The sequence below is a fragment of the Lissotriton helveticus genome, chromosome 7 (assembly GCF_964261635.1).
Source record: "Lissotriton helveticus chromosome 7, aLisHel1.1, whole genome shotgun sequence".
In the NCBI taxonomy this organism is placed as follows: domain Eukaryota; kingdom Metazoa; phylum Chordata; class Amphibia; order Caudata; family Salamandridae; genus Lissotriton; species Lissotriton helveticus.
The window spans coordinates 1,479,603,057-1,479,747,235 of NC_136068.1; the positions used below are offsets into that span (position 1 = coordinate 1,479,603,057).

A 144,179-nucleotide genomic window follows, 5' to 3' on the forward strand; every position below is an offset into this window, starting at 1 on the left:
AGGCCCTTCAAGGGATAAATACAGATACGGCTTGATCCTTAGGGTCTCTGCATCAGAACAGATTTCAGTCCTTTCTGGGCAGAGGAACAAGAGGTCATTATCAACAAAGACCATCCTTTCAATCATATTGGTACCAGCCTTATTAACAGCAGGGGTATCAGCAGTTATCCAATACACTGCAATTTCGATCATCTAGTGCCCCTTAGCAGCAGGCAAACATAAGAAAGTCCACTGCGAGGAGAAAACCTCAGGTCTCGAATAGGCGACAGTGACAATCTCAAGGCGCCAACCACCTCGATATCAAACAAGCCTCACCATACCCATTTCCCCTCTCGCTTTTACCACCAATGGTTGTCAACATCAGACAGATGGGTGTTGGACATTATTCATCAAGGTCACACCCTAGACTTCGTCCAAAGTCCACCGGACCGACCTCCCATTCCCAAAAAACAGCAGCATCTTTCGGCCCTAAAGAGAGAGGTTCTTTCTCTACTCATAAAAGACGCAATAGAAGAGGTCCTTTGTCTACAGCGAGGGAAAGGATTCTACTCGCACTTTTTCCTTATACGGAAAATAAAAACTACCAAGTGTAGGTAAATTTATCAGGAAACAGTATTTCCGCATGTTATCTCTGTAAGATGTATTGGTGATGCTTAACAGAGGAGAATATATGACATCTTTAGATCTATTAGCTGCATACTTCCATATTCCAATACACGTCAAGCACAGACTGTATCTCAGGTTTGAGGTGGCAGGGCACCACTACCAGTTCAGAGTGTTGCCCTTTGGCCTCCGGTCCGCACCAAGAGTGTTCACGTAGTGCATGGTACCAGTGGCGGCACATTTACATCTGCAAGGTCACCAGGTATATCCATATCTGGACGATTAGCTCGTCAAGGGCCCATCGTATCCGGACACTCGAGAATCATTGGAAAGTTGCATGAACCTTTTTGTATCCCTGGGTTTAAAGATAAACATGGAAAAATCCTCTCTAATTCCATCCCAGACTCTCCACTTTCTAGGGGCTATATTGAGAACAAAAGAAGCAAAGACGAACCCATCGGAGGAGCGTATCCAGAAAATCTTGAAACTGATTTCTCTGTTGAGAAAAAGAAAGTCCGCTACAGTGAGGATATTCAAGTCCATAATGGGGATGCTTTCATCCTGCATCCCTCTATTTCAGAATTGCTGCCTTCACATGAGGCCTCTTCAAGAACTTCTCGACCTACAATGGGTGCAACATCAAGGCTCTTTCGAAGATCTGATAGTCATCAATCCTCTGATAAAGATAGCACTGTCATGGTGGGAAATAAGATTTTTTTTTTTCGGAAGGCCTCCTCTTCGAGCCCCAATCTCCCAGTTATGTAATGACAATGGACGCCTGACTACAGGGATGGAGAGCATATCTTCAAGACCTGGAAATACAAGGCCATTGGAACAAACAGGACGCAAAGCTGCACATCAACCTGTTGGAACTAAAAGCAGTGTTTTTAGGGCTACAAACATTTCTGCCCAGGAATCAAGATTCCACAGTCTTAGTCAGAACGGACAGTACGACCGATATGTTTTATCTGCTAAAACAAGGAGGAACGGGATCGAAACCCTTATCTGCACAAGCACAAGAAATCTGGCAGTGGCTTCTAAAGCACAATATCACTCTGCAAGTTCAGCATGTCCCAGGAATTCGCAACATGCGAGCAGACTCGCTAAGCAGATCGACAACCCTATCTCACGAATGGGAACTGGATCAAGGTCAACTACTGCAAATATTTCACCTCCGGGTAACCACAGGATTAGACCTGTTTGCCACTCGAAACAGTAGAATATGCAAGCAGTTTGCCAGAAGATTCCCGCAGCGGGGCTCATTGGGGAATGCTCTTCACCTTCGCTGGACTAGGATGTCTGCTTATGCATTTCCGCCTTTCCCTTTGATTCCGAAGGTACTCAGTAAAATGAGACTGAAATCATGTCACTTGATCCTCATAGCCCGGCATGGCTGAGACATTCTGGTTTCCGGAGCTTCTACAGATGTTGGTGGCTCCCCGGGTTCAGTTTCCACTGATGCAAGATCTGATTTCAATGAACATAGGTCAGGTGCTTCATCCCCAATTGGACTCGCTAAATTGATCAGCCTGGAACCTCATGAGCACAAATTTAAATCTCTGAATGTCCCTCAGGAAAGCAGATATATTCTCTCTCACTCTCGAGCAGTCTCCACCAATAAGACATATGTGGCGAAGTGGAAAATATTTTGTCAATGGTGTTTGGAGCAATCTTTACACCCCTTGCTATCATCTGCAGAATAAATTATTCCGTATCTTTTAAATTTAGCCAAAGCGGGGCTTTCTCATGCATCTGTGATGGTACATCTTGCGGCAATCTCAAGATATCGCAGAAGACCAACTCAGCCTTCTCTTTGGTCCCAGAGAGTGGTAAAAGAGTTCATGAAGGACCTTTTTAGAGTGTTCCCTCCAATTAAATGTTCATCAGTGCCTTGGCAGCTTAACACAGTCTTAAAGCAGCTGATGAAGTCACCTTTCAAACCGATTCACAAAGCTGAACTGAAGTTCGTATCATGGAAGGTGGCTTTACTCCTGGCACTGACATCAGCCAGAAGAGTCAGTGAGATTCAGGCTTTTTCTATAGCAGAACCTTTTTTACAGTTCAAAGCAGACAGAGTAATCCTTAGAACGATTCCAAAATTCATTCCAAAAGTTCCAACGTCTTTTCACTTCAACAAACCTATTATTTTACCTACATATTTTAAAGACCCATCTCTTACAGCAGAAACATCTCTTCACACATTGGATATCCAAAGATGTCCAAAATGTTATATAGATAGGACAAAATCCGTTAGAAAAACAAATCAACTGTTAATCGCTTTCGCTGCGCTCAGGAAAGGTTTGGCATTATCCAGATCTAGTATTTCCAGATGGATAGCCTCAGCTATTACTTTCCGTCACAAAAAGGCTGGAAAGTCTCTACTCTCGACAGTCCGAGCTCATTCAACAAGAAAGATGGCGACTTCTGCCGCATTGTTAGCGGGAGTATCGCTCCCGGACATTTGCAGAGCGGCAATGTCGTCAAATGTCCATACATTTACCAGACACTACTGTCTTGACACAGCTTGGAAAACTGATTAAGCGGTGGGACAAGCGGTGCTGCGCCGACTGTTTCTTTAAGGTATTTTCATACATTTGAAAGAATGTTGTTTTTTCTGGTACTGATAAAATATGTGATTTAGTTATGTAAATCTCATAACATGTTTATGCTTTTAGATGGTACTGTCGTACATGCTGAGACGCACAATCCACTCTATAATTTAGAAAATCTGGTAGTCCTGAAAGAGACACTATTTGATCCTTAGGAAATAGAAGTTTCTACCCTTGAAACGCTTTTTATGGAGGAGATACTGTACACTGTGGTTCTCCAGTATTGATATCTTTCATAGATTCATATGCAGCCCGCCCCGCCTCCCTGTTTCTAAGGCACAACACTTTTACCTTTTCATGCTTTCTTGGCTCACACTGGGTCTGGCAATCTGAGGTATGGTGGCTCTGCTGGGGATTGTGATCTCAGGGCTGGCGTCTCATTGGTCGGTATTTGGACCATATAATGATGGTAATGCATTTGTATGGTATTAGTGCAGTTTTTTCTTTATCCTGCTATTTATTTTCTATACAGTGAGACTCCCACCATGACGTCGGGGAAGATACAAGCATGTGAATCTATGAAAGATATCAATACTGGAGAACCACAGTGTACAGGTAAGTAACTTGTTTCATCAGTTTTATTTTGGTCTCCTACCTAGAATTGTCTCTGCTGCATGGCAGTGCCATAATAAACAAACAGTGGCTGGAGTGGGCTCTCCCCCATATGTTAAAGCATACTGTGGTATTGGGTATGTGGCAAGGTTAATAAATTTTTTCTCTCCCTTTTTTAGTGTCTTTGTAGAAGTTGCAGCTATAAGCTAAGTGCTTTTTTTCTGTTGCACACCTCACAGACGGACACATCCACTGATTGATAAGGTAAGTTCATATACATTTTGACATACTCAACTTCCAGCTGCAGACACCCATTGACTGCTTTAGAACCAATTTTTTGCCTTCTATGTAAGACAGTATTTTAGAATTAAGAGTTTGTTTTAAATCTTTTTATTAACTTTTTATAGTGAACAGATAACCTCATCTAAATCCAACGGGTCAGTAAGGGGATGAACGGGGTGGTGGGTGTTTAGTTTGGTAGGGGAAAAGAGGTGAAGGGATTAGAGGGAAGTGACCATGAGGGAGGTGGAGGGGGTTGGAGCAGTGCATACACTTCTCTGTGAAAGGCGAGTCCTTAATGGAAGTAAGAAGATAATCGCCTGCAGATAAAATGGTGGTCAGTCATTGTCTCTAGGGAGGGGGTGAAGAGTAAGCTACCGTGAGTCGAAGGACCCATAAGTATGGTAGGCAAGAAAGTTCTCTGAATTCCTCTGCCAGGAATCGCACAATTTTGTCAAACTGTGGCTGTGGAGTTCCTATGGCTGCTGTGAGCTTTACCATCCCGACGAGATCCCACAATTTGTGTAGCTAGTCAGAGTGGGTCTGCGTTTTATCTAATCCCCAGTTAGCTAGAATCGTGTTTCCCTGCGCAAATTGCGATTGTCATTGCTTTCCACTGGCGGGATTATAAACATCTAGGGGTTATGTTAATACATTGGATACGCCCAGGAAAATGCAGCTTGGGAAGCAGGGAAACTCTATGCCGAAAATCTAGTCAACATCATGTAGGACTTATTCCAAGTACTGATGTAGCTTGGAGCAGGGACTAAGAAGATGTATGAGTTTGCCAGTCTCTCCACAGTCCAATTTTCATGCTGTCATTCTAGCTGGGGTGTAATATCAGTAATGGGTAATCCTGAGGAGAGTTTCCAGTTCGGCCATGAGCGGGCAGAGGAGTGTGTTCTGTTTATTCTTTCAGTGTGAAGGCATGTTCCAGCTTGGCTTCCCACCTAGATTGTGCTTGGAGATTTGGCCAGTTTGATGGGTTTATTCAGAAAACTGTATAGGTCGGAGAGCAGTTGTTTATCGCAGGTGCGGGTGACTATTAATTTCTCGAAGGATCAATCTGCCGCTGGCGTGTGGGTGGACATGGGCCCAGGTGACCCAATGTTGGACAGCTCAACTCTTCTCGGGTTGGGAAGCTGTAGGATTCTTGCAGTTGGGCAAAGGACTGGAGGCTGTTGTGATCAAACGGGTCACTCAATCTCTTGCAGTCTGTGTCTTGCAATGCTTGAAACTCTTTCCCTGACCAGGCTGGTGGGAAGTTGAGATTGCCAATGCAGGGCATGAGTGCAGGCACAGAAGAGCGCTCCCTTTTGACTTTGCATCTTGTCGCACACCGCCACTGTCGCTATTACCACTGAGAAGATATAAAACCCTGGTGATCTGCACTGCTTAGGGAGCCATGGTATTTCCATATGTGAATACCCACCACTGCCCGGTCTAGAAAGCACCATTGTTTTTCCATTAGGGGGTCTGGCCCATTCTACGATATAGCAGCGTTGTGCAGCAAGAAAGTAGTTACCCGGGTGTGGGACTCCCAGACTACCACCAGTGAAGGTTCTATAAACTCTTTTCTTTGCCATTCATGGACTTTTACCCTCCCAGATAAAGCACTCAATTCGTTGCTGTAGCTTGGAGAGAGAGTGTAGATGTGGGTGAAGAGGTAGAGTCTGCATGACACAAAGGATCTGGGTTAAAAATGTCCTTTTGACTGCTGCTAGTCTCCCCATCAATGATAGACCTCCTGATCCCCAGGCCTGTAGTTCTGAGCGTGCAGTTGTCAGCAGGTTGTCATAGTTATGCTCCACCGTCTTGCTGTTTGAAGGGCAGATATTAAGGTCAAGGTATTTCACCCAGTGCTTAGTCCAGGGCAGAAAGTGGGATCGCTCCAGCTGAGCCCTGTCTCTGGGTTGGACTGTAAGATTCAGAATGTGAGATTTTTGTAGGTTAACTTTGTAAGCTTAAGATGTGCCCAAATGCTTCTAGTTACTACAGAAGTGTGAGAATTGAAGTATGTGGTTCCGTTAGAGTTACCATGACATTGTCTGCATATAGGGTTAGCTTGTATTAGTGACCCCACATTGTAATGCCAGAAACCCGTGTGTTCACCCTGATGTGTACTGCCAGTGGCTCCATATAGAAAGCAAAAAGGAATGGGGATGTGGGAAGCCCTGCCTGGTTCCGCTGTGGGATGCAAAAGACTGTTAAATGTTGACATTGACCCTGGCATTGGTGTTGGGCTGCTGGTAGCTACTCTTTATCCATGTTCTGAATCATGTCCCCATGCCCAGCTTGTACAGGACACAGTATTAAAATGGCCAGTGGACACCATTTCCACAGTAATTGATACTAATAGTTCTCAAGTATGGGCCCTTGAGGTCTTGTCTTCCAGATGTAGTAGCTGTTTGGTGTTATCACTGCAGCTCCACTCAGTTATAAAAACTGTTGGCTCATAGTTGATGAGCCATCATATATGGGAGCCACGTCTAGCTGCTAGTATACTAGTGAAGAGTTTAGAATTGACATTAAGAAGGGAGTTGGGCCAATATGTAGCACACTGGGTTGGGTCCTTCCTTGGTTTGGGGATTGCAGTGAGTACTGCTTCACTCATAGGTTGTAAGTGTGCCAGTCACCAAAAGAGTCTTGTATCCGTGCCAGAGCAGGGGACCAGTTGGGGGCCAAAAGTCTGATAAAAGGAGGGGGTGGAGCCATCGGCTCCCGGGACTTTACCCGGTAAGGACTCCAGGCACCTGTATGTCTGCCTCGAGCAGCGTATAATCCAGATACGGTATACTTGTGGTTTTGGCAGCCACCAAGTAGTCCGCCATCACGTCTGGGTAAATTTCTTCAGAGGTGTAGAGGGCCGCATAGAATAGTTTGAAGGTGTATGATATCCTGTCCTCAGGCATTACAGCCTGTCCTCCCTTTGCCTAGATCTCCAGTATTCTGTCTTTTTAGCTCTCAGCTTGCATGCCACAAGCTTCCCTGCCTTATTGCCTCCTGTGTGGTATTTTTGTTTAAGTTTCGAGAGCACAAATTTTGCCTTTTCAACATCTAGTGCTTTTGGTCTGTTTTCTGAGTAGTTCATTCTTGTCAGCCTTTCTGTGCTCCTGTGCGTTTGTGTTCATTTTCCAAGGTTCACACCTCCACCTCTACCTCTGCCCTTTTATCTTTTCTAGTCTTGGTGAGATTGGCCGCAATGGCCTGGAAACAACCTCTAAGCATCATTTTTAATGTCTCCTATAACAGGGAAATTAGGGTTTCTGGTGCATCATTGAATGTAGATCGTGTTCAATCACATCTGTGATTTCTTTTCTGGTTGATTTGTAGGTGGGCAGCTGATCATTTAATAACCAGGCTAGACCAGATATGGGTATTGAGGAGACCTTAAAAGTTAGCCAAATATGAGACTGTTCAGAGAGCAGGGCTACTCCAATGTCTACCTGAGTGATCGCTAGGCACATATCAGGGGAGGCCAGTTAGTAGTCCAGTCTGGCATTTGTCTGGTGGGCAGCCCATGTCCTTCAGCTATTCCATACCCTTGGGAGAAAACACCCCAGTCGTCCCGTTCATTTGGCTGAATAGTTTTGTTTGGGATGTGGAACTAGGTTAAAATCCCCCCCCCCGCAAGGAGATCTTTGTCTGGCACTCCAAGATGGCGGATGAAGAGGAGCTCGAGGAATGAGCTCTGCTGGCTAGGAATCGAAATTGGTCATGATATCCTTGTTTAGCCTCAAAGCGACAAGGTAACTGGAAAAAATGTCAACACCCATGCAACCGGACAAAGAGGATGTACAATATCACCGATACCGAAGTAGCTTATCGTAGGGCAGAGACACTTACCCGTGGCCGAGCAGGTCTAGACTACGGTGGACTGGCGAGTGGGTACAGATAAAAAACGAGACTGTCAGCGTGGGAGAGGAATCCGTCCTCCGCGCTGGCCAGACTTCAACCTGTGCAGAGGGTGGACCGTGGGCCCGTGGTGTACAGCCGAGCAGGATCAGTGTTCATCGGAGGTGGCGTTCGGCCCCTCGGTCCTGACATCAACCATATCGCCGGAGGAGGCGTGCAGGTCCCCGGGAGTCTTGCTTCTCAGGGCTGAGTATGTGGCGGGGCGACCATCCCTCCTTGCCTCCATCGCCTTGGTACTGTCATTAACTGAGGTCGCGGCTGGCTGTGCCCATCTGAGGTGGAGTGCTCATCCCAGGTGGATCATCGCTGTAGGAGCTCTGCCTGTGGCGGGTGTCAACGACTATATATTTTTTAGTTCTAAAATGGCTAAATGGCGAAATACCTTAACTCGTTGAAGGTACAGGAATTGAAAAACATGCCTTATGGCACTAAGATGCTAATAACACCCTCTCGAAAACTGAGAGCAACACTAAGCATAACTTGCTAAAAAAAATGGCACGTTTCTCATTCAAGCTGCCAACAAAGACCTGAAACGATTTGATGAATATTTCTCAACATTAAAAGTTCATGACCTTAACAGCCCTCCCTCTCAAGAATCCGACCAAACAAGAACTTGCAAGCCATCTCCCCACATGGTAATCAATCCGCCTTGATTGAAAACTTCATGGCTATAGAACCCAACAGACTAATCAAGCTATGGTGATAGAATACACAATCACTAATGAGCCCCAACTGTCTAAACCGGCAGCCAGTAATTCCAAAGCTATGAGTAACAGCCCACATCTAGCTAAAGCAACATTATCCATCTCTAACCACAGAGACTCTAGCTCCTATTCAAGCCCTAACACTGGTCACAACCCTCTACTGAGAACAGTTAATAGGTTGGAGCCAACAGTATCTGACCAGCTTAACTGGAGAGGTACTCATATGACGAGACAGGGAAACGCGAAACAGCATCTAGACACAAAGAAACATGCACAAAACAACCTAACAGTTGTCCCTATCCCCCAGAGATATTCAATGCTTGCACTCCAACAGGGGCACCCATACAACCTCCTATCATTCCCCAATCTAGAATAGAGTCTGAAAAGATTAGAGCCCCTCAACACAATAGGGAATTTGATAATCTCAATTTGCAATCCAGCAAGACTTACAAAGCCATGCAATTCACTATTAGAGATATGAAGAACCTTCTGTGCTTATCAGAAAAATGGCTTTCAAAAATGGAGGTTCTACAGGAATTCATTCGCAAAACCCAATTTAAACTAAGATCTACCCCAATGGTAGCGTCAAACAGAATATTCCGGCCCCGTAAACAACTCCTTTATCTGACAGACAATGAGATTCAAACCCTTCTGATATCATATGAACCAACCCCCACTACTCCCACTAAGATAGGTGAAAACAATATTCAAACAGTCCCAACGAATGCTTGCAGAACTGCCAAGCCTAACACTAGAAGGCAACATTTTAGCAACCTAAAAAATTTATTATTCATTTCTGACAAGCTTAACTCGTCAACAATCAAACCACATAAACACATTTGATGCATTCTATTAAGCTGTCAGCCAGCAAAAAAACATGCTGCAGACATAGCCGACCTCGTACTAAGCCAAGAAATCGATGTAACTATGTTAACAGAAACATGGCTATCTGACTCTTCTTCCCCATGCTTAGATCTATTAGTCCCCCCGAACTACTGTATTATGAGACAGGACAGGAGAGACAAAACGGCAGGAGACATTGCCTGTATACATAGTTGTGACATTACCATCACAAAAATACAATCTGACCCATTAGAGTCATGTGAATATCTGGGAATGTCCTTAAGATCCTGTGATAAACAACACTGTAAACTTCATGCACCCTACCACCCCCCTGGCAAAAAGACCAAGTTCATAGACCAGATGATGGAAATCCTCACAGCAAGCTCTAATCTGCAGTCCAATTATATTTTCTTAGGAGACTTCAATCTTCATTGGGAGGATCATACTGACAATCGGATCATTCTTCTCAAAGCCTTCCTTGAAGATCATTTGCTGATCCAAGAATGTCATCTACCTACCCACTCCAAAGGTTCTACCTTAGATTGGATCATGGCTAAAAAAAAAGTATAGATAAAATTGTAATCACCCCCTGCGATTGGTCTCATCATATTACCTGTGAAATTCCTTTCATAAAAACCAAAATGTCCTCACAACCAATTAATCCCAGAAAATAGACACGTGACACTAGAGGAATCAATATGGATAACGTCGCAGCCCGCTGTGAAATAGAATTGCAACCACCTAAGAACATGGTTGACGTCGGTGACCTCACGAAGTACTATAACAATACAATGTCGAGCATTATTGAGGACATAGCCCCTTTAAAATTCAAAAGGATCACTGACAAAGACAAAAAACCCTGGTTTAACAGTGCCCTAAATAAAGAAAGACGATCAATCCGACTTACAGAGCGAAAATGGCAACAACACCCTTCATCACCCCACTTAACCCACCTGAGACAGTCCAGGAAAGCCTACAATAAAAGCATTCTAAACTCAAAAAAAGACTTCAGGAAAGAACTGGATAACACAATAAACAGACCGAGGAAACTATTCAATCTACTAAAAGTTCAATCCAATAAATCAGCCAAATCTGCACCAGCCACTATAAAAACAATCTTAAACAGTGAAGATTTCTCCTCCTTCTTTACAGACAAAGCAAATTCATTGTAGGTGGAGCTCAAAAAAGCAGCTGAAGACCCTAAAATCGTTAAGAGCACCTTAGATGATCATCAGTATCAACTAGATGTGGAAAAAACGAAAAACAATGCCCATTGGTCAGTATTCACGTCTGTCCGTGAACTAGACATTGCAAAGATCATTTCGACCATTAAACCTAACAATAATAACAATCCCTTACCTGCAAACTGTTGGTCTTCAATAAACCATCTGCTCATCCCGTCATGGACAAAGGTCATCAATGCTTCGTTGAAACAAGGCGAAATACCGGACTGCCTAAAAACTGGGCAAGTCACCATCATTTTTTTTTTTTTTAAACGAGAGAACCCCTCTGATCCCAACAATTTCAGACCAGTAACAAACATTCTCATGCGAGCCAAAGACCTGGAAAAATGTGTGCAACAATTGAGCCATCATATTTTTTAATTCAATCTGTTAAATGACTTCCAATCAGGATTCAGACCAAACCATAGCATGGAAACAGCAATTCTGTACATCGTGGATGACTTTACATGCCCTTGACCATAACAAAAAATGTCTCTTAATTCTGCTTGACCTTTCGTCGGATTTCGACACGGTAAACCTTGCCAAAATACTGGATCGCATGTAAAATAGAATGGAATTAGAGGGAACAGTCCTAAAATGGTTTAGCCCCTTCCTAGAGAACAGATCACAAAAATTCATAGTCAACCAAACATTGTCAGGTTCAACCAGAAATATAATTGGAGTTCCGCAAGGGTCAACACTATCCCTGGCATTATTCAATCTGTACATACAGCCACTCACATAAACATTACAAAAAGCAAACATTTCTTTCCACATGTACGCAGAAGACACTCAGCTGTACATCAAAGTCACATCGACAGAAGAGATAGGTATCATGAACCAGGTACTAATGAGAACCATCCATTGGCTAACCAGCAACCACCTAAAGCTCAACACACATAAAACCGAATTCCTGCTGATCACGCCCCAGAAAAGCTCAACAAGTATATTAGAATGGACCAGTCTAATCCGGGCTTTAAAGTGTACTTCTAAGATTGTTGACTCCATCAAATCCTTGGGAATTATTCTGGACAAAAATTTGAACATGCTAGCACATTTTAAAACAATGGCAAAAAATGCCTAGTTTCATTTAAGCTACCTCAGAAAACTAAAATCGTTCTTAAATAAGTCCGATCTCAAAACCGCAGTTCAGGCACTTGTCATATCAAGGATAGAGTATGGCTGCACAACTCTGGCCGGGCTCCCCAAGAGCTCAACAACCCCACTGAAAGCTTTTCTTAATGCGGCCACAAGACTTCTAACTGGATCCCAATAATTCGACCATATCACCCCACATTTGAAAGCACTCAACTGGTTGCCCTATGAAGCAAGAGTTCAATTTAAGTTGGCATGTATCACTCACAAAGCGATACATTACAAAACACCAGGATACCTAGCCCAGAAACTCACACTATCGGAGAGTTGCCGGGTCTCCAGGAGCCATGCAGATGTATTACTGAAACTGGCAAATTTTCGTAAGAAAAGAACTTATGACCGAGCGTTCTATGGTGCAGCTCCTAGAATCTGGAACACTCTCCCTCCTAACATTAGAAAAATCCCATCCATCGCTGCATTAAACAAGCATTGGAAATGCAATAGGTCTCGCAATAACGCGAGTCTGAACTATTAGCATTGTAAATGATAATGCCCTTTATTTTTGCGTTCTGGTTTTTGGAACATAAATAAAAGGCTTTGTCATTTACAAGGCCTATAGCTTAAATTTGCGTTAAAACGAGACCTATTGCATTGCAATGGTGGTGGTGCTGCTGAGTTTTCTCTGAATCTGCACTCTGAATCTGCACTCTGAATCTGCACCCACAATCTGCACCCACAATCTGCACCCACAATCTGCACCCACAATCTGCACTCTGAATCTGCATCCACAATCTGCACCCACAATCTGCACCCACAATCTGCACTCTGAATCTGCACCCTGAATCTGCACCCACAATCTGCACCCACAATCTGCACCCACAATCTGCACCCACAATCTGCACCCACAATCTGCACCCTGAATCTGCACCCTGAATCTGCACCCACAATCTGCACCCACAATCTGCACCCACAATCTGCACCCACAATCTGCACCCTGAATCTGCACCCTGAATCTGCACCCTGAATCTGCACCCACAATCTGCACCCACAATCTGCACCCACAATCTGCACCCACAATCTGCACCCACAATCTGCACCCACAATCTGCACTCTGAATCTGCACTCTGAATCTGCACTCTGAATCTGCACCCACAATCTGCACCCACAATCTGCACCCACAATCTGCACCCACAATGTGTGAGTGGCGTTGCGTGTGTGAGTGGCGTTGCGTGTGTGAGTGGCGTTGCGTGTGTGAGTGGCGTTGCGTGGCTGAGTGGCGTTGCGTGGCTGAGTGGCGTTGCGTGGCTGAGTGGCGTTGCGTGGCTGAGTGGCGTTGCGTGGCTGAGTGGCGTTGCGTGTGTGAGTGGCGTTGCGTGTGTGAGTGGCGTTGCGTGTGTGAGTGGCGTTGCGTGTGTGAGTGGCGTTGCGTGTGTGATTGGCGTTGCGTGTGTGAGTGGCGTTGCGTGTGTGAGTGGCGTTGCGTGGATGATAGTGGGCTTGCGTGGGTGTGAGTGGCGTTGCGTGTCTGTAAGTGTTGCTGTGTGGGTGAAAGTGGCACAGAGCCTTTGATGTGGCCTGGCGCTGGAGAAATGCTGCTGCTGCTAATTAAATACAAGAGTGGCCGGGAAGCGGCCGGGAAACACAAGTACGGCCGGCCACATAATTAGGGGAGGAGAAGCCGCACAGCACACGCTGGGAGAAGCCCTTTGATGTGCTGTGCGGCCGCGATGCGCGCTCTGTGCTGGGGGAGGGGGGAGGGCCATTAGCCTGACGAAGGGTGGGAGGGACATTGAGGAACAGATGGCCATGAAAGTGTATGGGCCAAAAGCGCGTGCCTGTACGTGCACTCGAAGAAAACGCCACGAAAAAAAGCGGTGGTTTGACAATCAGTTCGAGCACTTGAATTCTCGGCCATTTCCCATTCCTTCGGAATGGTAAAGGACGAGACCTAAAAATTGTTCTATATGAGTAAATACCTCCCATAATTTCAACAGACTCGCTATCGTCAACAGTCCTTTCATGATCATATTCTTGCTACCTCTCATCGAACGTTAACCTTTTTGTGGGCTTGTATATATGTATATTAAGCTTCATGTTTAGTTCTAATCATTGTACAACAACTGATGACTTGGTAACACAACTGGTTTTGGAAATACAAATGTAAAGCGCTCTGATACCCTACACAGGGTCATGTTCGCTCTATAGAAAACACCAAATAAATAAATAAATGAAAGGACAATCTGACAGAGCTGTTGTGATAAATTTTTTCTGATGGTCATTGGGCGCATACAGGGAGGCCAGAGTAAAGGAGTATTGGTTGAACGCAATTTGGAAGAACATCAGCTGTCCTGTGATCTCTGCCTGACTTTCAAGGATGCATCTGTGGAATTTCTAGGCAAAGAATTTGGCAACTCCAGCTTATTTGTTAGGTCTCAAAGAAAAGTATTGGGTTGGGAATCATTTAGAAGGTACTACCCCCCAGTCCTGTTTGAGGAGGTGGGTTTCCTCTCAATAAGGAAAGCGTGGCCAGCCATTTCACTGGGGCATTGAGGCCCCTCATTTTGGTGCTGTTGAGGCTTAGTACCTTCCCCATGCAACAGACTTGCGAAGCAGCTATGAGACTAGGCTATGTAGTGTAATAGTTAGGACTCATTAGTTATACAGGGCTTGGGTATGGCCTATGTGAGTTGGTGTAGGAGAGATTGGGCCAATGGGGAGGAGGTCTCAAACTGGAGACAAAATGTAGAACTGGGGAGGTCCCGAGGTTGGGTCCTTGCGACTGTCCTTAGGAGGATTGTGTTGCCGACCAGCATGGTAGTGTTGCCTCCGATTCAGCTGCTCACGCTCCACCGGTGCCCTAGCAAATACTGAGTGATTCCTGTGGAGATTTCCTGACTATTATCCCAGAGCTCTTGTGTGACCCAGAGTGAGTTTATGGAAGAGAATAGGTTATTTCCATGACACCTATAGTCCCTGGTCCTTTGCTGCTGTAGGTGGTGGAGGAGCTTAGAGCGCTCCCCATGGATGTCAGCCTTGGTGTGTCTGTGGATTGTCCGTTTAAGGGACCGCTCTCAGGGCCTATTAGTGTCTGCACTGGGATCCAAGTTGTGGGATGTCCGATCCAGCTCTAGGACCACCTGACCTTCTTCCATGATGTGCACCACACTTGTCTCCTTGTCCCAGATGAACAGGCACAATCTGTACTGAACATTCTTGTCTCAGAGAAAGGTAGTCACCTCTTGGAGGTCATGACGGCATTGGAGAGTGGTAGGAGATATGTCTTGGTATAGTCACACCTGACGATGTGAAGAGGGGGTTACAGTTTATCACTAAGGCCAGGAGAGGGCCTCTCTGGTTGTACTAATGGAGATTGTAAGAATATCTTGGAGCATGCCAGGGGAGTCTACAGGGCGTCCTGGTCTATGTGCATGGTCCAAAATAATGTCCATCTCCTTAAGGTGTGGTAGGATTTTTTTTTTTTGATAATCAACTTTATTGGTTTTGCGTAAACAAAGAAAATTAATTGGTGTTACATGTAGGGACAGTCCATTACAATCCAAAACGGCAATTTGTATAGCAGTTGATTATGATAGAACAAAGAGAAAACAGAATATCATTGTGGCATCAGTGGTAGGAGTTGTTTACAGAGGCAAATGACCAAACCCTAAACATCCCCACATGAAGAGTACACCTTAAACAAAGTCCAGAGCACACAAGAAATCTTTTTGTGAGGGTAATCACACTGTCAATAAAGATAAGATCGCACACAAATAGTTCTTTCTATTGGTTTTTATAGGTGAAAATGGTCCTCCTATCAAACAAGACCTGAGGAACAAGAAACATGCCGACACGTGTTTCGTCAAATCGGGTATTCACCTGTGACTCTTTAGGGCTGGGGGTGATACAAAAGGGAATAGTACAGTAATGATGCGAAAAAATTCACGATCTTAAATGTTCGCTTGGGTGGAAGGAAATGACACCTTGTGCTGGTGGAAACCATGGGGATTGGTGATAAAGGACATAATAAGTGACTACTAACCTAATAGACAAGATACAACCAAAGTGAATGTGGATTAAATAATAAACAATGTTATCACAAGCATGGCTGACAGGATTTAGAAAATTATATACGGGAACAATGTCAAAAGCAGATTAAAGCATAAAGAAGGCTAGAAAAGGAGGAGCGAATTAGAAGGGGCAGGGGAAAAAAGAAAACATTGAGTTATGAACATAAGAAATTCTCACAGAAGGGCCTTGTTGTACCTCTGAAAGAAAAACAAAACAAGAGAATAACATGTTTAAAGGTAAGAATTGTGAGTGATGTGGGGTGAGTGAATACCTAATAAAATGCACTTGAGAAAGGTATGTATTAGAACCAAAGCTCAGCTCCAATCATAACGTTGTTCCATGGCACCTTTAACTATACAAAAAATTTATAGTAAGCACATGGTAAGTATAAAATGACCCCAGGACCTGTGGAAAGAAATTGGAAATAAAGGGAGAACATGCATGTTTATAAAGGTACTAAACGAATACGGTTTGGTCCTTGTTGCAGTTTAAACGAGCTGGTTCTGTAGGGAAATGGAAATATAATCCCTGACGTGCAATGTAGAAAAAATACTCATGTCTACGAGGTACATATTAGTGAGTGGAATGACCAAGGACTGATTGACGAAGACTAACTTCTATACATGAGGGTAATCAGACCTACATTTCCATGGCTACACACACTACCAAAGATCCAAAAACCAGGCCCCTTCCCCCCTGGCAGGCCCATTGTGTCAGGGATGGGAGGACCCACGGAGAAACTATCCCAATATGTCGACATATTCTTGAAATCTTCCGTCTTTTATACAAGACACAAAGCACATCTTGAGCATCTTGGCGGACATACAGTGGCAACCCGATCTCATCATGGCCACCCTAGATGTAGTATCTCTATACACCTCGATCAAGCCTGACCTGGGTCTGACAGCAATCACTAAATGCTTACACAACACACCCATCTCACTATGGGAACATACCAACATGCTTGTTTTCATGATGAACATTATTCTCATGAACAACTTCTTCATTTAGGACAGACGGTGGAACAGACAAACCAAGGGTGTGGCCATGGGGTCTAGATTTTCCCCATCCTTTGCTAACCTTTACATGGGGGCCCTGGAAGCACAATATATCTGGGTAACAAGGGTATCCTTTGGGTTAATTACATTGTATACTGGGGGAGGTACATCGACGATTGCTTATTGATCTGGTCTGGCACCCATGAGTCACTCAGCGACTTCTGCAATCATCTAAACAATAACAACATGGACATGAGATTCACTAGTCACATTAGCACCACCAATATTACTTTCTTAGATGTAGAACTTTTTTTATCAAAAACAATGTTCTTTACAGCCGCTTATATCGCAAGGAAACTGCCTGCAATGCGGTCTTGCATGCAGTGAGTTCCCATCCCAGTCATCAGATCAACACCATCCCCTATGGTGAGTTTGTACGCGCAAGGAGAAACTGCAGTGAAGAAAGTGAATTCGAGGACTGCATCAAAGATATGACCGAACGTTTTTCCAAGAGAGGATACAAACCACAGGTGCTACGCAAAGCAGGAACTAGAATTAAACAATTGAATAGAGAATTGACACTCACCAACAGAAAACGTCCAGCGGAACCCAACCAACCGGTGAGGCTCATTATGGATTTCAATGAAATCAGCTCATTTGTGCAAAAACGCATCAACAAACATTGGGGTGTCTTACTTGCTGACAGGTCCTTGAAGGATGCCATAACAACCAGGCCGCAGGTTACGTACCGACGTGGAAGGAACCTCAAAAACAGACTATGTTCCACGGTTCCACGTGAAACTAGGAATGACACATTGTTAACTGAACGGTCAAAAGGTTTCTTCAAATGTGGATGCTGTGGAATGTGCAAATGGGCTAACCATGGCATCAAGACCTTTTCAGGATTCCACAAACAACAATTCACCATCAACACAAACATCAACTGCAACACCAGATATGTGGTGTATATCATACAATGCACTTGCCAAAGCCAATATGTGGGAAGCACTATTAGGCCCCTAAAAGAGCGCATTAGGGAACATGCACGAGCCATCCTTCAACAAGAAGTACGTTACCCCATGGCAATACACATGGCAACATGGCCCTCATAAGGAACAACCAAGATATTCTGTTTTTTTGGAATCGATGTCACTGAAACCAATGTCAGGGGTGGTAATCGAGAACTGAAACTCAGACGCCAAGAGGCCACCTGGATTATGCGTCTACACACAATGAAGTATGAACAGAATTCTGACCATGAGCTTCATTACTTCTTGGGTCCCTGAGTCACATGATACCATCTGGAACTCTCTGACTAATATGCACCTTTTCTGGTGCTATTCACCATGATTACATTTATAAAATTTATAACATTTTGTAATTGCTCATTTTGGTTGTTTATTTTCACATGTTTAGCCTCATATTTTTCTTTGTATTCAATTTCGGTAATGGTGACTTCCATTATCATTGTCTCTTTTTTGTTTAGTATTTCGAATCCTGTGTTATTACTTTTTCTTAACAGTATGATCTGCGCTCGAGCTAATATCAAAACTGTTTCCATTCTGTCAATTTCTGTTTTTGTGAGCCCATTTTTCACAATGCTTACATGATTACACATATCTACACTACGTGCTTTCGCTGGGTTAGTTTCAGACAATATCACTATGCTGTTTACTCTATGTAAAGATTCTGAGAATATATTTGTCGCTTATTATGCAAATAACATGAACCTAGTGATTAGACATGCGTTTCTCAATTATTCCCCTGTCTCCTATCCACTTTTGTCGTTCTTTGTACATCATTCTTAAAATTTTCGGCCTTGTTTTGCTGCACATTAACTTCCTGGGAGGATCTACATTATTGGCTCTGCCTTAGTCGCATGCTGTTGCGGCTTGTTCACTTGGCCCTTTTGGGAACGTGACACTAACATTGCAATTAGCGTTTGATATACATCTTTTATCTGAGATGCATATTCTTCACGTTCCACTAGTCCGTCTTCTGTTGAGATTTAGTCAAATCCACGGGAGTCTTTTCTCTATGTCCATGGCTTTCACTTCAGTCAAACAGTCCCTGCAGGCATGGTCTAGTTTTTTTCGCCGCAGCCATGTTTCTTTAAATAGTTCTGTTTTAGAGAGTGAGCTTGTTTCCGCATACGGCAACATTTCGCGCTGCTCTCCAGATTTCGGCTTACAGGTAAGCTCCACGATTACATGGACTTCCCGTTCTGTAACTAACTGAGGGATCGAGTTTCTAAATTCCCTTTTTGTCTTATTCCGCAGCCCCCTTGACCATTAGACTGCATTACCCGCTTCTATTGTGGATACTTATATCTTGGCTCATCATTTACGCTTTCGGCCGCAGGTGGCCCCCCTTCCTTTTTTGAATTTTACCCGAATAGGACCGGGTTGGAATTATCACCGGTCTCCCGGTGAGTTCCTTGTTGCCCAAGTAGATTGTTCTTGATTATCACGGCCAAAAATGTTTGTTCAATGTGCCATTTGTGTACCGTTTCTGAATTTGCGAAACTTAGTTTCCCCTATCCATAGATACCGCCCCCGACTTACACCATTTCAGGTATCTTTCGTACATTTTAAAACAAATTGTCTAAAGTCAAGGCTTTCTACTAAACTCCCATTCCTATTTCTTTTTCTTTTCTGTTCACGTCTGCCTTTCAAATGCACCACTCCTTTTTTCGATGACAAGTTTGCCGCTTGTAGGAAATATGTACCTCGTAGACATGAGTATTTTTTCAACATTGCACGTCAGGGCTTATGTTTCCATTTCCCTACAGAACTGGCTCATTTTAACTGCAACAAGGACCAAACGGTATTCGTTTAGTACCTTTATGGACATGCATGTTCTCCCTTTCTTTCCAATTTCTTTCCACAGGTCCTGGGGTCATTTTATACTTACCATGTGCTTACTATACATTTTTTGTATATTTAAAGGTGTCATGGAACAACGTTATGATTTGAGCTGAGCTTGGGTTCCAATACATACCTTTCTTAATAGCATTTTATTAGGTATTCACTCACCCCACATCACTCACAATTCTTGCCTTTAAACATGTTATTCTCTTGTTTTGTTTTTGTTTCAGAGGTATAACAAGGCTCTTCTGTGAAAATTTCTCATGTTCATAACTCAATGTTTTCTTTCTTCCCCTTCCAATGCGCTCCTCCTTTTCTAGCCTTCTTTATGCTTTAATCTGCTTTTGACATTGCTCCCGTATATAATTTTCTAAATCCTGTCAGCCATGCTTGTGATAACATTGTTTATTATTTAATCCACATACACTTTGGTAGTATCTTGTCTATTAGGTTAGTAGTCACTAATTATGTCTTTTATCACCAATCCCCATGGTTTCCACCAGCACAAGGTGTCATTTCCTTCCACCCATGCGAACATTTAAGATCGTGAATTTTTTCGCATCATTACTGTACTATTCCCTTTTGTATCACCCCCAGCCCTGAAGAGTCATGGGTGAATACCCGATTTGATGAAATACGTGTTGGCTGGTATCTTGTTCCTCTGATCTCCTTTGATAGGAGGATCATTTTCACCTATACAAACCAATAGAAAGAACTATTTGTGTGCGATCTTATCTTTATTGACATAGTGTGATTACCCTCACGAAAAGATTTCTTGTGTGCTCTGGACTTTGTTTAAATTAAAAGAGAGGGCTCTTCCCCACTCTTTTTCAGAGATTTTGGGTTTCCTCTGACCAAGAAGCACCAACTAATATTATCATTCCTCTTCTATCTCACCGCTACTTGTGCGCCAAAACATTTCTGAATACTCAAAACCCCTCGCAGAACTCTTAAGAGTACACCTTAAATTTGAATTTTAGATCGGTGTATTCTGTTTTCCTGACACTCCAGTTGTGTGCGGAGAGTGAGGTTCTGTTCCTGGAGGTCTAGGATTGCTTGCCCGTGGTTGTCCAGCTCTTCCTATTTGGCATCACCACCATCTTCCAAGGCCCAAATCTGTCACTTCCCTCTCAACTTCTATCATGTCCGCTGCTACTTAATTCCTCAGCATAGTGAAGTCATCTTGCAGTATTGGAGAGGTACTCGAAAGAGGATTGGGTTATGGGGGCATCTGGGGTCTCCCGCTCTGCAGTCGATGGAGGATGATCCTGGTTAACGTTTTCGAACATCTCCGGCTCGTAGGGTCGTTGTGGTTTCTTGGCAGAAGCCTTAGTCAGCATATCCTTTAGGGTGGTGTCCTTTTTAGGCTTAAGGGTCACCATTGTTTGTCATGTTACCACTTCAGTTAGGTACGGAAGTGTAAGGCAGCGGTTGCTGATTGCCAATTGATGTTGAGAGTGCCAGCAAGGGAGATAGCGAAACACTGTACCATGGGGTGTCTGTTATGCTATGTCAATAGGACCTTTTATAGCACTCGTTCACCAGCAGGTTTCTTGGCACTGGAGGAGTTACTTTCCAAAAGGTGTTACTGGTAAGGATGGTCTAGGTCTAGCTGTAAGCTAAAGTGAAGAGCCAGGTCTTCAGCATCTTCCTAAAGCAAAAGAGGTCTGACTAGAGTCTCAATGGGGGCGGAAGAGCGTTCCAGAATTTGGGTCCTAATATTGAGGACCGTGAGCCTCCTGTTTTCTTGCGTCTAAAATCTGGGACCTCTAAGTAGTTCATGTGCATAGATCTTGAAGTACTGTGGGGGATTTACTTATGGATTTTTGATGAGATATACTGAAGGCCAGTCCCGTGCAAGGCTTTAAAAAGAATACAGCCGGCTTTAAATTTGGATTGTTGCTCCAGTGTAAGCCAGTGCAACTCTTTTAGCAGTGGCTTGATGTGACATCGTCTGCCTTGTTGATATATAATTCTGGCTGCCAGATTTTGTATTAGCTGCAGACGATGTATCAGATTGCGCTGAAGACCTAGGTATATAGAATTAGCATAATCAATTCTTGACAGAATCAAGGAGATCACAATTTGGATACATGCCTCTCTGCTGAAAAAATCTCCTGTTTTTTCTCAGGTTCCGCAGTTGGAGGAAGCAAGTGAAGGTGACTGCTCCAATCTGTGTGTTCATGTGTAGGTCTGAGTCAATGTGTATGCCTAGACTTTTTATAGAGTTTTTTAGTGCAGGAGGCCGGCCTGTATAGTCTTAATAGCACCTCACTGTCCACCCCCCTTCCAGTAGTGGCCCCACTCAATTGCTATCGCTAGTGCACTCCGGGGCTGGCGCATACCCCACAGGCAAGGGCACTTTCACTTGTCATCCCTCGTCAGGCATAGGTGCGATATCTACGCTGTGGTCTCCAGGAGGCATCTGGCATGCACTGCGTGGCCCTAGCAATTGGGGCCTGCCAAAGTCTGCACGGTCTCTGTTTTCTTAGTCACGGTAGTTGCCAGACCTCATGGTTTGCCCGAGTCTCAGCCACACCATCGGGGCTTCGCTATGGCCAAGAGGGACTTTGGTATGCTGAGGCTTCACTCACCACTCCCCTGCAGTATGGCTGAGGCGGTCGGGGTCAAGAGCAATGTGGCGCCGTTCCGAAATCTGCTCAACTCCGAGATTAGCCTTGATGCTCCGCAGTGTATGGTGGCCACCATGTTACAAGCGCAGCCACGAGGGGGGTCTCCGCCGGGGATCAGCAGTCTCCTGTGTGGCCACAATGGTCAATGGGAGTTCCTGTAGGCTCCCCACCAGTCGATACATTTCAGGCATTTTTGGCAGCCAAGAACGGAGTTTGGTGGGCATGCACTGCAAAGAGCGGCAGTGAAGCTCCTACTCTGCCGCCATCTTGGATATCTGAAGGAAGATTTTAGACCTGCTTTAGTGAACAGGATCTGTGATCTATGGATGACTGCTGCCCAGGTCCTAACTTGAGTTATGGAGACCAGCTATTAGGTAGGATAAGATGCTCGGACATTATCTGAGGGAGAAGAAAATGGATCAGAATCTGGAAGCGATTTGTTAGTCTTTGGAATTTCATCTGCTGACTTATCTCCTCCATCTTGGTAGTTGCAGCCTACCAGTGCCCAAGATTGCAGTGAGCAGAGTCCAGGTAGTGGTAAGGAGGCACACTAGTGTTGTCTCTTTCCTAAAAAAGTTTAAAAAACAATTTTCCCTACCTGTGATTGCATCATCTTATTTTTTTTCTTTTTACTTTTCTTTAACTAGCTTTGCCTGTGGTTTTTACAGTTTAAAATTGTAGTTTTAACCTGCCAGTGATTGCATAATTAATCCCATGTTTTTGTGTTTAAACTTGTGGTTTTTCCTGCCTGTGATTGCCTCCATTTAACCTGTTGAATTGTGGGATTTGCAGTCCAAACTGTCATCTTTCCCTCTCATTCCACATGATTATCAGTTTTTCCCTCTAAATGTCTCCTTTGCTCTGTGCTAAGACCTGTATGTTAAGCAGTGCACCCTCAGCGACCATTTTGTGTTAACAAGTCGGTGAAACCAGCCCCCCTTCCCCACTGAGACAGCAGTAATCTGCTGTAAGCTGTTTAAACTGTGTTTAATAGGGACTCTGCACTTCATTTTTTGGCCAGGAGAGTGAGTAAAGTTTTATACAAATAGTGTTGTTAGAGGACACGTTTGTTGGGGCTTTACCAATGTGTGGATTGAACCTGTCTGTCTCCTAGGAGATCTTTGAATAGAGCAGCTCTCCAGTCCCAGCCCCACCCCCAAGCCAGCAGACCTAGGACTGCTATTGGTTTTCCCCAGCTCCAAGTAAATCTGAGCCCTCCTCTCACACCTGCCCAGGCCCCTTAAGGTTTTTCTAGGTGCACACAAAATCATTCTCCTCCATCTTGTGAGTTGCAGCCTACCTGTGCCTCAGACTCCAGTGTTGTTTACAACAAGGGGTGGTGATGGACAGAGTCTCTGAATTAAGCAGAGTACTCTCACCCAGTCAAAAGATCAGGGCTAGATCCAACACCGTTTTTTAGCTCATTGCACCATCCCAGTTTCAGAACCTGGCTGTATGCAAATTAGTCTGTCCCTGGCCCAGTGCATCATGGGAACAGGGCAGACCAGACTACAAAAGCCAATTCTTACACTGGGAAGGAAACAAGCTTCCGGGGACCGGTTTCTGGCATTTCAGCCGTCTTCGGCCCGGCTTGCTTGAATCCTGATGGTGCAATGAGCAAGGGACTCACATCTGAGTATACCCTTCCACGCTTAGGGTGGACAAAATTGTTTACAACAAGGGGTGGTGATGGACAGAGTCTCTGAATTAAGCAGAGTACTCTCACCCAGTCAAAAGATCAGGGCTAGATCCAACACCGGTTTTTAGCTCATTGCACCATCCCAGTTTCAGAACCTGGCTGTATGCAAATTAGTCTGTCCCTGGCCCAGTGCATCATGGGAACAGGGCAGACCAGACTACAAAAGCCAATTCTTACACTGGGAAGGAAACAAGCTTCCGGGGACCGGTTTCTGGCATTTCAGCCGTCTTCGGCCCGGCTTGCTTGAATCCTGATGGTGCAATGAGCAAGGGACTCACATCTGAGTATACCCTTCCACGTAAGAATTGGCGTTTGTAGTCTGGTCTGCCCTGTTCCCATGATGCACTGGGCCAGGGACAGACTAATTTGCATACAGCCAGGTTCTGAAACTGGGATGGTGCAATGAGCTAAAAAACGGTGTTGGATCTAGCCCTGATCTCTTGACTGGGTGAGAGTATTCTGCTTAATTCAGAGACTCTGTACCTCACCACCCCTTGTTGTAAATATTTTTGTCCACCCTAAGCGTGGAAGGGTATACTCAGACATGAGTCCCTTGCTCATTGCACCATCAGGATTCAAGCAAGCCGGGCCGAAGACGGCTGTAATGCCAGAAACCGGTCCCCGGAAGCTTGTTTCCTTCCCAGTGTAAGAATTGGCGTTTGTAGTCTGGTCTGCCCTGTTCCCATGATGCACTGGGCCAGGGACAGACTAATTTGCATACAGCCAGGTTCTGAAACTGGGATGATGCAATGAGCTAAAAAACGGTGTTGGATCTAGCCCTGATCTCTTGACTGGGTGAGAGTATTCTGCTTAATTCAGAGACTCTGTCCCTCACCACCCCTTGTTGTAAATATTTTTGTCCACCCTAAGCGTGGAAGGGTATACTCAGACATGAGTCCCTTGCTCATTGCACCATCAGGATTCAAGCAAGCCGGGCCGAAGACGGCTGTAATGCCAGAAACCGGTCCCCGGAAGCTTGTTTCCTTCCCAGTGTAAGAATTGGCGTTTGTAGTCTGGTCTGCCCTGTTCCCATGATGCACTGGGCCAGGGACAGACTAATTTGCATACAGCCAGGTTCTGTAACTGGGATGGTGCAATGAGCTAAAAAACGGTGTTGGATCTAGCCCTGATCTCTTGACTGGGTGAGAGTATTCTGCTTAATTCAGAGACTCTGTCCCTCACCACCCCTTGTTGTAAATATCAGACTCCAGTGAGCAGAGTCCAGGAAGTGGTAAGGAGGCAGACTAGTGCTGTCTCTTTCCTAAAAAAGTTTAAAAAAACGATTTTCCCTACCTGTGATTGCATCATCTTATTTTTTTCTTTTTAAATATATTGAACTGTTTTTGCCTGTGGTTGTTAGTTTAAAATTGTAGTTTTAACCTGCCAGTGATTGCATAATTTATCCCATGGTTTTGTGTTTAAAGTTGTGGTTTTTCCTGCTTGTGACTACTTTCATTTAACCTGTTGAATTGTGGGATTTGCAGTCCAAACTCTGTAGTTTTTTCCTCTCCTTCCCAGTGACTATCAGTTTTTCCCTCCAAATGTCTCCTTTGCTCTGTGCTAAGACCTGTATGTTAAGCAGTGCACCCCCAGCGACCATTTTGTGTTAATAAGTCAGTAATACCAGCCCCCCCTTCGCCCCTGAGACAGCAGTAATCTGCTGTAAACTGTTTAAACTGTGTTTTATAGGGATAGTCACTTTGTTTTTTTGCCAAGAGAGGGAGTGCATTTTTATACAAATAGTGTTGTTAGAGGACAAGTTTGTTGGGGCCTTACCTCCAGAAGTCCAAAGTGTGGATTGAGCCGGTCTGTCTCCTAGGAGATTTCATAATAGAGGAGCAGCTACTGACTCACTGGCCAGCAAACCTTGTCTGAGGTAGCTGGGACCTTATATAGTCTGATATTGTTTGGTACATGTGTACACTGATTGGTGGTTGTATCTGATGTTTCTATTGGATTAGGGTTAGTGTCCTCATTGGTTGGGTATTTGAGGGTTCTGATTGGTTTCTGGGTCTGTGATTCAATCAATGTAGGGTTGGGACTAGGGCTAGGGTTCGGACCTCTATTGGACGAAGGGACTAGGGCTTCCTATGTTATTGGTTGTTGGGACTAGTGTGGGACTAGGGCTAGGCCTTTAATTGGAAGTAGCGATTAGGGCTTATGGTGTGATTGGTTGCTGGACTAGGTGTGGGACTAAGAGTAGGGTTAGGCTTTCTATTGGAACTAGGGCTTCATGTGCCAGTGGTTGCTTGGACTAGGGTTGACACTACTGGTAGGGCTAGGGCCTCTATTGATGTACAGGGTTTTTTAAACTAATGGGGTGATTGGACTATGGCTAATATTGGCTGTAAGGTCCTCATCTCCTATTGGTTCTAGATTTTAGGGCTCGTGCTGTGATTGGATAGTGTTAGGGCTAGGGTTCCCATTGGCTGAAGGGGTCACCTGACGACTAGGGCTATAAACGGCTAAGGCTTAGGGCGTTCCAGCCCGGGCGTCAAAGCTAAGGGTGGAGAGGACAAGGGTGAGTGCCTGTTTGAGACTGGTCGGGACCAGGAATGCTGCCCATTTTCCCATTCATTAATACTCACGCTATGTATTTGTCCCTCTGTATATAAGCATTTATTTTCACTATAGATATGTGCTTAACTTTGCCTTGCTTTGTATAAACATGTACATGATTATTTTGTTATAAAAAGAAAAACAAAAAATTCAAAAAATCATCTTTGGTCTACGTGTACTTGCTTCCATTGTGCATCTATGTACCTCCATGTACTTGGATCTGTGTGTCTGTTACTTTCGCCTGAAAAAGCATATCCAATACACTACCCTATTTCTCATCCGCTACCTCTCTCAATATCTTTAATCTACATATACTTACCTCTTTTATGCATCTACATACTTTCAATGTACTTATGGATCTATATATTTATCACTTTCTTCTAATTTAACATTTCCAATGCACTACCCTATTTTTCAGCCTATACTTCTCTCAATATGTCTTCTAACCCAACTTTCTGACTCATCTCAAACTTCTTTCTACTACTCTTTCCAATGCACTACCCTATCTCTCACCCTATACATCTATCATTATATCCTCTACACCCACTCTCATTTATCCCAAACCCCATACCACTACTATGTTCCCCAAAATAACCCTTTCTTGACTCTTTTCTTCTCTACCCCTCCTTGCATCATCTGACACCTCTTTTACTATACTTATCCCCCAAAACAAACCTTTCTAAACTCTTCCTTCTGACTCTTCCCCTCCAAAACCCCTTTTTACTCATCCAAAAGCCTCCTCGTACTGCCATGACCTAACAAATAAATCCTTCAGTCTTCTATCCCTCCACTATCTTTTTCAATCAAAATACCAGACTAGTATGTTCACTTCTATAATTCCATATTCCACTACACTAATTCACCACTAATCCTTTATGGGTTCCAGAGTAGCGTGCTTCTCGCCAACATATTGTTTCAACACCTCATCAGGGTTACAAGCGCTATATAAATGCAAACCTGTCTTCCTTTTTTACCCCTCCCCAACCATTCTCAATCCAAATTACTCACTAACATATCCACCATTCAAATACTTCATATTTCACTATACTAATTTTCAACACTAATCCTTTATGGGTTCCGGAGTAGCCTGCTACTCACCAGAAAAGTGCTTCAACACCCCATCAGGGGTAATAGGCACTATATGAATGCAAACCTTTCTTTCCCTTCTATCCCTCCTCTATCCTTCTCACACCAAATAACTGACTAATATCCACCATTCAAATTACTTTCATATTTCACCATACTAATTCACCTCTAATCCTTTATGGGTTTCCGGAGTAGTGTGCTACTCGCCAAAAAAAGTGCTTCAACACCCCATCCGGGGTTAGAAGCGCTATATAAATACAAACCTTCTTTCCTCTTCTATCCTTCTGAATCCAGAAACTAACATATCCAAAATTTTTAATTTACTTGCATGTTTCACTATACTAATTCAACACTAATCCTCTATGGGTCCCGGAGTAGCGTGCTACTCGCCGAAAAAGCACTTCAACACCTCGTCAGGGGTAGTAAGCGCTATACAAATGCAAGTACTATACAATACAATAAAATATAATAAAATCTTCCAGTGAATCTGAGGACATGGTCACCGAAATTTGTGATGTCCCTTTGCAAGAACAAGCTGTTCAGTGGGGAGACAGTAGCCGGGTATACTAGTTTAGAAAGCTGGCATGTGTAGCGGCAAGCACAGACCAAGTGCCCGCTTGGCTGACCCCCAATTTAGTGCAACCTCACATTCCCTTGTTCAGTGCAGACACTGGATGTAAAGTTTATGCAGCAAACTTTGCACCAAAGAATTTTGCGTGCCAAACAGTTTCTGAGGGAGTATGAAGGCACTCTTAAGCTTGATTTTAGGGCACACTGGGTGGATCCCCTTTTATTTGGGAAGATCAAGACATTTTTTAGACTAACTATTAATATAGGAGCAGTGCACAAACTAAGCTTACTATTCTGCTGTCATACCAGCAGAATTTTATATTTAGGTAACTCATCTTCCCACCTGTCATGTGCAGAAATCAACATTTGCTATTGCAGTGCATGCTGCATTTCAATAGTAATTTTACTGCATTGTTCCCCGACTATCTAGATGATGACAGGTTGTCCAAAATTTGGCCTGTCATCGAACATTTGTCTGCCAGGTTTCCAGAGATGTATGCCCCTGGAAAGAATATAGCTATTGTTGAGTCCATTATCCTTTACAAAGGGCGGTTGCTGTTCAGGCAGTACATACCAAACAAAAGAACTTGTTATGGCATCAAAATGTGCATACTGTACGCGATCTCTACTGGTTATGTATATAGCCTGAGCTTGTATACAGGGAAGGACTCCTGTAGGTTGCCCTTCCACGCTAGGCATTGCAACAAAGATTGTATGGGAGTCTAACCACTCCTTCATAAAGGTTATAACCTTTATGTGGATAACTTCTAAATGGGAGTTTAGCTGTTCAGGGACCTGTACAAAGCTGGTACTGTGTACGGTATCAGTTTGTTGTTGCAGCTTGTTTGTAAAACACTCCAAAAATCCTAGCGTACTGCATTGCAGTCCTTTTTTTAATTACATTTTTATTAAATACCCAGCACAACAACAATAAATACATTTTACACTTCATTCTGTTAAAAATGGTATACACAGATTATAAAATGTAGAGGCCATCGAATACATAAACATGTGGCATTCTCCTAATAATTAAGAGAGATTAGTTAATACAAGGTAAAACGGGGTAAGAGACCATAAAACAAAATTAATTAATATTGCCGATCCAGTTATAATAATAGCAACCTTTAACCTACGGAGACTTCCTTCTGGCAAAACCATATGGGATTTTAGGCATTCGGTTAGATTATGCATTTTAGCCAATCACCATTACCCTAGGAGCTAAATATATCGACTCCGTCCAGCCTCCTATTCCACTCCCGTGTTCCCCTTCACAAACGGGAATCCCTCCATCCCTTGATGGGGGCCCAGATACTCAATCCTATCTCCCTCATCTTCCTACCTCTCCATGTATATAGGGAGTATTCTACATTCTGAATCCCGAGGAGTCGAGCAAGCCACATCTGAAAGGTGGGGGCTAAGGGGTCCTTCCAGCCTGCCGCTAAAAGTATCCGCAGGACTGCCACACATAGAAAGACAAGCTTCCTCTTCCTTACTGAGGCCCAACTTACTATCAATTCCTATTAGCATTAGGGTTGGGGATAGGTCGATCTTAACTCCTAGCAGCCCCTTCCAGAAAACCCCAATCTCTCCAAGAATTACACTTCATTTTTCACACTCATGGAACATGTGTATCAAATCAGCAGGCCCTTCCCCATACCTTGGACATTTATCATCCTCCCTCTTCCCCCAGTCATGCAGTTTAGCTGATGTGAAATAAAGGTTGAAGAGGGCTTTATAGTGTTGGGCTTTTAGATTAGCAGAACGGAACAATTTCCCTGCCAAATGCAGCGCTTTGTACAGATCTACGTCTGGATTATTTCGTTTCATAACCCAAGAGTCCTCATATTTTTCTAGATCATCTTGTATACTCCGTAATAGAGAGCTATATATCATTTTAATTTTTGTTCCACCCCATATTAAGTACTCGATCATATTAATTCTACCCCCCGGAGAGATCCGTGACCTAATACCCAAGAGTATATTATAGATTTGTATAAATTTAAAGCCTTGGTTTGCCTGAATACCATATTTTTGCTGAATGGTATTGAATCCCACCAATTGATCCCCTTAAAAAATATCGCCTATTCTTCTCACTCCTTGTTGCTCCCAGAGTCTACCCATCCTATCATAGCTCAGTTGTGAGAATGCGCTTGATTTCCATAGGGGAGTACAGTAGTTTATTCTTGGAACTGCTAGCGTTCTTTGTATTACCTTCCAAACCTCCCAGGCACTGTCCATTATCTTATATCGTATTTTCTTATAATACCCCCTATCTGTTTTACGCAGCAAAAACCCTATGGCTTCTCTGTCAAGCATCAGCCCATAAATAGTTGGGAGATTATAACTGCTTGGCGACATAACCGTCAGGCTTCTTGTAGAGTCAAATATTATTGCCATCTGGCTTACTAAGCAGGCCCAATGGTAAAATCTGACATTCGGGATTGCAAGCCCTCCCTTTTTCTGCAGTAGAGACAGGTATTTGATGGTGCGTCTGACTTTCCCATGCTGCCATATAAAATTAATAAATATTGACTCTATTGAATTCATTAATACTTCATCGAACTCCCTTCCTGTCCACATCCGTGCCCTTAATAGCCTGACTCTTTTCAGACGCGCGATTAAAACCTATTTGTTCACCTCTGTTGATTGATCGTGTTTCTTTTCAGCGGTGATTTGTTGTGTTGTGGTACTGGATCAGGCGCCAGGACGCCCCTTCGCTGGGGCAGCTGTGCGCTGAATAAAAGTTACTAACATAACATAACATAACATCGATCATAAATGGAATAGATCGGAACAAATACAATATTTTGGGAAGCATAGTCATTTTTAGTACATTGGCTCTCCCTATTATGGACAAGTGCAAAGCGTCTATTCTCTTTAGGGTCGCTGAGATTGACTTCAACAGCGGATCGAAATTAACCTTTACGATTGTATACGTTGCAGAGCTTATTCTGACCCCACGATAGACTGCACTTTCTGTGAATCTTAAATTATTCATTATAATATTATTAGTGCAGACTTTCTGGTTCTTGCTGTCATTCAGCAGATAACCAGACCTTCGCCCAAATTTACTAGCAAAATCCGAGTGATTTCTCTCAAAGCCCTAAATGGAACAGGAGTAGTTATGGCCAGGTCATTGGCATAGGTCAACAACTTGGTCTGAAACCCATTGATAACTATTGGCTTAATATCATGACATCTTAATATTCTTTCAGTCAACGGCTCGATATATAGGGTGAAGAGTATTGGTGAACAGGGTCATCCCTGTCGTGTCCATCCAGAGATGAATATCCTTTCCGAGCTGCCTCCCATTAATTGAATTCTTGCCCTTGGCTCTGAATACATGGCCCTGATAGCCCTAGTTATTTTGAGGCCAAAGCCCCTTTGTTCCAATATCCCCCACAAATACTTCCACGTGACTCGATCTAAGGCTTTTTCCGTGTCGAGAAGGATCACGGCCATCCGTCCGCCCATGGCAGCCTGCGCATCAAAAAGCGCGGTGGCCCGCCTAATATGGTCAGTTGTCCATTCCAATGCACTGCTCACAGTCAAATTCTCCGAAAGGCGGGATATGCTGTTTAGGGTCAGTTGGCCAAAGTTCATAAGCCCACCTATACATTTGATTATAAGTATATGGGCAGAGTACATAAAAATGGCCCGGTACTTCAGCCGTACAACGCTGGTCGTAAAACTCGCATGTGGTAGAAACTGTTTACCCACCTGATCCAGTTGGCAACATACAATGTATAAGTTGTTTACCGACAGACTGCCACAGGAAGACCAATGTCTTTCCTTGACTTTCAGTTGTCTGTCCTTGAAATTCTTAATGCTGAAGAAACAGTAGCCTCTACTTTACTGGGCATGGCAAAGCTGTAGGATTTGCACAGCTAGAAAGGCTGAACCATGTTGTCATTGCAGAGTCTGCTCTAAGCACAAAAAGAGGCAGTAGACTCACTGTTATTGTCCCCAGTGCCCGTCTCAGCCAGCCCTGTGTTTTTCAACTTGCTTTTCATTGTACCATACAAAAGTGAAGTATTGCAAAATTTACAGAGGTGTACTAGTATATACCTTTCAATGTCTGAGCATGAATACATACCTTCAATTGACCACTAGTTCACTAGATACGCAGCTGTGCTAATTGTTTAATCTAGTTGAGAAAATCTTTTACTTGCTAAAGGGCTGCTTGACACCTTTATCCATGTCAGAATGAGCTAGATGTTCTGTTTGCTGTGCGACCAGTGCATTACAGTCCCCACACTGCCCATAATGGTGGATTGAACATAGCCACTTTGTCATAGAGTACTCAAGCAGCAAAACCTAAAGCCTTTAGTAGTTTTTGAAGTGCTATTTAGGGAACCTAGAGCAGTCTTCCCCAGCATGTTTACCTTTGTGTTGAAGGTAGATATTCTCACTCAGTTCAGGAAATTTAGGCCACAAGGCATCCCTGGACACCCTCCAACTCAAGGCCAGAATTTGGAATGAGTTGGATTTAGCACAGCGAGTGGGCTTAACCCCTTGCACGCGTCCGGAATTTCCCCGCAGTGCGGGAAAATTCCACGCATACGCAGATCTGATGGCTCCCGGCCGTCTGACGCACACCCCCACCGATACCTCCGGGGGCCGTCCGACGCATGGAAGGGGTTAAGGAGCATGAAATACATGTCTTCTTGAACTTCAGGTAGCTGCCACAGTAGGCGTAAGGGTTCACTTGGTAAGTATATAGGATTAGTCAGAACTTTGAAGGAGACTGAGACATGGACTGGTAGAAAAGGTTTAGGCTAATTGTGCTTCCACATGCATGGATATTGCATAGGTCAACGTAGTAGTGATACAGTGCTGTCACTTAATTTTCACCAAAGGACTCAACACCATCTGTGCCGCACTCACTCGAAACTCAATTACTCTCTCACTCAACTCAGCAGACCCCAGTATGCAGCAGCCAGGCTCCTCTGTCTCCCACCCCACACCTCTGCACCTCAGAAATGTAACTCCTCCTCATCAACAGCTCTCTTCAAACTTCTAACACACACAGTCTTACACAACTCTGGTCCAGCACACCTCACAAGTGCCTCAGATCTCAGACACCTTTCTTACACCTTTGCTCAGCCAAACTTCTGCTCTCACACATTTCATGCATACACAGCACCATAAAAGGCAATAGAGACTTCTTCTGCCTTACTCTGAAAGCTTGGGACAACCACCACTACGGATTTGCATTGCCTCTAAAATTCTTCCATTCTGCACAAAGCAGGCGACATGGCTCTTCATCTAGGTATGTCCATGAGTCAGCTGTGACTGCTCCTGCATCAGCGCAGTATACCCATCTGAGTGATATTGTGCTTTAAAATTGCACAAACCATTACAGAGAACTCTCCACCACTCACTACACGTATGGGTCAAATTTGTGTGTTGCATGTCCTGTTCATCCTCCGTCAGAACATGTTAGATGTTAAGTTCACCACATGACAAGTACATTACAGTCACTTTGCTGCACTATAGACGGGACACGTAGTTTAGGACGTGGTCTTTAGGGAACTTAGGACTGTCTTCACCAGCATATTTTCCTTTAGTTTCAGAGGTAGATATGCTCACTCAGTTTGAGGAATCTAGGCATCAATGCATCATTGGCCTTCCCTCCCCCCTCCCCCTCCACTCACATCCACACACTGCCAGGATTAAGCATTGCGAGTGTGCTAAAGGTGCATGAAAGACACGTCTTACTCAGCCTCAAGTGGCTCTCATGGGAGATGTTAGTAAAGGTTCACTAGGCACGTGTTCAATATTAAAAAGTTAGTTAAACGTTTTTCATTTGTGAAGGTTTTTGAGGCACCAACCATCAACATGTCTGGCCATCTGTATGTACATGTTTGCTTGTGGTGTTTGTGTGTAAGTTGGTTGATGATTGGGTGAGAGGTGGGTTGAATGTGAGGGTCCTTTGAATGGCAGCAGTAGTTTGATAGAAGTGCACTGATGAGTCGTATCGGGCCCATGGCTAGGGCTATGAAAGTCTTGTCTGTGGTGTGTGAATGGCCCTTAAAGCGGTTGATGCCATGATGTGGTTTTATGGCTCATTCTTCTTTAGTTTGGGTTTCAATATTCAGATACTGTGATTATTATTTGTTCTTTGAAGCTGGCACTTCTGGAGGTGTCAAAACCAACCAGTGTAAGTGGTAGGTTAACTTCAAAAGTTTACTAAGAACCCCCTTTTTTTGCAAACTAAACTCCTGAAGGTGTCCAGGGTGATGTAATTTTTCATTGATTGCGCTCACGTCCCATAATGCTCTGCAAAACTTGCAAATGTGTAAATGGCTAAGATCACTCATTTATTTACATTTTGTGTTGGAAATTTTTTGAATCTGTTGAGGTCCACTAATTGAAAACCACCCAGAGTTCCTACATGTGTCCACATAAAAATAGAACCCAATTTTTGTGGGTGGCACTAGCACCACAATTGAAAAGGGCACAAAACACATCAACACATCAATTTTTTTTAACTAAAAACCACCCAGTTTTAGCAATCTGGGCAGCTGTGGATTCTGGGGCTTATCCTTGCCGCTGCCAAGGAAAACCTACCAAACTCTTACATTTCTGAAAGCTAAACACCCAGGGAAGTCCAGGGGTATGTGGCTCTCACCAGGGTCAATGGGATGCCTCGTGAAGGGACTCTAATTGACCTTAGTTTGATCTGTTCAATTTATTTATTTATGATTTTGGAACTCTGATGAGATCCACATAAGAGAATAACAAAGAAAAATATACATTTTCATACAATCACAATAAAAAATACAAAAAAAGAAAACATTTTATAGACCACTAATATATATCTAAAAAGCTTTAAAAAAAGTTAACTTCTGTAGTAGGGGATCTCTGTGTATAGTCATAATCTAGTGAATAGTCCCGCCCATGTGCGTGGACCCCGGAGCAATCAAAAATAATCTCTTATAGTGTCAAAAAATGCAGAAAAGCATAGACACTTAAGAGAGAATTTAAAGACAGATAATGCAGCCTAAAAAGGCTACACTGTCCAGTACTTCAACTAGAAATTCCACCATAAAATCCACAAAACAGCAAAAGCCTGTACAGATTTCCCTTGCTTCACCAGCAAAATCCCTCAGGAATGATAGAGAGAAGAACCTGGACAGACAAGCCCCATAGGCTGCCATTATGTGGCTCAAAACAGGATACTGTGCCTTTAAGAGAATCTTCCAGAACCTTCTCCCAGTATCCCAGAATGCATAGCAGGTCCAACTTAGTTTCAGTTCTTTTTTCCGGCTCCTGCAAGCAGGACCCTGGAGCATTGAGCTCTCCCTTTTCAAGGGTTTTGTTGGTATTTTGTGTACTTTTAAAGTACTTTGGTGACTTTCTTCTTGGATTTCTGCTCTCTTTGGCTGTCCATAATGCCTGCATTATTTGATAAATGCCCAGAGTGCTCCAGGAAGAAGGCCAAGTCCGACCCCCATGAGGTGTGTATCCTCTGCCTTCCCTCTTCCCACATCCCAGAGGAGTGTGTGATCTGTAGAGGCTTCTCTGGCAGGACCCTGAAGGACAGGAGAAAAATCAGACTTCGGGGACTTGAAGAAAGAAGACTGAAGGCTCAAGGTGGGTCTGGAGGGGCTTCTGCTGCCCATGCTGAGGCCTCTGGGGGGCTCCCCAGGGGCAGGAAGTCCAGCAACCGTCCAAGGTCTCCGTCTGGTTCAGTTGCTATGACCACGACGTCGAGAGGAAGGTCCATGGCCAGTTCCCGGTCTCCCCAGGGCTCTGGGTCGAGAAAACGTCGCCCGTCGACGTCGAGGGACGTTTACAGGCCGCCGTCGAACCCGGTGTCGATCTCCTCGTCGTTGCCGTCGAGTGGACGGCATCGGAGGGCCCGGCGTCGGCGCTCGCCGTCGAGGCGACACCGCCGTTCGCCGTCGAAGACAAGGACATCGTCGTCGTCGAGGGGATCCTCGTCGTCAAGGTCGCCGTCGAGACGGAGGAGGTCTCCGGCGCCGAAGAAGTCGACGTCGAGACGGTCGAAGAGGTCGACGTCGAGGCGTTCGAAGAGGTCGACGTCGAGACGATCGAAGAGGTCGACGTCGAGGCGTTCGAAGAGGTCGACGTCGAGGCGGTCGAGGTCGCCGTCGAGGCGTCATCGCCCGTCGTCGAGATTTAGAGGTTCGTCCATCTGGTCGGGGTCGACGTCGAGGCGGAGAAGCCGGTCGACGCCGGTCGACGCCGAGGAGTGAAACGGTCGACGCCGAAGGGCCGCTCGCCGTCAAGGGAACCACGATCGACGTCTGAGCACCGATCGTCGACGTCAGGAGGTCGTAAGGACAGGCCCAGGACTGTGGGGGGCTCCCCACAGTCAGGACAGGATGGTGGCTCGCCGGGAACGGCATACTCCGAGGTGTATACCCCGAAGAAGCCTACTGCACCGCCTTCTTTGCCTCCTTTGCCTAAGGGCCCACCTCCGAGGGTTTCGACCCCTCCTCCGTTGCCTCCTCTACCGGCGCCTCAGGCCCCGGTTCCAACTGTTCCTCCTCCCCCGGTTCCACCGAGATCGGTGTCGATGCCCCAACTCCCGACACCTCCGAAGAAGACTCCTAAGTCGAAGGTTCCTCCTAAACCCAAGACGTCCGACCCGGGGAGGCCGGCGGAGCGTCCCAGACCCAAGAGATCGAGGTCACGCTCAGGTAGACGGGACAGGTCGAGGAGTGGACGGGGATCCTCCTCGAGATCCAGGCATCGACATAGGAGGCATAGGTCCAGGTCTCGTTCTGCCTCGGGGACCCGTTCCTACTCACCTACGTTGTCAGATTCACCGTAGACGAGTGTGTCCCCGATTGATGACATTGGCACGTTCCTGGAGGTTCTCCTGCGCGGGGCGGCGAAGTTGGGGATCGAGGTTACGGCCCCTACGCCCTCAACTTCCGTGATCTTTGAGACATTACATAAGAAACACCTGTCTCGCCCCCTACTGCCTTTGGTGCCAGGACTACTTGAGCCGGCAGAACAACTCTTCCTTACGCCGGCGGTGGTGAAAGCTGCGCCTTCCAGGCTCGTGAAGAAATACAGGGCTCCTGAGTCGGACCCGGCTTTCTTGCGGAAGGACCCGACACCGGATTCGGTGATTGTGACGGCGGCTCGGAAGCTCCATGCCACCTCTCCTGCCTCCACCGTGCCTCCCGATAAGGAGAGCCGCTGGATTGACTCTGCTGGACGAAAAGCGTGTGGGACGTCCTCTACAACGATGAAGGCCTCCAGTGACTCGGCGTTGTTGGGACGATACGACCGTGCACTGTGGGTCTCCATGGAACGGTTTGCGGACCTCGTTCCGCGCGACCGGAGAGAGGATTTCATGGAGATCGTCCAGGAAGGGATGCTGGTTTCTAACCAGGCCATTAGCGCCGCGGCGGATATCTCCCTGCTTGCCGCGCATGGATACTGCCACGGTATCAATCAGAGGCGCCATGCTTGGCTTCGGTTGACGTCGCTTAAACCTGAGGCGCAACAGCGTGTGGCAAATCTGCCGTTTTCCGGGGATACCCTTTTCGGGAAACACGCAGATGACGAGATGGCCAGGATGAAGGCCGAGGCGGAAACCCTGACGGCGGTGGGCTTGGAGAAGCCCAAAGATAAGAAACCCTTCCGCCAATTCCAACGGCGTTTTGGGTCGCAGGGTCGAGGAAGGGGACAGTCTTCTGGGCAACATCAGCAGCAGCAACAACAGCAGCAGTACAGAAGACCCTTCCAAAAACGTCAGAGGGGTAGAGGTGCACAGCAGTCCTCTACCGCGACCAAGGGCCCGGCTGGGTCTCGACCCTGAGCAGTTACTTCCCCTTCGTCCGTTACCCGCTCCGGTGGGGGGAAGCATTCAATTTTTCCTGGCAGAGTGGAGAAAAATTACTCAAGACAAGTGGGTGCTGAATATTGTTTGCAATGGATACAGTCTTCGTTTCACCAGCCCTCCTCCGTCGATTCCTCCGATCAGCTCGCAGTATCAACTGCGCGAGCTTCAGGCGGAGGCCGACGTCCTGTTAAGGAAAAGGGCGATAGAGGATGTACCTCTGTCTCAATGAGGAATAGGTCTGTACTCTCGGTTCTTTCTGGTCCGCAAGAAGGACAAGAACGAGTTCAGGCCCATTCTGGACTTGCGACAGGCAAACAAATGGATTCGCAGAGAAAAGTTTTGCATGCTGTCGTTGCATCAGATCTATCCTCAGCTGCAACGGGGAGACTGGCTTTGTGCCATAGACCTACAGGATGCATACTTCCATGTGCCCATTGCACACAAACACAGGAAGTTCCTGCGATTTCTAGTCGGCACCAATCACTATCAGTACACTGTACTTCCGTTCGGGCTGAAGTCTGCGCCCAGGACATTCTCGAAGTGCATGGCAGTGGTAGCGGCACACCTGAGGAAGAACAAGGTGATTGTCTACCCGTACCTGGACGATTGGTTGATCAAGGCCTCCTCCTTCTCGGAAGCTCAAGCACACTTCCAGAAGACGTGCGTTCTCTTGAACAAGCTGGGGTTGCACATCAACATGTCCAAGTCTGTTCCAACTCCGGTCCAGTGCATCCAGTACTTGGGAGCCTCCATCAATACGCTGTCGGCAAGCGTGTCTCCTTCGGAAGAGCGACGTTTATCACTCCTTCGGAAGGCTCAGGCTCTCCTGTCCACTCCATCCACAACGGTGAGGACGGTGTCTTCTCTGCTGGGATCGATGGCCTCTTGCATCTTCCTGACGCCACATGCGCGGCTGCACATGAGACCGCTGCAGGAGTGCTTGGAAGATCAATGGGACCAGAGGAGAGGATCTTGGGACGACAGGATACGACTGTCTCTACATGCTCTTCAGTCTCTGAAGTGGTGGTGTTCGGCGGAGAATCTCCTCAGAGGGGTTCCTTTCCACAAGAACATTCCCACACAGACGATCGTGACGGATGCTTCTCTCCTGGGATGGGGAGCGCACTCCGGAGACCTGCAGATTCAAGGGACGTGGTCCCCTTCGGAGTCCACGTACCACATCAATTTCCTGGAACTCAGGGCTGTTCACTTGGCGCTGAAGGCTTTTAAACCGTCCTTCCGGACCGACTCTCTGCTTGTGCAAACGGACAATACGACCACGATGTATTACCTCAACAAGCAGGGGGGCTCGAGATCGCGCACTCTGTCTCAGGAGGCGCAGGCGATCTGGCACTGGCTTCTGGCCCGAGGACTCTCGATAACGGCCACTCATCTGCCAGGTGTGCAGAATGTTCAGGCAGACGAGCTGAGCAGACTGATTCAGGAAAACCACGAGTGGGTCCTAAACGACGAAGTGCTAGGAGAAGTCTTCGCAAGGTGGGGCACTCCAGACATCGATCTGTTCGCCACCGCCGAAAACAGCAAAATGCCGAGACTTCGCCGCCAGGGACGCTGGGGAACGCGTTATGGATCAACTGGTCGAACAACTTTCTGTACGCTTTTCCACCCATTCCCCTGATTCCAGCGGTTCTCATCAAGCTCTTCCAATCCAGGGCGAAGATGATTCTGATTAACCCGGAATGGCCCAGACAGTGGTGGTTCACGGACCTGCTTCACCGGTCTCTCCTTCCTCACATGAAGCTGCCGTGCAGGCCGGACCTTCTCACGAAGTTCGGGGGGCGGATGGTGCACCCCAACCTCTCGTCTTTGAGTTTGGCGGCATGGCTCCTGAAATAGTGCAATATGGCCATTTGAATCTCCCAGCGGATTGTATGGACATACTGAAGGAGGCTAAGCGACCTTCCACTCAGACTTCTTATGCTTACAAGTGGAAGAGGTTTTGCATCTGGTGCAAGTCTAAGAACTATGACCCTACGACATGCAAGGAAGATGTCATCCTTCCATATCTGCTACATCTGGCGCAGTCTGGCCTTAATGTCCATTCCATTAAGGTTCATCTGGCTGCTTTGACTGCCTACAGGAAATGCCCTTCACAGACTTCCTTCTTTCAGATCCCTGTGATCAAAGATTTTTTGGAAGGCTTGAAGAAAGTGTTCCCTCCTGTCAGGCTTCCTTCGCCTTCATGGGACTTGAATGTGGTGCTGTCCAGATTGATGAAGGAGCCTTTTGAACCTATTCATAAGGCTTCGTTGCAGCACCTGTCCTGGAAGGCGGCGTTCCTCGTGGCCATTACATCGGCCCGCAGGGTGAGTGAAATTCAGGCGTTGTGTTGTCAAGAACCTTATACTGTATTTCATGCTGCTAAGGTTGTTATGCGTACTCACCCTAAGTTTCTTCCCAAGGTTGTTTCTGATTTTCATATCAATCAGACTATATCTTTACCTACGTTTTTTCAGAATCCTTCGTCTCCAGCGGAAAGGTCTTTACATTCCCTGGATGTTCGGAGGGTGCTGACATTTTATCTGGATAAAACCAGGGATATTCGTAGGTCGGACCAATTGTTCATCAATTATGGATCTGTCAGGACGGGTCTTGTGACCTCTAAGCAGTCTATCTCTCGGTGGATTGTGTCCTGCATACAGCTGTGTTACCAAAAAGCTAATAAGACCTTAGGAGGTAAGCCTAAGGCTCATTCCACCAGGGGCAAGGCTGCCACGACAGCATTGCTCCGTAATGTTCCGATTGCAGAAATCTGCAAGGCGGCCAGTTGGAAGTCGGTTCATACCTTTGCTAAGCATTACTGCCTGGACACTGATGCCAGGGCAGACGCTCAGGTTGGGCAGGCTTCGCTGCGAAATCTGTTCGCACAGTAGTGGCGTTAATTCTCTTTTCTCCACCGCCGCTTTGGTGTGGGGATGGGCTTGCCATTCTATTCACTAGATTATGACTATACACAGAGATCCCCTACTACAGAAGGAGTAGTTTCTGTCCTGTAACTCCAGTTCTGTAGTAGGGGTATCTCTGTTATAGTCATAAGCGCCCTCCCTCCTCCCCGGTGGAGAGAGACATATTCCTTTATGGAATGCTACAGGTCTGGCGTGTTACGCCTTCAAAAAGAACTGAAACTAAGTTGGACCTGCTATGCATTCTGGGATACTGGGAGAAGGTTCTGGAAGATTCTCTTAAAGGCACAGTATCCTGTTTTGAGCCACATAATGGCAGCCTATGGGGCTTGTCTGTCCAGGTTCTTCTCTCTATCATTCCTGAGGGATTTTGCTGGTGAAGCAAGGGAAATCTGTACAGGCTTTTGCTGTTTTGTGGATTTTATGGTGGAATTTCTAGTTGAAGTACTGGACAGTGTAGCCTTTTTAGGCTGCATTATCTGTCTTTAAATTCTCTCTTAAGTGTCTATGCTTTTCTGCATTTTTTGACACTATAAGAGATTATTTTTGATTGCTCCGGGGTCCACGCACATGGGCGGGACTATTCACTAGATTATGACTATAACAGAGATACCCCTACTACAGAACTGGAGTTACAGGACAGAAACTACTCCATTTTGTGACAGAACATTTCATTGGGTGGATTGTAAATGGCGTATATAAATACGGCGGCAGACAAGATACTTAGTTTTAGACAAATTGGTCTCAACCACTTACGCCGATGTGAAAGTAGAGCCGGACAGACAAAGAGCACATGGGTCATATCCTGAATTGAAATATTACAAAGATCACACATATCTGAGGAACCATACCATCTGGACGATAAATTATTCAAAGGGAGAAGATCCTGCCTCAATAAAAACCATAAACGGCGTACACCATGAGGGAGATTCCAAGTAACATAAGATTGTACTTTTCTTATTAGTCAGGAGTCGATGGCCAGATAAACACCCTTCTTTGAGATACGGGCTTCCCTATCCATCTTAAAACTTAGTTTCCAGGAAGCCAGTTTCAAAGTGGACTTCAGCTGGTATGCAGATAGTGTAAAAAATACTGATTCATCTAATTGTAAAAGATCAACTGCAGTTCTAAAAAAATTTACAATTAGAGAATGCTCTTTTAGAGTTCCTAGTAATTCTTTTTGAATAAGATGTCTTAAAGTACCAGGTTCACCCTTTGCGAGGCTGGAAACCCATCGCACTATCCCTGCGAGGCCCTGAACCCAACTACTATGCAGGCCAAATTCCAGCCTAAGAGCAGCCACAGTACATGCAGTGTTAACTGTGGTTAGATACCGCAAGATTTTGCCTTCCGTAGTATTTAAAAAAAAAACATTTTCTTTAGATCAACTAGTTCAATACCATACAGTAAGGAAGCTGGGATTTTAGCACGGAAGACCTCTAGCAGGAAGGCAAAGTGTCTTCTGCCTGTGGATCCATAAAGAGAAATTAAACTTTTGCCTTGTACCGTTGCCTTGTATTATTTGCTATATGGGCCTTTTCACTTAAATTGCCAACTATTGTTTTTCCTAGGAAGACATAAGATTTTACCACTTCCAACTTTTGGCCACCTACAGACCAAGCGAAACTCCCATATTTCAGCTTTTTCCTTCCCGTCATGCACATTACTTTACTTTTTAACACATTTATCTTCAGGTGGTGGGTCACTGCGTATTCATGTAATGCCTGTAGACTGTTATTTAAACCTCTTGGTGTTAAATCCAGTATTAATATATCGTCTGCATATAGCAGACAGAGAATCGGTTTACCCCCCAGTACTGGAGCGATACCTTCACTCAAACATAGGGCATAGGGGAGGTCAGATATCTATAAGGAAAATAATACAGGGGCCAATAAGCAACCTTGTTTTAAACCATTAGCAGAAGAAATAGCTTGAGAAAGGCCTCTTTCCCCTCCCAACAGGACTCTACACCAGGTATCCGAGTGGAGAGCCCGGACTAGCTCCAGAAGCATGGTCGGCATGCCAAGATCCGATAATTTCCTCCACAGCAAAGGATGGTCTACTTTATCAAATGCTGTGGAGAAGTCTATGAAGGCTGCATAGACTCTCCCTCCTCGGACTTTGATGTATTTTTCAGATATAACTTGCAATGCCGTTAGATTATCCATGGTTCCATGCCTTTGCCTGAACCCAGTCTGCTCGAGGGGTAAAATTTCACCCTTAGCCACCCAATCATTAATTAGCTTCAGAAGGCATTTTGCGAAGACTTTGCCTATGGCGTCCAAAAGGGCAATTTGTCGATAGTTCTGTGGAGAGTCACGTTCTCCCTTCTTGAAAAGGGGGACTAATATGCTCCCCTTCCAAGAAGGGAGGACGGTTTTGTGTGAAAAACAAAAACTGAACACCGGAAAAAGAATTTTGCTCCACATATTGCTATTTTGTTTTTGGACCGAGATGGGAAGCTCATCCGGACCCATAGCCCCAGAGGAACGCAAACCCTTAATAGCCAGTTCGATGTCCTTTTCAGAAGGCGGACCGTATGAAGAGCTATCCTCATATGTTCTACTACAGTCAACCACTGTTCCGTTACTTGCATACAGGTTCTCAATGTAACCAACCCATGTTTGCTCTTCAATAGGTACTGGGAGTGGTCTAGATCTTACTCCACATCCCTCCCCAATGAGTGACCAAAATGTTCTTACTTGACCTTTAAATGCAGCTTTCCGCAGTTTGATCCATAAGGTATCTTCCCTCTCTTTTTTCAATTTAACCTTCACCCTACTCCTCCTTCTTCTTAATAAAACTATTCTATGGTATCTTTCGGGGGAATAAGTTAAATACTGTGCCCTTACTAATTTGCTTATTTCAATATTAAGTAAACGAAGAGAAATGGGAATTACTTTGGTATTTCCTTTTTGATTTGTTTTTTTTGCAATGGAAATCACCACATTCATGAAATCCGCGAAACATATTATTTCAGATCCTTTCCAGTTAACCAAATTGTACACAGCAGCCTCTAGAATACTCTCCAAGCCCCTAATTGCCCTAATATCCCAATAGCATCTCCCTGATTTCTCTCCAAAGCTGACCAATTCACTGTTTAATGACCATGGATCCGTTTTTGGCGGTTTTAAATTTACAGTGATAGTTAATACTTTATGATCGCTATATAATGTATTGGATACCGTAAGATCTTTCAGGAGGGAGAAAGAGGTACTTCCCACCATCACATAATCTAGAATGGATTCACTATTGTTTGATTTATAGGTGAAATTCGCCGGTGTATCTGAGGAAAGCCTTCTATTTACTATGATTCCATCAACTTCTCCTCAAGAAGCGATTTCCCTCTCTTCTTTGTCTTAATATTGCCTGGAAAAAGGGCTTGAGGAATCTGCAAGGATTCCTCTTTGTGCTTATTCCTGAACAACTCTAGGCTGAAGTTAGAGATTTTACAATTAAAATCCCCTAACAAAATTATATGGGGGAAAGGTTCTATATCGGAAGTTTTCTTTATAAAGGAAAATACCTTCTTTAAAAGTACATTATGACAAGCATCTGGGGAAATATAAGCATTTATCAATACAATTGGTTTACAGGTTTCAACATTGTCAAAATTGAACACTGTTACTGCCTGGAAAAGATTGCTAGGATCTATATAGTGAGCAAAATTCCATTTTTATCTTATTAGACAGCAAACAGGCCACCCCGCCCCTTGCATGGCCTCTCCTAGAGGGAGTAGCTCTGCCATCTAACGAAAAGTAATCTTTTCCCGCAAATAATTTCTCCAAGTCTCATGGAGGCAGATCACATTGGCTTCTAGTGTGTGTAGGAATTGTAATTTTTCTGGGCTATTCTTTATTCCGGCGGCATTCCACGATATTATTTTTAAATCGTTGCTAAAAATGGGAATATGGCTTGGGATTATTATTAGATTTGCTCGACAAGACGCCGGGCAACCAATTCCATTGAAGACTCTCTTCTGCAGCATTTCGTTGGGAAGGGAAAGAGAGGGAATTTATGTATGTCACATGACGTACATTTTTTGAAATACAGATTTTTAGGTCTTCAATTTCAGCTGGACGATCTGTAATACCCAAGACTGTCTGAGGTAGCAAGGACTTATTAACAAGTCTTCCATTTCGGGGTTTCTCTAGAAATGGGATAACATCAATCCCCCTACTTTGTAACCCTTCTGACCATTGAAGGATGTAATTTACAATACATTTAGAATAAAACCTTACCCTCGTTAAGTTCCCAACCTCTGTTTTCAAAATATTAACTACATCTATGTCATTAGTTTGAATGAGTTTCAGGCTTTCGATCTCCCAAAAACATTTAAGGAGCGAAGATCTATTTAGTATAAGATCTGTGTCAAACAGAGGGAAAAAATCTAAATGGAGAGTATCTATACTTTCCTTTTCAGGGACATCATTTGGCCTATTAGAAGCCTTTGATCTGTTCCTATCGCGGGCACTAGGCCCAGCCACGCAAGTGGGGGCAGCGTTTTTAGCGGGACAATTGGGGTACTGCTGAGTGGTAGTTCTTTTGTGGATTCCTGATGCCTCTGGAATTTTTCATCACAGAAATATAAGTAAAATGGGCGATTTTAGGCTACATTTGAGGTTTGTAGTGTATAGTAAGAAAATTATTGGGATCCATGCACGGCACACCACCCTGGAATTCCCCGGGTGTCCAAGTTTCAAAATTGTTTGTAGTTGGTAGGTTTCCATGGTTGATAAGCGAACACGACTCCAATTACCACAGCTACCCCCATCACTAATCTCTCCAAGTAGTGATTTACGGTTTTCTGTGTTGCTGTCCATAGGCCCACCCACACAACCATTTTTACCTGAAGACTTGAGGGAACACAGAGGGTGGTAGGGAATTTGTGGCTTGCCTTACATTCCAGAACTTTTGGTCTCAGAAAATGTTGGCTTTTAGCCAAAGTGCGAAGTTTGCGAGGGCTTCTGGGGGAATATTACCTGGTGAGAGCCACACAAGTTGTGCGACCCTGGACTCTGCGGGGTTTCTAATTTTCTAAATTGTGCAGGTTATGTAGGTTTTCCTAGGTGGCAGCTGTACTAGAGCTCAAAATCTGCACCTACCCACGATGTAAAAAATCATGCAATCTGCTGGGTAAAATATGATGTGTCTTGGTCATATTTTGGAGTTTATTCGATTTGCAGTTGCAAGTCAGACACAGCAAGTGGGGTACCAGTTTTATCGTAAGACATTTGGCACTACAGAACAGTAGAAAATTGTTTTTAAAATAGGACGTCTTCGCATATGTGCCTTCCAAATGAAAGCCAGTGTGTAAGAAAGAATAAGTTCACAAAATGCCCCCTGAATGCTGGCATTGGTACCCACAAATTCTGAGATATACAAATAACTACTGCTCCTCAACTCCGCATCTGGTGTACATTTCAGAAATACATAGGTTTCCTTCATACCCATTTTTCACTCTATAGTTTACCATATGAATTGCTCTATAGTCTGTACACAAAGAAAAACCATTGTAAGATGTTGCTCAGTTATTGGCTGTAGGTACGACGGATTCTTGGAGACCCTACAAACCCTATATATACACCCACAACCAGAAGACCCTAGTGAACATACTGGCGTATTGCTTTTGTAAATCAGACATCATGACAGGAAGTTACAGACTAAAACGTTGTCAAAAATGCTGTTTTTTTCCACCCATTGTTCATTGCTCATATTTCTTATTTCAACAATTACTTACTTTGGGAAGACCTTGAGGGATCTACACAAATGACCCCTTGCTGAAGGGGTCATTGTGTTCAGAATTCTCTCTACATTTCAGAAATGTATAGCTGTCCGACATCATCCATGGGTTTCACACCTGTTTCCATCACAAACTGGAAGTAGGTTGCAATTACAAAATTGTTTTTCCCATATGTTCCTGGAAGATGGCAGGATGGTGATTTTACAACTGCGAACTTTGGTTTATTTCCTCAAAATGCCATCAACACAAACCCTTTTCTGGGCACTTTTGTCCTGCAAAAACACAGATTTAGCTACATTTTGGCTATTTTCTAAGTCCTCTACATGGGAATCCACAAACCCTGGGTACCTCTTTAGATTCCCCAGGATATTGGCAAAAAAGGACAGACATTTGCAGTGTATACCTTCTGTGGAAAAATGTTATGGAGGCCTAAGCGCAAACTACCACAAATGGCCAAAAAGGGCTCAGGTCTGGATTGAAAAAGACTCCGCTGTTAAGGGGTAAAGATATGTTTAGTTTCAGTGGTTTTTATTGACATTTTAAATATGCAGCAGGTCCAAAAATGATGATTTGGCCTTCCCACTTAAACCTTTCCTTCTCCACAAACTACCCCCTGCCTAACCTCTAAACCCTAATCACAATTCCTATACTTTAAAGCCCCCTCCACCCCAAGGCCTCCATCTCTGCTACCAAAGTCTACTGGCCTTAACTTGGCAAATGGGTTGCTATTGTGCTGTAATTTATGGGGGCCAGAAGGGACATGTTAAGTTTCTGTAATCATTATTGAAATATGTCAGGACTGGGTTCCACAGCCTGGTGAACTGATGTGACTTCTCAGCAAAGTCATATGCAATCTTTTAATGCCCTAGCAAAGTCCTGACCCTGTTGAGCGATATTTGCCTGTGTGGTTTTCTGTCTCCATAACAAGAGAATGTTCTGTTACACAGGACGCAATATAGGTAACATCCTCTTGCCTTGGGTAAAGTGTAAAGGATAAATGTCACCTGCAGGTCTCCTTAGCATAGTCAACTTCGGCAACTTATCAGTGTCTTTAACGTTAATGTGGAAGATAACAAGGCAGACCTTGTCCCAAACAAAAGTCTATCAACTTAACGCAATACCAAAGAATATGGAGTAAAGTCCCTTTTTCCCTGCAATTTCTCCAGTAAACAGTGGATTTCATGTGGTCAGTTGAGTGAAGGAGGGCTGGAGTAAGGTCCTCATAAATAAAATCTTGTAGAGTAACCTTACCATGCATAATTGTTCACTCGCAGAAAGATATAACCACATTGTTTTAAGTCTACACTCCCATTCAGTGACAGCCGGCATCTACAGGGGTGGGAGGGGATGGGCATGCATGCAAATAAAACTCAAAAACTTACCTGAAACTTCTACCAGCGTTGTCCTCTCTGGATCTCTTCTGAAACGGATCCTGCCGTGTGGGATGCAATCAAGGTGCTGCTCTCATGCTGTGAGAGCAGCACCCTGTTTGGACGCAGCAGCCTTACCCGGCACTCCCCAGCGCCCTGGAAGCCTGCACTTACTCTAACACAGCTGTCCTAACACAGCTAAGTTAGAGGTTTCAACGTGTGCATATCTGGTTGGCCATTGCAAGACTGTCTGCCAAAAAGAATGAAATGGAAGTGCTCTACCTCAGGTACTTTGTACTGTGCCTTAGCCTCCTCAAATGACCTAATCTCACCCATCAAGAAGGAAACCCAGAGTCTAAAACTGCCCTTCTGCCTCCAGATCTGAAAGGTACTAGCATCAATCCTTGGGGGAAACTCTAGATTGCCAACCACAGGGGTGAATGGTGATGGAAATGCAGTGAGACCCTCCCTTCTAACCAGGGAATCACAGATCTCTATGGTGGCCCTCCTTATCAGTGAGATGTAGCGGTTAGCGCCCAGTAGCAGTTGGAGACCCAAGGGACCCCCCTCAGTGTTCTAGAAAGCATTGTGTATTCATATTTTCTGTTACCCATCAGTTGCGGCCGCCATGACTTGCGGGTGGGATTCGTGTGGTGGTCATTTGTTGGGTCGGGTTTAATGTAAACATTTTTAAAGTACCTTACCGGACCCATGCGGCGCACCGCCTCAGCTCCTGGCCGGGTCCCGCATTTTCCTGCTGCTCTCCTGCAGAACAGGAAGCAGCCACAGGCAGCCTCTCTCCCCTCCTCTAAGCCAATCACAACGCTGCAATGGCAGTGTTGTGATTGGTGGGGATGGCAGGCAGCTGGGCGTCAATGGAGAGTCCACTTTCTCTATGTAGGCTGCTTGCAGCCTACATAGTACCGAAGTACTGAAACTTCCAGACCCCCTATCTTTGGATGGTTTGGGTATGCTCTCTTGGTTAGTTTTAACTTCTCTCACCTCTCATAAGTAGGAAGCGCAGAAAGGGTTGCAGGGCGCTATCCTCTGCCTTGATAGGCAGGGGCAGAGAATGGAAAACATATAAAATTCACTGTAATAGTGTCATTTTTAGATCAGTTTTTCCTCCCACCTGAGAGAGGACCTGGCTTATGACAGTGGTTAATGTTGCCTAAGCCTTAATAAGCAGTTCCTTTTTGTTGAGCATAAATCATACCTTGTCTAATTGGATTAAGCAAACTAATTGGATTAAGCACATTAATTGATTTTCCTACCAACTGGTGAGGATTTCAAAATCAATCTTTAAGAGCGAGATAGGGCAATATGATAAGCACCTCGCTGGGTCTTTGCCTGGTTTGGCTAGCAGAGAAATACTTGCTTCAGCCTTTAATTGCAAGACGCCCTTAATCAGTGTTTAGTTTGTGTTAGTAGAAGTGTTGTCAGCATAGGGAGGAGCTGAATAGCATTCCTCTTGTAAACGCGAGCCGTAATACGTTTTGGCCTGGTTCCTTGGCTGGCTTTGTTTTGTAGCTCCCTCAATCTGCACTGTTGTGATAGGCTCTTCAAGAGGGTCGGAGTACTGTGGGGCAGCTTGGGAAATGTGTTGGAGTCTGGTAGGAAGCATATGCTTTTGGGGAGACATGTTCTGCCGTGAAAAGGCTTTGCTAGTAGGCTTGGATTTGTGAAATGCGTTTTGTGTTGGGTCTCACCTAGGCAGCGTGACGTAATGACATCACCACAACACGGTATCAAGTTGTAGGCTTCATTTATTGACACACCAGTTAATGGCGTGATCCTTTCCTTCGCCAGCCACAGAGCAACTGTCGCTGGATGAATCCTACAACCAAAACATTCCTTCCCACAACCTCTGTATGACACATGGAGGTTCTACATTACAACACATCCCTTTCCCTTCCACACAAAAGTAGAAACGAAAACAAACTGCAATTTTGCAGTTTGTTTTCAAAAACCTAATTAAATCATGACGCCAGCTGTCAGAAAATTTCAACAAAGTTACACAATAGAACTAGTATACAAAAATACAGTAAAAGCAGAAGAAAAAAGGGAACACATAAAGATCAGTAGAGCGTGACATAATCCTCCAAATAACGAAGAGGTCCATGAAGTCTAGGAGTGCGGCTTCCTCTACTCGCCCCATGAGGAATGATATAGGGGTGCATGGGTCCTCTGGCATCACCACTTCCACACTCAACATGCCCACTCATCTCCTACCTTGTTACTGACCAATTCCTCATCACTCATAATCATGAAACCATTTAAGCTTGCACGTAGGGGCTCAATGGTAACTTTACACTGTCACCTGTCCTTTCTGGTACAATGCCACTTTTTGTTTATTCTTAAGTTACCATTGTCCAACACCACTGTGCCTTCTACCAGGCCGGGTCACCCCTCCTGCTCCCGAGGATTCCTGCCGCCGCTGCCCTGAGCGACCCAGCCGCCGCTGAGCCGCCCGCCTGTGCTGTTTCCCGCCGCTGCCTCCCTGCGGCCCCGCCCACCTGCTACCCATTGGCCGCCCTGCTCCCGCCACCCAGCTGACCCGCCCTCCCGGCTCCTGATTTATGACGCCCCCAGAGCGACCGCGCAGCGGACGCGCGCAGCGGGAGCACCGAATGAGCGCCGAAGGTGCGCCAAAGGTAAGCCCGTCTGCGCCCGTCTGCGCCTGGCCCGCGCCCAGCGCCAGGACCCCTGGCCCCCACCGACGGAAGCCGACCCGACTGACCTACACCGCCACCGAACTCAACGCACTCAACACCGGCCGAACCCCGGGCTGCTACCGAGCCACACCGAGACGCACCCACGGACCCTTCAGCTGCCACTCCTGAAAATTCACCTGCAACCGGACCCACGCTACACCAGCACCCACCAAGCCGAACTCCAGCAGCACCCACCTGAAGTGCATCCTGCTCAACACCCGCTCCGTCCACAGACACGCCGTCGAGCTCTGGAACCTGCTCGACACCACAGCCCCAGACGTCGCCTTCCTCACGGAAACCTGGATGAACGCCTCCTCAGTGCCCGACATCGCCATCGCCATCCCGGACGGCTACAAGATCATCCGGAGGGACCGCGTCAACCAGACAGGAGGAGGCATCGCCATCATCCACAGGAACACCTGCCGCATCACGACCGACACCGACGATACCCTCGCACCCGCCGAACACCTGCACTTCCAGATCCACGTCAACCCCAAGACTACCCTCAGAGGCACTCTCATCTACAGACCCCCGGGACCACGCACACAATTCAGCGAAGACATCGCCGACTTCATCAGCCCTCCCCTCCGCCGACTACATCCTCCTCGGGGACCTCAACTTCCACCTGGAGAACAACAACGACCGCAACACCACCACCCTGCTGGACACCCTCGCCAACCTCGGACTCAAGCAACTGGTGACCACCCCCACCCACTACGCCGGACACACACTCGACCCGGTCTTCTCCTCCAGCAAGGACATCGCCTTCAGCCACGCCATGGGACTCCACTGGACGGACCACAGCTGCGTCCACTTCAGCTTCAGAAGGACCACGCTCCACCATCACCAGCAACAGGTTCCCCGCAGAAGCTGGAACAAGATCACTGCAGACCAGCTTGTTACTTCCCTGAGCAAGAACCCTCCCACCAGCACAACGAACCCCAGCCAAGCGGCCACCAACCTCACGAAATGGATCAGCGACTGCGCAGATGACCTCGCCCCTCTGAAGACCCCGCCGAGCAGACCCGGCAGCAAGAAAGCAACATGGTTTAACGACGAACTCAAGAGCTCCAAGAAGAACTGCAGAGCACTCGAGAAAACCTGGCGCAGAGACCCAACACCGGACAACATGACTGCCCTCAAGCTCGCCACCCGAAAACACCACCAACTGATCCACGCCACCAAGAAAACCGCATTTAAGGAACGACTGGACAACAACGCACACAACAGCAAAGAACTCTTCAACATCGTGAAAGAGCTCTCCAACCCCAACGCCGGAAACAACGACATCACCCCTTCGCAAGACCTCTGCAACTCCCTCGCCTCCTACTTCCACAACAAGATCGCGGACATACACAACAGCTTCAGCACTCAACCGACGCACGCCACGACCGAACCACCGCCCCCCACAACCACCCTCCGCGCCTGGACCACGATCAGCACCGAAGACACCGTCAACACGATGAACTCCATCCACTCCGGATCTCCGACAGACCCCTGCCCTCACCACGTCTTCAACAAGGCCGACGCTGTCATCGCACCCCACCTGCGGGACATCATCAACACCTCCTTCGACACCGCTACCTTCCCGGAGAGCTGGAAGCACGCCGAACTCAGCGCCCTACTTAAGAAGCCATCAGCCGACCCCACCGACCTCAAGAACTACCGCCCCATCTCGCTGCTCCCGTTTCCAGCAAAAGTCATCGAGAAGACCGTCAACAAGCAACTGGCCGCCTTCCTCGAGACGAACGGCTCCCTCGACCTCTCGCAGTCTGGCTTCCGGGCCAACCACAGCACCGAGACCGCCCTGATCGCAGCTACCGATGACATCCGAGCCCTGCTCGACAATGGAGAAACAGCGGCCCTCATCCTCCTGGACCTCTCCGCGGCCTTCGACACTGTCTGCCACCGTACCCTAGTACAGCGCCTCAGCAACGTCGGAATCCAGGAGAAGGCACTGGAGTGGATCATCTCCTTCCTTGCTGGAAGGACACAGAGAGTCCGCCTCCCCCCGTTCAGATCGGAGGCCACCGAAGTCATCTGCGGCGTTCCTCAAGGCTCCTCGCTCAGCCCAACACTCTTCAACGTCTACATGAGCCCCCTCGCAGCCATCGCACGCCAGCACAACCTCAACATCACCTCCTACGCCGACGACACCCAGCTGATCCTGTCCCTCACCAACGACCCCGCCACCGCCAGAGCCAACCTACACGAAGGGATGACAGACGTTGCCAAGTGGATGATGAACAGTCACCTGAAACTGAACTCGGACAAGACGGAAGTCCTCATCCTGGGATCTTCACCCTCCGCCTGGGAAGACTCCTGGTGGCCCCCCGCCCTGGGCAGCGCACCCAAACCCACAGACCACGCACGCAACCTGGGCTTCATCCTGGACTCCTCCCTCTCCATGACCAGACAAGTCAACGCCGTCTCCTCGTCGTGCTTCAACATCCTGCGCATGCTACGTAAGATCTTCCGATGGATCCCCACCGAGACCAGGACGACGGTCACCCAGGCCCTCGTCACCAGCCGTCTGGACTACGGCAACTCCCTCTACGCCGGAACCACCGCCAAACTCCAGAAGAGACTCCAGCGGATCCAGAACACCTCAGCACGACTCATCCTGGACATCCCCCGCCGCAGCCACATCTCCGGACACCTGAGAGACCTGCACTGGCTCCCGGTCAACAAGAGAATCACCTTCCGGCTCCTCACCCACGCACACAAAGCCCTACACAACCAAGGCCCAGGATACCTCAACAGCCGCCTCAACTTCTACGCTCCCAAACGCCAGCTCCGATCGACCAGCCACGCCCTCGCCGCCGTCCCCCGCATCCGAAGAGCCACCACAGGAGGAAGGTCCTTCTCCTACCTGGCCGCCAAGACTTGGAACTCCCTTCTGAATCACCTCCGCCTGACCCAAGACCACCTCGCCTTCAGGAAGCAGCTCAAGACCTGGCTGTTCGAGCAGTAGCGGACCCCCTCCCCCCAGCGCCTTGAGACCCTCCGGGTGAGTAGTGCGCTATATAAATGCTTTGATTGATTGATTGACCACATACCTGTCACACACTTGCTTGACTCTGAACGGCCCCAATATGTAATCAGTCCCTTGCCTACCATTCCATGTTTTATCCTGACCCTGTCACCAACAGACACCTCTCTTCTTACGCCACTCACCTCCGCACTCTCTTTCCAATCAGTACCATTGAGCCAAGCCAGGGTCATTTTGGCTCCAGGCTTTCTTCCCCACATTTTCTCAAAGGGAGAAACATTGGTCTATCCATGAACTGTGGTGCGATGAGCCCATACCATATCATCCACCATAGACCTCTTTTCCACTTTGGATAGCCTTAGAAATAGAACCTTTAACCAATCGGTTAGCACTTTCCGCCATGCCATTGACCTCGGGGTTGTACAGAGCAGTGTGATGATGTTCAATACCACAATTTTCCAGCAAGCTCTTCATCTCATGAGGAACTAGTTGAGTACTATTATACGTGATAAGCACACAAGGTAGCCCTTCGTCCAAAAAATCACTCTTCAAGGTCTCCAGTTGTTCTGGTGGTCACATCAGGAATGAACTTTACCATTAACCATTTGTAATGCACATTCACTACAATCATAGCATGTCTCATCCCTTCTTTTTACAAAAGCATTGGTTCGATTAAATCTAAGCACACAAGAGAGGACACCCCGGGTCCTCAATATGCCCTTGGAACGATAATACACCTTTCTTAAGCCTCTTCTCACTCACTCCGCACACTTCACAGTTCTCCACCCGCAACATGATTTGTTCATCCCTATATGGTCACCAAACATTGTCCCTCACATTTTTTCGTCATCGTTTGACCTAACTGTCCCTCATGAGACTTTCTCTCAATCCGTCTGGTGGCACAAATTTGTCATTTCTCATCAGCACATGCTTGTCACTCAAAGTGAACTCATCCAGAATTTTTACAAAAGGTCTAAGACAGAGCAACTGTACTCTTTCTACACCCCCACACACCACCACTTTGCCCACATTCTGGAGGACAGGATCACGATCCATACAATTATTCAATTTTTAAGCAAAGAATGAACTTCCAACGCATTATTCCAGATCACACAACAATGCCACAGCCCCTTCCTTTGCCCAAGCTGCAGGACCAAAAGAATTTTGTCACACTACAGAGCAGGTCCATATGATCAGGCATTTCATTCTTTGCAGTAAACCATATGTGGTTTACATTATTGGGTGTCCGTGCAAATTGATCTATGTGGGCAGCACAGTACGCAGTCTCAAGACTAGGATCCAAGAACATCGCAGAGCCCTGCTACACTTAGATCCTAGATACCCCAAGACTGATGATTATAGGGTAGCACACATGGGGCACCCCGCTTTCTGGTTCTACGGAATTTATCAGATCAAAGTAAGCACACGGGGTGTTGACGGAACTGGCCTTGAGGCAAAGTGAAGCCAAATTGATTTGCAGGTTACAGTCCATCACCAAGGGGCACAATATGGACAACTAGTTCCACTATTTCCTGAGATAAGGTGGATACTTGGCATTCCAATCTGGAATGTTGGTCATCCTATGGCTTTGTTTTCATTTAACTACAGTCCCTACTCTAGTATACCACACGGGGACTTATGTGTTCCATGCCCTGGACTGGGCCAACTCTTCTGTGTTAATTGGGCCTTGGACCCTTGCTGACATGCTAGTATGTTTTTCTGATAACTCCTTATGCTGCTTTTGGGATAATATGGCCTGTCGCTCTCTGCCTTTTATGCTTCTATTCCTTTGTCTTGGGTAACCCACATTATGGACTTCTATGTGACTTTGGCCGTACTCTATCTTGTTCTCATCTGCGCATTTTCTCACCTGCGCATTTGCTTTAATTCCCCCCATGGCATCGCGTAGGGTCTCATAGATTTTGAGATAGTAGCTCACACTAATTTCGCTAACCTGTCTTTTTGATGATGTTTTTATTATGTTTAGTGGCGTAGGAGAGGGTGCTTTATCCTTGGTTGCACCTCAATATGAGTTCTCATGCCTGGGACGACTCCTGGTGGCCCCCCGCCCTGGGCAGCGCACCCAAACCAACTGACCACGCACGCAACCTGGGCTTCATCCTGGACTCCTCCCTCTCCATGACCAGACAAGTCAACGCCGTCTCCTCGTCGTGCTTCCACATCCTGCGAATGCTACGCAAGATCTTCCGATGGATCCCCACCGAGACCAGGAAGACGGTCACCCAGGCCCTCGTCACCAGCCGTCTGGACTGCGGCAACTCCCTCTACGCCGGAACCACCGCCAAACTCCAGAAGAGACTCCAGCGGATCCAGAGCACCTCAGCACGACTCATCCTGGACATCCCCCGCCGCAGCCACATCTCCGGACACCTGAGAGACCTGCACTGGCTCCCGGTCAACAAGAGAATCACCTTCCGGCTCCTCACCCACGCACACAAAGCCCTACACAACCAAGGACCAGGATACCTCAACAGCCGCCTCAACTTCTACGCTCCAACGCGCCAGCTTCGATCGACCAGCCACGCCCTCGCCGCCGTCCCCCGCATCCGAAGAGCCACCACAGGAGGAAGGTCCTTCTCCTACCTGGCCGCCAAGACTTGGAACTCCCTTCCGACCCACCTCCGCTTGACCCAGGACCACCTCGCCTTCAGGAAGCAGCTCAAGACCTGGCTGTTCGAGCAGTAGCGGACCCCCCCCCCAGCGCCTTGAGACCCTCCGGGTGAGTAGTGCGCTATACAAATGCTCTGATTGATTGATTGATGCGACCTTGGTCTCACTTCATCTTGCTTACATCACCTGTTCCTTTTTTTTGTTCTTTGCCCATCTCTGGGTCAGTCTGATTTCTCCATTTTGCTTGTTCTAAGATGTTGTAATGGGTTTAGCCACGTAGGGGAGGGTGCGTTATGCATGGCTCCCATCCTTATAACTCTAGGTGACTGCGCTGTTGAAAAACACATGAGGTTCTTTGCGATGAGGCTTACCGGATTGTTTGGTTTTTGCAGTTTTGGTTGGCCGTCTAGCCCCTGCTGTTGCACTTTGTGGGAGGGAGTGGGGGTTTGGGGACCTATGAGTTTTTATTTTTTATTTCTCAGTATTCATAATTTAATCTTCAGTTTATATTTCCCCGTTTTTGTTTATTTTTTGTAATTTTTTTTGTCTCCCCTTTGTTGTTCTGTGATCTGGCTTGCCCCTTTTTAGCCAGGAATGGCTCTCACGGTCCGCTGTTGTTAGTGCCTATTGACTGAAGGACCATGTTCATCCACCTCTGACCAATCCAAAGATAAGCGTGAGAGGCAATCAGCTTGTGTGTTCTTCCACCCTGGTTTACTCTTAAATCCTTGAATCTAGCCTAGCAGACCCCTTGCCAGCCCCACCAGGACTTTGACATATACCTTCACCATAACACTTCTCCTCTCATTACTTTACCTGCGCATCCCACTAACCCAACCCTCTAACCAATCGAGACCCACTTACTCTCTGACAGTAGTTTAACCAACTCCTGACTTACATACTACTCTCCCATTCAACTTTACCCCATTCTAGACTAACACTTGTCCTATACCCACTGACTCCTGACCTATATACTATCCCTCCTCTCAACTACACCCCCTTTCCTGATTGACCTCTGACCTTTTCCTACACTAAACTACGTATCCTAGTGCACTTTACTCACCACCCTAATACCTTCCCCTTTCTGCCCTGTTTTGATCTACACTCCACCCGGTTTTTGTCGGTTGATGCTCTACTTAGGCAGCCTACTCTTCACTCCACTTTCCTCCTAAATCTGCTTCTCCCTCATCACTTCCTTCAACTCCCCTCCTCCCTTCTCACCCTTAATGTTTTATATTTCGGGATCGCTTCCATAATTTGTTACGCACAACATGAGCTGATTCACATTCTTACCACTACTCTCTCATCTCACATCCCTCTTATCTGATGCGTCTGTCCGCTGTATTTTCATTAGTTGGTGAGCTATCTTCATCATGTATTCCGTACTCTACTGTTCCATGTGATATGATATGCACTATCCTCGCCATATATGCTATATCTGCCATATATGCCATATTTTACTATTGATTCTGTGCATTGTAAGGCGCTCCATCTGCATTATGTCTCCTATATTCTACTGTTTGTTTATCCTGTTATGTTCGCGCTAGGTGATCTGATGTGCTCCATCTTCCCCACATATGCATATGCTTTATCGCCATTTATGCCTTCGCTTATTGTTTATTTTGTAACAGCATACTACCACCGACTTGATGTCCCTCTGTTATGTTGTGCACTATCCTAGACATATAAGCTATATCTGCCATATATGCCATATTTAAATGTTGATTCTGTGCATTGTGCTCCATCTTCATTATGTCTCTATATTCTACTGTCTGTTGATTTTGTTATGTTCGCACTAGGTGTTTTGATGTGCTCCATCTTCCCCATATATGCTTGTATCACCATTTATGCCTTCGCTTACTGTTTATTTTGCATCAACATACTACCACCTAATTGATATCCCTCGGCCTCTACCCACCCTCATCCATCTATCACCGTTTGAACCTACCTAATTTGTCCACTGGTTACGCCACACCCCCTACCAGCTCCTCTTTTTGCAACATGGGTGTCCTCTTCTATTTGCTGCCCCTGCTTGGTTGCAACCACACCTCTCACGGCTGGTCCCTGCTTTAGCTAAATATATCTCAACCCAGTATTTAGCCTCCCACTCAGAGTGGTCCAAGCGGTCTTTGCTTCTCCCCTCGCTCCACACTCTCTCCCTACTCTCCCTACAAGGCCTCCCCTCACATATCCCCTTTCTACCTCATCCTCACCCATCTCGAAACTAGGCCCTAACTCCTGGTCTATCCTATACCCTCCCCATCTCTCCAAACATGGGGAAAAAAACCTCAAACATAAACTTCTATGTCTCCAACCAGAAATCTTATTTGCTGACCACCACAATACCCTCAACTCCTCTATTGTCACCAACTACATCTTCTACTCCAAACGCCCATCGAAATGGAAAAGCCTATTCCTTCGACACCTCCCTATCACTGTCTCCTCCCGCAAGATTCCTTACGGTCTCAAACTATCCACCACTATCTCTTCCTCATTCTTGGTTGTAGCAGACATCTCCATCTTCAAATCTGGAAACATCCTCATCCAAGCATCTGAAAATCACCTCCTCATCTTTGAACATTACTTTAATGCGCTATCCCAACTCCTCTCACAGCCCTCAAACCCTCCCCTCTCACCCCCTCAACCCCTGGACTCTGCACCTCTCTTCTCTTCCCCCGCCCTTCACGAACCATGGTGTCTCTCACCACCCACCACCTCTCCCGAACTTACCCTTTAACCCCCTATCTTCGATGTTTATTCTCAACATCTACTGACTACCCCAGCCCTCAACTCCACCACTATCCCCAACACCCGACCCCCCCTGCACCCCCTTCAACCTGCACAGCATCGCCTGAACGCCAACCTCTACTGACTACCCCAGCCCCCAACTCCACCGCTATCTCCAACACCTGATCCCCCCTGCACCCCCTTCCACCTGCACAGAATCGCCCACTCCCAACACCACTGCCCCTGCCCAGCCTCAATTGGCCTTCCTGGCCTCCGTCTCTACCTCTATCTTTTGTGCTGACTCTCCACTCCCCCTCCCCCCTCTAACTCCCCACACGACTCCACCCTCCTCTCCCCACAATCCTGAGGACTATTGCCTATCACTACTTACATCCCTCGTGCCTAACTGTTTTATCTGTTACGAAACCCGTGTTTCCCAAGCTCCAAATGTTCCTGCACCCCCCACATCCCCTGCACCCATCGACTTGCCCACCCCCTCTCGACTATTCTAAACTACCTAATGTCCCTGTCCCGATCACTCCCCAATCCATTAGCCCACTGTCCTCTATTCCCCTTTCACCCTCTAACTCCCATTTCACCTCACTCTCTGATGCACTTTCTCCCCTCCCACCTCCCCAAATGCCCCACCTCTCCCCCTCATTCTCTCCCACACCTCTCCCTCTGATTACTCCTTCTCACACTCCCTCGGTCTCGCATATATCCCATATATCCCGGGTACATCAATGCCTGTTGTCTCCCCGCCCCATCTTACAATGCTTCCGCCCAATCCGAATTCCCCTCCCACGTCGACCCCCTGTGCCCTCCATCTCCCCAAAGATGATCACGCTACACACCATACTTCAAGTCCCCTCCCCCTCCAGGCTATCCCCCCTTCCGCTCATCAATCTTCGTCCCCCTGAATTACGCTAACTCCTCTAACCTCCCAAACACTATCGATCCTCTTCACTCCTCACTTCTCACACAATCACTCCTTAATGTTGAACTACTCCTGATGTCCCTTGTCGTTGAACTCGCCTCTCTCAGAACTGATGTCTCACACCTTACTAAAGCCCACCCCTCTGACCAGGCTCACACATTGGTCCCTTCGCAAATCTCTATCCCCTTATCGTCACACACCAACTCCTCTACTCTTAATCTCCCCAATAACTGCCCTCCTTGCACTGAAGCTGTTACCAACACCAATACGCCTCCTTGCGATACCACCTACACCAGCACTCCACCTTGCCCTACCCTCCCTCGTAACCTCAATACCTCATCCATACCCGCTGAACTCACCAAAATTGCCCATGCCTTCAGTGCCAACACTCCCCCCCCCCCTCCCTCTACCACATGCTCTGCATCCGTGGAATTCAACTCCCTTACTAGCTCTTTTGCATCTCCCCCAGAATCCTACCCTTCTACTGCCCCTAGCCTTCAGTCCACTATCCCTGTTCTCCTGGGTACAAGCAGACTACCCCTTCTTCCGACATCACCTAGACCCCCACAACAACTAAGACCCGTACCCCCCTGTCCCCGATCTCAATTACCCAACACCACCACCCTATCATGCATGCTGATTAACTGCCAATCCGCCTCCTGCCACGCAACAGAGATTGCGGAAACTATTTTCAGGGAAATCATAGACATAGCATTCCTTACTGAAACCTGGCTTAACCCCACTCCACTCCTTTTCTAGACTTGCTGATCCCCCTTATCTCATCATTAAAAAAGATAGAAGTGAACAAATAGGAGGGAGTCTTGCCATTACCTTCAGAGATAATCGTAATCTCTCGCTTGTCCAACTGCAAGACCCATCCACATTTGAGTACCTCTGCGCAGATATCAATACCCCAGGGTCCCCTGCCATTAGGCTTCACACTATCTACCACCCCCCTGGAAACTCTATCTCTTTTACCAAAGAGATGTCCGATCTTATTACTCTAGCATCACTCTCCCACTCTAAAAACATCTTTCTAGGGGACTACAACATCCACTGGAATACAAATGACGACCCTGCTGTCTCCCGGTTTAATGATATCATGTACATCACCTACCTGACCCAACTCTGCCAATCCCCAACTCACACCAAAGGTGCCACCCTTGATGCTATCCTGACTAGCAAGGATCTCGCCTCCCTCTCAAAGATCCTTCCAGTAGACTGATCCGACCATCACCTTATCCTCTTCAACTTAAATGGCTCCATTATACACCTGACCCCCATAGGCAGTTTGCCTTTGAAACCTACTCGTAAACTTCAACTTTTTCCGCCGGGCGCATTGGAATCCACTATTAAATCTCGCTTACTTCTCCCCCCTTTCTCCCATAGCACCAATGACCTAACTGAACACTACAACAATTCTATTGTTGAAGCTCTTGATCAAATTGCCCCTATCAAATACAAACAAGAAAAAAACATCCCACCAAAATCCTGGTTCAATTCGGACCTTAACAAGGAAAGACGGGCAATCAGAACGTACCTCGAGGAATCATCCCACCACTGACAATTTGATGCTTTTGAGAAATGCTAGGGCCCAATACAAAAAACACATCTTAAATGAAAAAGCCTCCTATCTTCGAGCGCAGCTAGACCAGGCCAGAAACCGCCCTAGAGAACTCTTTAACATTGTTAAAAAACAAACCTCCTCTGGCCCTCCCAAAATACTAGCCACTATTGAAAGATGTGAAGAAATCGCCAGCTTCTTCTCCAACAAAGTCAACACGATCGAACTTTCCTTCGCCTCCACCCCCTCTCACCTCAACCTCCCCTCAAACATCACCTCCTCCTAACATTCGTAGCACTAGCTCGCCCTCCTCCCCCCGTTGCAAGACAACTCTCAACCACTCTCAGTTCCCCCCCTCCCAGTCTCCACTCTCATACACCACCAAACTAAAAACAGTGCCTCCTGGAGCGAATTCTCCCCTGTCTCTGAAACAGCTATCATCAACATCATCTCAAATCTCAAACCATCCTCTCACACTAAAGACCCTCTTCCCTCTCACCTGGTCCAAGAACTCAAGCACATCATTGCCCTGCTCCGGACCAATATCATCAACTCCTCTCTTTCCACGGGCTGTGTTCCCGCCTCCCTTCAGATAGGTCAAATCTCCCCCATCCTCAAAAACTCCTCCGCCGACCCCAATGACCTCAACAAACTATGCCCCATCTCTAACCTTCCCTTCCTCTCAAAAGCCCTGGGAAAATGTGTCCTTTCCCAACTAGATAACCATATCGTCTCTTTCAATCTCCTTGACATGTTCCAATCGGGCTTTAGAAAAGGATGCGGTACCGAAACGGCCATGCTCAATATTACAGACGACATTCACCGCTCTCTAGACAGAGGTGACTCCTCTCTACTAATCCTCCTTGACCTTTCGGCGGCATTCGATACTGTCCACCATCCAACCCTTCTTAACACCCTTAAAGGTCACTTTGGTCTTGAGGGCACCGTACTCAAATGGTTCTCCTCATTATTTCAAAACAGATCCCAACAAATTAAGCTCAGTCAATGCCTCTCCAAACCCCAACCCGTCTCACTTGGCGTTCCACAAGGCTCTATCCTCTTCCCCATCCTATTCAATCTATTCATGGAACCACTCACCCTCATTCTCAAACAAGCCAAAATATGCTACCACCTCTATGCTGACGACACCCAACTTTACTACAAGATCAAATCCCACAATGACATCCTTCACCTCAACGACACATTGAATAAAGTTCAAGCCTGGTTCCACCTCAATCATCTCAAACTGAACCCTAAAAAAACTGAAATCATCCTATTTAGTCCCAAGAGCAACTCTCTCCCTATTCAACTCTGGATCAACGATATCACAGCTCTCAACTGCCCCCTCTCCACCTCGAACTCTGTCAAATCCCTAGGCATCAGCATTGATCTAAACCTGAATCTCATCCCACACATAAAAAATGCTGCAAAAAATGCCCTTTTTACCCTTCATCACCTCAAAAAACTGAAACCTTTTATTCCAGCCGATGACTTTAGAATTGTTGTCCAATCACTTGTCCTGTCTAAAATTGATTATGGTAACGCAACACTCGCTGGCACCCCTAAAATCCACCTGGCACCGATTAAATGTGTTCTCAACCTCGCCACCAGACTATCTCCGATTGTAAAAAATTCGACCACATCTCTCCCGTCCTTAAAAACCTCAACTGGCTCCCAATCGAAGGAAGATCCACATACAAGATTGCATGTATCACGCACAAAGCCCTCCACCTAAACACCCCCTCTTATCTTGCTGACAAGTTACAAAAAGCTGGGTGCTCTAGGTCCCTTAGGAACACTAACTCCCTTGTCCTAATCCCGCCCAAACTCAAATGCAAAAAAGCCCAATCCCGTGCATTCTCTGGTAATGCCCCTACGATTTGGAACTCTCTCCCCAAGGTTTTCCGCTGCATCCCCTCCTACCCTCTCTTCAAAAAAAGGCTCAAATCACTTCTTCTCAACAAATATTGGGGCACCTAATGCCACTGATTTGAGCACTGTCCAATCCTGCTCCCTGCTATCCCCTCACCCCCTTTCCCACCTCTTACCACCTCTTACCTCCTCTCCTCCTGTTTTACACCCCCTATTTCTCCGATTCTCTATACTCTCTATCCTCTTTTTGATCTCCTTGCCTCTCCTCCCCCACTCACTCATTTAAAAGCTGTTTTTTATCCCCCATGATTACTTGCACACGGCTTTTGTCGTCCTATATGGCTACCTCCTATCCATTTGATTTTAATGTTTTATATCTTTCATGATTAATGCACACGGTGAACTATTTCTTGTATGTATACCGACCCTGTAAAGCGCTCTGATACCCTCGGGTCCAGTAGCGCTATAAAAAACTCTCTAAATAAATAAATAAGACCCATAAAAAGATCCTAACATGCAGTAGCTAAAGCCCCGCTCTCAATGACAGTAGTTGCTCTCACAATCTGTTAGAGACTGTGATGCAAAAGGCACAGTCTTCTCCGTTCCAGCATGTACCTAAGATGACCGCTCACAGGCACTTGCATTCACAGTCACATACGTTTTGAGTTGGATGTCAAAAGGTGCAAGGATCCCGCCCGCATCACAAATGTCTTCCTTCACCACATCATATGCTCTTTGTTGACTTTCGTCCCACAGAAACGTGCATCCCTTCTTTAGCAACACCCTCAAGTCTTCAGTTATGCTAGCAAAGTTTTCCACAAATTTAGCATAATAGTCAATCAAACACATGAATGATCGTAACTGATCCTTAATCATGGGGAACTGGTGCGGACCGAATAGCTTTCAATAAGACTACCTTGGGACGAACCCCTTGACCAGAAATAGTATGTCCATGGTATTCAATCTCCTCCACCAAAAACCTACATTTGTCCCTCCACAAGTGAGCCCTGCTTCCCTAAGCCTACCCAACACAGACCTCAAAGTTTTGTTATGCTGCTGGATGGACCAACCAAAGACCAAGATGTCGTCTTGAAAGAATTTCACATTCTGTAGTAGGGGATCTCTGTGTATAGTCATAATCTAGTGAATAGTCCCGCCCATGTGCGTGGACCCCGGAGCAATCAAAAATAATCTCTTACAGTGTCAAAAAATGCCGAAATGCATAGACACTTAAGAGAGAATTTAAAGACAGATAATGCAGCCTAAAAAGGCTACACTGTCCAGTACTTCAACTAGAAATTCCACCATAAAATCCACAAAACAGCAAAAGCCTGTACAGATTTCCATTGCTTTAACAGCAAACTCCCTCAGGAATGATAGAGAAAAGAACCTGGACAGACAAGCCCCATAGGCTGCCATTATGTGGCTCAGAACAGGATACTGTGCCTTTAAGAGAATCTTCCAGAACCTTCTCCCAGTATCCCAGAATGCATAGCAGGTCCAACTTACTTTCAGTTCTATTTTCCGGCTCCTGCAAGCAGGACCCTGGAGCATTGAGCTCTCCCTTTTCAAGGGTTTTGTTGGTGTTTTTTCACTAAATTCGATTTTGTGTACTTTTAAAGTACTCTGGTGACTTTCGTCTTGGTTTTCTGCACCCTGTTGTTGTCCATAATGCCTGCATTATTTGACAAATGCCCGGAGTTCTCCAGGAAGAAGGCCAAGTCAGATCCCCATGAGGTGTGTATCCTCTGCCTTCCCTCTTCCCACATCCCAGAGGAGTGTGAGATCTGTAAAGGCTTCTCTGGCAGGACCCTGAAGGACAGGAGGAAGATCAGACTTCAGGGCCTTGAAGAGAGAAGACTGAAGGCTCAAGGTGGGTCTGGAGGGGCTTCTACTGCCCATGCTGAGGCCTCTGGGGGGCTCCCCAGGGGCAGGAAGTCCAGCAAACGTCCGCTGTCTTCGTCTGGGTCGGTTGCACTGACCACGACGTCGAGAGGAAGGTCCACGGCCAGTTCCCGGTCTCCCCAGGGCTCTGGGTCGAGAAAACGTCGTCCGTCGAGGGACTTACACAGGCCGCCGTCGAACCCAGTGTCGATTTCTTCATCGTCGCCGTCGGCGTCGAGTGGACGGCATCGAAGGACCCGGCGTCGGCGCTCGCCGTCGAGACGACACCGCCGTTCGCCGTCAAGGGCGAGGACATCGTCGTCGTCGAGGGGATCCTCGTCGTCGAGGCCGCCGTCGAAGCGGACAAGGTCGCCGTCGAGGCAGACGAGGTCTCCGGCGCAGAAGAAGTCGACGTCGAGGCGATCGAAGAAGTCGCCGTCGAGGCGGTCGAGGTCGCTGTCGAGGCGTAAGTGCTCGCCGTCGAGGTATAGAGGATCGTCCATCTGGTCAGGATCGACGTCGAGGCATAGAAGCCGGTCGACGCCGAGGCGTGTGAAACGGTCGACGCCGAAGGGCCGCTCGACGTCGAGGGGACCACGTTCGACGTCTGGACACCGGTCTTCGACGTCGGAGGGTCGTAAGGACAGGCCGAGGACTGTGGGGGGCTCCCCTCAGTCAGGAAAGGATGGTGGGTCGCCGGGAACGGTGCACTCAGAGGTGTATACCCCTAAGAAGACTATTACCCCCCCTCCTCCTCCTCCTCCTTTGCCTAGAGGTCCTCCTCCGAGGGCTCCAACCCCTCCTCCATTGCCTCCTCTACCTGCTCTTCCGTCAGGACCACAGGCCCCTGTGCCTGGTGCTCCTCCTCCGGTTCCACCGAGATCGGTGTCAATGCCCAGACTTCCGACACCTCCGAAGAAGACTCCTAAGTCGAAGGTTCCCCCTAAGCCCAAGACGTCCGTCCCGGGGAAGCCGGCGGAGCGTCCCAGACCCAGGAGATCGAGGTCGCGCTCAGGGAAGAGAGACAGATCTAGGAGTAGACACGGATCCTCCTCTAGATCCAGACATCGCCATAGGAGGCATAGGTCCAGGTCCCGTTCGACCTCTAGGACCCGTTCCTATTCACCTACATTGTCGGACTCACCGGAGACGAGGGTGTCTCCGATAGATGACATTGGCACGTTCCAGGAGGTTCTCCTGAGGGGGGCAGCGAAGTTGGGGATCAAGGTGACGGCCCCTACGCCGACGACTTCTGTGATCTTTGAGACTTTGCACAAGAAGCACCTGTCTCGCCCCCTACTGCCTTTGGTGCCAGGACTGGTTGAGCCTGCTGAACAGCTCTTCCTTACGCCGGCGGTGGTGAAAGCCGCTCCCTCCAGGCTTGTCAAGAAGTACAGGGCGCCAGAGTCGGACCCGGCCTTCTTACGGATGGACCCAGTGCCTGATTCGGTGATTGTGACGGCGGCTAGGAAACTACATGCTACCTCCCCGTCCTCCACTGTGCCTCCGGATAAGGAGAGCCGCTGGATTGACTCAGCTGGAAGGAAGGCGTGTGGGACGTCTTCCACGACGATGAAGGCCTCCAGCGACTCGGCGTTGCTGGGGCGGTACGACCGTGCGCTGTGGGATTCCATGGAACAGTTTGCGGACCTTGTCCCGCGGGACAGGAAAGAGGACTTCATGGAGATCGTCCAGGAAGGGATCCTGGTTTCGAACCAAGCCATCAGCGCCGCGGCGGATTTCTCCCTGTTGGCCGCACATGGATACTGCCACGGTATCAATCAGAGACGCCATGCTTGGCTCCGGCTGACGTCGCTCAAGCCTGAAGCGCAACAGCGAGTGGCAAATATGCCGTTTTCCGGCGACACCCTCTTCGGGAAACATGCAGATGACGAAATGGCCAGGATGAAGGCCGAGGCTGAAACCCTGACGGCCGTGAGCTTGGAGAAGCCCAAAGACAAGAAACCCTACCGCCAGTTCCAATGACGGTTCGGGTCGCAGGGTAGAGGAAGGGGACAGTCTTCTGGGCAACAGCAGCAGCAGCAACAACAGCAGCAATACAGAAGACCCTTCCAGAAACGTCAGAGGGGTAGAGGTGGACAGCAGTCCTCTACCGCGAACAAGGGCCCGGCTGGGTCTCGACCCTGAACGGTTACTTCCCCTTCGTCCGTTACCCGCTCCGGTGGGGGGAAGCGTTCAATTTTTTCTGGCAGAGTGGAGAAAAATTACTCAGGACAAGTGGGTGCTGAATATTGTTTGCAATGGATACAGTCTTCGGTTCATCAGCCCTCCTCCATCGATTCCTCCGGTCAGCTCGCAGTATCAACTGCGCGAGCTCCAGGCGGAGGCCGACATCCTTTTAAGGAAAAGGGCGATAGAAGATGTACCTCTGTCTCAAAGAGGAAGAGGTCTGTACTCCCGGTTCTTTCTGGTCCGCAAGAAGGACAAGAACGAGTTCAGGCCCATTCTGGACTTGCGACAGGCAAACAAATGGATTCGCAGAGAAAAGTTTTGCATGCTGTCGTTGCATCAGATTTATCCTCAGCTGCAGCGGGGAGACTGGCTTTGCGCCATAGACCTACAGGATGCGTACTTCCATGTGACCATTGCACACAAACACAGGAAGTTCCTGCGATTTCAAGTCGGCACCAATCACTATCAGTACACGGTACTTCCGTTCGGGCTGAAGTCTGCGCCCAGGACGCTCTCGAAGTGCATGGCAGTGGTAGCGGCACACCTGAGGAAGAACAAGGTGTTTGTCTACCCATACCTGGACGATTGGTTGATCAAGGCCTCCTCCTTCTCGGAAGCTCAAGCACACTTCCAGAAGATGTGCGTTCTCTTGAACAAGCTGGGGTTGCACATCAACATGTCCAAGTCTGTCCCGACTCCGGTCCAGTGCATCCAGTACTTGGGAGCCTCCATCGATACGCTGTCGGCAAGTGTGTCTCCTTCAGAAGAGCGACGTTTATCACTCCTTCGGAAGGCTCAGGCTCTCATGTCCACTCCATCCACGACAGTGAGGACGATGTCTTCTCTGCTGGGATTGATGGCCTCTTGCATCTCCCTGACACCACATGCGCGGCTGCACATGAGACCGCTGCAGGAGTGCTTGGAAGATCAGTGGGACCAGAGAAGAGGCTCTTGGGACGACAAGATACGACTGTCTCTACAGGCTCTTCAGTCTCTGAAGTGGTGGTGTTCAGCGGAGAATCTCCTCAGAGGGGTTCCCTTCCAAAAGGACATTCCCACTCAGACTATCGTGACGGATGCTTCTCTCCTGGGATGGGGAGCGCACTCCGCAGACCTGCAGATTCAAGGGACGTGGTCCCTGTCGGAGTCCACGTACCACATCAATTTCCTGGAACTCAGGGCTGTTCACTTGGCGCTGAAGGCCTTTCAACCGTCCTTCCGGACCAACTCTCTGCTTGTACAGACGGACAATACGACCACGATGTATTACCTCAACAAGCAGGGGGGCTCGAGATCACGCACTCTGTCTCAGGAGGCGCAGGCGATCTGGCATTGGCTTCTGGCTTGAGGACTCTCGATAACGGCCACTCATCTGCCAGGTGTGCAGAATGTTCAGGCAGACGAGCTGAGCAGACTGATTCAGGAAAACCACGAATGGGTCATAAACGACGAAGTACTAGGAGAAGTCTTCGCAAGGTGGGGAACTCCAGACGTAGATCTGTTCGCCACCGCCGAAAACAGCAAATGCCGAGACTTCGCCTCCAGGTACTACCAGCTGGGGACGCTGGGGAACGCGTTATGGATCAACTGGTCGAACAGCTTTCTGTACGCTTTTCCACCCATTCCCCTGATTCCAGCGGTTCTCATCAAGCTCTCCCAATCCAGGGCGAAGATGATTCTGATTGCCCCGGAATGGCCCAGACAGTGGTGGTTCACGGACCTGCTTTACCGATCTCTCCTTCCTCACATGAAGCTGCCGTGCAGGCCGGACCTTCTCACGAAGTTCGGGGGGGGCGGATGGTGCACCCCAACCTCTCGTCTTTGAGTTTGGCGGCATGGCTCCTGAAATAGTGCAATATGGCCATTTGAATCTCCCAGAGGATTGTATGGACATACTGAAGGAGGCTAAGCGACCTTCCACTAGGACTTCTTATGCTTACAAGTGGAAGAGGTTTTGCATCTGGTGCAAGTCTAAGAACTATGACCCTACGACATGCAAGGAAGATGTCATCCTTCCATATCTGCTACATCTGGCGCAGTCTGGCCTTGATGTCCATTCCATTAAGGTTCATCTGGCTGCTTTGACTGCCTACAGGAAATGCCCTTCACAGACTTCCTTCTTCCAGATCCCTGTGATCAAGGATTTTCTAGAAGGCTTGAAGAAAGTATTCCCTCCTGTCAGGCTTCCTTCGCCTTCATGGGACTTGAATGTGGTGCTGTCCAGATTGATGAAGGAGCCTTTTGAACCTATTCATAAGGCTTCGTTGCAGCACCTGTCCTGGAAGGCGGCGTTCCTCGTGGCCATTACATCGGCCCGCAGGGTGAGTGAAATTCAGGCGTTGTGTTGCCAAGAACCTTATACTGTATTTCATGCTGCTAAGGTTGTTATGCGTACTCACCCTAAGTTTCTTCCCAAGGTTGTTTCTGATTTTCATATCAATCAGACTATATCTTTACCTACGTTCTTTCAGAATCCTTCATCTCCAGCGGAAAGGTCTTTGCATTCCCTGGATGTTAGGAGGGTGCTGAAATTTTATCTGGATAAAACCAGTGATATTCGTAGGTCAGACCAATTGTTCATCAATTATGGGTCAGTCAGGACGGGTCTTGCGACCTCTAAGCAGTCTATCTCTAGGTGGATTGGGTCCTGCATACAGCTGTGTTACCAAAAAGCTAATAAGACCTTAGGAGGTAAGCCTAAGGCTCATTCCACCAGGGGCAAGGCTGCCACGACAGCATTGCTCCGTAATGTTCCGATTGCAGAAATCTGCAAGGCGACCACTTGGAAGTCGGTGCATACCTTTGCTAAGCATTACTGCCTGGACACTGATGCTAGGGCAGATGCTCAGGTTGGACAGGCTTCACTGCGAAATCTGTTTGCAAAATAGTGGTGTTGATTCTCTTTTCTCCACCGCCGCTTTGGTGTGGGGATGGGCTTGCCATTCTATTCACTAGATTATGACTATACACAGAGATCCCCTACTACAGAAGGAGTAGTTTCTGTCCTGTAACTCCAGTTCTGTAGTAGGGGTATCTCTGTTATAGTCATAAGCGCCCTCCCTCCTCCCCGGTGGAGAGAGACATATTCCTTTGCGGAATGCTACAGGTCTGGCGTGTTACGCCTTCAAAAAGAACTGAAAGTAAGTTGGACCTGCTATGCATCCTGGGATACTGGGAGAAGGTTCTGGAAGATTATCTTAAAGGCACAGTATCCTGTTCTGAGCCACATAATGGCAGCCTATGGGGCTTGTCTGTCCAGGTTCTTCTCTCTATCATTCCTGAGGGAGTTTGCTGTTAAAGCAATGGAAATCTGTACAGGCTTTTGCTGTTTTGTGGATTTTATGGTGGAATTTCTAGTTGAAGTACTGGACAGTGTAGCCTTTTTAGGCTGCATTATCTGTCTTTAAATTCTCTCTTAAGTGTCTATGCATTTCTGCATTTTTTGACACTGTAAGAGATTATTTTTGATTGCTCCGGGGTCCACGCACATGGGCGGGACTATTCACTAGATTATGACTATAACAGAGATACCCCTACTACAGAACTGGAGTTACAGGACAGAAACTACTCCTTATCCAACCCCTTAAACACCTCAGACATGATCCGCTGGAACAAGCTTCCTGCTGAGGATAGCCTGAACTGCATCCTCGTAAACCTAAAAGTTCCCTCCATGGTGACAAACTCTGTCAAAATGTGTGACTCCTCATGCAGTTTGATCTGGTGGTAAGCACTTTTCAAGTCAAGCTTAGAAAAGTACTTGCCACCTTTGAGCAACAATAACAACTCTTTTATATTATGTAGGGGAAACATATCCGTCACAACGTGTTGGTTCAAACTGCTCACATCCACACAGAATCTAAGTTTGCCATCACTCTTCTTGGCGATAACCACTGGAGAAACCTATTCCGAAGCTTCAACAGACCCTATGATACACTCTCTGAGCATGTCATCTAAAAGTTTGACCTCATACCTCACTACAAATGGCACCCTCCTCAATTTATGTTTAACCGGAACAGTACCTTTCTCCAAAACTGTTTTGTCAGGGTATCCCCTCATCTCACCCAGCGTTTCATTGAATACATCCTTCATTTCTGTCAACACTTCTTCAGTTGTACCCTCAGTGACTACCAACACTTGGCCTGGAGCATGGGGGTCAATTACTATATGAATAATCAAATTGAAGCACCCGCCTCAAAATAGGTGGCTCCTCCTTTGCCACATAGATTTTCCTTTCAATCTGCCATTATATAAACACATTCAGAGAAGTAAAATACCCCAGAACATCAATACGTTCTCCCTGGTAGCCCCTGGGATTTATGTCTTTAGGCAGAAGATAAATTTGCGGCCACTCTTTCTTCCACATCGCCTTTGGTACAATGGTGTACAATGAACCGGAGTCCACCATAAATTCCACTAGTCTGCCTTCAATACCAAACAAGGTTTTAGGTCTGACTTTCCTGTTCCCTTCCTCCCCCTCAGGCTGAACCATCAACACTCAATCCTATTTGTTCTCTTCCCAGAATATGTCCTCTGTGACAGCCACACAGGACTTAGATGAATCTTTACACACAAAAGCATAATGGCCAAGGCGCCCACACTTCCTGCACTCCTTGTTCGATACGAAACATCATTTGGAATCACTGGTGTGGTATTCACTCCCACAGCATGAAAATCCCTTCAATCTGCTCCCTCTCTGGGATCTAGCCACAACCTTGCTGGACGATCCCTTAGACACACCCTCCTTTTTTCCAACTGCAACAACCTGGCCGTCCATCGGTTCCTTCTTGCCTACCTCCTTCGTACATCTCCCAGACTGCTCAACAACATTCCCAAATGTGATGGCATCATTCACGGATGGATTTTTCGCTGCCCACAAACGCTCCTGCTATTTTCTGCTGTTGCCCTGAACAATCAGTTGATCTCTGATCATCTCATTGATCATTTGTCCAAATTTACAATTAATTGATAACTCACGCAGACCAGAAAAAAAATCATCCATCAAATCATTTGGTTGATGCGGCCTAGTGTAGAACTTGTACAGAGATAGGACAATGTTCTCCTCTTATGCAAATTGTCTCTCAAATCGCAGCTGTGCCTCCTAGTACACATCTTCGATGGGTTGATTAATACAACCTAACAGCTGAAGTAAGTACTTAAAAACATGATGCGCCTCCTTGCCAGCTGTGCTTAATAACTGCGCCTTCTTCCTCGCAGGAGTGAATTCCTGTCCATCAAGCGCCACAATATGATTGTCAAAAAGGTTAATCTATTCCTCCCACTGAAAGGAAGGTTAACCTTGCTCTGGTAAAAATAGGGGTGGCTCATAGCCAACGTTTTGGGCCTTATTGCTCGATGCATCTTGTTTTGTCTTTGAAATCAATAAAAAGATTTAAACCTAAAAATGGGGCTAGAATAACAATAGACGATAATGTCATCATTAACAGATGCTGGAACTGGATGCCAAAGAAGATAAAAAGTAACAGTACTGTACACAAGTTAGAGAAAGGTTGAGATCTTAAAGAATAAGGTTTTTTCCTATCCCCAGTCACATGGTACAACAGACTCCTTCAAACAACGGAAGTAAGACCCAAGACACCTGCACTCTGTGGAAGCTGCATACAACCCTTTCAGCTGCTAGCTTTGTGTGTTCCTAGGAAGCTTACAGGTAAGCACTGGACAGCGTGTCAGTGTCCCAATGCGGTGCCTACAATCCAACATGCGCTCAGCTTGCAATGCCTGGAACACTGGCACGTGTGAAAGGCAGAAAGATATCGGGAGGCTGATTCACGGCCAGAGTACAATCCCGTACTCATCAGACTTCGGTCTGAGGCAATCGCAGCGCTCCACACAATTTACTCTCACCACACTGATGCTGATGTACCCTGCCGCTGCATCACCTGCCAAGTAGTGCCGTCCTACGCACATCGCCTGCCTAGCAACACCATCCTGCGACACCCACAGAACAGTTACTGATGACTTCTTTACCTGTCTGTAATCCTCACGCCACACACTGGTACCGGTGTCAATACCGGTGGCTGGCGATTGTCGCCAAAAATGAAGTAATAATATCACCACGTCACAGTATCAAGCAGTAGGTTTTGATTATTGAAACACCAATTAATGGCGTGATCCTTCCCTAGCCACAGGGCAACTGCCGCTGAAAGATTCACACAACCACAACATTTCTTCCTAGAACCTCTGTATGACATACGGAGGTTCTACATTACAACACAGCACATGCGTTGTCTCTTCAAGTCATGCTGTATCAACTCTGTGGGCTTGGTGCACAGCCACCATTTTTTTTCTTTCTTTGGTGTGCCTTTCGTAAATCCTTAGTTTTCATAGGTGCATTGGTTTTATTTGCCCCTCCTTTTGGTGTTTACTTCGGGAAACAGCCTTTACTACGCAGCCAGAACTACGCAGTACCATTACAATGCAAAGCAATACAATGAACGTGTTGTTACCAAGCGTTCCATTACTATGAACAACTTGTAATAGGGAACTTGTTGTTGGATTTTATATCCAACACCTTCCCTACAGACTGGAGTTGGAATAGTAATATATACTATTCCAAAGTCCAGCACTTTCCTAAGGCAAGTTGTTGTAACGACTTGCGTGGTAATGGAATGTGTGGTAAAAAAGCCTTTATTGGATTACCCGCATTGTAATGGCACGATTTGTAAAAGCATGCATGATTGGGTCATACATTAGTATAATTCACTCCCATGGCTACTGGCCCTATTACATGTAGTATTTTCCTTCAGTTTATTTCTGTTACGGTGCGTTATTTTTTTAGTTGGCATCGGATCATCTTTTCAGAATATTCTGTTTCGCTTGGCCTATGGCATTTACATTTAACAATCACCTTGCAACATGTCTACACAACGGGAGATACTGCACCCCCCTAATGGCTTTTTCATTTAACAATCGCCTCACAATGTGTCCACACAACAGGAGAAAGCGCTCCCCCCTATTCTCTAGAAATGCTTTCCCGTATTTTTTATTTGAGCTTTTGATAAGTGCAAAGACTTTTTAATACGGTCAACTCCACCCCAAGCTATCAGAGTGCTTTATGCATCATACCAATACTCGACCTACTGTAGACCGAGCAGCAAGGTCAGCCGCCCGAGTCTTACGCCACATCCTTGAGATCAGCATTAAGATGGCTGGCACTCCTTTGGAATGCACAATTATAATGCATTCCACAGCAGTGCCAGCCATCTTGTTTTGTTTGTTTTCTTTATTATGTGAGCCAGATTATGTATGCTGAGCTAGGCCAAAAGTAGAAGGCTTTCCATAATAACACTATCCAGTTACATGATCCTCCCTTTTATGGAAGATGAGTTACTAACCGTGAGTGTGGAAATTAAATAATTGGCTTAATGCTTGCGAGTAGATGCAATTCCATACACCTACTGGTGTTTGGTTGCTTTGCAGTTGGCTGAACTTATTGGGGTTCCGAAGAAAATCACTCAAGGTGCCTGCAGGTCAACCCATTTTATTGTTCATGGATGGAAAAACTGACACCTTTTTTTTTATTCTTTTATACACTAGTTATGCCCTTAGGTGCTTGTGATACTTGACTTCTCTACTAAATCTGATGAACAGCTAAGCACTGTAAGGAATAGCACAACCTTTCATTTATGTTGAGTAAATACAACTAGTAGTACCTCTATTAAATAGTGGTGTTGTAATTTGACTGTTTAGTAAATAACTCCCTCGCTCATCTCGGGTATAAAGGGTGACACAGACCAGCTGCCCATTCATTAATTGAGTGTTTGTCATCTGTGGGACCTTTTGTATTTGCACAATGCCTCACCATTTATCTTCTGAGTTATTGAGCACACTCTGACTTAAAATGTGTAAAACAGACAAATTGGTAGATAGTACTGGATTATAGCATCACTGTAATGGTTTTCCTCCACACAATTATGCACCCAAACACTTTACTGTTAGTGAAGTAAATATCTTCACTGTTGTGTATTGCTGGAAAAGGGTATATGTTGATGTGAAGTTTGTGAATGTTTTTTGTGATGCCTGAATATACTAGATGCATCATGGGGCAACTTTTTACATGTCCTATGGTATATGACTCTAGTGTAAAGATTTGTTTCCTGTCCTATATATACAAGTATACAAGCGATTGATTTATAGTCTGAATGGTAGTTACTTTGCACTTTTAGCAACAGTCAGGTGTTTTATGCTTTTCTGAATTCTAGATGGCTTTTGATGATCCTTAATAAGGATCATATTCAAAATGTTTCTTGCCTATCTAGAGAAGGAGCTCCCTCCAATGTTTTTCCCCCCAAAGGGATTAGTAGTGAAGCCATTTTGAATCCATGGTTTCACCTCTATCTGTTTAGTTTCAATTTCAATTGTATTCTTTATCATTTAGTCTTTGGTCCAGTAGTTTGTGGTCTACATTGTTTGATGGTTACAACGGATCAAGTAGAATCAGTCCAGTGACACTATTAGAGTTTATGATGGTCTTGCGCTCTTCTCAGATGGAGATTAATGCAGATTCAGTACTGGTTCTTAATTTGAATACTGTCTGTGTGGGAGTTGTCTGTTTTGCTCAGTGAAACTGGAGATCTTAAAGAGACACGTTAGTAATAGATTCCTTACCTTAGAATATCCCCAGGCGTCAGACTGGATCTGGAAATTTTTGCGTAGCAGTACCCTTGCGCGTCTGTAGGCGTCGTCTGCGGCTCCGCGTCCGTCGTGGGTGCCGTGATTACATCGTCGGAGTACTTAGACGCCACCTCCGCGTGCTGACGTCAGTTCTTCTTTTTTTCGCGCCAGCAGCGCAGATCCAGAAAAAGTGGTACCTTAGTCATTTTTTGACTAAACTTTTTTGATCTCTTTTGATCATTCTTTTTCGAGTCTTCGATGAATCGGTGCCGGTAGGGATGCCAGGGTTTAAGCCTTGTGAGGATTGCGACCGACTAATGTCGGTCACGGACCCTCACCGTCGGTGTCTCCACTGTCTCGGCGTCGACCACGACGACAAGACCTGTTCCGACTGCCGGGCCCTGACTTCGAAGGCTAGGCGGGAGCGGTCCCGCAAGCGGCTCGAACTCCGGCAGTCGGCCCCGCGCCGAGAAAGGTCCCGGTCCGGACGGAGGCCATCGCAGCTCCGGAAGTCGACATCACTCCTCATGGTCGAAGTCGTCAGGTAAGCACAAGAAGTCGAAGAGACGTCATCGCTCTTCCGACGCCCCCCGACGCTCGCTCGACATGGCCAGGGGTTCAGGTAGCACCGCCCACGCGGCTCCGTCGAGTCGCTGGCGTCGCGCCCGGCTCCATACCCTCCGGTCCCTGGGCCGCGCGCATAGCAGGAGGAGATCGAGCGGTTCCTCATGGCCATGAGGTCCCTCTCTTCTCCGACGAGCTCCGCAGCGCCTTCGGGCCCAGCGGACCCGTCTGGGGGCCCTAGCGGGTCGGGTGCTTCGGCTCCGACGCCGCCGCGTGCTTCGGCGCCGCCGGCGACTTCGGTCCCGGCGCCGCAGGGCCCCACTGGATCCAGTTCCGGATCCGGGTCATCGCCAGTGGACCGCAAGACCGCGCCGGCCCCTCAGGTGTCACCCCCGGCGCCGTCTTTGGGCGGCGCCGTCCCCGACGCCTCTCTCAATCCGGCTCCGGCGCCGTTCCGGCGCCGCTGGGCGCCGCTTCAGACGCCGTTTGGAGAGTTTATCTTTCATGAGCCGGCCCCATCATTTGACACCTCTGAGTACCAGGAGATGGGTGATGAGGAGGATTGGGAGGGGTCTGAGGACCCTCTGACACGGGAGTGTCAGTCCCAGGAGGACTGGACAGGTGGACTTGGGGATGCCAGTGGTCTGCACACCTCGCCAGACACTGGTTTTCTCTCCCCTCCTACCGTGGCTACGGAGGAGGGGGCTACCTACAGTGTGGTGCTGACGAGGGCGGCCCTTGAACTCCCCGTCGCGGCCGTGAGGACTAACCTCCTCACTGATGTCCTTAAACCGCAGTCAAGCTTGGCTGAGCCTCTGCTGCCGTTTAATGAGGCCTTGACAGACGTTCTTTTGGGCACTTGGTGCAGGCCTGCTACAGGTTCGCCTGTAGATAGGAACGTGGCCAGACGCCACCGCCCGGCCCCGGGTGACCCTTGTTTCCTGTCCACCCATCCCACCCCTGAGAGCCTGGTGACCCAGGCCTCCAATTCCCAGACCGCATTCCCGTCGGCTCCGCCTGACAGGGAATCCAAGAGGTACGAGCAATACGGCAAGAAGGTATTCTCATCCCTGAGTCTGGGACTGCGGTCTTCCAACACCGCGTGCCTCTTGGGCCGTTACACCCACTCTCTGTGGGACACAGTCTCGGACGTGCTGCCAGAATGCCCGTTGGAGGTACGGGCTAATCTCGGCCAAGCCCTTGTGGAGGGCCGAGATGCGGCACGTTACTCTATCCGGTGTGGATTGGACACCACCGACTCTCTGGGCAGAGCAATGGCAACGCCGGTGGCGATTCGTCGCCACGCCTGGTTGAGGTCCGCCAACTTTTCGTCCGACGTCCAGAATACCCTCATGGATATGCCGTTCGATGGCTGTCGCCTCTTTGGCGACAAGGCAGACCATGCGCTTGAGCGCTTGAAGGACTCCAGGGCTACGGCCAGGTCCTTGGGCCTATCGGCCCCGCGCCAGCAAACGGGTGCCTTTCGCTCCTTTCGTGGCCAAGGAAGGGGCGCCCCCACACGTGCCGCCAGCCACGCACCGCAGACTAACATCCAACGCGGTGGCGGCCGTGGAAACCGCCGTGGAGGCGGTCGGGGACAACGGCGAGGTCAATCCACACCTTCCCCCGCAGCATCCGCCTCAAAACCCTCCTAGTCCGTGCTTTCAGGCCCATGTGACGCCAGTAGGGGGCAGGGTTCGCCATCACCTCCTCCACTGGCGCACTGTCACATCGGACAGGTGGGTGCTGCAAATCGTCCGAAGGGGCTACTCCATCCCCTTCGAGGCAACCCCTCCAGCCATGCCACCGCAGAACCACCGCGTATCGGGGGATCATTTGCGACTTCTGCAGGAGGAACTTACGGCCCTCTTGGCCAAGGGGGCCATCGAGCGCGTTCCTGGGCCAGAAGTAGGGTGTGGTTTCTACTCCCACTACTTTCTGGTACCCAAGAAGGGCAAAGGGGGCCTACGCCCTATCTTGGACCTAAGGAACGTAAACGGCTTCCTCCGGAAGGAGAAGTTCAAAATGCTGACACTGGCTCAGGTCTTAGCTGCCCTGGACCCAGGAGACTGGATGGTAGCGTTGGACTTGCAGGACGCTTATTTTCACATCCCCGTCCGGCCGGCCCACCGGCGCTACCTATGGTTCACGGTTGGCCACGAGCACTTTCAGCTTACCGTGCTCCCCTTCGGCCTAACCAGCGCCCCACGGGTGTTCACAAAGGTGATGGCGGTGGTCGCAGCTCATCTGCGCAGATTAGGGGTTTCAGTCTTCCCCTACCTCGACGACTGGTTTTTGAAGGCGGGCTCGCCCCAGACAGTCGTCAACCACCTCCAGACGATGGCAAACCTCCTGCACCAGCTGGGGTTTTCTATCAATGTGCCGAAGTCACACCTGTGTCCCTCTCAGAAGCTCCTCTTCATCGGAGCGGTTCTCGACTCGGCGCAGTTTCGGGTTTATCCTCCCGAACAGCGGGTCCGGGATATTCAGGCTCTGATTCCACTCTTTCGGCCTTTATCCCGGGTCTCGGTCAGGTTGACGCTGCGGCTTCTAGGGCTGATGTCCTCCTGCATCCTTCTGGTGCATCACGCCAGGTGGCGGATGCGGGCTCTGCAGTGGGACCTGAAGTTTCAGTGGGCCCAGCATCAGGGCAACCTGTTCGACAATGTCCTGATCTCGGAGGGCACTGCGAGACAGCTGCAGTGGTGGCTCACGGACCGCGATTGGGTCAGCGGCAGATCCCTCTCCCTTCCCCAACCGGAGCACGTAGTTGTGCCGGACGCGTCCCTCCAGGGCTGGGGAGGCCACATGGGAGAGGCGGAGATCAGAGGCCTCTGGTCTCCGCCGAAGTCCCGGCTCCATATCAACTTTTGGAGCTGAGGGCGATTCGTCTAGCACTGAAGGCATTCCTCCCCTCTGTCCGGGGGAGTGTAGTGCAGGTGTTCACGGACAACACCACCGCCATGTGGTACTGCAACAAACCGGGCGGGGTGGGGTCGTAGACCCTTTGCCAGGAGGCCCTGCGCCTCTGGCAATGGCTGGAACGTCAGGGCGTGACCCTGGTGGCTCAACACCTGGCAGGTTCTCTGAACGCCAGGGCGTACGAGCTCAGCCGTCGGTGCATGATGGATCACGAATGGCGTCTGAACTCGGACGTGGCGCAAGGCCTCTTTCAGCAGTGGCGAGAGCCTTGGTTAGATCTATTTGCCACAGAAGAGAACGCGCAATGTCATCTGTTATGCGCGTTGGAATTTCCAAGGCGGCACTCGCTCGGAGATGCTTTTTGTCGCGAGTGGAGTTGCGGTCTATTGTACGCCTTTCCGCCTATACCACTTCTGCCCAGAGTGCTGAAGAAGATCAAGCGCGGCCGGGCACAAGTCATCCTTGTGGCTCCGGACTGGGCACGAAGGTACTGGTATCCAGAGCTACTCAGTATGTCAGTCGATCCCCCGGTTCGTCTGCCTCTTCAGGAGGACCTTCTGTCGCAGCAGCAGGGGACGTTCCTCCACCCGAACCTGTCCAGTCTCCACCTCCATGCTTGGAGATTGAGCGGCGACAGTTGAGGCCATTTGACTTGCCTCCTGAAGTCTGTAATGTCATTCTGGCAGCCAGGCGTCCCTCCACAAAGTCGGTATACGCCTGCAGGTGGAAGAGATTTGTGGCATGGTGCACAGCAAAGGCTGTGGATCCTTTTGCTGCCCTTCTTTCTGAGGTTCTTCTCTTCCTTCTTTCTCTTGCCCAGCAGGGCTCTGTTTCGGGCACTATCAAGGGCTACCTTTCTGCCCTTTCAGCCTTTCTGAGGCTGCCTGATCAACCTTCTTTGTTCAAGTCCCCTATTGTAAATTGTTTTCTGAGGGGCATCACACACACACGTTCCCTCCTGTTCTGTTTGTGATGCCTCAGTGGGACTTGAACCTTGTTCTTACATTTCTGATGTGCGCTCCCTTTGAGCCACTTCACAACTGTCCTCTCTGCCTTCTCACTTTGAAGACTGCTTTCCTGGTTGCCATCACCTCTGCCAGGAGAGTGAGTGAGCTCCTGGCTCTGTCATGTACTCCTCCTTTCCTTTCTGTCCATCCGGACAAGGTTGTGTTACGTACTAAGTCATCTATCCTGCCCAAGTTTGTCACGGCCTTCCACATCGGGCAGTCTATCACCTTGCCCACCTTCTTTCCGCCACCGCATCCCTCTAAAGAGGAAGAGCGGCTCCACCGTCTGGACCCAAAACGTGCGCTTTCATTCTACTTTGTTGGTTACGTGGGCGCTAAGAAGGGAAAAGCGGTGCACAAGCGGACCATCTCTCGGTGGATCATCTTGTGTATCCAGGCATGTTACTCCTTGGCTAGAAAGGAGCCCCCGGTTGGATTGCGGGCTCATTCCACCCGGGCCACGGCGACAACAACTGCCCTGGGCCGGGGAGTGCCCTTGCAGGACATTTGTCAGGCAGCTACGTGGGCCTCGCTGCACATGTTTGCAAGACACTACTGCCTGGACAGTCAAGTCCGGAGGGATGGCTTCTTTGGCCGTTCCGTCCTCCAGGACTTTCTGGTGTGATTATTGGTTCACAGACCCATCACCTGGGTTGGTATTGCTGGGGTATCTATTCTAAGGTAAGGAATCTATCACTAACGTGTCTCTTTCAGATGCACAAGTTACTACTTGTGTAACGATATATCTGTAAGAGACATTAGTTAGTGATAGATTCCTTACCGACCCACCCATCCTCCCCGTTCTGCGAACCGATATCTAGGGTTAAGGTCATCCCCTTTCAGGGCCCTAGTTTCAATGGCACCAGTGTTAGTTTTTAACATGGCTCAGCGCTTCTGGCGCGGAAAAGCTGTGTCTAAGAACTGACGTCAGCACGCGGAGGCGGCGTCTAAGTACTCCGACGACGTCATCATGGCGCCCACGACGCCGACCACAGACGCGGAGCCGCAGACGACGCCTATCGACGCGCAAGGGTACTGCTACGCAAAAATTTCCAGATCCAGTCTGACGCCTGGGGATATTCTAAGGTAAGGAATTTATCACTAACTAATGTCTCTTACAGATATATCGTTACACAAGTAGTAACTTGTGCATCTGAGACAAGGCTACCTTTCCAGGGAGTTTACCTACTGTTTGTTGAATATCAACTGTATTTTGCTGGTTCGATTGTTCAAGTGTTTGCTTCTTTTATATGTGTTTACGGTAACATTATTGTAATCTCGCAGTTGTAGGGGCAGAACTGGAGTGCCATAGCCTTTATAGCAGCTTATGGTTCATGGAAAATACTTTTACATAGGCTTGAAGGGTCAGAGCCTATTGGAGATCCTGCTATGTTTTTTTTAATGTTTCATCGAATCAACAGGCAAAAACACCTTACAACTATATCAGATGTACAAAAGTTGACATAGGTAGGTGCAACACCTGCCCAATATTCCAAATCCAACCACGAAGTGTACTGTTTGACACAGCTGTCAAATTGTCAATGCAACCAACAATTTAACGTCGCCTTGGGCAGAAATATTAACTCAGCAGCAAAGCTACATTTATACATATTTTCCCGCGGGTGGTCATTACTCATTTACCTCTGTATAATACTCAGCAGTCAGATAGTCTTTCGAGGGTGTCACAGCACCTAATGTGCCAGCCAGTTGGGTTAAATCCTTGTTGAAAAGGTAGTCCCAGTGGGATGCCCAAATCTCTTTTGGTCTACCATTCACTGGTTGCATTTTGGCATTGATCTAAAGAGGCGCATTGCAGTATGCTAGGTCAGCCAACCACAACTTTTGTTTAGGTAGCCTGCCACTTTCCCAATGTATCGCAACTTGCCTTTTTGAGAGATATTGCTGAGTTTGCTTTGATTAGTTCACTCGTTTTTACGGCTCGCCTAATTCATGTTTCCTGTTATTTCTTAAAGACTGGTGAGCTCAGTCAATGAGAAGAGTGCCGCCTGATGATGCCAGTTTGACCCTGTTGTAGCAGCTAAGTAGTTGTCGTTTGTTTAACATCGCACATTCTTCATCGTGCCATGCTAATTTTGAAAGGGGGAGGACTTCTTTTTTTCTACACTGATTACTCTGGCTGCTAACAGAGAGGCATTTTCATGGCCCAGTCCCCATGGAGCTCACAGTTCTGCCAAATCAAACAAAGGCTTATTCCTCCAACTGGGTATGTCTGTGCCTTCCATGTAGCATGAGGTTGACCGAACACTGAAGTGAATCTGCACATAGTTAACACCTGGTCCGATGCCTTCTGGCAATTAACCAAGGTATCAATCAATTTCTGACAAAACAACAATTATTACTAATGAGCTTGCATATTCATTTTTTGGTGGCTTTCAATCGACAGCATATAATGGCTCCCGCCATTGATTTACCATAAACTTTGATGTCTTGAATGGCTAATGTAATGGATCATGTGCTGGATGGCTAAACACATATAAGGTCCCACAGAAGAGCCCTTTTGGTTATGCCAATGCTTGTCCTTCATTTGTGTCTGCATGCTTTGTATGCCTTTAATTTATCTGCCTGCAGTCCACCTGGTTTATTACACCCCTCATGGAAGCCAGCTCCTGTCCTAGTGAGGATATGATTAGCTTTATCTACCTCTAAGGCATGAAGCGGAGTGCTTACAGTGATCCCCTTCATCCAGTTCTTTTGGGAGGATTCCTTTTGTGTGAATGTTCCAATTATAACCATAGTTTGGTTATAGGGTTGGGCACAGTTAATTCTTGTGTATGGCATAGAGACACTCTTTCCTGGATGAGGGTGTACTCTAATGACTGCTTTTAATGCACATACACCACCCTTTTAACTCCTCCAATGCATTCTGAGTCATGTTCTCTTTAAGTTATCCACTGACCTTGTAGACCATCACAGTGTCCCTCAATAGAGGGACACTGTGATGGTCTACAAATGATTTCCACTGGACCATGGTCCACAAGTATTTGGAGGATTGGTCAACCTCTTCCAATAGGTACTCCTGCCTCATATCTTATATGATAAACGTCAATATGAGTGTATGTCCATTGTGCTGCCAAATAGTGAATGTTATCTATTTCCATGGGGTGGTTAGGGTGCCAAGCATCAAATTGGCCCAGATCATTGAGCCATGCCTTCACCTCTATTGACCACTTTGTGGTGCCTCCCAAATGCTACTCGGACCTCTCCTGAGTAGCTTTCATAACATTGAGATCAACCCAAAAGAGGGGCCTGTAATAAAGTCTCTGATTGTTCATATGGTGCTTTATATAATCTTGTTTTGACCTAAGACAGAAGTTACTAGCATATTGTGGGGCTGAAATATGCTCTAAATATAAGATAAAAATAAAATAGGGACCCTTGGTCAATGTAAGTCTAAGAAAGCTTTGAGTATTCTCGTCTAGACTGCTCAGGTTTCAAGTCTTTCGTTACGAACTCTGCAGATCATTCACAGGTGGCAAAAGGTCCAGAAAGAATGCCGTCTTTCAATATTCCCTTTGTCCAAGTTTTTCTGAGGCCCTCGGGGAAAGGAGAGAACTATTTGGGTTTGAGCCCAGGTGACTGAGAATCTGCAAAACTAGTCCAAAGCCCGAAGGCCTCTAAAAAAATCACTGCCAAAAGGCAACAGCGGCCGCAACCAAGTCATGGTTGATGTTTCTCGGTTTCAAAGGTCCACTACCCAAAGCCAAAAAGAGTGTCTTGGTGTCCAGTTACCAGAGAAAACAGGGATCCGCTAATTTGTGCTTCTGACATTGCGGTCTAGTAACAAGCCCCAATGATCACAATCATTGTTCAGTGTGGCAGGCTAACACGTGCTGGATGTGCTTTATCATACATCGACTGGTCCTGGTCATCTCCCATAACAAACTTTAAGATCTGTTTTCTTCTGGTTCATCATTTGCCACCGAGGGTCTGGATTGTTTCTAAAGCCCAAACATCACTTGAAACCTCATTATATCTCCAGATCGGTAAAAGCAGATATGGAGGACTACATAGTCGGAGATGATGCAAGGTCACCACAGTTTAGCCATGCAATGTTCTTTGCAGGTCCTAATCCTTTTAATATTGTTGGGTGAGTCTGACTAGAGAGGGCAAAGCCGTAGTGGTTCATAAGACTCATTTTTATAAAAAAAAACTGCTTCCAAACCTACTCTAATATGCTACATCATACTTGTGTCCTATTGGTCAGGGGCTTGCTCTCCTCCACATCTGGTGGTGCAGCTCCTTCTTCAAAGGGCAGGTTACAGAAAAAGGAAATTTCCAGGGCCTCGAGGAGCCATATTGCCCTTAAAGGAAGAGTCTGATTCACAGTAAACTCCTCTCTGAGTGCTTTCTCAGATCCAAACAAAGAACAATTTACTGACTCAAGCACTGTGGTTAAGTCCACTGGGGGGGGAGCTGAATCCAACTACAGGCCAAGCTTTCTTTCAAAATTAAAACTGTTGTTTAATTTGGGTGGAGTTTTCCCAAGCTTATGCTAAGCGGGGGGGGGGGGGGGGCAGCTGCTACTAAATGCTTGAGCAGGTCTTTTAGATGTAACTGGCCATCCTGTGGTCACGGTTGTTACTGATGTTATGTGATGCCTTTTTGCCCAATCTGTACTCTCATTCTTGTTGTTTCTTCCACTTTTCTCCAACTCTGCTTTTTTCATCTCTTTTTGCACCCTTTCCCCCTTTTGGACGTCATGCCTTTTTGGAGCTGTTTGCTGTCCCATTTTTCTGTCCCAGCGCTCTCACCTGCCTTCCCTGATCCCACTGCTCACTCTTGCCCCACTCATTGGTCTCAGTACTTCTCACCCCTCCCACTCCTGCAGACTTAATTGCCCCTATGGCTCTCAACTCCAACTCCTTCATCCTCCTCTGTGACTTCAACTATCACATGGAGGATCACACCTACCACAACATTAGCACCCTCCCAGAGGACCTGAATACGCTCTGGCTCATCCAACAAATAAAAGACTCCATCCACGCAGCCAGACACATCTTTCATGTGACATACCTGTATACTCCATTTTAGATTCAACTCTTCAACTTGACATCTCTTTCTTATGGTGCCCGTTGCCACACTTTCGGCTAATTTATGAATGTGCTTTATGTGCATCTTTGATAGGCACCGAGACCCTGTAATCTGCACAGTTAGTTCCAGGGTCATACATGTAGGACACAATGGGGAGTTACTTTTACCTTGCAAGTCTTTCCAATGTATATGTTTTTATTGGTAAGTGGTAAGTAGTTTATATATTTTTAAGTGTAATTACAAAAGTGGGGGTTTTGGGATCGCCCTCCAAAAAGTAAACCTGTAATCAACATAAATGTAATTTTTTTTAAATATATATATATAGTTCGTGTACAATAGCATATTAAGATTTATTGTATCATTTATGAACAGTAGGTGGCAGTGTTAGTCTGTGACTGGTTTTTTTGGGTGGTAAAATTATGCATTGTAGTTGATTGCGTGGTAAAGGTATTTTAGGTGTGAGTGAATGTAAATTTGTGGTAGTGGTATGCGTCTTAAAATTTGCATCGTAAAAACGTGCTGGTAAAAAAAATGCATGGTAATGTCATACAACCAACACAATGCCACTGTTTTCCTTTTTTTCAGTACTCATTAGGAGACATTCCGTTTTAGCTAGACAAAATTAAATGAGCTGCTCTGTGCCTCTGCCACAGTTGATAAGAACTGTACTTTATTATATAAACATCTTCCATGCTAAGGCACGTTGAGAGGAGAATTTTCATGCTGGGATTGTCACGGAACCGCTGCGATCTGTGACTGAGATGCAGCCCTGCTGACTACGTCCTCCACTGTGACCGGCTTCTCGACACCTAAGACAAAGGTATGTGGCTTAGGCTATCCCATTTGATCTGGCAGAATGGGGCTTCCACTATGCTCTCTTTAGTAAAGTATCAGATACAGATAGGCACAGGCAAACATTAGCACCAATTAACATGGTTCAATTTTTCATATTCATACTGATGCTTATTACAGTAGTTTGCCTCATTTTTCTAATAATCGCTTTTCATGCAAAATCACAAATTCCATAAATGTCAGCAAATGCATTGTGGTATCTTTCTTGTGTTTACCTTGGGCATTCTCGAGTAACCAAATAAAAGGGTTAGATCTACTTCTACTGATTCCTTGAGAATGGCGATTCTCCAAGTAGAGTGAAATGAGAATCAAGGTTTCATTAAAGACACGGAGGCTAACATTATGCATATTATCCTTTAATTGCCACTCTCCACAGCATCTTTAAAGAACTACAAAACATCACGAACACAGCTGTCCATTAATAACCCTGCTCCTGAAAATTCCTCCTCTTTAAATTGGCAAAATCGGGGGGCATGGCCAAGATGGTGGCTGAGTAGCACTGTTTCTAAGTGGCACCGCTCGCCGAGGCCGATCTATAGCATCTACAGGCGGCATCGAGTCCCGGATCGGGACCACCTGAGTCCCTGAGCTGTGCTACTCACCGAGGGTGCGGCGGACTGGTGAGCGGGCCCTGTCCTCAGCGGCGATCGGCAGCGGTGTCTGAGGTGTGGCGCCCGGCGACGCAACCTGAGTCAGCCAAGGAGCGACCCGGGGGTCCCGCCGTCTAAGCCTGGGCCGACGGCGGCGGGGGTGTCCCATGGGCCTTGAGGGCCCAGATTAAAACGATCGGCAACGGGTTCTGCTGCGGATTCAGGGCGATAAGACTGCGTCCTGCAGTGAGGCCTGTACTGGGTGGGTGATCTGCCTGCTTCGTACGCGTCCACAGAGGCCAATTGGCGGAGAGTGAGAAGGGGGAGGAATGGAGCCGCCTCTTCTAGATAGGGTGGTGGCCCGGCGGCCTCTCTTCTAGATAGGGTGGTGGCCCTTAAAAGAGCCGTTGTGTTTGCAGTGTCTCGGCGGAGGCCCGGCGTTAAACAGAGGGGAAGGTCACAGACCCGGATCAACGGGGTGAGTCTTTGAGGCTGCTTTACTTCCACTGCCCAATTTCGTGAGAGTGACTAGCCCGACCTGCATACGCTCCCCTTGAAAACAGTGGGGCCTAAATTTGGGGCTGTGCTACTCTGAGCTTAGTGATCTGGCCCCCCATCCGTCACACTGGTGTTGAGGACCCTGGTTGGGCGTAGAGAAGATCTAACGTCCGCACCTTGGTGCCCTTGATTGCATGTGTGCACATCCTGTGGCTGTCGTTGAAGGTGCTCACACAGTGGGGGCAGCACCCTGGGGCCCCTGAGCTTGAAGTGTGACTGAACGAGTAGGATTGCTGCTGGGCCCTAGATGCAGTCGGCTCCCACGTTACTGGGACTCATCCACTCCCGACGTAGTTCGACCCGGCTTCTGCGTGAGTGGCGGCCGACGGAGGCTCTACCCCTGCTACTGGTGTTACGCGGCCTGGGAATGACTGGCAGTGGCTATGACCACTTTATCGGCAGGACCCGTGGGGGAGCACTCTCGTGTGGGCTCGTTCGATCGCCATCTCTAACCTTGGCGTATCATTTTGGCACCATGTCGCTACTCCTGGCTTGAGCACCACTGGGAAAGACTCCTGGATACAGTGCCCTCCGGATACCTTGGCCCCCAGGGCCAGCATGGAGATTTCTCCAGCCCAGCAATTGTATCTCGATTGAATATTGAAGTATTGTACCTTGGAGCAGCTGCGACTATATTTTACCCTGAGTGGATTTTTCCTTCTCCGCTTCTTTGCATCGCCATGTGGCACCCCTTCTAGGTTTTCGGATCGTTCTTTCTAAACGTATCCTCAGTGCAGTTATATCCCCAGTGCAGTTATACATTGTATACCTTTTAAGGTTCTTTGCTGCATATTGTATCTTAGCCAATGTCTTTCAGACCTGCTTATACACTATACATTGTGTATTTTGATTATTGATGGCCCTTCCATGGCCACAAATCATAAAGATGAAGTCTGCACCCTGATGAAGGAAGAACTCAACAGTGGCATTTCCGAAACGCGCGTCAGCGCTTTCACTTCTGTTGTCATATTTGTTATCTGTGGTGTATTGTTTATGTATTTTGTGTATAATGTTTCTTGTTTTGTGATGTAATCTTTGAGTTTCACAGTGATGCATTTGTTATTCAGTTGTACTTTATTTGTTAATTAGTTGATATTTTGTTTAGTGTTATTTTTTCGTGCTTCAGGGTTGTCTGTAGGATGTTTATCTGCTTATTGTGCACATGAATGTTATTTATTATGTGTTCACTTTTATGCACTAAAAATATTTATGCAAATCATTTTTCTAGAAAAAAGTAATGAATTTTAAAAATACGATGAATAAATAATTGTGATATCAGCCTTTTGCTGGGTGACATTTTTACATTTGGAGCTATCGCCCTTTCATATTGTTTGTAGTGTTCTTGTTTTTCATTGTATGACCACCTCTCAAGCCAGGAGAGAGACTATGAATAAGGATCCCTCCATCAAAGACCTGCTCGAGAAAAAGAGCGGGAAAATGTCTAACGATCCAGGCAGGCACCCGGAGGCCAGTCATGCGGCGGATCCCATCACAAAGGAGTTAGTGGAACAGCTCTTCAGTTCGCTTAGAGATGACTTTTCTAGCCTCCGTCAAGAAATGGCCTCTGATGTCAAGCAGCTACAGACGGAGCTCGGAGAAATTGGGGACAGAATGGACACCCTGGAACGCAACGGAGACAGGCGAGAGGAAGAGCTTACGCTTCAGGCTAGGTAACTCCTCGATCTCCGTGAAAGAAACAATGAGCTGTACCTCAATCTGGAAGACCTAAAAAATCGTTCGAGGCACTCTAATATCCGCATTAAGGGAGTTCCACTTTTGGCTGATAGAGGCACATTGGAAGAGCGGGTCCTTCGTCTCTTTAGGCACATGGTCCCGGAGCTGCGAGACAAGGAAGTCGTGTGGGACCGCACACATCGTGCTGGGCGGTCCGCCTCGGGCCCCGGCCAACCACAGGACATCCTGACCTGCCTGCATTCCTTTCGTCAGAAAGAACTCATCATGGCCGCCACGAGGGATCGCTCGATGGTGGATTTCGAAGCCCTCCAAGTGGGTGTCTTCCAGGATCTTTTGCCCCTTACCCTGCAGAGGCGCAGGGAGCTGCTGGATGCCCAGGGTCCTTATGCTGCCATGTTGGGTCTGGTGCCAGTGACTTGCAACATCGGTCTTGGTGGTGGAGCCACACCATCTGGATGGTGATGACCAACTGCCAGACACATGGACCCCTGCACGAGAGTGCGATCTGTTCTGATGAGACAACGTCACTGTTGTTCCTTTGTTTTCCTGTTACTCCTCCTCTGTTGTTTTCTTCCTTCTGCTTTTCCTGGCTTTCTCTCTATACCTACATGAGATCTGTGGCTCCTTTATGGTCAGGTAGGGAGTGTCTTTGATTCTGGAAGTCGGGGTGGGAGTTGTGCTTTGTGTGGATGGGAGCCTCAGGTGGGGTAGGTTTTGGCAGTTGGGCTTCTTCGGGGTGCATTGCTCAATCACCTTTTGGGCTCCTATCCACCCAGGTTCACTAGATGCTTTGCTAAACTCCTGGGATCTATTTACTGGCACACACCGTGGGACGACCCCTCCAGACCGGGTGACACTGCACAGCGCTGCGTGGGAGGACAGGGTTGTTTGGATGGGAGTCTGGGGGTGCAGAGTGGGGTGGGGGAGCAAGTATTCAGTCATCCCTGGTTTCTCTCTGTTGATGGCGGGGCTTGTGTACAATGGTTCTTCCTCACACTGACACGTGACCCGTCTTAAAGTAGTTATCTTGAGCTTCAATGTTCGGGTCCTTAATTCACCGACGAAGAGGCGAACGCTTCTTAACTTGTTGAGTGCCGCAAAGTGTGATATTTGCCTTTTACACCTTATGCGGGCGGATTGGCAGCGACTTCGATCTAGATGGTTTGACCGACAATACTTCTCCTCAGGTCTCAGGAAGAAGGCAGGGGTGGCGATTCTCCTGGCTACACATTTCCAGGGGATTGTGGCCAGGACTTTCGCAGATGTTGCGGGACGCCTTCTTTCTCTGCGGGTGTTAAAGGGGGGCCGGGTGCACACATTAACATCGGTCTACAGTCCTAATAAGCATCAGGAGATTTTACTTTGTGATACCCTGAATTTACTCATGGAATCCCCGGATGAGGATGTAGTGATCGGGGGGGACTTTAACATAGTCCCAACCGCGGACCTGGACAGGTTGACGCTCAGGATGGGGCATACAGGCTCACGCTCGGCCACGACACTTCAGCGGCTGAGAGAAGCCGGTCTTACGGATGCTTGGTGCCATAACTTCCCCTCCGCACAGGAATATACTTTCTTTTCCGCAGCGCATCAAACTTACGCCCGCATAGACCTCTTTTGGACTCCGCACAGGGTCACGGTGTGTACCGACAACGTCTCTATTGGGGGTAGCGGGCTTCTCGGACCATTCCCTGATAGTTTTAATGCTGATTCTCCCAGGCGGCTCCCCGGAACGTTATGCCTGGCGCCTAAATCACACACTACTTGCCTATGATGCCAATGTCACTGAATTACGGGCGCCATTAAAACATATTTGGAACTGAATGACGCTGGTGCGGTTGAGGTGGGCACGCTATGGGATGCCTTGAAGGCAGTCATCTGCGGGCGCTGTATAGCTATTGCGGCAAGTCATAACCAGGACCGTAAGGTGAAGAAGGGGGAGCTGGAGGCTCAGATTCAAGAATTGGAGGGGGTTCATCGCTGTACTGGGGCAGTGCCGACACGGTGACTCCTTACGCAAGCGAGGAAGAAATTAAGGGCCTTAGACATGCACTGCCCTGAATATGCTTTGCTCCGCACCACACAACGTTATTAGGAGGGGGGAACAAAGCCGGGAGACTCTTGGCACATGCCCTTGGAGCTGAAACAGCGGCGCGTTGAGTCGCGGAACTTATGAATGCCCGGGCGTAATCTTGCGAGCGGACCAGGACATCGCATCTGAATTCGAGGCCTTCTATAAGGTGATGGATCAAGCCCTGATCTTTGGACTGGGTAAGAGTGGTCTGCTTTATTCAGACACTCTGTTCATCACCACCCCCTTTTCTGAATCATTTTGTCCACCATAAGCGTGGAAGGGTATACTCAGACATGAGTCCCTTGCTCACTGCTCCATCAGGATTCAAGCAAGCCGGGCCGACGAGGCTGAAATGCCAGAAACCGGTCCCCGGTAGCTTGTCTCCTTTCTGGTGAAGAATTGGCTTGGTAGTTTGGTCTGCCCTGTTCCCATGATGCACTGGGCCAGGGACAGACTAATTTGCATATAGCCAGGTTCTGAGCTGGGATGGGGCAGTGAGCTAAATAACGGTGATGGATCAAACCCTGATCTTTGGACTGGGTAAGAGTGGTCTGCTTTATTCAGACACTCTGTTCATCACCACCCCCTTTTCTGAATCATCTTGGAGCTGAAACAGCGGCGCGTTGAGTCGCGGAACTTATGAATGCCCGGGCGTAATCTTGCGAGCGGACCAGGACATCGCATCTGAATTCGAGGCCTTCTATAAGGCATTATATTCAGCTGAAAGCCTGGACCCCACTGCAGCTGAAGAGTTCACACGGGCAGCTCCTGTGACCCCACTACTGGACTCCATTGCGTCCAATTTGGAGGCAGACACCTTCAGCACCATGGGGAGACTTACCCCTTCGATGACCATGGCTGAAGTTGTGGTCTTACCCAAACCTGGAAAGGACACCCGGGAGTGCGCTTCGTACCGTCCCATCTCACTGCTTAATGTGGACCTAAATTTTTTTACCACCATCTTGGCGGCTCGACTCGCCCCACATATGCAAGGTATGGTGGACCCGGACCAATCTGGGTTTATTCTGGACCGCAACTGTGGGGATGGGACTCGACAGCTGTGCCACTTGTTAGATAAGACACAACGCACCCAACTCCCGGTGATGTTTTTGTCGGTGGATGCCGAGAAGGTATTTGACCGGGTCCATTGGCCCTACTTGCATCAGGTCCTATGCCGATACGGCCTCCGGGAGCGGTTCCGGAAATGGGTGAACTGTGTAGGCCCGAATGAGAGTCGATGGAGTGGTCTCCCAGCCCTTCCCAATCAGGGGTGGCGCAAGACGGGGGTGTCCGCTATCTCCTTTCCTCTTCGCACTCTACATGGAGCTGTTTGCTGAATGGGACGGGTTCGCCAGCTTCCTGCGGTCAACGGGGTTTGGATGGGGGATAGGGAGCACAGGATCTCACTGTACGTGGACTGCGTGATCCTTTTCCTGTCCAATCCTCAGTCATCTCTCCCCACCTGCTGATGGAGGTAGCTGCCTTCAGCGCTGTGTCAGGGTTCAAAATTAATTTGCAGAAATCTCAAGTGTTGAGTCTCATGCTCCCAGTGGTGGACCTCCTCTGTCACAACTCTTTTCATTCTCCTGGGCTGTTAGTGACATTACCTATCTGGGGCTCCGGATCTTCTCTACCACTGTGAAGACGGCACAGGTGAATTTCTCGGAAGCACTGGCTAAAGCCTGCATTGATCTGAACTACTGGAGGAGGCATGCTCTTTTATGGCTGGGCAAGATAGCAGCCTTTAAAATGACAATCTTACTGCATTTGCTATACGTTATGCTGACGCTTCCCTTGTGTCCACCATCCACGGTATTGGTCCAAATGCAACAACTAATTAATGGCTTCATTTGGGGTGGGAAGTGAGGTACTGGGTTTTTCAGAACCGGTACCGAACCGGTAACCCAGTGGTGTCAGGGTACACACCCAAAGACCTCGAGTACTTTCCTGATTTAGACCACAGAAACTCAGTCTTCTAGGTGAAGTCAAGGATCGATTTTATTGGCTTCAACCAAGTAACAGGTCCTAGAAGTACAACACACGGGATGTATATTCTCAGGAGACTGCTCCATCTTACAAAGCCAGGCTTCTCTTTTTATACAAAATATTAAGCTTCAGGCAAACATTCTTGGATTTACAGTATACTATTCACATATTTTCGTTACAAAGGAAAAGCAGAGTCATGATGACAAGCCCATATTTCAGTTCGTCCAGCCCACAACAAATTACCCGGCAAGGCCCAGTATTTCCATCAGATACCGGTGGACCCCCAATAAAAACGGGCACCTCCCCATCATAAAGCAAGTGAGAGAGAAAAGAGCAGGGACAGGTGTGAGCAAGATTCGGCAGGGTGTGTGTGCGATGAAAAGGGTTTATGGCCTGTTGTGCCTTGATGCTATCTTGTTCGGCCACTGGGAGAAGAACTGACCAAACAGGTTCGGCCTGGGGCAATGGTTCCAACTTGCCCAGGTCACAGGAAAGTCAATTATGTTGTATGTGTCCTTTGGAATCGAATTTAGCTGTATCATAAGCCTATGTAAAGGGCAACTCACAAAATGGCTTCCGTATACAAAATGGAAGCCAAGGGTTCAAGACGAAAACTGCGATTTTGAGGTGAAATCGTCACTCGAATATGATGAAAATGCTTGTACATAGTGTACTAGCCATTCTCGGTATTTTGATATAAAAATCGTCATGCTATGATGAAGTTTAATTCTCGAGTCCAGAATTTTCAGAACTACAAACCCTCCTTTTGCCCTTACATAGGCAATTTAACCTAATCTCACGCTAATCTGAGTCCAGGTCTATATTCCTAAAGTCATTGAGATGTTGCTGTAACATCATTCTAGTACTTAGCTCGTCTCTTGATACAGGTTTACTTACACATGATGTAGCACAGAGGCCACATATTGCAGGAGCACACTGCACGCACAGACAGAACAGGAAAAGAATGGCTAAGACCATCCCAATGACCATCAGAATTTTCCATCCCCAGCCGGATATCAGTTCCCAGAACCATTCCATCAAAGACCAATCTCCTTTATCCACATGAACAGATTCGGAAATCTTATGCAGTTTAGAGATGGCCTGGTACACTGTTGGAGCGTTATCTGGAATGAAAACACAGCAACTCGATTGGATCAATCTACATACCCCACCTCAGTCTGCAAGTATGACATCTAATGCGACCCTGTTCTGAAGGGTCATAAGACGATCCGACTGGAGCTCTGCAGTCAAGTTACTAAGGGCACCAGCAGTTTCAATTACGGTGGACTCAACCACCCTTGTCAATTGCCTTATGTTCCTGCTGTTAGCCATCGGTCCCCAGAACGGCAGAAAACCCTTTACGAAGTCCCCAAATTCTTGTCCTGCAGTGTCTTCTTTACTCAAGACACCTCTAACTATCCTTGTCTTGTGGTAATCTGCCGCTGCTGTGTAGGTGGGAGGCAACAGGAATGAAACAAAACATGTGCCCGAAAAGTCAGGGGGCAACCATGTATAGGCTCTATCATGGCAGATGAAATAGGTACTCTTAGCTGCTAAAAACGAAGGGGAAGTCTGGGCTGGGATGGGGTACAATCCAAATCGGGGAAGATCTCTTAGCTTGCTGTTTCTCACTCAGAGTAGCTCCATATCCGGTTACGTTCCATCCTGTGTATATTAGTGTCTCATCTCTCGGGATAGTCTCATAAGAAATGTCTTCCTTTATCATATCTACTATACCCTTAACTAGAGCACTATTTTTAGGATTGTCTGTTACAGAACGTAGGGGGTAGATTTCATGTGCATATATGAACAGTGTTCTGTATGCCCACACAGAACCATTGTGACTGAATGGCAGGACCAGATAAGGGATACCTTTATCCGTTGTGTGAGGCATAAGACCACACACCCAACAGTTAGTTGTGCTCATTACAAGTTGGTGTTGGTGCAAAAGCTGAACAAATGAGTTATTAATAAACTCTAATCTCCTAGCTGATTCGTGTTCAGGAAGGGTTTGAAAAGAATGTGAGGAAACAGTGGAAGGAGGAGGTATAGGCGATGTAGTGGGTGCAAATGTTACTTGAAAAGAGAATAAAACATAACTTATCAAAAATATCATCACACTGAATAACATGAAAATGCACAATATCAAAAAGCTTTTCTTTGTCATTATTTTACATATCTTGGTTTTAAAGTTCATGGTTTTGGCAGGTCTCTTCATCTCGAAAAACTCCATCCTCTCTAAAGTGCTGCCCGCGATGGGAGGTTGTTTCTGCTAAGGAATGCTTCTGTCAGTCTAGGGCAACTCCCTTGGACCAACCAGAACTGTCGACCTAACGTCGTCAGCTGCACCCCAAAGACTTTGGGCAATCGCGGCCCTAGCAGCAGAACCCGGATGGCGGTTTGAAAAACAAAAATAAGCAAGTGTCTCAGATGGGAGAGCTGCACTTTTCATAAAATAGTAGGGAAAAAGGATTTATTTGTCCATAGGTCTCGGCCTCAAATTATAGCGCTGTCTCCCAGGTACTGTTTGGTCTTTGAAAAGGAGTTCAGGTTCTGTAGTGTCCAATCGAATTGACGGTGATACAGCTGGTTGCAAAATGTTATCACTCTCTTGTTCAGTAAGTGTTCCTTTTACACGTGCATCACTGAAAGGCAGAAAACGTGGCACAGTTTCAGTTTCTGAGTCGGCGACACCCTTCTGGACCCACTGGTCATACGGCAGAGGCAGAGGGATCCGTTTGCAATGGATCCCGTGGATCCAGTTTTTCTTCCCCTCCACTCGAACAGCTGATCTTGTGGAAAGAAGGACGAGGTGCGATCCGGTCCACCTGGGCTGATCGTTCTTGGTTCGCTGGAAGTTCTTCACAAGAACCCAGGATCCAGGGTTGATGGGGTGACCTGGAGTTTCAGAGACCGGAGGCAGGGTGTCATGGACCTGTTGATGCAAAACACGCAATTTAGCCGTCAATTCGTACAAATAATCAAGCAAAACAGGGTGCTCTATTTCACTGAACTTAGTGGGCCTTGGCACTCCCCATATGTTGGCCGGGCGGCCAAAAACTATCTCATATGGACTAAGTCCCACTCGCGAATGTCATTCTGGTGGATAGGAGTGCTAGGGGTAGAGCGTCAGGCCATTTAAGACCAGAGCTCGCTTGGATTTTGGCCAGTTTAAGTTTTAAAGTGCTGTTGTAGCATTCTACTAATCCAGCTGATTGGGGGTGATTTGCAGCGTGGAACTTTTGCTGAATGCCTAGCCCTTCACATACTCTCTTCATCACACGACACACAAATTCACTCCCATTGTCACTCCAGACCATTCTAGGCATTCCGAATCTGGGGAAGAACTCTTTCACAAGGGCTTTAGCTGTGGATAAGGCAGTGTTGTCTTTTAGGGGATAGGCTTCCACCCATCTTGAAAAGGCACAAACAACAACGAGTACGTATTTTAAGTTATTGCACCTCTCCATGTGGATGAAATCTAGCTGCAAAACCTCAAACGGATACGTAGGAGGTGCAAAATGACCAGCTGGAGTTGGGGTTCCCCTACCAGGATTGTGTTTCAGACGCACCATGCAATTCTTGACGACATTCTCTGCACACTTGGGAATTCCTGAATTTTGCCATACTGGAGCCAACAACTTGCAAATCCCTTTCACGCTGATATGAGCCATTGTAACCACTGCAAGCACATATGCATCGGGTAACAACCATCTCTGATGCCCTGACAATTCAATCCAGCAACCATTTGCATCCATTCTACCCATACTTTCTCTCCACATGCTCAACTCTTTCTCTGTAGCTCCAGCTTGAATAGACTTCACACTCTCTATCGTGTCTTCACACATTCCAACATCACCAACCCATCTTGCAGGGCCTGCAACATACATTCGGCTCATCACATTCCTTGCAGTTTCTTTCGCGATTTTGTCAGCAAATGCATTTCCACGACCAACATCATCAGTCACCTTCTTGTGAGCACTACATTTCACAATCGCCACTTGCAGAGGCAAGGTCAGTGATTCAAGAAGCTCATTCACCAACCGACCATGCTGAATCTTAGCTCCATGCGAAGTCAGGAACCCACGTTCTTTCCACAGTCGTCCAAAACTATGAGCCACACCAAATGCATACTGACTGTCGGTGTAGACAGTCACTTTTATTCCTTTTGACAACACACATGCACTCGTAAGTGCAATCAATTCTGCTGCTTGAGCTGAATTATGTGGAATACGTGCGCTTCAACAATTGTATGCAAAGTCGTGACAGCATATGCTGCAGTCGTATCACCATTCGGGAGCTTGAAGCATGAACCATCCACCCACAATGTACCATCACATTCAGCAAGAGGAGTGTCCTGGAGATCTATTCTCCCTTTCGTTTCTTCTTCTGTTCTAAGAAAACAATCATGCTGTTCTGAAGAATCTAATTCCTCTACAATTGGCAACAACGTAGCTGGGTTTAATGTGCTACATCTTTTTATGTGCACATGACTTGCTAACAAGGTTAATTCGTAACCTGACAATCGAGCACTAGTTAAGTGCTGTGTCTTGGTTCTGTTTAACAACGTGTCCACTGCATGTGGAACCATCACGACTAACATATTATTCATCACTAGACCCGCTGACTGCCGAATAGAAACAGCTGCTGCCGCTGTTGCTCTTAAACAACTTGGCAATGCTTTAGCTACTGGATCCAAAGTCGACGAAAAATATGCACATGGACGCTGTTTGTCTCCAAACAACTGTGTCAGCACTGATAATGCACAGCCTTGTTTCTCATGGACATACAATGTAAAGGGCTTACTATAGTTGGGGGTACCCAACACAGGAGCCGAACATAATGCTGTGCGCAATTCAGAAAAACTTTTCTGACACTCTTCAGACCAAGGAACAGGATTGGGTGTGTCTTTACACGTTAATGCCACCAAAGGTTTGGCTAATAACGAAAAAATTGGTATCCACTGTCTGCAATATGATGTAATACCCAAGAAAGCACGCACTTCTCTCTGTGTTCTTGGCACACTCAATTTCGCTATTGCCTGAATTCTTTCTGGGGTCAGTTTCCTTCCCTCCTTCGATAAGAGATGACCTAAGTAGGTCACTTCTTGTTGACAATATTGTAATTTGGAAAGTGACACCTTGTGATGCAAATCACACCAGATGACGCAACAATGACAACGTGGCTTTCTTACATATTTCCTCAGTATCTGCAGCGACAAGCAAATCATCAACGTACTGTACAAGAGTAGCACCTTCAGGTAAAACAATTGTATCAAGCTGTGTTTTTAAAGCTTGACTATATATTGATGGACTTTCACAGTAGCCCTGGGGAGCGCGTTTGAAGCGGAAGCTGCGTCCTCCTAAACTGAAGCCAAAAATATCCCTGCTCTCCTCAGCAATCGGGATGCTGAAGAAAGCATTCTTCAAGTCAATCACCGAAAACCATGTTGCAGAAGCTGGAATCATAGTCAAAAGGGCAGTAATGTCAGGAACAACTGGAAATTGTGGTACGACTATTTTATTGACCTCTCTAAGATCAATCACAAATCTGTAAACAGGTGGCTGGGAAGGATCAGTTCGTTTTAAAACAGGCAGAACAGGGCTATTGCAAACATTGCCTCTTGTCTCTTCAATTACATCTTTTTCAATTAGATCGTAAACGATCGCTAGCAAAGCTTTTTCACCTTCACTAGAGATTTTATATTGGGGAATTCGTGGCATTTTAACATTGGCTTTCAATGTTACAACATATGGTGGTATTTCTAAAAGACCCACATCATTAGGACCAGTAGCCCAAAGAATATCGGGAAGAAACGACAATTCTGTTGGAAGTTTATCCCTTGAAAAAATACATTGGAGAAACCACTTTCTTACCTAAAGTAACTTGTACTCCCGAAGGAGAACAGTACAAAGTCGCATACAATCTTTTTAACAGATCCAATCCCAACAAGTTTTCACCACAACCTGTTGTCAGAATAAGGGGTGCTTCAAATTCACAAGGACCAACAGAAAGAGACAAAGGGTCAGAAATCGGATTTCTAACCAGGGCGCCAGAAAAACCCACTGATACATTCATTTCGCCAGACAAAGGTGCGCCAAGGAGTTTGGAGTGCATAATAGAACTCTTTGTAGCACCAGTATCCAACAGAAAAGGCTCTGACACACCTGATGTAATCACCTCAACGTATGGTCCACTCTGATCTACTGGAACTGAAACAACTCCCTCTCTTTGTCTATGGCTGTCCTAGCAATCATTACCTTCCCAATGCTCCTCTTCTGTATAGTAATCATCAGCATAGTACTGAGCTGTCCTACCAGATGCGTTATTCTGCTGATCGAACCTATTCATAGAATTTTGAGGTGGAAGGGGACGTGCGTTCTGGGGGACGTTTCTACGTCCTCTACCTCTAGGCGCTTGCTGAACACCTCTACCTCTTGTGTTTGAAACACCATTCGCGCGCTGTAACAGAATAGGGCAGCTATACTTAAAACGACCCTCTTCCTTGCAATACGAACACTGGTTGGGGCCTACAGGAACACGTGGCTGAGTATACTCGACTCTTTGCGAGTTCCTCTGATACTGTTGAGGCTGCTGATAATTACTCTGATAGTTATTCTGACCACCATTATTCTGGCTACCACCACCACGTGGCGGATATGCTTGCTGTAACAAAACCTTTGTTTTCAGCTCCTTAGTTTTCTTTTCTGATCTATCTTTCTCGTCTTTGTCTCGATTTTCGTAATATTGTGCAGTAGCCAATATCTGTGCTGAAGAGGAAACTGCCCATGAACTCTGAATCTTTTAACTTCTTACACAACTCCGGAAGCAGATTGCGCACGAATTTATCGACGAACAAACGCTGACCACCTTCTGTGCTCATATCATGACCACTGGTCGACAAACGTTTCTTCAAACCTGGTGAAGAAATCAGACACCGTTTCATCTTTCTTCTGCTTACATGCAGACAACTTATCCCAGTTTACACGCATCGCAGGCATTATCGTTTTCATGTAATCAATTATTTTACCAGGAAGTTCAGCTACTAAAGGCTCAGGCGTAGCACCACCAACTTGTCGGCCATCTACAGCAGTAATATTAGCCCATGAGTCACCTAACTCCTGATCATGATCCGCATGACGAATCTTTCCCCATAGAGGCTGTGGAACAACGTTCCCAAACAACATGTCTATGTCTGCTAAATTCATGATACATGACCCAGCAGTCTGTGACAACTCTTTGTAATACCCTGCGGGATTTTTACGGGGATCAGGCAATGTCTGTTTAAGGGCCAAAACTTCAGCTCGCTTCCAAGGAACATGTACCCACACACGCTGAAAATGTGCTGGCACAAGTGGTGGAACATTACCAGGACCAGCTGCTACTTCTTCCTTCCATACTGGAGGGACTTCTCTCATGGGGTACTGTCGCGCCTTTTTCCTACCGGATGCGTCACGCTCAAATAGTGATTGAGAAGTGCCCCCCTTACTCCGATACGACAACAATGTCTCAACCGCTCTCTCGACATCGGGACCTACGATCATGCCCTCTGCGAACTCGAACCGCGCACGACACAACTCGTCGGGTTGTATTCCAGATCATTGTCTTCCAAATCTTCACAGAGAAAAACACACATTTGTTCAAAAACATATCTCTGCTTCGGTGCTTCCCATTGACGGAAAACTTCCATGACAGACTCTACATCATACCTTACAGCGTCGATAACTCATTTATGCGCTAAACGATTCAGTAAATCTCTCTCTCGATAGTCAGGCAGTTGATTCCGCAACTGTCTTCGTTCCGTGTTAGGGGTCGTATTAGGCGACCCGAAGAAGGGTGAGAAAAGATTAGTAACAGTGTTGGCCATTCTCTGTCGAACGGGAGGAGAAACTGACGGAAGAACGGGCAGAAAAACAGGGTGAGATAAGGCAGGAGCAGAGGCAATAGCAGAGGGAGCATTAGGAGAAATAGAAGGTGCACTAGGTAAAGTCGTAGAAAGCACAGGCGAAGCAGATGTGATCGGTGGGCCTTGAGGAGGCTGCACCGAAGGAGCAGGGGCCAGCTGAAGAGTAGCTGGTGGGTGCTGTGGAGGAGCAGGAGGCAATGCAATCACAGGTTGCGCAACTAAAGGTTGCGGAGGTGCCGTAGCATTTTGCGCATAGGGGGTGGCGAACTTAACAAATGCGACATTAAGGGATCTTTTTCAAGCTCTTTTGCTGCATCTTGCTGAAGAGGTGGCAAAACTGGATAGCATTTATCTATCACCATTTTACGTTGCCTGTGCAACTGCTCACTCATTTGTTCTTCTTCATTGTCTTTAAACTGCATAGCAGCTTGCATTATCGAAATACCCCTTTCTCCCTTATTTTTCTTCGCTAATTTAATTTCCTTCTGTTTGGCTTCCTTACGCCATAGGCGGAAAGAGTCAAACATCGCCGGCCGGGCTTTCTTCTTGAAAAGTTTAACTTCGAGATTGTCTAAGATTTCCGTGTCAAAGCTACCATATTGGGGCCATTTTAAAACACCATCTTTTCTGGTGTATCTGATCCACACTTCATTATATGTGATGGGACCTACGCAATGTTTTACATATAATTCATAAGTTGGAGTTCCAATCGGAGGAACCGGACACGAGTCCTCCAATCGGGAGTCCCTATTATTACAACCAAGACAAAACAAATTTCCAAGTCTGCTAAGACCAGGCATCTTCGCTCTCTAGTCTAGCTCCAAACTTCAAAGGATTATCGATTACGATATTCTCGTGAATACACGAGTCCTTCGGCTTTGGCACTTGCAAGTTCCAAAAATGATCCCAAAGGATACCTAAAACTAAGAACCAACTAAGGACTGGGAGACGCTCCACTTATACTTAACTGAGATATCGATGACGTCACCAGAAGACTCGTCTTATCGTTTCGCTCTACCAAACTTCAAGGGTCCAAATCAGGGCGATAGCCAGGGCAGCAGTCCTTTGTAGCCGTCGGGAAGCAGGGATCCTCGCAGCAAAGACTTTCGGACCACGTCGACATGCAGGGGTCGATGAAGTGGTTGGCCTTCCTCCAGAATTTTCACACGAAGCTCCTCACGAACCTCTGGCTGGACCGGTACCGCTGGTATCGCCCCACGTTGGGCGCCAACTGAGGTACTGGGTTTTTCAGAACCGGTAACCCAGTGGTGTTAGGGTACACACCCAAAGACCTCGAGTACTTTCCTGATTTAGACCACAGAAACTCAGAGTCTTCTAGGTGAAGTCAAGGATCGATTTTATTGGCTGCAACCAAGTAACAGGTCCTAGAAGTACAACACACGGGATGTATATTCTCAGGAGACTGCTCCATCTTACAAAGCCAGGCTTCTCTTTTTATACAAAATATTAAGCTTCAGGCAAACATTCTTGGATTTACAGTATACTATTCACATATTTTCGTTACAAAGGAAAAGCAGAGTCATGATGACAAGCCCATATTTCAGTTCGTCCAGCCCACAACAAATTACCCGGCAAGGCCCAGTATTTCCATCAGATACCGTTGGACCCCCAATAAAAACGGGCACCTCCCCATCATAAAGCAAGTGAAAGAGAAAAGAGCAGGGACAGGTTTGAGCAAGATTCGGCAGGGTGTGTGCGCGATGAAAAGGGTTTATGGCCTGTTGTGCCTTGATGCTGTCTTGTTCGGCCACTGGGAGAAGAACTGACCAAACAGGTTCGGCCTGGGGCAATGGTTCCAACTTGCCCAGGTCACAGGAAAGTCAATTAAGGTGTATGTGTCCTTTGGAATCGAATTTAGCTGTATCATAAGCCTATGTAAAGGGCAACTCCCAAAATGGCTGCCGTATACAAAATGGAAGCCAAGGGTTCAAGACGAAAACTGCGATTTCGAGGTGAAATCATCACTCGAATATGATGAAAATGCTTGTACATAGTGTACTAGCCATTCTCGGTATTTTGATATAAAAATCGTCATGCTATGATGAAGTTTAATTCTCGAGTCCAGAATTTTCAGAACTACAGAAGAAGCCATGCATGGCTCGACAGCTTACGTATCTGCGGCAGGAGGACAGAGGTCTGGGTGTCCCTCACCTGGGCCAGGACTATGAAGCGGCCCAGTTGCGCTGGATGGTGGAATGGTACCAACTAGAGTACGAAAAGCACTGGTGCTTTATGGATCGGGCGTAGCGGGAATTCACATCTGGAAAGTTCCTTGGCTCCCGAGGCGACACCGTCCTCCGGGTGCGTACCTCTCGCCGGCTCTGCGTGCTACCTTGACAGTATGGGATAAAGTACAGGGGAGATGTCAGCTCTCTACGACTATCTCACCCTTGATCCCCTTCATTGGGAACCCGGACATCCCCTCTGCTTACTTAAAATGACAGGAGGCCAACTGTAAACATATTGCCGATCTTTTTGATCTACCAGGCATTATGGACTTTCCCCAGCTGGTAGCCCACTATGGGATTCCCAAGGAGGGAATTAATCAGTACCTGGCACTGCGCTACGCAACCTCAGATTCGCCTGCATGCAGGTCGCCTCCTTACGAAATTTGAGATCTGGTTCATTTACGCACCTCAAATAAGCATCTCTTGTCGGACATCTATAACTTTCTCAACAATATTAGGAACTACTCGATGTCTCCAGCGCAGCATAAGTGGAAATCTGAGCTGGATAGAGAATGCTCCCCAAAAGAATGGTCAGACATTGTACACCGAGCCCGAGCCTCCTCGTGCAGCACTTCAGGGAAGGAGATGCTCCTAAAAATTGCGCACTATTGGTATTATACCCCGGCATGGGTTGCTAAGTGGAGGCCTGGCAACAGCAACCGTTGCTGGCGCAACTGCGGTCAGGTGGGCACCTTGTCTCATATTCTCTGGCACTGCCCCAAGATACAGTCCTTCTGGGATTCCATATTACCTCTAGTTGATCATATATATCAAACGGAACTCCCTAGATTTCTCAGCTATATTTTGTTGGGACTTCCAAACCCCCTTACATACCCTCTTCGCTCTTGTGGAGGTGGGGTAACACTTTAGCACTGGGAGCAGCCACGGAAGTCGTCCTGGTGAAGTGGGGCACGGATATTATCCCAACCAAGCTATATTGGTTACACAGACTGTGGGAGGCGGTCGGAATGGAAAGCATTGCTGCTGGGATTCACCGCACTCTCCCTAAGTTTGACAAAGCCTGGTGGTCCACTGTGGAGTACCACTCTTCCGAATTAGTTGAGCTTACATGTTCCCAATATCTTAGGGTCCTGCAGGTTCCCATGTCTCCCCTTGTGGCCCCTCCCTCTTCCTTGAAGGGACGTAGGCCCTGACTCTACCAGGCCTTACCTTGCACAGTGGGTGGATTTCTGTCTCTCCATTTCTCAACTGATCTCACACTAATCTGTGCTTCACTCTTCTCTTCTTAGCCTCTTCCTATGTCTCTCTCCTTTACTTCTTTCTGTGTTGGCATTAATAAAATTTGAAGCAATGTTCCCTGCCAGCCAATGGTTGTAGGTGGGCGTAGTGTTATCATTTCCAGCAAAATTAATTAAAACGATTTAAACCATAATTGTGAACATCCTCTTCTTCCTCTTCTATCCGCCATATTCTCCAAATCTTTCCTCACAAATCTGTTGAGATTATAAATGATGCACAAAATCAACCTAACCGCATCAAATGTACGGCCAAATATAGTCCAATCACCACATAAATATACTAAACTCAAGGGCTAGGAGGGAGGGATAATATTAACCTCCGTGTCTTTAATGAAATCTTGATTCTCATATCACTCTGCTTGGAGAATTGCAATTTCATATAAAGACCGGAGGCTACCGATATGCAAGTTGAAAGCTTATTAAAATCACATTTGACAAATGTTTAATTGGTCTAAAATAGTGCTTAGCAAATACACAACCATTAGATCAATCTGCAGCTTTCAAAATCTCCTCCAACATTCCAATACACAAAATCATCTTGCTAGGTCAAGCACCTCTCACAGTTGGTGCCTTAAAACGTTCCACATCTACTCCACTCTTTCATTATGTTCTTAAACCCATCTAGCAACAGTTGCTGAACTTACCACTCCATAAGGCTTCACATACGATATCAACAACTGATTCTCACCATGTTTTCTGGATTCCATCATTCTCCTCTCATATTCTTGCAAACAATCCACAACTTCCTCTCCTCCTCAAATCTTGGATAGAAAATGGACTCTGACATAGTCTTTGTTCTTTTCCAAATCTCAAAAATCACCCCATCTGGTGCCCAAACCTTGTTATTTATCTCCAAAGCTCGTACATCTGATACTCTTCTACATGAAACCAAGCACAACAAAGTCGCTAATTTACCAGAAAGTCTCTTCACATCTAAAAATCAATTTGACGGCTGAAACAAAAACAACTCCAACACTACATTGACATCCCACAATACACTATAATCTTGCTCTAGGAGGCTTCCTCAACCTCATACTCTTCATAACCCTACAAACCATAATATTCGTACCAACTGACTTGTTGTCCACCAAGGCATGTCCTACCGAAACATCTGACCTATAACAACTTAATGTTCTGTAGCCTGATCCTTCTTCAAACTTCCCTACTAAAAAATTGACTACTTCAACTACAGGAGCCTCCACAGGATCCAGACTCCTTTCCATGCACCAACTAACCCAAACTCTCCAAATTCCTCTATCTACTCCTTGTACCTGGTGCCCAAGACTCTTCTAATAATTCCTTAGCCTTTTCCGAAAGTCCTCTGAAACAGCTACTTCTCTTGACACTCTCCAGACAAGAAGCTTCAGTACCCTGCTCTGCTCTAAAGGATGCTCTTCTCCTTCTATGTTTCTCAACAGACCCTCTTTTGCAGGAATCAAATAAGGCTCTGAACAAGCCAGTTCCATCACTGTCGGAAACCAAACTTGTGACACACAAAAACGAGTCACTAAATCTATTTTACATCTCTCCTTCCTCACCTTCAATAATACTCTTTGAATCATAGCAAATGGGGAAATGCATACGCCTTCTTTCCCTTCCAAACTTGTTGAAAAGCAGCTACCTCTAATGCCAAAGGATCCACTCTCCAACTGAAATACCTCTACAATTGAAAAGTTAACAGGCTCGCAAAAAGATCCACCTCCCGAGGGCCCATCAAATTGTCTATTTTCAAGAAGCTCCTCACATCCAACTTCCAATACCTGAAATCCCTCAAATGCCTTGAATTCCAATCTGCTGTCTGATTCATCTCCCCAGGCAAATACTCTACCCTTACCTCTATTTTGTGTTCCAAACAAAAATTCCAAAAATCTTTAGCCAAATCTGCTGAACCTTTTGACCTTGCTCCTCCCAACCTATTTATATACGCTACAGCTGACACATTGTCCATGCTTATCATGACCGATTATCCTCCCAACATTTTCTTGAAACTCCTCACTGCATACAACCCTGCAGTCAACTCCAAACAATTTGTGTTCTGACCTCTCTTCCAAACTCCAAAGTGCGCCTGTCTGCTCCTCTTCTAATCAAGCCCCCAACCATTCAAACATCTGTCTCCAAAACAACATTTGTACATTTTCCAAATATTGCGCATCCATTCCACGCATCGATTGTTCAACTACCATTCCAGTTCCTCTTTCGCCTCCATACTTGAAGAAATCTGGTCTCCATACCATAACCCTTTCCTTAACTCTTCCCCTTTCACCCTCTGCAATGCTAGATAGTGAAGGGGGTCCCGGAAATATTGCCTGAATTGATGAATACAATAAACCTATTATCCTTGCTAACTCTAAGAGTCATGCTCTCCTTCCTCATGCACAACTTTATCTCCTTCTTTATCAACCTTACTTTCTTTTGTGGTAACAAAAGCATGCATTTCACCGTATCCACCTGAAAACCCTAAAACTCCATGGTCTGACTTGGAATCAGAACAGACTTCTCCAGATTCACTACGAATCCTAAACTCTCTAACATTTTGATCACATCTTTCACATTCTATCTCAACTCCCCCTGATCCTGGATCATCAATAAAATATTGTCTAAGTATATTATCATTCGCACCCCTCACTGCCGAAAATAGGAAACAACCACTCCCATCACTTTTGTGAAACACCATGGAGCTGAAAAAAGGCAGAATGGCAGACACACAAACTGATAAAGATTCCTATTCCATCTGAACTGTAAATATCTCTGGCTCTCCATGCTCATTGTAATTGTAAAATATGCATCCTTCAGGTCTAATTTCACCAACCAATCTTTTTCTTTTTACATATCCCTTAGACAATGGGTTCCCTCCATCTTGAAATGTCTGCACTCCACAAAATTATTTAAATCCCTCAAATGTAAGACGAGCCTCCATCCTTTCTCTTTTTTCCTTACCAAAAACAGATTACTTACAAAACATTTCCTTTCTTCTCTTATTCGAATAACTGCCCCTTTCTCTATCAAAGTTTCTATATTGACTATCTCTTCCTGATCTTCTGCCATCCTTATCTCTCTTGCTTCCTTTTCCTTACTTGGAATATTTGTAAACTCTATGCAATACCCCTGTATAGTCTGTAATACCCAAGGATCCTTTGTGATTCTTTTCCATTCCTCTACAAAAAACCTCAGTTATCGTCCTACTTTTTTTTGGGCTAGAACTAATAAAGGTCTCCGTACTCGCCTTGTCCTCCTTGAAATTGGCCCCGTCTTCTTGTTATACTTCATCGTCCTGTTCTTCCCACTCTCCCTCTGCTTGGGAAGAAACCTCCTGGAGCATAGCCTCTTCCTCTAAAGCCTCTACCGCCTTGGGTATAGTATTGTCCATTATATTGGGACCTCTAAAATCCTTGGCCAGCAAAAATTCCCCTTCTGCCGGCCCTGCCTAAAACACTACCTTCCTTTTGAACCACAGCACCTATCTTTGGACTTATCTTCATCAAGATAGCCTTCATTTGCATTTCTCAAAAGCACTACCTCTAAGCAGTTCTACATCTACTGCTTCCTCATTGGAATAAGCCTCCTCTGCCATATCTAGGATCCTTGCTAAAGGTCCTAACGCGTCAAGAAGCTTATCTTGACAGATTTTCAAAGACCTCTCAAGACCCTTCCTTGGATCTCTCCCAAGTCGAAATAGAAAACTGATCAGCTCTGTATCCAGATTTGGAGTACTGCATACTTTCTGATCAATTACTGGTTTTGCACATTCAGACCTCACAACCCTTCTCACCTCTCTATCCAGTGGCTTGCGAATCCATGTTTTAATGAATTTCGCCACATGATCCATTGGCCACCACTCACCACTGCGTGGATGTTTAATGTCTAGCGGTGTAAACTGATTTATTCCAAACGGGTCTTAATTAGCGCCAGTAGAACAAGACCCTTCAAAGTCCTCAAACTCCTCATCCAAATACTCATCTTGATGCAGATCAAAGTTATATTCATCTAAATCCTTTGCATCACCATTCCCTCTGCTAATCCCATTTTCTAAAAATGTTTCTTCGTCATGCGTGCCGCTAAAGGACACCTTTCCATGTGTGCTGCATTGGACACCCTTCCTTTGCGTGCCGCCAAGGACTCCTATTTTTTCGCCTGCAATCATGCCTTCCTTTTTTCCAATCAACACATCCTCCACATCTCTGGTCTTCTTTGTTCTCTTTTTACCCACTTCTGTACTTACTCCTTTTCCATCAGATAAAGAAAAATATTCCTCCTCACATCCTTATTTCTTTTCCTACTCCTCAAAACACCATCTACTGCTTCCTTTTCTTGTTTTTTCATTTCATGTTGAATTAACCTCTTTACCACCTCCTCTTTCACCAAGTCACTGGTATCTGATAAACATCCATCTTGTGCCTCTGACATTCTGCTTAAAAAATATCCAACACTAAATTCTAAGATTGCCTAAAGTAACTTCAACAACCTAAAACACCTTATTATCAACCTGATATTACCTCATTGATTCCTACTCCTCACCAGCAGCACTCTGATAACGATTACCGTTTAACCGTCACCTATACATAGTATTCAACTCTAACATTAAACCTTTCCCTACCTAAAATGTCTCCCAAATCTCACGCAAAAAATTAAATCACATACTGCAAATGCATGCAAAAGAACGCGTTGCCCATGCACGTACACAAATAGTTGTTAATCTCCTTACCCGGTGCTCTTGCACGTTACTATGTGCTGCCCATGCGCATCGCGGAGCACCAGTAACCATAGTGAGCATGAGAGCCGCTCCTATCCTCGCGAAGCCTTGAGAGTGTACAGCGTTCTCTACACAGCTCTTGCCACGTAGAGATCGCGAGCGGCAGGAGCCGTGAGCGGAACAAACAAATCTCCCAGCCCCCTCGTGCTGATGACACATGCCTCACACTCAGCTAACTGTAATATGCATTGATTTGAAAAATGCTCCACTTCCTCATGTTTTAAATAAACTCTCTATCACCCTTTTTTTGTTTTAACAACTTAAATCAAAAACTATACACAAAATATTTAATAATAATAGATATATACAGCATTCATGAATTCCAAGTACACTCGCAACATTAACATACACTGCAGCGTCTGAAAATTAGAAACTGTAGATAACAGATATACTCACAAAATAAACGTTTTCCAAAAAGGAAAATTCATTTAAATATACTTCTCTTATCACATCTATTTAATGTAACGTTAAAAGGTACTTATCTTGTCTTGAGCAGCAATTAACAGAGGAGGAATGTTCAGGAGCAGGGTTATTTATGGACTGCTGTGTTCTAATTCTAGTGTTTGTGATGTTTTGTAGTTCTTTAAAGGTGCTGCGGAGAGAGGCAATTAAAGGATAATATGTATAATGTTAGCCTCCGGTCTTGAAATGAAATCAGAGTGTCATGTTAGAGGTTGCCAACAACAACTGTTACCCTAGTTGGTCTAGGGGTTAGTAGTGGTTGTGTGAGCTAGCCGAAACCCTCCAACATTCACTGATGGTATATGTGGAATGAGTCCCTATACTGTGAAGTTTGTGTTGGTCTAATACACAGTCCTGCTATATTTGTAGGAAACTTTATAACATAGCACCACCAAGGTTCTATGTCAGGTACTTATTTAATGGGTTTCCAAGGCTCCCTTTTCACATCAACATGGAGGCATCTGTGGTAAAAAGGGTCAATCCTCCTCAGCTTTATAGAAAGCATTTATTATATCTGTAGGCTGATCAAGCCTGAAACTTTAAAAACAATCACCCTCCTGCAGTGTTAACATTCTTTGAGTTCCATTAATTAAAAATGGCGCAAGCAGTGAATATTCCAGTAAATAGTAGGCAGACAGTAACTTCTTACTTATCTGCACACACGCGCTCGTCAATGGCGGGGGAGGTGTTACCTTCGTGATTGAGGCAGACAAAGCTTATAAATGTGAAGTTTACTATTCATGGGTAAACTTTTCTGCAGTCGCTGTGTATACACACACACACTTCATATATACACTGAGGCAGCAGCTCCGCCTGCATTTAGCTTCCTATGAATACTTATAAATATCATTTACATACCAGTAACATCAAAATTGGTTTCAAGGCGCTCTCCCCCACACACACCCATCTAAATGTAAGACTGGGTCCTCTCTGTATTGACATGGTAACCTGGCCAGTCTACACACCACTTCCAAATACAGCTGCATTAAATATAGGCGAAATATGTGCTTTATATAATCAGTTAGACTGTATCCACATCTAATGCAGTTTGTTAGGCATACAATAACAACTGCCCGAATAACGGCTGTTCAAGCTGGGAAGCCTCAGTTACCTGTACCTGCCACTAGTCAAGTTACTATTAATGCCATTATGGGTAAAGTACCCACCAAAAGGGAGGAAATTCCATTTTGGATAGCTAAAAAAAAAAAAACACTTTGAAGACCCCAAGATAACTTTTGAATTCTCACTGTCTCTTCCACTTGGTACGGTTCCAACAATTGAAGTTTTCTGACATGGGGTACTGTCCTTGTCATATAAGCCATAACACACAGCACCCCATCAATTACCGTTTTGTCTGAAGTGCAAAGCAAATTCAAAATGAATATAGGGCAGCACCTGCCCTGGACGTGTGGATGAAATTAATTGACAACTTTGCCACAGTATCCTTAATGATTTTAAGTAACAATGAAGGTGAGGCAGGAGCGTTGCGAGCTACCTAAAATTATTTGAGACCTATGCTTTAATAGGTTGTGATAATTTGGGACCCAGGCTTGATAAGCCACAAATTATAACAAATTCTGATTCAGATACCATCAAGCAGATACCTGAGTCTTCTAAAAAAAAAAAGCAGAGATAAAATCTATAAAAAAAGATAAACAGAAAACATGGAGTGGAACTCCCCAACAGGTGTGCACTAACACGCTATGATTTACGTAACCATAATACAATTAAAATACCCGATAGGTATCAGTATTCTGATAAACATCCCTCTCAATCCTTTCATCCTTTATTCAGACAGACGGTCACTGCGAGGGGGACGCGGCAATGAAAGACAAGTGGAATATTTGAAACTGAAAAAAGACTCACAACTCTCCTCTGATGTCATTATAAAAATAGAAGAAAAATTTCTACAAAAAAAAAACTTTGAAAAGAATAAAGTGGCAGGAATATGCACTAAATATGCCACAAATATTCACTTCTCCTGAGCCATAGGTAGATGAAAACACTGATAGTGCAGCAGCGGTCATGATGGTTCGCCAAACTCTTCAAGAATTTCTGGTGGCAAGACCAACTAATGACTATATTCAAATTGAAACTCCAGAACAGTGGGGAAGCCCACCAGACAGACTTTGAGTTGAACATCCAAATCAATAGTGATATACCACGTACTATTAAATTAATATTCTGGCAGAGTATGTCTAATGCTTATGACATTCTCTTAACTGGAGTAGATTGGCCGCCTGAGTTGTTTTTGGCTCTTGTTCTGAGGAAGTTAAGGAAGCATAGGGTACAGAATAAACTCTTGCACAAGTCCTTGCATTATATCGCAATCAAGCATCCCGGGATAAGGACTTGCCTTATCATATTATACTCATTAGGTCCAGCTCGCAAGTGCAACCACAATACCCTATTAAACATGAAGCTAAATGCCCTGTTAGGGAACTTCTGTCACAATTACCATATCAAGGCATAATTGATCTTTGCATCTTTCCTATGAATAATCCTGTAGTTCCTGTATACAAACTGGATCATTCCTATCGTAGAGTCTTAGACCATAGACATTTAAACGGCCATACACGCACTTTTGCAATACAAAATTTACACAGCACAGCTTCAACAAACCACATTGTGAGCACAAAATACCAAACTACATTGTAATGTAATGAGGTTACTTATGAAGTGCTGACTGTCACTCTGAGAGGAGCATCCTTGAGCATCCTGGCGCATTGGATAGTGCCAATTTTTATCTGTCAAAATGTAGCACCTGAAAGCAGAGATTTGCCTGTGTTTAATGCTTCAGGGACCCAACAAACATTTATAGGCTCCCACAGGGGTATAAGAACAGTCCAATACTATTTGTTGCCCGTGTAACATCAATTTTACAAGAAATCGATTCAGAAGCATTGTCTTAAGAAAATGACATTTACCTCACAGATGATGATTTAAACATACACTTGGCCACAGTGAATCACACAATTTGGGAATTAATTGAACATGGCTATATATTAAATGTAACAAATTCTAAGATTGCTTTTTCTAGCCTCCTACTTTTACGATATTTATTTATTTATTTAAACAGTTTTATATAGCGCTGGCTAGACCCATAGGTATCAGATCGCTTTACATAAGGTAAAAGTTATAACAATAATAACAATTACACGTTACATCAAATATATGAGACACGTTAACGAGAGAGAAGGAGATGCAAGTAGAGAGGGAAGGGGAGGTAGAAGGGAGAGGATGAAGGGGAAGACGGAATAAGAGACAAAGGTAAAGTCAGCCCAAAGACCGAATGGGTAGATGACGGCCAGGGAGGTAGTCCAGGGCTAGTTTCCCCTATTGCTCTCAAGGAAGCTCCAACGGGTATCGGTCATAAAGGTGGATAGAAAGGAGACGAGGCAAAATCAGAACGGCCGAAATACGATGAGTAGGAGGGTGGGCGAGACAGGGAGAAGGGGAGAAACTGTGCCCAAGGTCCGGCTGGGCAGGTGACGGTCAGGGGGTGAACATGTCCGATCTCTTCATTAGCTGAACAGAGCAGCTCCACCGGGCGACGGACATAATGCTCGGACTCCACTGTCAGGATGGAGGTCATGTGTACTCAGGGATTGTCAGAGTAGTGCGGAGGGGGGGAGCCATGGTCCGAAAGAATTCTAGACATCCTCTTGAGGTTAGGCACAGTCCTGGAAGGGTTGAGTAAGTAAATGTTCAGCAAGGAGGAAAAAGTCACCATTGTCGGCCATGTTGGAGTCAGCCATCCTGGGACCCTTTTCCACACCGAGAGTGTGTCAAGTACGACAGAGCTTTATAGGGAGGGAAGGGTCAGACTCCCATTAGTTCTTAAAAAGGACACAAGATCTCCCCCGGTGTCCCTAGGCGCTCTAGGCGTAGCGCAGACCCTGAAAGCGCGCTTGGACACATCTCCCATTTTGGTGGGCAGAGTGGTGGGAGCCGCCATTTTGCCTCACGCAGGGGGATAGGGGGATCGCTCACTTCGATCTTCAGCAGCAGGTGCCTCTGTGCTCCGGGCAAACTGTTTGGCATGTCTGCTGCGGCCCGAGTTATGTTTTTACACGCAGCGGACGGGGCACACAAGCAGACACGGGCAGATGGAGACTCGCCATGAGTCAGGATCGAGTTGTGGGTAGGTCCAATGTTCAGGGCTGTGCCTACTGTGTAACTGGTCAATTACAGCTGTGGGCGACCACCGGAGAAGCAGGTAGTAGAGCCCCCAATAACGCTGCTTATCAGGAATAGGTTCCCATGGATCGGCTCCTCAAGATGCAGCCCCCACTCCGATACTTCTAAAAGCAGGTATGTTCCATCCCAGGCGCCATCTTGAGGCAATATCGCCGGGCAAGACTTTTGCCGATATCCCGGCGTTGCAGTGTCCGGTTGGAAAGGCGGCCACAGCGGCAGATGTTCCTGACCTTCTGATGTCAGGAGATGGCTCAATCAGCTGTTTAAGTGGGGTTTAAGCACCGCGCTTGGTTGTTGTACGCGGGGCTTCAATGGAGCAGAAGCTCTTGGCTTTGGACAGGATTGCCTCTCCATTATCATTTACTCAGGATATAAATGATCAAATGAAAGCAGAAGCCTTGCAGCGCACTTTTTAGAGAAGTGTGCTCTTCAACCACCAAATACATTTAAAAAAAAGCTACAATTTCTTTTGGCTTTCTACACTTTGATAGACAATATGGACCAGATTACGCACAATGTATTTTGCATTGCGGTCCCTGCTTTCAAGTTACTTCTCTAAGATGGCGCCGCATCTAGTACTTGTGTTCTTTTCTTTACGAACACATGACCTTACTGATTTGTTTGTCACGTGGTATGGGCGTACGTATTTCTACCAGTGAGAGGACAATGGCGGGTCCTTTGAACTTCTGGCGTTTCGCAGACCGATATTTTGTTACCAGGTACGGTTTCGAGGATTTTTGCTCCTTACTCTGCAATCTTCGCTTTGAGTGATTGCAGATGCATGTTTCTGTATTGCCTCCCAGTGCCAAGGGGAAGGGTGGCGTAGTTATATGTACGCTCGTTTCGAAACTTTCATGTGAAATATAGGTCTGTGTGCTTTTGGTCAGACCATGACGGTTATTTTCTTTGCAGGTTTTGTAGAACCCTATATATATCTAGTTACTAGTAACGTAACGTGATTATGTCATTTAATTACTTGTGTGCGTATTGTCGCCGGCATTATATTGGTTTACCTCTAGGTTGGGTCATATTTTTGTTTATTTTATCTATGCCTTCAATTACTGGCTTTACAGTCCACTGTTCTTGTTCTTTCTACCCACTAGCATATTCCCTTATTATGGGGAGAATGATACTCAAGCCGTGAACAGGATTGATACAAGCACTACTATTTGCTGTCCTTTATACTCATTATAGGTGTGTTTCCATGAGCGATTTTCCATATGTGGCGTCATTTTCAAAATGTGCTCTTTTAAACCCGGGTGAAACTGTGACAGTCATTCATTTTGTTTTATCTGACCCTTTGAAATTTCTCCATCTTTATATCAGTTCCTGTATTTGGCTGCTCTGTGCGTTTGTTGGCATTTAGGATATTGATCCAGTCCTGATGTGACATTATTTTCACTAATCAGGTTGGTTGTTTTCTGTATAAATTACGGGGGTCGTTTCTGATTACCAACTACCACGCAGTGTATCATTAGTATTTTATTTTGTTGTCTCTTGGTCCATACAGGGATTGGTTTATTTATCTAATTCTATGCCCCGATCTACTTATCTTCAATCTACCTGATACAACGACCGAGTTCCTAGGTGAGTAAGGTTCCGGGGTATTTCTATGGAATTTAGGGTGCTTGGTACTCTTATTTCAGAACAATATGTTTTTGCATAGTACAGATAGATCAAGTCGCCATCACTGGAATGATTATTTAATCTTGCTACTTTTGAACATTCGTATATTGTGATGTTTATTAAGTAAGCCTATCCTTCGTTTGTACTATCTATAGGAGTGACCATTCCTCCCCTTCTCTTGTTTTTCGGTCCATACTGCCCACCTTTGACATTTATGTTTCGCATTTAGTATTCATATATGGTTTCTGTGTATAATAGGTATGTCCTATATTTTTTATGTACCTTTTTTTGTCACCCAGATTTTTTTTCTTCTCACTACAGACTGTGTTCGTCGTCAAATTATGTGGACGCCTAATTTTTGGGATTAGCATGTCCTGGACACACCTCTAAATACTTGCTGTTTTTTGGTGAGTGCCGTCGCGGATTCTTTTAATTGTGTGATACTCCTCCTTGGAATTATGTTATCCTGTGACTCCATACTCACAGATGGCTACTTTGTGCTAGATTCTTGATGTTATTTCTTATTTTTTCTTTGATTCAGACTCTTCTGCCTTTCTCTTCTTTTTCCTCACTTATACTTTTCTTCACTTATATTTTTCATTTTGCTTAGCTACGTCTTAGTCTTTTTAGCTCCTTTTTCTTTACTTATTTGTATATTTTTTTATATATCTTCATTATTTACTATTTTTTTCTGACTTTTTTTCTGACACTTTCTCCGACACCTTTTGCTGATACACTTGTGTGGATTTATATATTTTTTCTACCATGTTATTTAGAATACATGCTCTTCTACGGTGCTTTTTGAATTTTGTAATAATTTGTCTGGTTTGTATTATTTGTTTTTTTGCTGTTGTTGTTTTGTCGTCTCCCATGTCAATACAACACCAATATGGTTTAGTGATTTATGTCGCTAGTGATAAATTTCTTTTTGTTCTTCCCGATATGTATGGTTGTGTCATGTTTATGTACTCAATCATTAGTGATTCTTATTGTCATTATTCTTTTTGTCTAATTTTTGGTTATATTTGTTGTATATATTTTGTATATTTATGTATTTGTTTGCTTAAGTGTTTTTATCTCTGTCCTTTCAGCCCTGACGAAGTCCCCTCAGGGACGAAACGCGTTGGCTGAGGCCTTTTTACGATTTCTAATAATAAAGGAACTTTTTTCAATTTACTTCATTGTTACGGACTCTCTTTGGTGCACCATCCTTCATCCATATGCACAATGGGTTAAACTGAATTTGATTTAATTCATCCTGATTTTTCAGACAAACATTGGACTACAGAACATACTATGGTTCTCAGAACATTACAGACAGACATGCTTGCATCCAAACACTTGCACAGTTGTGTAAAGAAAAATAATTCAGTCATCCGCATAATTGGGGGTTCTACTGGATAAACAGATGTCTTGTTTAATAAAGGTGAAACAGTGCAGATTGCATAGAAATTCCGCTTTTTGTCTAATACAGAAATGAATTTTGCATCAATAGAAAAATTACTGACTACAGTTTAAACAGCTGTTCTAAAGGAACCTCCTTTGGTTTAGGGGAAATGCATAATTGTGGTTTCTCCCATTCCAGCTTTGGAGGCTGTCACAAAATCAAGTTTCTCTAACGCTAAAGCCTTATAGCCATGATGGATCCAGTGGGCCACCTCCTTGACAGCTACTCACGAAGACTGACCCTAAACTAAGAACACAGGAATTTCTCCAGTATGAACAAAAATACCCCATGTCAAATGAAATTTTGCCTATAGATCAGTATGATTTTATAATTCATTCATTTCAATCTTTATTTCGATCTATTTGGATCATAAAAGATATACAAGAAATATACAATCTATTTAAAATAATACCAAATAGAAGAAAGGTTAGATACATTCAAAAGGACAGTTAAAATCATTTATCATGTTACTCGTTAAAAACATCAATACACGCCATTTATCCCGATTCTGTTTCAAACTTTAAGTAACGGGTGCGAGTGTGCCACATTGCTGTTAAAAATGTTGCCACCGCAAACACAATTGGGGGTGATATGTCTGTGGAGGAAAATGAAATTTTGCCTGACCAAGATGCCCCCTACGTGTACCCTATGTTACATGTATGTGCATGTCACCCATGCATATTTCTCTTAGTGGCTTGAATCACAAGGACCCTGCAATCACGTCCTGCATTAAGGTGCCTGTCATCAAGTTTCCCAAACGTTCAGCTAACATGAAGGCCCATGTATTTGCATTGTGCACTTTTAAATAAATATCGTAATAAACCCTTTTTGTGGTTGTCTGAGCCACTTTCTGAATTAGGGTTTTCATGACTCCTGACACACTGCAAGCTGCAATTACGTATCTCTGACCTCGCATACTTCTAGCTCAGCCGAAAGAGACCCAGCAAGGGTTGCCAAGATAGTATTATGAATAACAGTTATCTGCCTGCTGTACAGAGTCACATTCCTGCCCAGTGAGGAAGGTAAACAAAACCCGTCTGCGGAAGATAGGGCCTAGCCTCTCTGTCTCCATTGAAGTAAATCACAGTGCTTGCATCCATAGAAAGCTCACAGCCCCATGCAATGCACGAAGAAATATATGCTTTTTCTGATTCTTAGCGATGAGCAACCTTTGCTTCAGATAATACATCCCCTGACTTAAGATATCAGTTAGTACCAGACGTGCTGGTCGCCTTGACACTAAAGATCTCTCTACTAGACTGAAAGTCAGCTCTCCTCCCAGTTACACGTCAATTGCACGTCATGCTCAAATTGAGTGCACAAGTAGGGCAAAGTTCCAGCCTGCCATATAACTCCTCCTCTATGTAGCCACCCACCTATCACCCACCTGTGACTCATCAAGTGTACACCCTCATGCACGCCCACATGCTCTTATCTCTTTCTTTCATGCTCTGCCTGGAGCGCTCCTCCCTATGTACAAGGAAAAATGTATATATGTGTTGTTCTCTGTAAATAATGTTAGAAGACCCTTCCTGAACCTCAGTGGTGTTGGAACAGATTCTCCCTTAACTCGAGTTATTGGAATAAAGCCCTTTTAACTTGGACACCACGGACTCTCTGCCTCTCATTTGATACATGCTAATAGTTAATGCCTAGAAATTATGCCAAGGTAATATTTTATTTACCACATTAATTTGGCGCCCGAACAGTGACATATCCCTTTTCCCACGCGCCGGAGTTGTAGGTCCAGCTTTGCCCCCTTCTACAGCCGTGACGGACTTTAAAGTGTACACGCCATCGGGATTTCCCGCTACTCCCTCAGGCCCAGGAGGAGGACGGACTGTGACCAGGCATCCATACGAGGCGGTGAGGATTGCGGATCGTCTCAACCAGAGCCCGACTTGTGAGAGAGCAAGGTCCGAGGTTTCCAGAGGTCCACCCGTTCCGAGGCGCATGCGTAGACGTAGACGTAGATGCGTAGAAGTCCGAGGCCTTCAAGTTTCAAGTTTTGCTTCTCGGTGAGTACCACTATGGGGAATGCATAAAGTTTCAAGACGGGTTCATTTTATATGAACACGGTCAAGACGGGTCCACGTTATTCATGGAAACGGTAAAGACGGGTTCACGTTATTCGTGAAAACGGTAAAGACGGGTTCGTTCACACGAGCACGGTCAAGACGGGTCCATGGTAAACGTGGGCACGGTAAAGACGTGTCTCATTTTTGAGACCGGTATGGTTGTACTGTATTCCAGTGCATATAGTTTTTCAAGTACATGTTTAGTTCTCTGTATTGGTTTAGATCATGTTTGTTTTAATGTTATGATGTTTTAGTGTGAATGATTGTTGATTGTTTCAGTCTATTTTTGTGTATTGTATTTCCATTGTGTTGGTTTCAACATGCCACTGTTTTCAAAATTGCGTCCGATAGGGACCAGAAAAGGTATACTAGAAGAGTCAGTTAACATCCCGCCTAGAGACACACCTGGCCTATCTCAGGAACATGGGATTCAGAATGCATTATGAGAGTAGAGGAAGCGCTATGGAAAAAGAAATCAAGACCCTCTCAGAAAGATGCCATCGAGTTATGGCGCAAAGAGTCACACAGGAGAACAGAGAAAGAATTTAATAAAGTAGAGAGAACTAAACAAGCAGGGGAAAGAGCCAAAGAAAAAGAATTGCGGGAGGAGGGGGGACGGGTCAAAACAGAACAGGTTGATAGAGAAAGAAATGCCGTCGTTACTGGTATTTACCCCGTCCTCTCAGAAGAACTAGCTAGAGTGACCCCCTCAGAAACACCCAGTAGGTCGCGAACGCCACCACCTGTACCATATAGAGAACGTAGAGTAAAGCCGACAGCATCAGAGGCGTTCATTTCCTCGTATCTAGATGATTCCCTTCCGGACTACGTTAATGCAGGTTTCCCTCCACCCCCATCAGCAGATCAGCTCCAGCAACTTCAGCAGCAGCTAGTAAAAGATGACGTAGGTCCCGGGGCAGTGGGAGGGGTGCCTACTGTAGATGTAGCCATTCCATTTTGTGTATATGATCCAGAACCAGGAAAAGGTTCAATGGTCGTGATTTCACTTAGGCTAAGACAAGCCGTTGCATATCTAGAGACATTACCAGACATGAAAGAACACCTAGATAAAATGTACCGTTTCATTAGAACGGGGGAGGGACCAGATAGTATAGCACAAGCCATGGCACAAAGAAAGGTAGGGGTTAAGAACCATATCCTACGTTTTATTATTAACTGCCTGATCAGGGAACAAGACGAAGGAGACGGAGATGTAAAACAAGGTTTGATAGAATGGAGCGAGCACATAGATGCCGGTAGACATGATAAACAGGGACAGATAGATGCCATGTACAAGAAAATATGAAAGGAAATAATAGAAAGACACAGAAAAGAGTCTGACGAGAAGGGCGAGTCATCAGCGGAAGAGGTAGAGGATCATCAGGATCCGAAAGGCAAGATTAATTATGTAGGAAAAGCGCGACAGTTTGACAGACCCAAGTGCCTTGATTACCGTAAACAAGGGCCAGCTATAAAAGAAAGATATTCCCTTGAAGCTCTATTCCAAGCTACTGAACAAGCCCTGAAAAAGCGGATAGGGAGTGAGAGACCTCCCACCTCACACGAAATTGAATTGGCCCGGTCAGCCACCCAGTGGGTGTCTAATTCCAATATATACAGCAGTGATATAGTGGCTCAGACTTTCTTAAGCCTTCCACCTAACGAACAGCGTTTGGATGGTATTTACATGGTCCAACACTTAATAACGTTGTATGAGAGTCAATATTCTGATCCTGGTCACTTGCATAAATTATTAGACGACTTGCTTCTAGACAGATGGACAGGCCTAGGTACTGAATTAATTAATGTTATCCTGGATCAACGACATAAGTACATAAATTCTCTGACCACATGTATGCCTCCAACCTCACACCACGGCAGAAATAACTTACACGTAGACAGACAGAACCCCCTACGAGAGGTACATCCCGTCAAAGATGCGGACAATGTGTTGCAACGGGTGTATGTTTACACCCCCTTAACAAAAATAGAAATACTAGAAATGAAAAAGATGCTGCCCTGCCATGATAAAGACCCGGGGGGGTTTCACCGAGAATTAAAAGACATCCTCCGCATAGGAGATTATACGTACGCTGACATTCTGAAGTTATTAAAAGTACTGTTACCCGCTGGTATTTATGAAAAGCTTAAGGAAAAAGACTGGGAGGTAGGCGAGAAAAAGTTAAGCTGGGATGCACTGGAAACGGAAGAAAAAGGTAGGCTCCCAGGGGTTGGTCTTGGGGAAAAAGCTAGAGAACTGCCTGAACTCCTGATACAAGTTTTACCGAGATTATTGATTACTAAAAAGGAAGACTGGGATGCTATTTCAGCATGTAAACAAAAGCAAGACGAGGACACAAGTGATTTCTATTCTAGGTTTGAGAAATGCTTTACTATTAATAGTGGCCTTAAGCCAGGTAGCGAGTCATTTCCACATCTTTTTGTGAGCAAATTAGTTGAGAATTCCTTGCCCCAGATCAAGAATAGAGTACTGAAGGTTGAGAGTACTTGGCAAGCAAACAGCCCTTCACAAATGTTACAGATGTTACAGTATCACCAGAACAGGATTAGAGAAGAGCAGGACCATGAAAAGAGACGCATGAAAGAGACAAAAATGAAAGTGCTGGTTGCCCAGACGGTACCAGCAAATTCAAACAAACATAGCACGACACCTGTCAAGGGGAACTGTAATTATTGCAAACAACCAGGTCACTTTGTAAAGGACTGCACTATTCTGAAACACAATATAGCTACAGGCAAGACAAAAGAACGACAGTACACTCCTAGACAGAATAGCACGCAACAGAACACACAACAAACAGTAGCGAATTTTCCTCCACCACCGCCTGTTCATGCCACACCACAAATGTATCAGTACACACAGTCAGACTATCCAGAATATCAACAGTTCTCATGAAACAGCCTTGAGAGGGAAGTAGGCTTGCCCCTTATTGAGGTTCCTGTAGATCAAGAGGGTCCGTATGTACATAGTCGTGTATTAGGTCAGGATCGAAAGTTTCTGATTGACACAGGGGCGAGCAGGACTACCATCAGTCATGACGAGGTTCCAGGGGCACCTCTCTCAGGCTCACAGAATGTTTCCCTGGGATTTTCAGGAAAGCCTATTGTTAATGAAGTATCGAAACCAGTTTCCCTAGGAGTTGGTCCACTGTCACGTACCACAGACTTGCTACTTACTAAGTCATGTCCAGAAAACTTACTTGGTATGAAGACATTAAAAGACCTAGGAGCAGTTATCTGCTGCTCTCCAGAAGGAGTATGCCTGTTCTTACGTGATTTTAAAGGTCATTATGTACTGACTGATTTTGACCACACTTAAGAATGTGCCACAGACTCTATGGGCTCAAGGACCGACTGACGTAGGTTACATGGACATAACGCCACACCATGTCACACTCAAAGCAGGAGTAGTACTTCCACGTATTAGACAATACAAGTTACCACCTGACGCCGAAACAGCCTTATTGAAATTAGTTGATGAACTTATTGCACGAGGAGTAGTGGTAGAGACTGACTCGAATGTATGTAACTCGCCTGTCATCCCTATCCTTAAACGATCTGACCCTAGTGTACTGCCAGTGTACCGACTAATTATTGACCTACGAGAATTGAACAAATGTGTAGTACCACAATATCCAGTGGTGCCAGACATTTCTTCATTATTGACTGCTATTGATTCTGAGGCCACAGTCTTCACTGTCATAGACTTGAAGAATGCTTTCTTTAGTGTACCCATTCATCCAGATAGCCAATACCTTTTTGGATTTAGTTTAAAAGGGCGTAGCTTTGTCTTTACAAGAGCTCCTCAAGGTTTTACAGAAAACCCTAATTCACTTTCTGCCCTAGCATTTACAGTCAAGCATTGAAAAGACAGCTAGACAGTGTTCACATGCCTCCCAACACTGCGCTACTTCAGTACGTAGATGACATCCTGATTACAGCACGATCAGAACCAGAATGCGAGAATGCATCACTGACAGTCTTACATTTTCTGGCTGACAAGGGGCACAAAGTGTCCCCTTCCAAGTTGCAATTCTGTGAAAAGCAAGTGGTGTACCTTGGACACTTACTTTCCAAGGAGGGTAGACAACTAACACGAGAACGCATACAGCTCATTTCTAACCTTTCACAGCCCAAGACACAGAAAGAAGTATGTGCATTTATTGGCCTCACTTCATACTGTAGGCAATGGATTCCCCAGTATGCCTATCTAGCCAAACCACTCATACAGTTAACTACACAGGAGGCAACCACTCCGACTGTCCTCCCTTGGACACAAGAACATACCTTGGCATTTGAGGAATTAAAAAGAGCATTATGTCAAGCACCAGTTTTAGCGACTCCATGTTACAGCAAACCTTTTATGCTTTTCGTAACTGAACGAGATGGAACAGCGTTATCTGTCCTCACACAAGATCAAGCAGGAAAACACAAGCCTTGCGCTTATTTTTCTAGTACACTAGATCCAGTGGCTCAGGCTCTGCCTGCGTGCCTGAAATCAGTTGCAGCAACAGCCCTAGCCATCAGACAAAGTGACTCGATAGTGTTGGGTCACCCTCTGACAGTACAGGTTCCACATGCAGTGGAGGTTCTCTTAAACAGGACACAGACACAACATTTGACTGTAGCAAGACTGACAGGATATGAACTGACATTATTTCAACCACACATATTATTATATTATTATTATATGAAATTTGTAGCGCGCTCAGCTTACCCGGGGGCATCCCATAGAGATCAGACGTTGTAATATTCTGAATCCTGCAACACTCTTGCCCTCAAGTACAGTGAATGCACCGCCACACGACTGTGTGGAAGTAATGAATATAGTGACGAAACCAAGACAAGACCTGACAGATATTGCACTTCCAGACCCAGACTTAACGCTCTATGTAGATGGATCATGCATGAGAACGAGTGCAGGAGAATTAGTAGCAGCATATGCTGTGACCACTGCTACTAATGTCATAGAGACACAGAAAATAGACACATTATCAGCACAAGCAGCAGAGCTCATCGCCCTGACACAAGCCTGCATAAGAGCTAAGCACTTAAGAGTGAACATTTATACAGATTCACAATATGCCTTTGGCGTAGTTCATGATTTCGGGGTACTTTGGAGGGAGAGAGGTTTCTTGACCTCCCATGGGACCAAGATCCAGCACGGCCAGCTCATTCAAGCCCTGTTGGAAGCAATACATTTACCTACAGCCATTTCTATCCTGAAGTGCAAAGCTCACACCAAAGTTACAGACACCATTTCCCAGGGTAATGACCTGGCAGACCGAACTGCTAAACTTACAGCCCAGACACCAACAGACACGACAAGGACAGAGGTACCATTACTGACAACATGTATGACAGTCAGGGATCCCACTCAAGATGTACTCGACATACAGACACATGCCACTGCAGATGAGATAAAGAAATGGACTGAACAAGGAGGGGTCCAGACTGAACAAGGTTGGATGACTAAGGGAAAAGGTACATGGTTTCTTCCAGATTCTATGGTACAAGTAATCATAAACACAGCACATAGTCCAGCACACTTGGGAGAAAAGGCAATGATAGACAGCTTGCAGAATATCTGGTTTAACAAGCACATGCGTGCAGCAGCGAAGCAGAAAGTACGAACATGTATGATCTGTTGTCAGTTCAATCCAGGTAAAGGCATTCCGGTGTAACAAGGCGGATTTCATCCTCCTGACCACCCTTTTGAGGTCCTCCAGATGGATTATATCCAAATGAACAGATGTAGAGGTTACAAGTATGTCTTGGTAGTTGTGTGTGCACTATCTAGATGGACAGAAGCATATCCAGTTCCAGATTATACTGCTGTGACAACAGCCAGGCAATTAGTGCGCGAGTACTTCCCCAGGTATGGATTGCCTCGGGTCGTATATTCCGATAACGGTCAGCCATTCTCCTCTGAATTAATGAAACAAGTGTCTCTTCTGTTAGGATATACTTGGAAATTCCATTGTGTAAGACACCCTGAAGCAGCAGGCCTTGTAGAAAGACATAATCAGAAAATCAAAACAAAACTTGCTAAGATATGTGCAGAAAAGGCGTGGATTGGATGGTAGCTTTACCGGTTGCCCTCTTTTACATGCGTATGGTAGCTCATTCCAGAACAGGCCTATCCCCGTATGAAGTAGTCTTCGGTAGACCGCCAAATATGTGGGGTACACCTATGCCTAAAAGAATAACTGACGTTGACAGTAACATGCTGACAGATTACCTGGCTTCCTTGATGTCTGCACTACTTTCTTGTCGTTCACAGGTTGCTGCCGCCTTCCCTGACAACACCCAGGTCAAGGAACATGCCATAGTCCCTGGTGATTTCGTTTTTGTGCGGAACTTTGATCGATCAAGCCCCCTTGAGCCACGTTGGAAGACGCCGAAGTTGGTGCTACTGACCACGAGGACCGCAATCAAAGTGGAGGGACGCAAAGGATGGCTTCACGCTCAGCATTGTAAAAGACACTTTGGACAATCTGGTACTTCAGTAAAAGACAATACAGACTTTGCGCCGCCTGCGCCGCCTTTACTAGAAAAGACTCCACAGCAGGAGTATAAATCTAAGTTAAGATCTAGTAAGTCAGACGTAGTTTAATTGTTTAAGTCCACTCGGTGGTGAATCGGTTAGACTAGATTTCTGACATGTATAAGATCACATACGAGAATAGTAAGAAAAAAAACATGAAAGCAAAATACTGCAAGCTATTACGCAGTAGATGTATAGTTACTTTGATCATTCTTTTTATTCCATGCATTGTTATAATCTGTGTCAGTTTATTACTACGTGTTTTCTTTCCTATTTCCTCACATATACACTCTTCCAGTAACAGCACCATAGAGCATACATTTAGTGAACTGCCACCTCATGAATTGTCATATCGACTTGCATTGCGTAACAATACTTTTATTCGAATGTTACACCATTCTCATCAGACCAGCAATGCGACTGATTGCTGGGTATGTGGCCAACTGCCACCTTATCAAAGGGCGAAGGGAGTTCTGCCCTTCTATCCTCTGCCGTTCTCACACAATGGTTCATGTGGAGCATGGTTTGCCTTAATGACCTCAATAGATAGAAAGTACATAGCTTATCCAGGTGGCTGGATATATGGAAACCTGAATAAAGTAATGAATGAAGCATGTTCTCCAGACAAAGACGGATTTCCTCAAAGGAAGGGAACCGATCTAGAGAATGAAGAGTACGAGCAGGGAAATGCATCCGTTAATTTTATAATGTTAAATGTTCAGCCCAAGCAAAATACAGGTCCACCGTTTATTTCAGTTCTACCAGCAAGAGGTGATTTATGTGTTAATAAGAAAGGCTCAGTACATATGGGACACAGTGAGTGTAAAGCTGTAGTAGAGTTTAATGATAAAGGACTTTCTTCTTTCAAAACATCACGCCATACCTATTTCATTTGAGGTCAGACAGCCTATGTACATCTGCCCTTAGACTGGGGTGGGACTTGTTATATAGCATTCTTATTACCACCTGTATTCTTGGCCCCATCCCATTATCATAGAGATTCACGACTAGAAGATGTTAGAGTAAGGAGAGAGACAGATGCCTCAGGGATTGATCAGACTGAAACAGCTTGGGAGCAATATACAGATTTCAACAAAGGATTCTTTTTCTTCATAGGTCCCGTCCAAAACAGTAAACTGATACGCAAGTTAACAAGGACTCTTGAGGCAGTAGTGAATGTGACTACATCTGCCCTGGCGAACTTGACCCAGGAACAGTCTGCTATGAGACTTGTTGTTCTTCAACATCGCCTCGTTCTAGACGTCATCTTGGCGGATAGGGGCGGAGCTTGTAGCGTGATCCGATCTAGTTGTTGCGTTTTCATCCCAAATAACGCGCCATCTGTGTATGCAGCGATAACAAGGCTCCACAAGATTGCTCATGGCATACATCAAGACCCAGGCACATGGACTTGGTCCAGTTGGCTCTGGGGTGTGATATCTGCTTGGGGATGGAAAGTGTTGTCCTTCCTAGGAATGATCCTACTTATGATATTTGGTTGCTGTCTCTGTCTACAGTGTGGCCCGGCCATTTGCGGCCTGTGTGCAACTGCATGTGTTCCACATCCAAGTATACAAAGGGTTAAGGACGAACAAATGATGCTGCATGATCAACTATACGGTCTCATGAATATAGATGTATCCTGAAGGGTTAAGTAGGGGACAAGGAGGGAATGAGGAAAATGAAATTTTGCCTGACCAAGATGCCCCCTACGTGTACCCTATGTTACATGTATGTGCATGTCACCCATTCATATTTCTCTTAGTGGCTTGAATCACAAGGCCTCTGCAATCACGTCCTGCATTAAGGTGCCTGTCATCAAGTTTCCCAAACGTTCAGCTAACATAAAGGCCCATGTATTTGCATTGTGCACTTTTAAATAAATATCGTAATAAACCCTTTTTGTGGTTCAGTCTGAGCCACTTTCTGAATTAGGGTTTTCATGACTCCTGACACACTGCAAGCTGCAATTACGTATCTCTGACCTCGCATACTTCTAGCTCAGCCGAAAGAGACCCAGCAAGGGTTGCCAAGATAGTATTATGAATAACAGTTATCTGCCTGCTGTACAGAGTCACATTCCTGCCCAGTGAGGAAGGTAAACAAAACCCGTCCGCGGAAGATAGGGCCTAGCCTCTCTGTCTCCATTGAAGTAAATCACAGTGCTTGCATCCATAGAAAGCTCACAGCCCCATGCAATGCACAAAGAAATATATGCTTTTTCTGATTCTTAGCGATGAGCAACCTTTGCTTCAGATAATACATCCCCTGACTTAAGATATCAGTTAGTACCAGACGTGCTGGTCGCCTTGACACTAAAGATCTCTCTACTAGACTGAAAGTCAGCTCTCCTCCCAGTTACACGTCAATTGCACGTCATGCTCAAATTGCGTGCACAAGTAGGGCAAAGTTCCAGCCTGCCATGTAACTCCTCCTCTATGTAGCCACCCACCTATCACCCACCTGTGACTCATCAAGTGTACACCCTCATGCACGCCCACATGCTCTTATCTCTTTCTTTCATGCTCTGCCTGGAGCGCTCCTCCCTATGTACAAGGAAAAATGTATATATGTGTTGTTCTCTGTAAATAATGTTAGAAGACCCTTCCTGAACCTCAGTGGTGATGGAACAGATTCTCCCTTAACTCGAGTTATTGGAATAAAGCCCTTTTAACTTGGACACCACGGACTCTCTGCCTCTCATTTGATACATGCTAATAGTTAATGCCTAGAAATTATGCCAGGGTAATATTTTATTTACCACACTGTCTTTAGAATTCTGTAAGCTGGGGAGTACTGTCTGAATTCTAACTTTTTGAGGAGTGGGACAAGCCAGTATTTCCTTGCTCTATGGTAGGCGCTGCAGAAAAATATAATGTGCAAATCATTTTCCTGATCGTATGAGCATGACGGACACTGTTCACTAGGCGATGTCTGGGCCCAGCGTCCAGTAAATGCCCTGATGGGAAGTGTGCCGTGACGCCACTGCATGTATAGTTTCCTGGTCAAGACGGGGGTTATGCCATCCAGGACATGCTCCAAAAGGAATGAGTCTTTGTGTTTGATAAACAAATTTGTGAGAGACCCCTCCCGTGTATTCCCCAGTGAGGCCGCTAGCTTTAACTCGTAGAACTCCCTAGAAAGAAGTTTGCGTGGGATCCTCCTGCATGTATTTCCTGGGTCTAGCCACAATTCCGATCTTCCTAGTGACTTGCATGTTTGTTTAATGTATCTTAGCCAAGGGATTTGTGATGTATTGGGGAGGTATAAGATCTCTTGCAGCTCATCCCTATAATTTGTAAGCTCTGGCCTACTCCAAATACGACGCCAGAAGGTTAGAGGTTTTAGTCCCAACTCTTCAGTGATAGGTTTGAGACCCATGTCCAGTCTCAACGGTAGGAGGGGGGTACTTGTCGGTAAGGCCGCCAATTGTCTAATGAATTTATTTTCAGTGGACAATAGGTTTACTGCGGAGATATGGCCCCACATTTCCCCTCCATATAAAACGGCCCCTGTAGCCTGCATTTTATAAATTTGAAGCTCAGGTCCAAAAGGTTTGTAGGTTGAGCCACTTGCCATCCTGCATATGCCTCCCGTTAGCTGGACCAGTTTCATATTGGCTTTAGTCCGGTGCGTGTCCCATGTCATGCCCTGGTTAATTGTGACCCCCAGGTATTCGAAGGTAAAAACCCTCTCAAGTCTTAGGACGCCTATAGTGGGGTTGGGGCGTGTCGAGGGAGGGGGGTTGAGAATCATGTATTTGGTTTTCAGAGCATTAATCTCAAGCCCCCGTTCTGCACAGAAAGCTGAGAACCCATCCAAGACCCGTTGTATTCCCATTGGGGACTTGGACAGCAGCAGGGTGTCGTCCGCAAACATAATAGCGGGCACCCTGCTGCCGTTTAGCTTTGGAGCATCAATATCGCCCAACCTAGTCAGGTGGGCAATTACCCCGTTGACAAAGAGGCAGATCAGGGTCGGTGCAAGCACACAGCCCTGTCTCACCCCCCTGTCAACGGGGAACCTTCCCGAAAGTGACCCATTTCTTCCAAACCTGACACGGGCAAAGTTCCCCTGGTGTGGTCTTATCAGGATGGCTAGAATGCCAGCCGGAATACCCAGATCCGCCAACACAGTCCATAATCTGTCTCTTGGGACTAAGTCGAAGGCAGCTCGTAAGTGTACAGACTACCGCCCTCACCTACCATGGTCTTCCAGTACAGAAGATTCAGACCGAAGATCTGGTCCGCCGTTGAGACCCCTGTTCTGAATCCCGCCTGATAGGGACTAAGAATGGTGAATTCCTCCATCCAATTTTGGAGGCGATCTAATATCAGCCGACCAAATAGTTTCTGGGGTACATCTATGAGGCTGATGGGCCTGTAGTTGGCTGGGAGCAGAGGTGATCCTTTCTTGAATATGGGAACAATCTCTGCGCCCAGCCAAGTGCAGGGGACCTCCATACCCCTCAGGACGGCGTTAAATATCATCGCCAAATAGAGGCCCATACGTCGGTCTCTTTTTTAAATGGGTCTCCCGGCAACCCGTCCATTCCCGGGGCTTTGCCCGATGCCAGCCCTGCTATAGCCACGCGTACCTGTCTCTCTGTGAAGGGATCCCCTTCTACTACTAGAGTGGTAATGGGTGGGGAATTATCAGATGCCATGTCAGTGGCACTATACAGGGACTGGAAGTGAGCTTGCCAAGCTTTAGCAGAGATGTTAGGTTCAATAGCTGAAGCTAGATCCTCGGACCCCGTATTGACCAATCGCCAGAATTTGCGGGAGTCCCTATTGACTAGTGTTTTAGTGAGGTTTTCCCATTTTTCTTGCTCCCATTCACTTTTAGCGTGAATAATCATGTGCCTGTAGTCCCTTCTCCTGGCCTGTAGCACGGATCTATCTGTGCCCTCCTTAATTGAGGTCAGGAGATCTTGTTTGGCCCTGCGGCATGCAGCATTATACCAAGTCGGGCGATTGTGATGTGCACCCGGACCCTTGCCTGTAGCGAAGAGAACTTCCGCCACAGACTTGATGAGATCCTCATGCACCAACCTGAATTGCTTGTGTGTGCCCTCGGTGGGATAATCCATTATTGCGGAAACCTTTTCAAGAGTGGGTATCACCCGGAAGTCGATAATACGTGACCACACAGAGAGCTGAACCAGAACATAATCTAGTCTGGACCCCCTGCCTTCTCTGTGGTATGTCATTTGGGGGGATATCAGAGCTTGTACGCCCATTAAAAGCCCGCACACCATGTTTCAGAGTTAGGGCAGTAATTTGGACAGCTAGAGGGGACCAGGCTCTCGGGGCGGGAGCCGCCGATGGGGGTACTGACCATATAGCATCCTCCTCCTGGGATAGTCCGTCCAATAACCCCGGGAGGGGTTCGTAGTGGCAGTTGAAATCGCCTCCTATCAGGAAGGGGGTACCCTGTGGGATATCGCTGAGAAACACAGAGTTCCTCGATGGTGATGGACTCATGTGTAATGTTTACCGGCCTGGAGTAGACGTTTACCACTATCAATCTGCACCGATTCGGCCACGCCAGCAAAACACCAAGGATGTCCTCTGAGTCTGTATGGAGAAGTGTGGCATCACAACCCAGGTCAACTGCCGCCCAAGTAGTGAGACCGCCTGAGGGACGCCCCTTTCCCCCCCACTTCACAGGAATAGAGAACACCGCAAAGCCTATCCTGGAAATAGCCTCCCTTGCCCAGGTTTCCTGGAACAGGCATATATCTTTGGCCTCGGTAAACGAACTCCAGTCTGGACAATTCAATTTATTCCCTAGGCCTGCCACATTCCATGAAAGTATCTTAACAAAGAGGGGTCTGGGATTCGTGGGAGTGGAAGGAGGAGTAGTCATGTCAACTAGACTCGTCAGTGCTTCGGTGGTGTGCACTCGTTCCCCTGATGCCATTCTGAGTTCTCTCGTATGGGGAGGGGATCCCATGATGTTCAAGTGAGCCGCTTTAGTGATGTTGTGCTCATTGTGGCCCATCTCCGGGACTTTATCAAGGCATTTGGTGGAATCAGTAATTTTTCCTACTTTGAGTGCCTTGTCTAAGACGGGTGCCTCCCCGCTCCCTCCACCATTCTGTCAATCCACCATGTCCAGACAGCTATATCTATTAAATGTTGGAAAATAATCAAGCTGATGAAATCTGGGTCGGTGGAAATCTCCTCTTTCTCTCTCGGCCCATCCTCTCCCCCTCCTTGTAATAGTGTCCCATCCCTCATCCTCGCCTAGATGGAACAGTGGTGGATAGAAAAAGGATAGGGGGAGGGACTGAATAGATGTCCCCTCCTCCAAGTGGGGCCAGCTACATATGTGGGAGACTGTCCTAGGATCCTTGAAATTAATTATGACGCAATCTCCTTTGATTGACTTTCTTGTATTGCCTAACCATGGAACTCTTCTTACCATGAGAAGCTCACTCGTAATTCCAGGGGGTAAGGGTCTATTTATGTTAAGCCAATTAGAGACCTTATTTTTTAGAGCAAATACCGTTTCCTTTGAATCGGCTTTCAGCTCTGGTACGTCTGCCAGAATAACTGTGTATGGACTTGCCTCTGGCGGGAGATTCACTACCCTAGGTTTTTTAGTGGTGGCATATGTTCCCTGTGATCCCGTAGCTTTCTTTGCCGGATGTGTAGATGTTAATGTTAATGTGCGATCAGTCGCCTGAAGTGTTGCAATATGTGGTGTAGACTGCAGTGTTTGTACTGTCTTAGGGGCTAGGCGAGCACCCTTCACTATGGGCGTTGGTTTGGCCTCCTTGTTCCTAAGCTCTAACCCGCCACTGACTACATTCTTACTTATTTTAAAGGTGTCGGCAAATTGCACTGTAGCTTTTTCTATGTTCGTTAACCTGGCTTCAATTTTAGATAGGCGTGCAACTAGGGGGCTTAATAAGGTCCATAGGAGTGCTTCAAGAGTGGACAGGGTACCATCATTGACTGCTAGGTTGGCAGAAGAAGAAGAAGTTATCATATGCGATGTCCGAGTGGGTGAAATTACAATAGGTGGTAGTGGAATATTGACCGATGGTGTACATTTTGTTTTGACCTTGTCTGGTCCCCTCAGCTATTGGATTCTGCCACAGTCCCAGGTTCAGAATACGGGCAAATCTCCTCCAACAAAGTGATTTCCAACGTTACAGCAAAATCCGACTACGAGCGGCACCATATAATATATACTGATGGTTGAACTCAGCCCGTGGGTGATACTAAGCATAAATACTCGACAGCAGGTGCTGCAGTGAAGGATGGCATTAAAGATGATGAATTTCAGGCACATTTGTATTATTGTGGACCACTCCATTCGGATGGTGCATTCACATTTGCAGTAGTGGCATTCCACTCGAGCAATGGACTGATCTTTTCCTCTAAGGCTTACCTGGATACCATGGGAACCCTGGGTGTAGCTGTGCTTTATTCATCTCCCTATCATATTGAGGGAAATTCATTAGTTGGGTGGAAAACCCGTGACTTAAAGCAGTCCTTAAAGCTAGATTATTAGGTTTAGGTCGTAGTTGTATCCTAGATCATCTTTGGGTGTTCATGCCCCATACAAGGTGCTTTTTGAGGTCCAGATGTATGTTCCAGATGTATGTTCCAGATCTTGATAACCCTTGCCCATTCACAGCTGTTGTCACTTTGACATCAAAGAACATTTTGCTGGCATTACAAGACTTTCGAGATGAGCACTCTAATTTGAATACTAAATGTTCTGCCACTGAAGAAGTGAAGGAGCAACCAGCGACTTCTGGCTGGATTCCCAAAGTTGGAGATCCAGTCCTAATTTCAGTAATCCGTGGCTGGGGACTTCTCATGCTGAACTTGCACTTCTGTCTGTTTCTACTGCAGCACCAAATAATGAAATTATATATTATCAACAAACCTTTGGAGTTACTAATGTGCTCTCCATTGCCTAACGATCTTCCTGTTTTTTTCCAGACTACCTCAGGTTATTTTGCTAACACTGATGATTTTTCTTTAGATTCTTCACACTCTTCCTCACCTGGTGCATACACACTATCCTCTTGGTTTAAACAGACTTATCTTGTTCCTCCATGGTATTACCTTTTAATCTTCCATTCCTTGGTTTTTCTCCTCATCTGTATTGGTTACAGTATTTTTTTAGCTATTTAATGGACGCTATCTCCCAGAACGTTCTTCTCTAGACCTGGTAGCTGACGCACGTAAGCTACATTCATCCTCACATAAGATCCAAAGAGACTTGTACCTTGCAAACATTACTAAATTCTCTCTCCATGATGATATAGTTTGGGATAAGGACCCCTATGACATTTTTGGCCCCACAGAATCTTTACAAATTCTATGTTTTTAAAATTGCTGTAGATGATTTTTTTACACCAGGTTAGATTTCTGATGAATGGGACGTTGTGACTGTATCAAACATTTTATCTGAATTAGAATCCTATACAGTATTCGAAAATGAGGATTTGTATTTACATTCTGTAAATTATGGTAAAATGATTTGCTACCATCATTATGCTCATCATTACCTATACAGAGCTAGTACACCATGTGCTGTTTTTAACTGTACACAATGGGAACACTACTTACCACCTGTAGACAGTATTTGAATGTTTACTTACTTTACTTGTCATGCCCCTACAGACCTGGTTTGGTTTTATTATAAGCTGACACCTTCAGAGGCAATGAAAATCATGCTGACACAAAATTAATTTATTCAGATTCTTTTATTTCAAAATTGACCATGCAGAGTTATGATATTGACAAAACAATATTGATTTGAAGTCAATTTGTGGTACAAGACACTGGCAGGTCCAGGGCATTGATGCTTTACTCGGGGCTTGTTTGATCGCCATACAAATTATACTTTTAAACAAAACAATACAACAGACCACATGTATTGTACTAGCTAATATGAAGAACTTAAATATCATCAGCATTCCCACTGTTGCATGACATGATAAATGGCAACAGTACATTAAAATCATAGAAGAGAAATTAGGGAAATGGTGCAGAATGATATATACAACTTTTCACTTTAAGGTTCAGATGGGTGGTTAGTATTGCCACTAATGGCTGCAATACACACTTTTTACACTCCTCTAAGGGGTTTAAAGCTAGCAGAACATACCCTAGATATGTCCAGTCACAACACTTTGGTGTAGTAACTTCCTATTGTCTAGGTACGTTGTGCCAGCAATGGCTAGTACACTCCACATTGTCCCCTGTTAAGCAACATCTATCCCTTCTTTCAGACAACATGATTATGCAAGATTTTTTATTAGGTCCAAGATCTCTACGTTCTAAACATTTCATATATGCAACTTATAATGAACTTTGGAAAATGTCACTGTAAGACATTGCTGGAAGGTAGTGATAAATTGATCAAGCAAATTTAGAAAAATCATTAGCTGTTGTCGATAATAGCATGACAACATTGTCTACTTTTATTTATTAATTGAGTAATATTGTGTCATCTGCATTCGATATTATACAAAATGATATGACTATCCTTTAGCGTGGTCAAAATCAATTAAGATCAATTTCACGAATGAGTTGGACATTGTAGGTTTTAAAATCAAATTGCGTGCCATGAAAATATTTGAATGCAACAGAATTGTTTTTGTCTTAGAATTTATCAAGTGTGCAACAAGTCATGACAAAGAAAGACTGAACTTACGCTAAGCTAAGTATAGGACGTTTAGAGAAATTGCCCTTAAATGTATCTGAAACACCTACAGACTTCTGGTTAATTCATTATTTCACTTCTTCATTTCTCGTCTTGCCTGAAACACACTCAATTAGGCATATAGGAATAACTTAGCGGTAACTTTTATGTATGAGACTTGGTTTTATCCTTTCGATAACAAATGTGTGAATGGCGACAGAGAGGTTTTTCTTAGTTGAAAAGAATGTGAAGTATGCTTGAGCCATCATTTCTTTGTAAAGCGATAACACTGCATGAAACAAATGTGTGGCCTATTTGACGTGTTATTTAAAGGGAGTTCTCATATTCCTGATCAATCCAGTTTTTTAGTTACTTTCTAATAAAAGTTGCTTGATTCTGACTGACCAAGGTTGCTGTGGAATGGAGCCAAGTGTTCACTACATTGTTACAGTTTCCAAGGCTGTTACTTGCTGTACAAATGTACTCAAGCCACCTACACACATGGCTGGAGACCTTGTGGCCAACAGTTCCTATTTATAATTTTATCCTTGATTGGTTAAGCCGACTAAAAGCCTTATTATTTCAAAATGACATGGCATTAACAACTGCCTGAGAAACGTTTGATCTACAAGTTGTGTGGTCTACCTCGGAAGTACAATTGTTGTTGCGCACTAATTTGCCGCTACATTTTGGTGAACTTGTGCACCACATTTTTAATGCTTCAGACGCCATTGGTGGTGTGCACTTTTTAAAAACGATTGGGTCTGAATTTGTTTGGCATTCCAGACTACTTGGAGTGATTCCATCTTTTATACACTCACTCTTTTAAAGTGTCTTTGGCGACATTCCGTTGGTATTATTCCTGTTTGCAATTTGGTTTTATTTATGTTGCTCCACAATGAATGTTCAACAACAAGGCCAAATGGTGAAGGAATTGCCACACGTCTGTCTGTCCTGTGAATGCATGGTGTTGTACTTTGGACTGTCTTTGTTACTGGATTTAAAAAACTGGTAATTGTCTTTATAGTTTGTATGGTTTGAGTGTACAGAATGTGTTTAACTGCCTCTGGTGCTCTTTCAAATGTGCACTAGACATATGCCTTGCTGTGAAGTTGGCGCTTGCTACGGACATAGATCTGCTAGTGTATCCATTGAGGGTGCATCTCCTCTGCTGGGCTATGTTGCTACAGTTGCTGCAAAATACTTATGAGGTGCCTGTGTCAGATTGGATGGATGCTTCCGTTTCAGGAGCTATGGCATCTGATTCCTCGTCTGAGGCTACACTTCTGCCCTCAGCACTTGCTGACGGGGATGGTACTGACCGTTTTTCTTCTTTGGAGCTTACTCTCCAGGCTCATGTGGATCTGTCATCTGTAGATGCGGGTTCCTTCCAGGACTCAAATGACTTTCTTGAAATGGTGGGCCTTTCCTGGCTACCATCCTGTTGTACAGACACTCTTGTAATTCTGCATTTTTGTTTTTTAAAATTATTTTCTTGATTTTGTTTTAGTAGTTTGCGGGATTTTTTAAATTGTCATTTTTTTAATGTTTTTTTTATTGTGCTTATAAGATTGAAGTTTAATTTTATGTAATGCTATACCTTTTAAATGCTTTAAGAGTGGCTAGCTTTTAGTGAGTAAGTCTTCTTTCCTAACAAAGGGGATGGTGTTGCGTGGCTTACATGCATTCTCCATTATATATTCAACTCCTTAAGTTGGCATCTCCTTCTTGTGGTCCCCTTTGCAACACTTTGTTAATGTGTGTATGTGCTGTAAATGCATCTCAGACAGGCACCAATGCCCTGTAGTCTATACAGTTAGTTCCAAGGTCATACATGTAGAATACAATGCCATTGTTTTCTTTCTTTCTGTGCTTGTTAGGGGACACTTCATTTTAGCTAGACGAAACCAAGTGAGCTGCTCTGTGCCTCTGACCAGTTGATAAGTACAGCACTTTATTATGTAAACAGCTTTCGTACTAAGGCTCTTTGAGAGGAGCATTTCCATGCTGGGATTATCATGGAATTACTGCGAAATGTGATGGCAATGCAGCTTTGTTGACTCCGAACTTTATCCTGCTAAGGAAGATCACCTGTGCACTGACACTGGCTTCCTGACACCTAGGACCAAGGTATGGGGGTTAGGCTATCCCAGTTGATCTGGTAGAATGGTGCTCTCGCTAGGCTCTCTTTAGTGAAGTATCAGATACAGATAGGAGTAGGCAAACATTAGCAACAATTAACATGGTTGAATTGTTCATATTGTTTACCATTCTAATAATGCTTATTACAGAAAAAATTCTCATCTTTCTAATAAACGCAACTTTTTATGTAAGAATAAGATCATTTCGATAAATGTTTGAAAATGCATTCTTGTATCATTCTTATATTTACCCTGGACATGCTCGAGTAACAAAATGAAAGGGTTAGATCTGTTTCCAAGGATTCTTTGAGAATCAGTGTAATCTGTTTGAGGTTGCTAACAACATCAGTTACCCTGGTGGGGTTAGATGTGGTAACTTGAGCTAGCCGAAATCCACCAACACTCACTGATGGTATATGCGGACTGAGTTCCTATACGGTGAATTTTGTGTCTGATACACAGTCTGACCACACCCTTGGCCACTGCTCATTAACCACTGGCATTGAACAGCATCCTCAAAACCCACCCGATGAAACTAGAATAGGATCCCAGAAGAAAGATGGAGCTGAGAGCTTCAAGTACGCACACCAGAACACCACGGTGCACTCGCACAGTCCATCACCAGTTTCAAATCCGGGAACACAGCCTGCGCCATCACCCTGCCTCACTCATGACTATGACCAGGAGTCAAGCAAGTTGGTACACAGATAATCAACGACTCTCCAAATGCCACTGCAAGTAACTCAGATGTGGACAGACTCACAATGAAACTGAGAAACACATGGTAAATCAGCCCTCAGATTCTACCATCAGCAAATCGGATCCACTGAGCGGTCAGCACTGACTGAATTCATCGAAACAGTACAAACACAAAATAAATTTTCACCATAGTGAAGCAATTTACTTCCCTCTCTGCCAGCTCAATAACCATCACTCCTTCGTAGGACCTCTGCACCCATCTCTGTCACTAGACCAGCAACATCTACAACAACTTCATCCCCCAGCTAGATACATTCACCTTCGCTGCCCTATGACCCATCAAGACAAGCCTTCAGAACTCCAAAATGGCCCACTATTACCATGGCTGAAAGAGCAGCAACTATGCACTCATCAACTCAGGAGTACCATCAGACCCCTGCCCACAGGATTAGATCCCATCAGCACAGCTCTTGCCCTGATATGCAACAGTTTAATCAACAAAGTCACCTACCTTGATCTCTGAAAGCTTGCCACAATACTGACCCTTCTGAAGAAACCCTCAACAGACCCGAAACTGCTGGCAAACTACACACCGCCCTCATTACTGCACTACACTGCCAAAGCCAATACAAGAGTAGCTGACCACCTAAACAACCACCTCCTTGACTGCACACAATCGGTTTCAAGCTCAACCACAGTACAGAGACACAGATGACAGTGGCTGAACATGGACAAAAGAGACAATGCAGCCCTCGTCTTACTCAACCTATCTGCCACTTTTGACACAATCTTCTACCTCATCCTCATTCAAAGCCTCCATAAAGCTGGCATACGAGGGCCCACTCTTTGCTGGATTTGTTCCTTTTTCACCACTCCCACAAAGTCAAGAAACTTGGCTCCCTACACCTCAACCTCCATCTACCTTATCTACAGAGTGCCTCAACAATCATCTCTGTCGCATGCTGTCTAACCACTACATGGCTCTCCTCGGCAGCATAATCTGAACCCATGAATCAAGGTAATTTCCTATGCAGACGATACCTACCTTATCTTTTCCCTCTTCGATGAAACACCTAGCCCAATGTCGCCTCTGCATGTCCAAAATCACCAGTTGGATGAACACCAACTATCTAATGCTCAACACCAACAAAATAGAAGTGGTACTCTTCGGAAAAGGTTCAAAAAGAAAGAGAGTACCCTAATAGTCTACACCCACAGGAACAGGGTAATAAATGCGAAAAAGAGAAGAATGTTCCCTGGGTTCTTGGTTCTAGCGGGGGAAGTTAAATCATTCACTCATTGCCACTTGTTTACTTTCATACTATTCACCAGTGAATGCTATAATGGAACCACAAAAATAGGAACTATTTTTTGTGCAAAAAACATCAACATTTTATTTTAAAAAACAAATATTCCTTAAAAGGGTATTTGGTACATTAAAAACATGAATTCATTGGACAAAAGTTAAAAGCAATATCAGTCAGTTCAGTGGTATTTCAATTTCAACGTTTTTTTTGGTCAAATCACTGAGTGCTAAAATGCACAGATCAACATACTAATGAAGACATCAATAGCAATGACACATAATTATAAAATATACAAAAACATCCCCAACGGGGTAGTCGACGCGTTTCTATTGATGTCTTCATTAGTATGTTGATCTGTGCATTTTAGCACTCAGTGATTTGACCAAAAAAAACGTTGAAATTGAAATACCACTGAACTGACTGATATTGCTTTTAACTTTTGTCCAATGAATTCATGTTTTTAATGTACCAAATACCCTTTTAAGGAATATTTGTTTTTTAAAATAAAATGTTGATGTTTTTTGCACAAAAAATAGTTCCTATTTTTGTGGTTCCATTATAGCATTCACTGGTGAATAGTATGAAAGTAAACAAGTGGCAATGAGTGAATGATTTAACTTCCCCCGCTAGAACCAAGAACCCAGGGAACATTCTTCTCTTTTTCGTACTCTTCGGAAAAGACATTTCACTATGGAACTCCACCTGGTGTCCCGCTGATCTCAGGCCTATGCCCTGTCCAGACACCCAAGCAAAGAACCTAGGAATAGTGGTGGACAGCCAACTCTTTATGATCAGCCAAGGCAACACAGTCATCACTTAATGTTACCACAACACCAAGCACCTTCCAACAAATTTGATGTAGCTCTCAATTAACACCTGCACAACCGTTGCACAGGCCCTCATCACTAGCAAACTGGATTATGTCAACAGTCTCCGTCTGCCTCACTGCCCAACTTAGCAGAATACTGCAGACCATACAAAACACATCGGCCAGACACGCACTCAGACCCCCATCCTGCACAACCATCACCCTGCACTGCAGAGATCTCTATTAGCTCTCCATCCACAAATGAGCCCTCTTCAAGCTCACACACAGACATACAAAGTGCTGCACATTCTGGGACATCCTACCTCAATAGCTGCATCTACATGCTCAGGCCTACCAGAAACCTCAGTTCAGTCGGCTCCCCACTTGCACATATCCCCTATATCCGCAGAGCTATAGCCAGTAGTCGAGCTTTCTGATATCTTACACCCTAAAGTCTGGAACAGCCCCTTCCTGCACATCAGAGACACCGCCTCAGTCCTTGAGTTCCTCAAGAAATTGGAAACGCTAGGAATCCTAACTTTACTACTCCTAAATGCCCTTTGTGAATACCAAAAGTCGTAAAGTTAGGATTTTGTCTCAGATTACTTTTGTAAATTGGGTCCGTAGCTCTTTACTTACATCACCGGTTTCGGCAGCACAGTCCTCCCGACCTACGAAAGCTCTGGGATACCCACTCTGGTGAGATGCAAGCTTTACAAATTCACATAACGTGCATGCATATACATTGATTTTAATCCATTGTGGCATAACTGCATTAAGCCACAATGGATTTAGATCATAACATTTGTACTATGGATATATTGTTAGTAAATCAAAAGCTACAGACAATACTGATCTGGAGTGAAGATTATGAATTAAAATATTACTGATGTTCCTGCATGGCCCAGTGTACAACTTGGACGGTTGGCTAATCTCTTCACAGGACAGTTCATTACCTTTGAATGGTTTCCAAAGGTAACAATTGTTTTTAATTAGGACTTCAATCTTAAAACAGAGTTGGTTTTTAATCATAGTCAAGATGTGTATTGTTCAAGATTATGTGGTGTCATTTGACGCCCAGCTGGCTTACTTTACAAACTTTGAAATACCATTCTAGCTACGACCACTGTCTGATGGGGTTCAACGCAGCATGAAAATCTTGACTGACCTTACCCTGCAATCCCATTGTTTTATTGTAGGTACCTTTGTGCTATTCTGACAAGTCTGCTAACTAGGTTCAAATATGATGTAGCTTGATGTTCTCTGGGTTTTCTTGGTAGTGATTGGAGCTGAAGGACCTGGGTGTAGCATACCTTAGTGAGGACCTTTGGTAGTTACGCATGCCTATCTAGAATGTGCTTGGAGTGATATCCTTGTGGCAAATGTGAGGGTGGACTGATGTATCAACCTATATTGAGACAACAGTGTGTGTGCTTTGCAGCCTTTACAGAAAACCTTTGTTTGAGGTAGGAGTAGACTGAAGTAATGGAAGAAAGTACTGATCAGTTTTCTTTCTCAGGTCTTGAGCTGACTGGCTTTCGTGAGGAACATAATGATTTTATGTGCCTGATTTTTAAAATTAGCAAGGCTCTTTGACACTATTTCGAATGCCTGTGCTAAAACGCTTTTTCCCCCCTATTCATTCTAGTGTTATTTTATAGTTTAAAATTGGATTGCATAATGTGCTCAAATTAATATTATGTTGCTTGGAATTTCCGCACACCATAGCAGTCTATTGTACGTTTTTTTGTTGTATGAACCTTACCCTAGTTAGTGCGTGAGTGAATGCAATTTTGCCACTTGATTTATGTTTGAGTTTAATAGATGTTTGTGTGTGCTGCAACCTGGCTGCTAGTTCAATGCAAACGTGTGGATTGAGAGAAAGGTGTATATGTCCTGTGTGGAGGAGTGTTTGTAGGTATGTGGTATTTTTTGTATGCCTGCTGTTTGGGGAAGTTTCCACTTAGGACATAGAACATAATGCTTTCTCAGTAGTGGTTGTAGCAAAATGACCTGGACTAAGCATACGTTGACACATGCTGGCCCTGATGGGGCCTTTGTTTCTTTCTTTATACTTTTTTTTCCAACATAAACCTAAAAGGCACATACAAGTAGTCTACCCGTTCATGTCCAAACCCTTATACTAAAGTGGATAAATCAGTTTCTTCATCTCTTGATGTTCATTATTCACTCCCCGCCTTCACCATCAACAAAAATAAAAAAATTGACACTTTTCAGAGTACCAGATGTGGTTCTTGGATTTGTTGGGTCCCCTGCTGCTTTGATACCCGAAATGGATAGCAGATTTAATAAATAATATTGTTATAGGCTGAAAGGCTTTCCTGAATCATTCTGGGATAAGACCTTTCTAGTTAGTTGTGTCATTTAATGAAATCACTACAAGATGTTAATCACATGTGCTATGTGTAGGGACCACAGAATACTTAGATCCAAAATCAATAGGAATTAAAATTGGTGGGATCTCAATTACAACAGAATTTTCGTCACTTGGTCTTCTGTTACATTGCAACCTAATACTTTTCTGTGAACATGGTCTTACGTGGAGATTTTGACAACGTTTTGACTTCCATGTATACTTTGGCTCTCGTTTTGACTTTCCCCATTGTGTTGCATGTCTCATATACTGTAACTGTGTTCCATCATTATATTGTGTCCTTTTCTTTGCTTTTAGTCTTGCATATGATTTTGGCCTTTTTTCTATTTGAAGGCTTTCTTCTGGTTTTGTCTCTTTCTTTCTTGGTGGTGGTTCTTTTTCTTGACGTTTTCTTTCTCGTTTGATCACTTTCTTCATTTGTGGTTTATCCTTTTCCTGACGTCTTTCAGCTAGTGGGACCACTTTCTTTGGTGGTGGTTGTTCCTTTTCTTGAAGACTTTCCTTTTGTTTTGTCCCTTTCTTTCTTTTTGTCCCTTTCTTTCTTTGTGGTTGTTCTTTTTCTTGACGTCTTTCCGCTGGCTTGACCACTTTCTTTGGATGATGTAGCTCCTTTTCTTGAAGACTTCCCTTTTGTTTTCTCCCTTTCTTTGTCTTTGGTTTATGCTTTTCTTGATGTCCTTCCTGTGGTTCTGGTCCTTTTTTTGATTTACGTTGCTCTTTTTCTTTAAGCATTTCCTCAGGTTTTGTCCCTTTTTTTGTTTTTTGTTCTTGCATTGGTTGTGTTACTTTTTGTCCTGGTGGCTGGGCCTTTACTTGTGACTCTACCTTTGAACATTTTCTGTGCTTAGATCCATCCTTTAGCCTTAATGATATATCTACCCCTTTCTTACCCCAAGATGGAATTTTTATTATCCTACGATTATGAAGTGCAACACAGCTGCAAAAAAAAAAGAAATATTGAATTAAGTATGTTTGAATGGCCTTAAAAATTATAC

The 144,179-nt window shown here is 45.8% G+C and overlaps 1 long non-coding RNA gene across 1 annotated transcript; it reads left to right on the top strand.

The window, feature by feature from the left end:
• Nucleotides 1–19,212: 19,212 nt before the first annotated feature.
• Nucleotides 19,213–117,229, top strand: LOC144767487 (uncharacterized). Its single transcript, XR_013598230.1, has 4 exons — nucleotides 19,213–19,317; nucleotides 86,445–86,679; nucleotides 116,388–116,473; nucleotides 117,158–117,229. It is a non-coding gene; the product is annotated as an uncharacterized LOC144767487 (long non-coding RNA).
• The last annotated feature ends 26,950 nt before the right edge of the window (nucleotides 117,230–144,179 follow it).